General features: G+C 50.6%; 2 protein-coding genes across 6 annotated transcripts; both read right to left on the reverse strand.

Moving 5' to 3' along the window:
- Positions 1–5,429: 5,429 nt before the first annotated feature.
- Positions 5,430–75,469, reverse strand: NEXN (nexilin F-actin binding protein). 5 transcript variants are annotated; one of them, XM_078877999.1, is made up of 16 exons: positions 28,108–28,424; positions 24,881–25,071; positions 22,479–22,697; positions 21,085–21,169; positions 20,169–20,317; positions 19,154–19,378; positions 17,834–18,028; positions 16,803–16,934; positions 16,526–16,606; positions 16,031–16,237; positions 15,550–15,756; positions 13,825–14,046; positions 12,900–13,082; positions 11,176–11,304; positions 10,253–10,496; positions 5,430–7,176 (listed from the first exon to the last, which is right to left on the reverse strand). In XM_078877999.1, exons 2-16 carry the CDS (start codon positions 24,905–24,907, stop codon positions 7,163–7,165), a joined length of 2,319 nt encoding a protein of 772 aa, XP_078734125.1. In that variant the 5' UTR covers positions 24,908–25,071; positions 28,108–28,424; the 3' UTR covers positions 5,430–7,162. The 5 variants fall into 5 exon arrangements, with proteins under 5 accessions (XP_078734125.1, XP_078734122.1, XP_078734124.1 ...); XM_078877996.1 differs by lacking the exons at positions 5,430–7,176; positions 28,108–28,424 and adding exons at positions 43,615–43,757; positions 45,404–45,528 and having other exon boundaries at positions 9,932–10,496; XM_078877998.1 differs by lacking the exons at positions 5,430–7,176; positions 28,108–28,424 and adding an exon at positions 75,392–75,469 and having other exon boundaries at positions 9,932–10,496.
- Positions 24,969–101,460, reverse strand: PRDM12 (PR/SET domain 12). Its single transcript, XM_078877785.1, has 9 exons — positions 101,248–101,460; positions 97,103–97,217; positions 89,658–89,866; positions 87,707–87,862; positions 83,892–84,006; positions 80,933–81,438; positions 78,188–78,372; positions 28,253–28,459; positions 24,969–25,071 (listed from the first exon to the last, which is right to left on the reverse strand). The coding sequence occupies exons 1-9, from the start codon at positions 101,458–101,460 to the stop codon at positions 24,969–24,971; spliced, it is 1,809 nt and encodes a 602-aa protein (XP_078733911.1).
- Between the last annotated feature and the right edge of the window lie 27,003 nt (positions 101,461–128,463).

Genomic DNA, 128,463 nt, shown 5'->3' on the forward strand with positions numbered 1-128,463 from the left:
AGTATATGGGTCTCTGTGCGAGTCTATGGGTCTCTGTGTGAGTCTATGGGTCTCTGTTCGAGTCTATGGGTCTCTGTGTGAGTCTATGGGTCTCTGTGCGAGTCTATGGGTCTCTGTGCGAGTCTATGGGTCTCTGTGTGAGTCTATGGGTCTCTGTGTGAGTCTACGGGCCTCTGTGCGAGTCTATGGGTCTCTGTGTGAGTCTATGGGTCTCTGTTCGAGTCTACGGGTCTCTGTGTGAGTCTGTGGGTCTCTGTGTGAGTCTATGGGTCTCTGTGTGAGTCTATGGGTCTCTGTGTGAGTCTATGGGTCTCTGTGTGAGTCTATGGGTCTCTGTGTGAGTCTGTGGGTCTCTGTGTGAGTCTATGGGTCTCTGTGTGAGTCTGTGGGTCTCTGTGTGAGTCTATGGGTCTCTGTGTGAGTCTATGGGTCTCTGTGTGAGTCTATGGGTCTCTGTGTGAGTCTATGGCTCTCTGTGTGAGTCTGTGGGTCTCTGTGTGAGTCTATGGCTCTCTGTGCGAGTCTATGGGTCTCTGTGTGAGTCTATGGGTCTCTGTGTGAGTCTGTGGGTCTCTGTGTGAGTCTATGGGTCTCTGTGTGAGTCTGTGGGTCTCTGTGTGAGTCTGTGGGTCTCTGTGTGAGTCTATGGGTCTCTGTGTGAGTCTATGGGTCTCTGTGTGAGTTTATGGCTCTCTGTGTGAGTCTGTGGGTCTCTGTGTGAGTCTATGGGTCTCTGTGCGAGTCTATGGGTCTCTGTGTGAGTCTGTGTGTCTCTGTGTGAGTCTATGTGTCTCTGTGTGAGTCTATGTGTCTCTGTGTGAGTCTATGTCTCTCTGTGTGAGTCTATGGATCTGTGTGTGAACATATCTACCATCAAACAAAGACGGTCACTGCATCGCGTGCTTACAGATGCGCTTCTGCGGCCGTCTGGAACGCTCTTCCTTCCGATATTAGGAAGCCACTGGAGCTACGCACTTGTTAAATCATCGTCTTTATTGACAACTCACTTTTTAGTACTGCTTGTTGTTTAGTTTATTGTCCTTTTCCCCGCACCTCCGATTAGCACGGTTGGCTACGTACGGTGCGAAAGAAGTTCAACACGCATGCATTGCTGTACTGCCTCCTCGTGGAGACCCAGGGTATGGCACCTCCGACACCCTTTGTAAATCCTTTATATTAAGTTCGCTTGCTTGCTTGCGTGCTTGCTTGCTTGCGTGCTTGCTTGCTTGCGTGCTTGCTTGCTTGCGTGCTTGCTTGCTTGCGTGCTTGCGTGCTTGCGTGCTTGCTTGCTTGCGTGCTTGCGTGCTTGCTTGCTTGCTTGCGTGCTTGCTTGCTTGCTTGCGTGCTTGCTTGCTTGCGTGCTTGCTTGCTTGCTTACGACCGTGCAAATCTTTCGGTCGTTTTTTAACCCACTTCCCGTGATCCAATCGAGCTGACATTTTCCACACAGACTCGTTGTGCGAGACAATTAATGTTCGTGAAAAAAAATTCCCAAATTTTTACACTTTTTAGGGAAAACAAATTAAATATTTAATTACCAATTGCTTAATACTGGCAGACAATCATCTGACCCATAGGTGGCAGCCATCTCAAGCCAGAGGACGAGAGGACTCTAGCCGCCACGCATATAAAGGATTTATAGTGAAAAACTTTGTTTTTACGGGTTTACTTGTTAAACTATAAAACCCAACTATTTCTTTTATTTTACGAGGTACGACCAACCGGGTTATACAGCTCGTTTCCGGAAGCAACCTGGCCACAAGTGACAGCCCAATAAAGTGGCTCACCATCAAGTGGAAATGTATAGCGGTCAACAACTCTAAACGCGTGATGTTCATTCTAAATGTGGAGGGGAAAACCCGGGGGAACCGGAGAATCCACGCGACACGCAAACTCCAAATATACAGCAGCAGGCGTCAGGGTCGGGATCGAACACACGACCTCCTGTATACCAAGCGGGGCAGTTAACATGTCCTATCCACCGTGATGATGATGATAATGAGAGAGGGAGACACGCAAACTCCAAATATACAGCAGCAGGCGTCAGGGTTGGGATCGAACCCACGAACTCCTGTATACCAGGCGAGGTAGTCAACATCTCCTAGCCACCGTGGTGATGATGATGAGAGAGGGAGACACACAAACTCCAAATATACAGCAGCAGGCGTCAGGGTCGGAATCGAACCCACGACCTCCTGTATACCAGGCGAGGTAGTTAACATCTCATAGCCACCGTGGCGATATGGGGGGGGGGGGGCGTGGAGTTTCGGGCAAAATCATCTCCGTGCGGCGATCCACCGACTCTCGCTGCTGCTGCCTCCACAGAGCAATGAACGATGACTTCATTATTACAAAGGCGTGCGCCACGCGCTCACCCCCCACGTGTGTGTTGAACTTCTTTCGCACCGTACGTAGCCAACCGCGCTAATCGTAGGCGCGGGGAGGCGGGGGGAGGTCAACACAACTCAACAGTAAAAAAAAGCAAATGTTTAAAGTAATCCAACACCATACTCTTTGGCTATTTCGGTAAAGTCACGTAGGTGAAAATAAAAGAAGTTCAACATGAAGAGTGATGGACCCTTGCAGTCACGAAAACTTCAAATCTTGAATTAATCCAACACTGCCGAGACCCCTCTCGCCTGGGACGCTTTGAGGACGCCCTCCTGCCCAACCCGCACGCAGAGGACGCAAACGGGTTTTGATTCCTTCCCCGTACCCGGCCGCACCAGGGTCGAAAACGGGTACCCGTACCCGTAGCCTACCCGATACCCGGCTACCCGTACCCGGCCGGTATCGGGTAGGATACGGGTATCGGGTACCCGATTGCGACCTCTAGGGATGAAGCCATGTTGCAGGCGCGGGTGGGTTGATTCTAGGAACTTGAATTGTGAGAAGAGACAAGACTTTTCGATTTAAAGCTTTCGTGACTGCAGGGATTCATCTTCTTGATTCTTTCGCGTAAAGTCACGTAGAAGGGAAGTAATCAAATAATAAAAAGAAAACATTGTTTGTTTTATTTTTATTATTTTATTATTTCCATTTTACGTGACTTTACAGAAAGAACCAAGATGAGACAAGACGTTGGGAAATGAGTGACAAACGGTTACTCACCGGTGACTCACGGTCTACCCGTACCCGGCCGCACCAGGGTCGCAAACGGGTACACCCGTACCCGTACCCGGCCGGGTACGAGTAGCCGGGTATCGGGTAGGGTACGGGTATCGGGTACCCGGTTGCGACCTCTGCCCGCACGCCACCACCACGGCAGCGGTGGTGGTGGTGGTGCTGACGGAACGGTCAGCCGGGCACGGCTTGGACGTCGCGATCCAGCGGTCGCCGGCTCCCTTCCAACCTGCCCCGGTGCTGCGCTACGAGTCGTCGTGGTCGCGACCCCCCCCGGCGGCCACGGAGATCCGTCGACTCGCGTCAACGCGGAGTCCAGCCACGACCCCGCGTTCACGTGGCGTAGCGGTGGCCTGGGGCTCCGCAGCGTGCAGGCGGTGCGCGACTCTGCCGGGCTCCCCGTCGCCTCTGCAGAGGCCCGGGTGCTGGGGGTGGGGGGAATTTTATTCCGTACCCCAGGGCTCATGCCAACCACCCTGTACTGGTCTCCGAGTTTGTGGGTCTCTATGCGAGTCTATGGGTCTCTATGCGAGTCTGTGGGTCTATGTGAGTCTGTGGGTCTCTGTGCGAGTCTGTGGGTCTCTCTCTATACTAGTATGATCGCTATGCGAGTCTACATGTCTCTATGCGAGTCTGTGAGTCGATGGGTCTCTATGCGAGTCTGTGAGTCTATGGGCCTCTATGCGAGTCTATGGGTTTATATGCGGGTCTAAGGGTCTCTATGTGATCCTATGGGTCTTTATATCAGTCAATGGGTCTCTATGTGAGTCTATGGGTCTCTGTGCGAGTCTGTGGGCCTCTATGCAATTCTGTGGGTCTCTATGTGATCCTATGGGTCTCTGTGATCCTATGGGTCTTTATATCAGTCAATGGGTCTCTATGCGAGTCTACGAGTCACACGCGCACCCTGCATCCCGCATCCGTCACGCGGAGCTTCAGCCGCAGGAAGGAGGAGGCCATCTCCGTCGCGTCCGTTTCTTATAAACTTTTATTTAGTTGCGCGCGTGCGACACGGCTCGCGTCAATCCACACACTCGGCTGCAGAACGAGAGAGAAACCCAACGGACACAACAAAAAACAAAACCACCGGTGTCATCGTCGTCGTCATCATCATCGTCGTCGTCATCATCATCGTCATCATCATTATCATCATCATCGTCGTCGAACCCCACTCGCATGGAACCAGAGCCGACGCTGCAGAGGTCTCGTCGCCAGCGACCGCGCACGACCAAACAACAGAAACGCGCCACCTTTTATTTCGGAGAAATTTTTTTTTTGGGTGTGGGCAGATTTGGGGGGGGGGGGTGGGGGTGGCCTTTGATTGCCACTCGAAATATATTTCTCCGTAGCCGGCTGTGTGTGTGGAGGAGTTCGGAGCCTCACCCCCCCCCACCCAGGTCACTTGGAAGAGATTTCAGAAGTAGTTCTTTGGCGTCATCTTCTGCGGGTCTTCCGAACGTCAGCGCTCCACGGCGCGCCTCGATCTTTCGCAGCAGGAACGCCGAAGCGAGGCGAGACTTGAGGGCGGACCCCGGTGGTGGGGGCCGTGGCACGCGCACGCACGCGCACGGACTCACGCGCACGCACGCGCGCACGGACTCACGCGCACGCACGCGCGCACGGACTCACGCGCACGCACGCGCGCACGGACTCACGCGCACGCACGCGCGCACGGACTCACGCGCACGCACGCGCGCACGGACTCACGCGCACGCACGCGCGGCCGACGGAGAGGCGACGGAGGGGGCGAGAGGTGGCGGTCGGATCGTCCACTGAACGGCACGGGCGAAGCACGACGCGATGCGAACAGCACGACCGCCGACGCGGAGAAATCGCGTTCATACTCGTCGGTTCTTTCGGTAAAGTCACGTCGGTAGAAATAAAATAAAATAAAACAAATCACGCCGTTATTTCGTGTGTGGCTTACCGCAGTCGCGAAAGCTTCAAATCGAGATTAAATTGCGTTTATTTAATTTGTTTTGGCTTCCAAACGTCGCGCGCGTACTTTTGTTTCGATGCCGAAGGCGTCCAGCCGTCTTGATTGAGCAGACGCGTTCTAGACTGGCTGCCTTCAAGCCGGGGGCACGTCCCCAGTTAAAGCCTTTCACGGGGGCTGGGGGGGGGGGGGGGTGCAGGCTGCGGCATGGATACCGTGCAGGAGGTGCAGGAGCGCATCGCTGCGACGACACGAACCACGACATCGAATGTTGACAGTCACGTGAGAGGCTAACGCAGCTGCGGATACACAGAGGGGTGGAGGGAAGTGGGGGGGGGAGGGGCCACCCGCCCCCCTCCCACACCTTTGAGAACCCGGGGAAATTGGTATTTTATTTATATTTACCGGAGACAAAAAAAAAGAAATCGCAGTTTTTTATTTATTATAATGTAGTGGGGGTACCCTGTAACAAAATCTGGACATTTGGAAACCGCCCCCGCACGCAACCCGTCGCACGCAACCCGTCGCACGTAACCCGTCGCACGCAACCCGGTCGCACGCAACCCGCTGCACGCAACCCGCTGCACGCAACCCGTCGCACGCAACCCGGTCGCACGCTCGTCGCGGTAGAGACGACCAGAGCGCGGGGCTCTCCCTCTCGGGCGAACGAGCGATCTCCCCGCCGGGCGATCTCCCCGCCGGGCGATCTCCTCGCTGAGCGATTCGCAGCTCCGCGCGTTTCGTCGCCGCACGCCGGCGAGCGCCGTCAGGTTGCACGTCGCTCGGGAGTGGACAAAGCGGCAGGTTGGAGATTCGAGAGCCGCGAGATGCGTGCTTTTGTATTGTTTGTTGTCGTTGGAAGGTTCTGACCCCTTGCCCCGACATCTGTGAAAATTCGTTTTATAGCTCATCGGATTCCTCTGGTATATATATATAAATATGCTAACGATTGCCCAGGTGTGGAGCCGGCTGAGGGTCACAGATTTCTCAGTCCATTACGGAGAGCGTGCGGTTCTCACTGCACTAAAGCTCAACGCGATAATGCGGATCCAGAGATGCCAAACCACGGAACGTCCGGGTCAAATCTGGTGCAGGTGGCAATCCCTAGCACAGTGCTTCTTCTTAACCTGGGGGAGCACGCAACCCCTGGTGGTGCGAGAGATGCCCTGTCTGGGGGTAGCGAGACGTGGCCGGATTTATTTTTTTATCGAAGGTAAATCGAAAACGCAAATTAAGCACGGGCAACGTAAGTGACAACTGATTTTGTTTCATCAAACCCCGATGTATTTATTGACATTGTACTTATTTTTTACGATTTAGAACCCAAAAAGGGGTGCAAAGGCTGCGGTAAAGGTTGAGAAGCAGCGCCCGAGTGGATGGGCGAGTGGGTGAGGTACCGAGTGACTTTGGCAAATGCAACGAGTGACTCGATGAGGGTTGGGGGTGGGGAGGTGGACGAGTGGGTGAATATATGAGCGAGTGAGCGGTGCACATTTGGCCGACTTTTCCCAGCTGCGGACCAAACCCCGAACGCAATTTCGCAGTGAGCGTTCGATCGATAAAAGCAGGGCCGCCCAGCACACACACCGCAGTAAAGTTCAGCACGACATCACCGCTACCAGATCTCGGTTAGAGGGCATCAATCGCTTGCCGCGGGTGACAATTGCCAGCCTGTTACCGCTGGCTCCTACCCCGGACGCGGGCGGCAACTATATTCGGCGTGAATGGACAAAAAACAAAATCAAACCGGGCCTTGCGTCGTCATCGTCGTCGTCATCATCACCATCATCGCCGTCAATGTTCACTCACTTAAAACTATCACACAAAGTCCCAATTAACTAAGAGGTGGAAAATAGCGGTGCTTTCTAGCAACTCGCACGCTCGTCACAAGCACAGGAAGCAGGTTATGGTCATTTAATCGCCGATAGCCGACTCAAAAAAACAACAACAACAACATCAACATCAATGGAGGGGAAAAAAAAAAATGGGGAAATGCGAGAGAGGGCCGTCGTTGCGATGTGAATCGTGGACGAGTGTTTTATGTACAGCTAGGCCGAGACCCGTCCCCCGGAAGACACAGGGAGGGCAGTGGATGCGATGCCTCTAGTAATCGTCCGCTGCGAGCCAAGACGGGCGGGCAAGAGAAGGCGGACGGACGGTCGGTCGAAACGAGCACGGAGGAACGGAGGGAGGCAGAGAGAGAAAGAGGCAGACGGGCAGAAACAGAGAGACAGGCATAGACAGAGACAAACACAACGAAGAGAGAGACACAGGTGGAGGGAGAGAGAGAGAGAGAAAGAGACAATATGGAGACAAACAGAGGAGGGGGGCAGAGAGGAAGAGACAGGGGACAGGCAGAGGAAAAGGTTAAAAGCATTGCAATGAATTCATAGACCCTCAATGCATCACAGTACAGGCAAGGATACAACGAGTTGATGAGAAGATAAGCAAGCAGAAGGTGAATCGTGGGTAAGGTGGGCCAATAACAACAACAACCGCAGTTCACCACGTTGACGTCACCACGGCGCTTGTGCCATGCTAGGTGCACTTTGTGCCAATAAGATGCCCGACACCAGCGTTTCTAAAATCCAAGTTCTCGTGACCTCCACGCGTCCACCTTGTCACGTTTACCAACCTGCCCCGGTTCGAGTGTAAACTTCAATCGTAATACGCGCTAAACTTGCCTGATGATTGGTGAACCCGTCACGTGTGGCCTACAGAGGGCACCGTTTGGATAAAAAAAAAACGTGTCCCACGTAATTGGACCAATTAAAACCTGAATAGGAACCGTGTCTGTGTGCGTGTACAGGGAGTGGAGGAGCGGTAGTGTATTGGCTAGCGCACTGCACTACAAGCCCAGCCACCCGAGTTCGATTCCCACTCGCGGCCAACATTGGCGACGATTATCCGAACCATCCCGAGCCTCCCCTATTTCGAGCACCTGGTGTGTGGTGTGTAAATAACATCGCCGCTGGGGAGACAAAGGTGGCCGGGCACGGTGTTGCCCACCCACCATCTTCATGCTTCATGTGCCGTGCCGGCTTTAAATAGGTGCGCGCTAACGCCACTCGCTCCAACGCCACTTGCCCCAACGGTCTGTTAAAGGCTATACGGGAGATCTTTGTCTTTGTGCCCGCATGGAGATTTTGGAAAATCGATCAGTCGCCGCCGCGATGGTCCAGCGGTAGCCTCCCGTTGCAGAGGCGTCGAGGTTCGAATCGAGCGGCCACCCTGGTAAATCCTGCGGCGAGCATTAATCGCAGCGATGATACGGAGAGCGACCTCCGTTTCGCCCGAGCGTCATTGGCGAAGAGTAAGGCCCCGGGGCTGCAGCGTGCCACCGGCGATCAGGAGTTCCCAAAAAAACGTCGCGAAATTTTTACAACGTTAACTCGCAGATTTATTTTTATCGCCTGTGACTAACACACAGCAAATCATCACCCCGCCCCCCGCCCCTTACCGCGAAAGCTTGTGGGTAGGCAAGACCCATCGAGAGACGAGCCGTGAGACTCAGCGGGTAAACAAAGTGTGGTCGTAGTAGTAGCAGTAATAATAATAAGACACGTTCATCAGGGGGTGCTACGCCGCAATTTATATTTGAACAGAGCAAAGCCGGCAAAACGCAGGATCAGCGGCACCTCGTTGATCCGCAGGGACCGGAGTGTGGGATCACGGCACCGTCACGCGAGTCCACGAATAGAGATCGCCCACCTTTTTGACCGCTTTAGTATCACTCGTGTAACATCCTGCCGTATATATATATAAAATATAAAGAAACGCAACAAAAACGAATGCAAATTCAGCGAGCGCCTAATCTTATTTTTTTTTAATAAACGCAAGCGCGGAAGCAGCTCCCGGTGCCGATTGCTGCCACAAGGCGGTTTTGCAAAGACAATACATTTTTTATTTTTATTATTATCGGAAAAGGTGCGATTTTTAGGCCCTCTTATCCTGTACGAATCCTTATATTGGTGCTCGTGTGTGTGGGTCTGTGTATGTGTACCCCATCGTGTGCCGTGCCAGCCTTGCATGTATGTATGTTGAACTTCTTTCACACCGTACGTAACCAACCGTGCTAATCGGAGGTGCTCGCGAACAGCACTTGCCCCAAAAGTCTGGGAATGCGATAAGGGGGTATCATCTTTGCCTTTGTGTGTGCACGTGTGTGTGTGCACGTGTGTGTGTGTGCGCATGTGTGCACGTGTGTGCACGTGTGTGTGTGTGTGCGTGCATGTGTGTGTGTGTGCACGTGTGTGTGTGCGCATGTGTGCACGTGTGTGCAAGTGTGTGTGTGTTTGCATGTGTGTGCAAGTGTGTGTGCATGTGTGTGTGTGCATGTGTGTGCAAGTGTGTGTGCATGTGTGTGTGTGCATGTGTGTGCATGTGTGTGCGTGCATGTGTGTGTGTGTGCACGTGTGTGTGCACGTGGAGCAGTAGTGCAGCGGCTAGTGCCCTGTGCTACGAACCCGGTGACCCGAGTTCAATTCCCACTCATGGCCACCAACACCAGTGACAATTATCTGAACAATTCATGGGCCTCCCCTAGGTGGACTCAACCTCAAATGAGTACCTGGTGCGGCATGTAAACAATCCCCACTGGGGAGACAAAGGCGGCCGGGCGTAGTGCTGGCGACCCACCCCCTCCATGTACCGTGCCGGCCTTCACAGGTGATACACTAACAACCACTCGCCCCAAAAGTTTTATAAGGCTATGCGGGGGATCTTTATCTGGTCTTTGTCGTATGCACGTGTATGCATAGTACCTGCGTGCGTGCGTGTGCGTGCGTGTGTACGCATGCAAGCGCGGGTATAAATCTAAAATCCAAACTCGCCCCCCCCTCCCTTCCCCTCCCCTACCCCGCTCTCCGCTCACCACGACGCGTCCTCCTCCCGCAGAAGCGAACGTAAAACAAAACCTCTACAAGTGCTCCGTGCAACGCTTGGCGTGCCACCCCGCGCCACCCGCCTCTCCGTCCCCATCGCCGCCCTCGCCACCATCTCCCTCCCCAGCCTCCGACGCGCCTCCATCCCCGTCCGCCCATTTGTCTACGCCGACATCAACATCTACCCGGTCTCCACCACCACCGCCGCCATCATCATCATCGTCGTCGTCATCAGCGACGTAACGACCACCACCACCCTCGCTGCCTTCCCCTTCCGCCACCGCCGCAGCCGCCAGCGCCCCGGCCTTACTCTCGATCGTGAGGATGCAGGTGCTGGCGGCGGAGCCCTTGGGGCTCACGGCCTTGCACATGTACTCCCCCTCGTCGTCCGGGAAGGTCTCGGGCAGGTAGAGGCAGTAGGTGTCCTCCCCGCGCACCACGTACTGGTACTCCTCGCCGTCCTCCAGCGGCTCGCCCTCGAACCACCACGTCACCTCGGGGCGCGGCGAGCCCACGATCCGCACCAGGAACCGCACCGGCTCGCCGTCGACCACCTGCACCTCGGTGGGCGAGGGAGGGAGGGAGAGGGAGGGGGGGTGAGGGGATGGAGGGGGCGGTCAGATAGCAAGTCAGAGGGGATAGGGAATACAGGGGGCATCAGAGGGTTGAATTAATGAGCGAGCGAGTGGGTGAACTAACGAGTGAGTGAGTGAGCGGGTGGGTGGGTGGGTGACCTAATGAGTGAGTGAGTGAGCGAACGAGTGAGTGGGTGGGTGAACTAACGAGTGAGTGAGTGAGCGAGCGAGTGGGTGAACTAACGAGTGAGTGAGTGAGCAAGCGAGCGGGCGGGCGGGTGACCTAACGATTGAGTGAGTGAGTGAGCGAGTGAGTGAACTAACGAGTGAGTGAGTGAACGAGTGAGTGGGTGGGTGACCTAACGATTGAGTGAGTGAGCGAGCGAGTGGGTGAACTAACGAGTGAGTGAGTGAGTGAACGAGAGGGTGACCTAACGAGTGAGTGAGTGAGCGAGCGAGCGAGCGAATGGGTGACCTAACGAGTGAGTGAGTGAGCGAGCGAGCGAATGGGTGACCTAACGAGTGAGTGAGTGAGCGAGCGAGCGGGCGGGTGGGTGGGTGACCTAACGAGTGAGTGAGTGAGTGGGGGGTGCGGGGGTGACCGGGTGGCTCGGAGGTCAGAGCCGGGTTCTGTCTGCCTCGAGGCGCGACCCTTCACCTGTGTGTTCTTGAGGGGTCGCTTGAACCAGGGGGCCCCGGAGCGCGTCAGCTCATCGTCGTCGTCCACCACCGGCCCGTTGAGGCCCAGTCCGTTCGGGGTCCCGTCCTCCTCCTCGCCTTCTTTCGGCTGCGGGCAAACGCAAGAATTTAGAGGCTAAGAAAAAAAACACGCGTGATAGAAATAAAAATCATAATAACAACGCCTTTTGGGGTCCCTCTGGTCTAACACCGTTTTGAGACGAGGCTCAAAAGAAAGCTGTCTCTGGTGTGGACCAATCAGTTTCAAGGACAATGCATATATTTTTCGATTTAAGACTTTCGTGACTGCAAGGATTCATCTTCTTGGTTCTTTAAGTAAAGTCACGTAGAAGGGAAATAATAAAATAATAAAAATTAAACAATGAAATACAATTCTCATGACGTTTCGGCCACAACGCAAGCAGCTGTCCTCAGGTGAAGACAGACGCTGTCTTCCCAACAGACCTGTTCTTCACCTGAGGACGGCTGCTTTCTTTGTGGCCGAAACGTCGTGAGAATTATTTTATTTAGTTTTATTTTTATTATTTTATTATTTCCCTTCTACGTGACTTTACCGAAAGAACCAAGAAAATGCATATATTATCAGAGCGTGTTTTCTATTTGCATTCTGACCACAAGTATTGTGGTTAATGCAGACATGATTCCTAGTACAAGGTTTCAGTTTGGTGTTTTAACATCGCAACACCTATTTTGTTACCATAAAAAAGGAGAAAACCTATTCTCATATTTTGGTCCTGGCAAAGGAGGTCCCATGATGAAATAGCAACAACGTAAACTTGTAACGGCGCCGCCAACGCCCCGCGCAGTGTTTGTTCAACCGTGAAAATCCCCTCTCGAGCGTGTGCTTGGCCTACTCTTCCACGCTGGTCGGACCGTCTCGGAGGAGGCGGCGAGCACTCACGCTCTGCCCACACCGCACGCCACGTCCCAATTCGCGCTTTTAGTCAGCGAGAGCTCAGACCGGATGTGTGTACTTCGCGAAAAAAAAAATCGTCAATAATGACGTGCTATGAAGAAGGGCCATTTCCCGAAACGTCGCCTATATAACTAAAGACATATATTTTTCCCCACACACGGACACGTGCAATGTTATTGACGAATGTTGTGTGGGTGCCACAGCAGTGAGATGTTAACTACCTCGACTGGTAACACAGGAGGTCTTGGGTTCGATCCCGACCCTGATGCCTGTTGTATATTTGCAGTTTGCGTGTCTCTATCCCCGTGGTCTTGTGGACTTTTCAACGTCACGCGTTCAGAGTTTGTGGCTACTGCTGTACATCTCCACGTGATGATGATAAGCCACTTTCGTTGACCTATCATTTGTGATTGCCAAGTCGCTTCTGAAAGAGTTACACAGCTCAGCAAGGCCTTACCTGGTACAGGTAGGAACAACAGGTTCCACCTTGCCCACCAGGGGTTATTTGTCTGTCTGTCGTGCATATTTGTCTGTCGTGCACGAATGCGCTGTCCAACCAAGTTCCTACCTGCCCACTCCGAAGGAACGTGTTCAAATAAAAATAGTCAAAAGTAAACTAGCAATTCGCTCTCACTCAGCCGCATAAATAAATCTGCACTATGACACCTTAGCCACCTTTGCCTCTGGCATAAGAGCTGTCAGGGCCATCTGCACCCCTGCGCCACCCACCCCCCACGCCCCCCACCCGCCCCCCCCGCGGTACGAACCGACAGTGACGCCGCGTCGATCTCCTGCTGCTCGAAGCGCATGCGCTGCATCTTCTGCTCGTCCACCCTGCGGCGAGCCTCCTCCTCCCGTGCGAGCGCCATCTCGGCGAAGCGAGCCTTCATGTCGGCGCGGCGAGCACACGGCGCTTCCACCGTCCGCACCGGGTAAGACATCTCCTCCTCCTGGGTGGGCGGGCGGGCGGGCGGCGAACGAACGCGGTATCCCGGTTATGCGATGCGTTGTCGTCGAAGTCGTCGTGCTTATGATTGCCGCGCTCGTTTGCCCGTGAAGGCCTCGCGCAAGCCTCGTGACTCTCCTTCGCAGCAGGGTTTTTGCGCACGTAAGTGGAGCGGACGACGATCGCGGCGCCGTGGGTGCCAAACGCCGCGAGCGACCGAATGGGCGAGGAAGCGGACGAGTGGGCGAGCGGGCGAGCGAACGAGCGGAGAGGTTGGCGAGCAGGCGAGTCAAGGAGCTGCCGAGCTACGGAACAAACGGTCGACCGATCGAGCAAGCGTGTGAGTGGGCGAGCGCGAGAATGAATGAGCTAGCGAGAGAGCGAATGAGTGAGCAAGCGAGCTGAATAGCTAGGCGAGCAGGTGAGTCAATGAGTTAGGGAACATACGATCGAGCGTGCGAACGAGCCAAGGTTTTGGCGCAAGCGTGTCAGCGGGTCAATGGACTAGAGAGCGAGCGTGTGAGTGAATGAGCGAGCGAGCGACCTTAATAAGTGGGCGAGCGAGTGAGTCAAGCAGCTACTGAGAGAAAACAAACGAGCGAGTGAGGGAGCAAGCGAACGTGCCACAGGTTCGGCGCAAGCGCTGTCATCGGGTCGGCGAACTAACGAGTGAGCTCGAGAGCGAGGGAGCGAGCAAGGGAGCGAGCGAGGGAGCGAGCGAGGGAGCGAGCGAGCGGCCTTCGCACCAGCGTGAAGTCCTGCGCCTCCAGGTCATGCCGCTCCTGCTCCAGGGCCTGCCGGCGCGCGCGCTCCTCGGCGATCTTGCGCCGGATCTCCTCGCCCGAGAGCTGCTCCATCTGCTCGAACTTGGACTTGAGGCTCTTGGCCTTGATGGTGCCCGTCCTCTTGAGGGTCTTGATCTCCTCGTACTCCTTGCTCACCGTCTCCGAGCTCTCGTTCACCTCGTCCTGAAGGCCACGCGCAGGGAGGGGGACGGCTCGATTAACGAGACGTCGAATTTACCTTCACCGCTACCACCCCCTCGTCGCTCTCATGCGACTCCCCATGTCAGAATCAGGATCAGGATATATAATTAGAGTGGAGGAATCCGATGAGCTGTGAAGCTCTTTTTCACCGATGTAACCAGTAGGGGCGGGTCAAAGGTCACCAAAAACCTAAAATTATAAATACACGGAGTGCAATGAAAATGAAGGGTATACAAGTCACTAAAACAATCTACAAATAAAACAACTTGCTTTTTTCTTACCCAGGTAAAGCCCACTGAGGTATGAACTTATTTTTCAGAAGCGACTTGGCCACAAAATTATTGGTCAACAAAGTGTCTTTTAACGTGGAAATTTATATCAACAAATTACTCTAAATTATCTCAATGCGTGTTTCCAAATGTGGAGATTAAAACCGGAGAAAAAATCCGCGCCGCCACAGGGAGACAGACACAAACTCGAAATTTCTAGGCGTCAGGGTCGGCATCGAAACAAACGACCTCCGGCATACTAGGCGAGGGAGTTAACATCTCGCCACCGCGTCCCACTCTTCCACGTGGTTAGCTGCTGTTAGCTGCTGTACGTATGTATGTTGAACTTCTTTCGCACCGTACATAGCCACCTGCGCTAATCGCACGTGCGGGTGGGGGGGGAGGGAAGGCCAACACGAGCATTCACGTTCCCGACAGGAGTTTCATCGTCTGTGGCCGACGCCGGCGACGGGCGGCATATCCGGCGCAGCGAAGTTCGGTCGAACGTTCCCACGCGGATTGTGCCCCGGCTGCGGAGAATCGGCGCGAATCGCCGGCCTTCCTCCCCACACCCCACCCCCGATGTTCCCGTGATCGCGTGGATTCTTCTCCAGGCCCTCCGGCTTTTACCTCCACATTTAGGATCAACGTCACGTGTTTGGCCGCTGCTATAAATTGTGCCTTTTGGCGTCATCTGGTCCAACCCATGTGAGACTAGGCTCTAAGAAAAGCTGTCTCGGGTGTGGACCAATCAACTTCAAGGACAGTGCATATCTATGTCAGAGTTGTGTTTTTTGTTTGCATTCCGACCGCAGGTATTGTGGTCTATGCAAACATGACTCCTTGTAAAAAAGGTGTCAGTTTTGTTGCCAGATAAAAGGTTAAAAAAACAATCATCAAATTTTTCTACTGACAAAGGAGGTTTCAATTGTGACGATAAGCCACTTCGCTGCGCTACCCATTTGCGATTGTGAAAAAAAGCTGCGCAAGCCTCGCCGAGTCTCAGGTCTCGTTGTCAAGAGGGTCCCCCGCTCCACCGGGGGATCTCCGATTTTGCGCTGCACATGGGCGAGAAACCCCGGAGTGCGAGGGCCATCTCTCTCCCAAAAGGAGGGCGGACAAACTCAAAAGGTCACTGACCTCTCCTGGCCATTACCACCACCACCGCCAGCCTTTTTTTAGTTTTACAGAAACGAAACTCCAGAGGACAACCCACCGGCTCCATGTGCTGCTTCTCCTCTTCCATGGCCCTCTTCTCCTCCTCCAGCTTGACGCGGCGGTCCTCGTCGTGCCGCCTCGCCTCCTCCTCGTGCTTGAGCCGCAGCAGCTCCTCGAAGTTGATCTCCAGCCGCCCCGGCCCCAGCGAGTCGCTCGAGCCGCTCGCGCCGCGCCGCAGCTCCTGGGCGTCTTCGTCGTCCGGCGCCTGGAGCGCAACACAGAGCGCGACAACAACGTCACGGTTGCCGCGGTCACGGTCGCCGCGGACACGGTCGCCGCAGTCACGGTCGCCGCGGTCACGGTCGCCGTGGACACGGTCATCATCTTCATCACGGTCGCCACCGTCACGGTCCTCCTGCTAACATCGCTGCCGATACGTCGACTGCTGCTGCTGCCGCCCCGCTCCCCCCCCCGTCACCCCCCGTGCCCCCCGCCCCGTGCCCCCCCCCCACCTCACCTGTGCCCCCCCCCCACCTCACCATGCTGCGCCGGGCCTCGACGAAGCTCCTCTTCTCCTCGTCCAGGCGGCGGCGCGCCTCCTCCTCGGCCTTGCGCGTCTCCTCCTCCTGGCGCCGCCGCTCGAGCTCCTCGAAGCTCAGCTTCAGCTTGCCGGGCAGCGCCTCGTCGCTGGCACTGCCCGCGGGCGACGCGCTGCCCTCGCGATCCTCCCCCTCGCACTGCAGCGCCTGCACGGAGCGACACGACACGGAGCGAGAGGGAGAGAGAGAGAGGGACAGGGCGCGTGCGTGCGAGCGTTGCGGGTGTCCGTTGAACTTCTTTCGCACCGTACGTAGCCGGACGTGCTACTCGACCGCCGGGAGAACACGCAAATGTACAGCGGGCTCCGGGTGGGGGGGGGGGGGTAGTCAACGTCTCCTCGCCACCGTGGCGCCCCGGGAACCGTCTTTGTGCTGCCCCCCCCCCCCCCCCCCCCCCGCGCGTGGTTCCCGTTGTGCCGCGTGGCCGCGTCTCACCATGCTCCGGCGTGCCTCCAGCAAGGAGCGCTTTTCCTCTTCCAGTCGCTCGCGAGCCTCTTCCAGCCTCCGCCGCTCCTCCTGAACAACAACAACAACGACAACAACAACAACAACAACAACATCAACAACGGAGAAGAAGAATCACGCACACGCATGGATTACGGCCACGCACGAAAAGCCTGCGCCATTGGAAGCGCGAGCTATTGATACGTTGCTATTAATTATTACCCCTATTATTAATTAGCCCATTACAAAGGGGGGGGAGGGGGGGCACCTGCTGGCGATGTCGTTCCACCTCCTCGAAGCTCAGCCGCAGCTTGCCCGGCCGCAGCTCCGACGAGGCCTCCGACGAGACGCTCTCCACCTCGTCGCCGTCATCGTCGAGGAAGCTGTCGCCTCCTTCTCCCTGCCGAGGGGGGGGGACAGGGTGGGGGGGGGGGGCAGGGGGGGGGGGCGGGGGGATACCGCGCCGATGTTCGCTTAGTCGGCTGCACAGCTAGAAGGGTCCTGGGCTCGATTCCTGACTCGGGTGCCCATGCTGTGTGGAGCTGTTCCCCCCCCCCCCACACCACCCCCCCCCCCCCCCGTCCTGCACAGTGTGTGAGTGAGTGGGGTTTGCATGTTCTCGCTCATGAGTTGAGATCACTAGCCCCCCCCCCAAACTCCCTCCCCGGGAATGAGTGTGGGGTATAGGGGGAGGAGGGGCGGCGAGATGTTGACTACCTCGCCTGGTGTGCAGGAGGTCGTGAGTTCAATCCTGACCCAGACGCCTGTTGCTGTATATTTGGAGTTTGCGTGTCTCTCTCTCTCTCATCATCATCATCATCACGGTGGCTAGGAGATGTTAACTACCTCGCCTGGTATTCAGGAGGTCGTGAGCTCGATCCCGACCCAGATGCCTGCTGCTGTATATTTGGAGTTTGTGTGTCTTTCTCATCATCATCATCATCATCACGGTGGCTAGGAGATGTTAACTACCTCGCCTGGTATTCGGGAGGTCGTGGGTACGATCCCGACCCTGACGCCTGCTGTACATTGAGTTTGCGGTGTCTCCTTCTCCCCGTGGATTTTTTTCGGGTCCTTCGTGTTTTCCCCTCCACATTGAGAATAAAAGCGCATTTTGAGAATTTCGCGGCCATAAATATCCACGTGAGCGATCGTTTGTGGCCAGGTGGCTTCTGATGAAGAGTTACACACCAGCTCGGTGTGGGGGCGGCGGCGGGGAGGGGCGGGGGGGTGCCTTTCCCTGGTAAAAATACCAAATGGTAAACGAGATCAAGTGCAGTGCGTGGTGGGCGGCTGCACCTCGTGCTTCCTGGCCTCCAGGTACGCTCGCCGCTCCTCGTCGAGCCGTCGGCGAGCCTCCTCCTCCGTGCGCCGCCGCTCTTCCTCGCGGCGCTGGCGCTCCAGCTCCTCGAAGCTCAGCTGCAGCTTGCCCGGCACCGCCAGCGCCGGCTTCTCCGCTTGCGCCCTCGCGGTCGCCTCCTCCTCCTCCTCGTCCTACGCGGCAGGGTGCGCGAACGCCGTTGGTTTACGCGGCAATTTCAAATTTTTCAAATTTTTATTTGTGGTCGTGCTAAGACGTTTTTTTTTTTTTCAAACATCGATTCGCGTCCGCGCGACATTTTCGGCGCCAGTCTCTAATTTGCCCGGTCGAGCTCGCCTATCTTGGTCACGGGCCCTTTCGGCTCCGTCGCATCGGCGGCCCGGGTTCACTCCCGCAAAAACATGTGACGACCTCCATCCTGGTCCTCTCCCAGTTCCCCACCTGGTGGCACGGAAATCGACTTTGACGCCCGACCTAAGCAGGAGCATTACACACGAAGATGCCCCCCCCCCCCCCCCGTTGGGGGCAAGTGCTGCGAGCGAGCAGAACCACCTACATAGGCCGGCACGGCGCACATAGAGCGGAGTGCGATGGCCAGCACCACGCCAGGCCGCGTCTATATAGAGAGCAGTCATTCGTGATAATTGCATCCCACAATGCTGTACATTATTTTTTTAAGGGCCAAAGCTTATTATTTATAGATTAAAAAAATCAAGTGAAATTCCTCAATTTTGAAATTAACAAACAAATCAATAAACGGCACCAAAACAAACGAAGCACAAACAACAACAACAAATCTTATCACAACAGACACATGAGTCCATTGAGTCTCAACATGCCAGGCTACAATCGCAACTTCTCACACTCAAGCCGGGGACAACCTTCACGGGCGGGGGCCGTAGTGGAGTCACGGCCAAACGGGTTACGACGACTTGACACCAATCAGTCGAATGTCCAACACGCGATTTCCAATTTCTAAGCATATGCCCGGATGAATAAAAATGCCTTTAGTTCGGATTTCAATGATACTGAGATGGAGCCTATTTGTCGGATGTGGAGTGGGAGAATATACCGTATGCCGAATGCGCAAAGGCCGTGCAAACTAAACTTTAGACTATTTTAATTGCACCAGCTAAGGCCGCACCCCGAGCTATTCAGACGTGACCCGGCCATCACAAATAATAGCCCAACGAAGTGGAAGTCAACATCTCGCCAGCATGGCGCCCCGAGCGCGTCGAGTGTGCGGGCGTTCGAATGAGCGAGCGAGGGGAGCGGAAGAGGAGGCGTGGGGCCGTCACCATGGCGAGGTACGAGCGGCGCTTGGACTCGCGGAACGAGCGGCGGTTTTCCTCGTAGCGCAGCTTCTTCTCCTGCTCCTTCCTGCGCACCGCCTCCTCCTCCTCGGCGCGCTTCAGGCTCTCGAAGTCGACGCTCAGCTTGCCCGGCGTCTTGTTCACTTCCGCCGCAGCCGCCGGTGCCGCAGAGTCGGCATCGGCACCAACGCTGCCGCCACCGCCTTGCTCCTGCGCGGTGAGAGCGGTGACACGGAGCGTGAGCGGTGACACGCGGGGGGGGGGGGGGGGCGGGGGCGGGGGAGCCCAGCTCAACTCTAACCCCATGACCCCTAACCCCATGACCCCTAACCCCATGACCCCTAACCCCATGACCCCTAACTCCAACTCTAATTCCTGACCCCAACCCCTGACCCTAACCTCAACTAGCCCCTGACCCTAACCCCCAACTCCAAACCCTGACCCTAATCCCAACTAGCCCCTGACCTTAACCCCCAACTCCAAACCCTGACCCTAATCCCAACTAGCCCCTGACCTTAACCCCAACTATAACCCCTAACCCCAACTCCAACCCCAATTCTAACCCCTGACCCTAACCCCATCTAGCCCCTGACCCTAACCCCCAGCTCCAAACCCTGACCTTAACCCCAATCAGTAACTACTTCAGCACACCGGCATGTTGGAAAGTAAAACCCACAACATTCACAACTCGAGTAGCTGCGGCGATCACAACGACAACCAGCTTCATCGGGCGATTTGCCAGAATTGTGAAGAACCAGCAGAACCAGAAGCAGCAGCAGCAGCAGCAGCAGCAGCAGGAGCAGCAGCAGCAACAGCAGCAGCAGCCGCAGCAGCAGCAGGAGCAGCAGCAGACAGCAGCAGCAACAGCAGCAGCAGCCGCAGCAGTAGCAGCAGGAGCAGCAGCAGCAGCAGCAACAGAACTCCACCGCTGCACTCCGCCCTGCTAACCCCTAACCCCTAACCCTTGGGGGCAGGGGGGCGGGGTAGTCGTCACCCTGACCTCGGCGAGCTTCTTGGCGACCTCCTTCTGCATCTTCTTCTTCTCCATGTGGTCCTGCTCGTGGCGGCGCCGCCGCTCTTCCTCCGCACGCTTGCGCTCGTCCTCGGCGCGCGCCTTCTCCATCTCGGCGAACTTCCCTTTCACCGTGCCTGCGCGCGCCGGGGCGGGGCGGGGGGGGGCGATTCTCTTCTGATTGATAATTGGTTTTTTTACCCTTCCATCTGGCAACAAAACGGACACCTTTTTTTACAAGGAGTCATGTTTGCATAGACCACAATACCTGCAGTCATAATGCAAACAAAAAACACAACTCTGATAATGATATGCACTGTCCTTGAAGTTGATTGGTCCACACCCGAGACAGCTTTCCTTAGAGCCTCGTCTCACATGGGTTGGACCAGATGACGCCAAAAGGCGCACAACTCAAAGGCAATGCACCATCATAGTATGAGAGCTCGGGGTAAGCATTTGCACCATTGGAACCTCATTTGCCAGTAAAAAATATGATAATTGGTTTTTTACCCTTCTATCTGGCAACAAAACTGACACCTTTTTTACAAGGAGTCATGTTTGCATAGACCACAATACCTGCAGTCATAATGCAAACAAAAAACACAACTCTGACAATGTGCACTGTCCTTGAAGTTGATTGTTATGTTTTTTGTTTGCCTTATGACTGCAGGTATTGCGGTCTATGCAAACATGACTCCTTGTAAAAAAGGTGTCAGTTTTGTTGCCAGATGGAAGGGTAAAAAACCAATGATCATATTTTTTACTGGCAAATGAGGTTCCAATGGTCTCTTCTGATTGTTTTCGGTTTTTGTCATTCGTGAGTGTCAACACGGGAGTCGGGGGGGGGAGAGCCTCCCGTGAAATGTGGCGGTGGAGGGAGATCGCGGCTGCACGCGCCGCTCACCAGACAGCTTGGGGACGAACGTCTTCTTCACCTGTGCCGGCTTGGCCTCCTCCTCCTCGTCATCGGACGCGAGCAGCTGCTTCAGCTGCAACGGCGGCGGAGACAACGGCGGTGGTGACGGTGGTGACGATGACGGCGATGGGGACAACGATGATGATGGGGACAATGACGACGATGATTACGACAATCATGATGACGACGGTGGTGACAATGGTGACAATGGTGACAATGGTGACGATAACGGCGATGGGGACAACAATGATGATGGGGACGATGACGACGACGACGATGATTATGACAATAGCGACAATCATGATGACGACGGTAGTGACGATGGTGACAATGGTGACAATGGTGACAATGGTGACGATAACGGCGATGGGGACAACAACGATGATGAGGACGATGACGACGACGATGATGACGATAATCATGATAACGACAGTGATGACGACGACAACGATCACATTGATGATGACAATGATGACGATAATGATGACGACGACGACGATGATGATAATAACACAAACGATGATGATAACGACGATTATGATGATAATGAGGATGACGACATCAAATATGTTCAGCGCACTCATAACTGTCGAGCATCTGTCAACTCGTACACACACACGTACACGTATACACATACCCACACACACAAAAACAAAGATCCCCCAGGGGCAAGTGCTGTTAGCGAGTAGCAGCACCTATGAAGGCCGGGACAGCACATGAGGGGGTGGGTGGCCAACACCACGCCCGGCCGCCTTTGTCTCCCCAGTGGCGATGTTTACACATGGTACCAGGTACTCATTTGAGACCGAGTCGACCTCGGGGAGGCCCAGGATCGGTTCAGATAATGGTCACTGGTGCTGGTGGATGTAAGCGAGAATCGAACCCGGGTCACGAGGTTCGTAGCGCAGCGTGCTACCCACTACACTACGGCTCCCCACACACCTACACACACACACACACACGCACACACCTACACACACACACACGCACCTACAACAAAGCGAAAGATCCCCCGTATAACCTTAACCGACTGTTGGGGCAAGTGCTGTTAGCGAGCACCTATAAAAGCACGGTCACACGATGAACACACACACACACCTACACACGCACCTACACACGCACACACACACCTACACACGCACGCACACACACACACCTACACACACCTACACACGCACGCACATCTACACACACCTACACACGCACATACCTACACACACACACACCTATACACGCACGCACACACACACACACGCCTACACACACCTACACACGCACCTACACACACACACACACACACCTACACACGCACACACACACACATCTACACACGCACATCTACACACGCACACACACACCTACACACATCTACACGCACGTACCTCCTGCTTGCGCCGGTTGAGCTCCTTCTCACGGCGGAACTGCTCGTTGCGCTTCTGCCGCTCGTCGTTGCAGCGGCGCCGCGAGCGCTCCTCCCTCACCTGCCGGTTCTGCTCGAAGCGGCTCACCACGTCGCCCTCGCCGCCGCCGCCGTCGCTGCCCGTCGACAGCCGCGGGACGTACGTCCTCTGCACCGGCTTCCCCGTCGAGGCCAGGATCCGCTGGGGGAGCGCGTCGGGGGAGCGCGGAAGGATGGGCGGATGAGCGGATAAATGGTTGGATGGGATGGAGCAGATGGATGAATCGGATGGATGGGTTGGGATAGGATGGGATAGTTGGGATGAGATGGATAGGATGGATGGGATGAGATATTATGGATGGGATAAGATAGGATGGGTGGATCGGTAGGATCAAATGCATGGGATGGGATGAGATAGAATGGATGGATCGGTTGGATCAAATGCATGGGATGGGATGGATCGGATGGATGGGTTGGGATAGGATGGGATAGTTTGGATGAGATGGATAGGATGGATGGGATGAGATATTATGGATGGGATGAGATAGGATGGATGGATCGGTTGGATCAAATGTATGGGATGGGATGAGATAGAATGGATGGATCGGTTGGATCAAATGCATGGGATGGGATGGATCGGATGGATGGGTTGGGATAGGATGGGATAGTTTGGATGAGATGGATAGGATGGATGGGATGAGATATTATGGATGGGATGAGATAGGAGGGATGGATCGGTTGGATCAAATGTATGGGATGGGATGGATCGGATGGATGGGTTGGGATAGGATGGGATAGTTTGGATGAGATGGATAGGATGGATGGGATGAGATAATGGATGGGATGAGATAGGATGGATGGATCGGTTGGATCAAATGTATGGGATGGGATGAGATAGAATGGATGGATCGGTTGGATCAAATGCATGGGATGGGATGGATCGGATGGATGGGTTGGGATAGGATGGGATAGTTTGGATGAGATGGATAGGATGGATGGGATGAGATATTATGGATGGGATGAGATAGGATGGATGGATCGGTTGGATCAAATGCATGGGATGGGATGGATGGGATGAGAGAGCATTGGAAGGAACAGGGACGAGTTTCGATAAGAATCGCCGCTGCCTTCCAAATTCTCGCTAACAATAATATTATTAATATAAAATAATGACAATCATATTATTCTATTATAACATTACAATTTAGAATATATAATATATGTTATTATTTAATTATGTTATTATTTATTAATAACATATTATTTTATTTAAAAAATGTAACGGCCAAGGTGCAGCCCCGCAATTGCTCGCTCAGAAGGGGGACAAAACTCTCCAGGGAGTTCCACGGAGATCCCCATCGACCGGAAGGGGTCTCCCCCCCCCCTTTAGCCTACTCTGCCACGCCGGCCAGCGAGAGCGGCCACCCCTTCCCATCGACTCCCCGTGTGGCGCACGCATTCACACCGCTGGCTGGACCAAACGCGGCGAGCGGAGATTCAAGAAACGTATCAGGAGGCCGGGGAACCCGAAAACGGCGAACTCGAGACTGCGCCGACACTTAACGCCGCTTCCGGCAAAGCGGCATCCTGAAGGTTCGCCAACAGTCGTAACCTCACGATAAACTACTCAACATTGGCCCTGGAATTAAAAAATTAACCCGTAAAAACAAAGTTTTTCACTATAAATCCTTTATATGCGTGGCATCAGTTTTATTTTATTATTCATTTCTGTTTTTCTTGAGTAAGAGTTTCATTTTTATCACATTGGTTTTTTAAATGAAATATGAAAAAAAAATCCTAAAAAGTGGAAAATTTAGGAAAAATTTTTTCACGAAAATAAATTGTCACGGACAACGAGTCTGTGTGCAAAATGTCAGCTCGATTGGATCACGGGAAGTGGGTTAAAAAAACGACCGAAAGATTTGCACGGTCGTAAGCGCGCAAGCAAGCAAGCAAGTGAACTTAATATAAAGGATTTAAAAAAAACGATTCGAATGGCACCGTTTGCCCACGTGTGAAAACTTGAGCTTTGATGATTGGCACTGTCGCTGGCTGGTTGGAGGCGGAGGTGGTCGGGGGGGGGCGGTTCAAATAAATAAATCGACACGACAGGACACGACGAAAGCAACTGCAGATGCTGTGCCAAGCGGCGATTTGCTTTGATCCTGGGCCACCATCTCTGGCGGGCTTGGCGGCAGACGAAGCCCATCGATTAATTTCATCCGCACTCGGATATCGTTGACTCGGGGGAAGAAAAAAAAAGAAAACGCTTCGTCGACGAAGACGTTTTCGTCGCTCGTGTAATTTCGTTGACGAAACGAACGGCAAGCGTGGGTGGGTGTTGCGGAGGCGTGGGGGAGGGGGGGTGTTGGGGGGGGGGGTCACCTCTGCCTTGTGTGCAACTTCCGTCATGGTTGCGTCCACAAAATTCCCGACTCAGAGAGACGTGGCGGTGGCGACGGTGGCGACGGCGTCAGGGCTTGGAGAGATGTTCGTCTTCGTCGTCCGTCTTGCCAGCGACGAGATTCCCGCGAGAGCGCGCCGGCACGGACGGTGGACGCACGCGGAAACGGACACTGGGACACGCAACGGACACACAACCACACAACCACACAACGGACACGCAACGGACACACAAAGGACACGCATCGCCGATTAGTGCGGTCGGCTACGTAAAACTCCAAATATACAGCCGGTGTCAGGGTTGGGATCGAACCCACGACCCCCTGTATACCAGACGAGGTAGTTAACATCTCTTAGCCACCATGTCCCACTCTTGTATGTGGTTAGCTGCTGTACGTATGTTGAACTTCTTTCGCACCGTATGTAGCCACCTGCGCTAATCGCACGTGTGGGGGGGGGGGAAGGACAACAAACTAAACACACAAGTTGTTCTATTATCTTCATACTCAGTTCTCCCTCTATGAGCTTCTATTCCATGCCACGTCTCATCCCTCGTCACACCTCCTTATCCTTAGAAATCCATCAGCTTGCATAGACACTCAAACTCAGATACTTTTACATGGCCAATAGACTTAGAGAGAAACTTGTAGATTCAGATACTCTTACATGGCCCATAGACTTACAGAGAAACTTGTAGATTCAGTTACTCTTACATGGCCCATAGACTTACAGAGAAACTTGTAGATTCAGATACTCTTACATGGCCCATAGACTTACAGATAAACTTGTAGATTCAGTTAACCTTACATGGCCCATAGACTTACAGAGAAACTTGTAGATTCAGTTACGCTTACATGGCCCATAGACTTACAGAGAAACTTGTAGATTCAGTTACTCTCACATGGCCCATAGACTTACAGAGAAACTTGTAGATTCAGATACTCTTACATGGCCCATAGACTTACAGAGAAACTTGTAGATTCAGTTACGCTTACATGGCCCATAGACTTACAGAGAAACTTGTAGATTCAGTTACTCTCACATGGCCCATAGACTTACAGAGAAACTTGTAGATTCAGTTACTCTTACATGGCCCATAGACTTACAGAGAAACTTGTAGATTCAGTTAACCTTACATGGCCCATAGACTTACAGAGAAACTTGTAGATTCAGTTAACCTTACATGGCCCATAGACTTACAGAGAAACTTGTAGATTCAGTTAACCTTACATGGCTTATAGACTTACAGAGAAACTTGTAGATTCAGTTACTCTTACATGGCCCATATACTTACAGAGAAACTTGTAGATTCAGATACTCTTACATGGTCCATAGACTTACAGAGAAACTTGTAGATTCAGTTACTCTTACATGGCCCATAGACTTACAGAGAAACTTGTAGATTCAGATACTCTTACATGGTCCATAGACTTACAGAGAAACTTGTAGATTCAGTTACTCTTACATGGCCCATAGACTTACAGAGAAACTTGTAGATTCAGTTACTCTTACATGGCCCATAGACTTACAGAGAAACTTGTAGATTCAGTTACTCTCACATGGTCCATAGACTTACAGAGAAACTTGTAGATTCAGTTACTCTTACATGGCCCATAGACTTACAGAGCAACTTGTAGATTCAGATACTCTCACATGGCCCATAGACTTACAGAGAAACTTGTAGATTCAGTTACTCTTACATGGCCCATAGACTTACAGAGAAACTTGTAGATTCAGTTACTCTTACATGGCCTATAGACTTACAGAGAAACTTGTAGATTCAGTTACTCTTACATGGCCCATAGACTTACAGAGAACTTGTAGATTCAGTTATTCTTACATGGCCCATAGACTTACAGAGAAACTTGTAGTTTCAGTTACTCTTACATGGCCTATAGACTTACAGAGAAACTTGTAGATTCAGTTAACCTTACATGGCCCATAGACTTACATAGAAACTTGTAGATTCAGTTACTCTCACATGGCCTATAGACTTACAGAGAAACTTGTAGATTCAGTTAACCTTACATGGCCCATAGACTTACAGAGAAACTTGTAGATTCAGTTACTCTCACATGGCCTATAGACTTACAGAGAAACTTGTAGATTCAGTTAACCTTACATGGCCCATAGACTTACAGAGAGACTTGTAGATTCAGATACTCTTACATGGCCCATAGACTTACAGAGAAACTTGTAGATTCAGTTACTCTTACATGGCCCATAGACTTACAGAGAAACTTGTAGATTCAGATACTCTCACATGGCCTATAGACTTACAGAGAAACTTGTAGATTCAGTTAACCTTACATGGCCCATAGACTTACAGAGAAACTTGTAGATTCAGTTAACCTTACATGGCCCATAGACTCGCACATCTTCTAAGCCAGAAGCCACCACTATTGCATGGGATGAGTCGGCTGTTTGGATATCCTCTCTCCACCAGTCGCATCCACCGTCCTCACATCTCACTCCATCGCATCTCCCCTTCCGTCTCCCCCCACCCGCATCTCCCCCCATCCGAATCTTTCATGTCCCCCTCCTCCCTGTGTCCTGCACTGGTGGGCACCTCCACAGCACAGACGTGAGGGTTCCCAGGTTAATGATTTAAACTCACATTTCAAGTTAGCTGTAAACAAAAAATTAACTTTCAAGTAATTTGTTTAATCTTCAATTGAAGGTTAATTTTTGAAACCGAGACCCAAAAGTGGGCTAAACCCCAACACGAACCCTGTGACAAGAGACTGCAAATATTCGAAACTCCAACAAATGACTGCCGAGCGAGATTCTGCCGAAACATTTTGACAGAATCTGCTAATAAGTGAACGTAAGTGGGACAAATGTTCAATTACGACAGGCCACTGCACCAACCAAACCTCTCGACCTCTTCCGACAGGCGATCCGTTGGGAGTGGCCGACGTTTCAAACCTCCTCGCAAGAGGTTCGTCGAGAGAATAAAATTGCGAATCTCGTCCCGCCGAGCGGCGAGAAACGGAAACAAGACGGGCGAGGTCAAGCGGCGAGCGATTCTGTCCAAAAATAAACCGCGCAACCGTTTTAGACGAGGCCATCGCGGCCGAAACACGCGAAAAAAAGTACAAATCTTCTGCCGAACCACATCGGGTTTTACAACGGCAAACAATCCCGGCAAAAATAAACGCAGACTCTAATCGTCCGACACCCGCCCGGCAAAGTTGGACAAGACGAACCTTCAAGACAACCTTGCTCCCCCGCCGACCGGTTCGACACAGCTCCTCTTTATCCGAGCCCCAACTTGTCCCCAAAAAGATCTCCTCGCGGACGCAGTTAACCCCCTTATGACAACACACCCGACGATCGCCAACGATGGGGCACCGCCGGCGGTCAAGGGAGCTGCTGCCGCCACCGCCGCCGTTGTCCTTGTCGTCGGCGCAGAGGGGGGGCCCGTTCGTGGTCGCGTGCGTGAGTGCCGGCGGGTGGTGTATTTCAGCTGACCGACCGCATGGCTCTGGAATGCCTCCGCGGGTCCAGCTAAAAATACATTCGGCCAAAGTTGCCGGGGGGCCCCCGTTGGCGCTGCCGCTACCGTCGGTCCGGGGGAGGAGGTGGGGACGTGGGGCGGTGGGGGTTGGGGCAGTGATCGACTGTGACGGAGGGCGATAGGTGCGGCGTGGGCCACGTAAGATCCACGAATAGGAAGAGGAGTGATTCCCCTGCCCACCACCGACGCCCACAGTAAACACCCTCGCGCCAGAGGCTAAGGGCGCAGCCTCGAAACTGGTTGACCCCCGCCACTGCTGGCAGATGCCCCCCCCCCACCACCACCACCCCCCCCTCCCCTAGTGGAGGCATAAACATAACGGTCAGACTAAATCTTGACTTCGAGCTTTCGTGACTGCAGGAATTCATATTCTTTGGGTAGTTCGGTAAAGTCACGTAGATAGGTTCAAAGAAAAGAACACCCCCTTTTCCCGATGACGACCGCTTGTGTTGCGATCGAAACGTCGTAGTTTTTTTGTTATTTTGTTATTTTCTTTGAACCCAAAGAATAGGTCAGACTAAACACAAAGAATCCTAAGTGGGATCTCGTCCTGGCGCTACGAGCCTCAGATATTAACTCGAAAGCACCAAAATGAACACAGTTGCCTTGGTCTGGTTCCAGTGAGCCACAGCTGTTGAAACTGAACCTGACTACATTTTTGGCCTACTCTTCCCCAATGGCCATACAACTGCACAACCACACTGGACCCCGCCACGCGCGACCTGATGATCGACTGACCGTCCGTGCTGCTGCTGGTGCTGATGGTGGTGAAGCTATGGACACTGCCGAGTGGATGGAGGACGACACGTGGGCAACGTAGGGGGGGGGGGGAATTTAATAAACTCGCCACTGTTGCCTCTATCCGCTGCACCAGGAGATCGTATCGAGTGCTACGCTGTCCGTCACACCGCTCGCCGTGGCAGCGCGAGAGCTATAGGCGCCACGGTGGCTAGGAGATGTTAACTACCTCGCCTGGTATACAGGAGGTTGAGTGTTCAACCTCGATCCAGACCCTGATGCCTGCTGTATATTTGGAGTTTGCGTGTCACTCTCTCTCTCACCATCATCACGGTGGCTAGGAGATGTTAACTACCTCGCCTGGTATGCAGGAGATTGAGGGTTCAACCTCGATCCAGACCCTGACGCCTGCTGTATATTTGTAGTTTGCGTGTCACTCTCTCTCTCTCATCATCACCACGGTGGCTAGGGGATGTTAACTACCTCGCCTGATATTCAGGAGGTTGAGTGTTCAACCTCGATCCAGACCCTGACGCCTGCTGCTGTATATTTGGAGTTTGCGTGTCACTCTCTCTCTCACCATCATCACGGTGGCTAGGAGATGTTAACTACCTCGCCTGGTGTGCAGGAGGTCGTGGGATCGATCCCGACCCTGACGCCTGCTGTATATTTGGAGTTTGCGTGTCTCTCCACGTGGTCGCGTGGATTTTTCTCTGGCTCCTCCGGTTTTCCCCTCCACATTTAGAATCGACATCATGCGTTCAGAACATTTGGCTGCTATACATTTCGACGTGTTGATGATGATGATGATAACAAGCCCACTTCGTTGTGAGCAACATAGTTCAGTGGGTCGTTACCTGGTAATTATTAAAAACTAAAATCGAATATAAATACATTATTAAGGGCCCTGAAAAGTGACTGAGGTTCGTTTTTTCAAGAGAGAGGGGAGTGGAAGGAGTGTGGGGGGGGGTGCACAGTGGTGAGAGCAAATGTTAAGCGAGGGGCTTCCAGAGTTTTCCTCAAGGGAAGATGAGCAAAAAGGCACCAGGGTAAACAAGCTAAATAAAGTACAGTAATTAAACATCACTTACACCGACCTCTCCATTGTGCAGGAGACTTGGTTTGGCTCCATGAGACTTCCATAGACATTAAATCTGAACGCTGTGAATCCCAAGGGACCCCTTAGTCTGCCTCTTATGAGCCTTAGATATTCACACTTAACACCGTGAATCCTGCAGGAGCTTTAGTCTGGCTCTATGAGCCTTAGATATTCACACTTAACACCGTGAATCCTGCAGGAGCTTCAGTCTGCCTCTTATGAGCCTTAGATATTCACACTTAACACTGTGAATCCTGCAGGAGCTTTAGTCTGGCTCTATGAGCCTTAGATATTCACACTTAACACCGTGAATCCTGCAGGAGCTTTAGTCTGGCTCTATGAGCCTTAGATATTCACACTTAACACCGTGAATCCTGCAGGAGCTTTAGTCTGGCTCTATGAGCCTTAGATATTCACACTTAACACCGTGAATCCTGCAGGAGCTTTAGTCTGGCTCTATGAGCCTTAAATATTCACACTTAACACCGTGAATCCTGCAGGAGCTTTAGTCTGGCTCTTATGAGCCTTAGATATTCACACTTAACACCGTGAATCCTGCAGGAGCTTTAGTCTGGCTCTATGAGCCTTAGATATTCACACTTAACACCGTGAATCCTGCAGGAGCTTTAGTCTGGCTCTATGAGCCTTAGATATTCACACTTAACACCGTGAATCCTGCAGGAGCTTTAGTCTGGCTCTATGAGCCTTAGATATTCACACTTAACACCGTGAATCCTGCAGGAGCTTTAGTCTGGCTCTATGAGCCTTAGATATTCACACTTAACACTGTGAATCCTGCAGGAGCTTTAGTCTGGCTCTATGAGCCTTAGATATTCACACTTAACACTGTGAATCCTGCAGGAGCTTCAGTCTGCCTCTTATGAGCCTTAGATATTCACACTTAACACCGTGAATCCTGCAGGAGCTTTAGTCTGGCTCTATGAGCCTTAGATATTCACACTTAACACCGTGAATCCTGCAGGAGCTTTAGTCTGGCTCTATGAGCCTTAGATATTCACACTTAACACCGTGAATCCTGCAGGAGCTTTAGTCTGGCTCTATGAGCCTTAGATATTCACACTTAACACCGTGAATCCTGCAGGAGCTTTAGTCTGGCTCTATGAGCCTTAGATATTCACACTTAACACCGTGAATCCTGCAGGAGCTTCAGTCTGCCTCTTATGAGCCTTAGATATTCACACTTAACACCGTGAATCCTGCAGGAGCTTTAGTCTGGCTCTATGAGCCTTAGATATTCACACTTAACACCGTGAATCCTGCAGGAGCTTTAGTCTGGCTCTATGAGCCTAAGATATTCACACTTAACACCGTGAATCCTGCAGGAGCTTTAGTCTGGCTCTATGAGCCTTAGATATTCACACTTAACACCGTGAATCCTGCAGGAGCTTTAGTCTGGCTCTATGAGCCTTAGATATTCACACTTAACACCGTGAATCCTGCAGGAGCTTTAGTCTGGCTCTATGAGCCTTAGATATTCACACTTAACACTGTGAATCCTGCAGGAGCTTTAGTCTGGCTCTATGAGCCTTAGATATTCACACTTAACACTGTGAATCCTGCAGGAGCTTTAGTCTGGCTCTATGAGCCTTAGATATTCACACTTAACACCGTGAATCCTGCAGGAGCTTTAGTCTGGCTCTATGAGCCTTAGATATTCACACTTAACACCGTGAATCCTGCAGGAGCTTTAGTCTGGCTCTATGAGCCTAAGATATTCACACTTAACACCGTGAATCCTGCAGGAGCTTTAGTCTGGCTCTATGAGCCTTAGATATTCACACTTAACACGGCGAATCCTGCAGGAGCTTTAGTCGGGCTCTATGAGCCTTAGATATTCACATTTAACACGGTGAATCCTGCAGGAGCTTTAGTCTGGCTCTATGAGCCTAAGAGTCTTAGATGAACTCGAGTCTGGCCATACGAGTGTTGTGTTATTAACGCTGAGAACTCAATGTAGGCTAGTCGCCGTAATGACTACGTGGAAATTGAACTCAGGCCGCTGGGTTCGTCACGCGGTTCGCGTCTTTTAAAATGATTCATCATCATCACCATCATCATCCAGGGTCAATCAGCCAAGACAAAAGCAAAGATCCCCCGTGTAGCCGACACAGACTATTGGGGCAAGTGCTGTTAGCGTGCACCTATGAAGGCTGGCACGGCACACGAGGGGGGTGGGTTGCCAGCACCACGCCCGACTACCTTTGTCTCCCCAGTGGCGATGTTTACACACCGCACCAGGTACTCATTTAAGGCCGAGTCAACCTCGGGGAGGCCCAGCACCGGTTCAAATAATCGTCATTCGTGTTTACATTGAGCGGGAGCCACGGGGGGGTTCGTAGCGTGGTGCGCTAACCACTACACCGTGGACGCGTGGATTTGTCTCCACATTTAGAAGCACGCGCCAAGAATACTTGGCTGCTGCTATCAATTTGCACGTGATAAGCCACTTCGTTGCGCTATCATTTGTGGCCAGGTCGCTTGTGTACGTAATCGGCGGCGTGCTGGGCAATTGCGCATGGCACGCAGAGAGGCCACAGAGGTATGTGCTCTGAGAAGAAGGGCCCATTGCCCGAAACGTCGGACATTACATTTTTTTTGGGATCATATATTTCATTTTATGGCCACAGTGTCACTGATGAACGCGTTGAGTTTTAGTCATTATTCTTGTTGTTGTTGTTGTTGTTTTTACTCATCTTAAAGGTGCGTGAATGATGCCGTTGACCCGTGTGTGTTCTCGAGTCCGTGTCGTTCCTTGGTTTTCCGTCTCGCGCGGTTCATTTCAAACGGAGCAGCTCTCAGTGCCGCGTCGCGAAAACTTTTCCCTTTTTCGCGATGCGCATTCGTCGCCACCAACGGCAGCAGCGTGCCCTAACCGTATGTCGTAGCAGGCCGGGCACCCACCGATGAAACTAAAAGAAAGTCATTTCCATACCCCCCGCACCCGCCCCACCACCCAAAAGAATAACGTCAAAATAATGTAACATCTTAAAACAGGCAACAACAAAAAAACAACACGAGGCTAGAATTTGAATTTTGAACGATAATTATTTGCTCACAGCGACAATGAATGAATGAATAAAACGACTTCTGCCAAAATATCCCCCCCCCCACCCCCAAGCGGAACCTTCCAGAAAATGAGTTGCAAGATTTGGGAAAGAGTTTGTTAGCTACAATCAAACTTGGGATCTCTCTTACAGTCTATTTACGCGCGCGCACGCACACTACTGACTCACTGCCCCGATATAAAACGATTAAGCGCCGCACATGTGTGCGGTGTGTGTGTGCGTGCGTGTGTGTGTTTACACATTAGGTCGACTCAGCCTCAAATGAGTACCTGGTGCGGTGTGTAAACATCGCCACTGGGGAGACAAAGGTGACCGGGCGTGGTGCTGGCCACCCACCCCCTCGTGTGCCGTGCCGGCCTTCACAGGTGCTCGCTAACAGCACTTGCCCCAACAGTCTGTTCAGGCTATACAGGGGATCTTTGTCTTTGTATTTTACACATACAAGTGGGGGAGCGGTGGTGGAGCGGTTTGCGCGCTCGCTACGAACCCGGCAACCCGAGTTCGATTCCCGCTCCCGGCCAACACCAATGACGATTATCCGAATCGGTCCTGTGCCTCCCCTAGGTCGACTCAGCCTTCAACGAGTACCTGGTGCTGTGTGTAAAAACATCACCACTGGGAAGACAAAGGCAGTCGGGCCTGATGCCGGCCACCCACACCCGCGTGTGCCGTGCCGGCCTTCGTAGGTTGCTCGCTAACGGCACTTGCCCCAACAGCCTGTTAAGGCTATTTACACGCGTGCATTCCACGTGCACACGCGTGCATTCCACGTGCACAATCTGGCCACAGTATCTGGTCGTCGACCAATGTTACAAACACAACTCTCCCTACTTTTCCCCATTATTTTTATTTATTTTTGTTATCCTCGCGTTGTCATGAGATTACTTTGGGAACTCTACCCGCGGAGTCGTGTGATGTTAACCCTTTCCGTGTTAGAGAACGGCGCGTAGAAGTGGACATCACGGCGTTACCTCCGAGGTCCCGTTAAGTGATCCAGGGTCAACACAGCGGGGGGGTGGGTGGGTGGGTGGGGGGGGGCACTTTCCCACCAACCCCGCCAGATTCGCCGCATGAAGATCAAACTGAGATTTCCCAGTCTCTCGGTAACGATGGTTTACCCGAATGTAAAGCTGCAGAAGCAATTTTAACGCGATGGATTTGTTTGTGCCAGTCACCGCTCGCGACGGGGCTGAGACCCATCAACTCACTGCAAATGAGAACAACCGGTTGAATCACACGTGGTCTCCGTCTAAGTCTAAGGGGTTTGTATGCGAGTTTGTACCTCTCTGTGCGAGTCTATGAGTCTCTGTTGTGAGACATTTGCTGACTGTGTTTGGCTGAAACCTGGATTCGAAGCCAGGCTCTCAGGGTGCCCCTTAGCTCCGAACCAGCCGGTCACCTCTCCAGTGAACTTTTTGAACTCTCACACACAAAGACAAAGATTGCCCGTATATCCTTAACAGATTATTGGGGCAAGTGCTTTTATAGCGAGTAGCACCTGTGGAGGCCGGCACGGCACACGAGGTTGTTGGGTGGCCGAGATGACGCCCGGCCACCTTTGTCTCCCTAGTCACGAGGTTTACACATTTCACTGGATACTCATCTGAGATTGATTCAACCGAGGGGAGGCCCAGGACTGGTTCAGATAATGACACACACGCACGTGCACGCACTCGAACACAAGACACCAACCCCACTGATACCTGCACAGGTGCTCGCTAACAGAGCTTTCCCACCTTGATCAAACACCTTGACACATCTTCACTAACACACCTGGCTTACCTTTACTAAAACACAAGTCTTACACCTTCAGTTACACACCTGTGTTAGACATCTACACTGACACACCTGTGTTAGACACCTACACTAACACACGTCTTACACTTTCATTTACACATCTGTCTTACACACCTTCATTCACACACACCTCTCGCACACACTTTTACTAACACACACCTCCACGACCACACCCACCTTAGACACCCACACCAACACACCTGGTCCTTCACATTCATTCAGGTGGAACCGTCACAGCACGATAGCTGTATCAAGTAATAGCTGTATCAAGTGAGATACAGCTATCGTGCTGTGACGGTTCCACCTGAAGACGGAGGCTTGTGTTGCCTCCGAAACGTCGTGATTTTTATTTTATTTTTATTTCATTCATTTTTATTAAAAAAATGTTACCTACGTGACTTTACCGAAAAAACCTAAGAATATGTTAACCATCCCATCTGTTGGCGTAATTGTCCGCGTCGACGACCACGTTGCTGAACGATATCGACCCGGGGCCCACATCTTAAAGAGGGCCCCTTGCCTATAACGTCTGGAAGTTCAGATATTTCAAAAGCAGGCTCGACCCTGCTGATGAAGCACTGAATGTCGAAACCGAGCCCAGAGTTGTACTTGTGTTGAACCAATACCGCTGGAATTATGCCGCTCACAGGAGGCTGTGTGGTTGATGGGAAGCTGTCAAGGTTATGCAGAGAGTCGGATGTAAAATGTATGCGGGGGGGATGGGGGGGAATTGTGTGATCTGCTTATTTTGTTTGTTCCCCACATTCTCCGCGACGACGCTCACGATTCTCGGCGTCTTTCCGTGCACGCGAGAAGCCACTTCACGGGGCGGTCGTTTGCGAGATAGCCAGGTCGCTCGCGAAAAAGAGCCATGCAGCTCAGGTGGGCCTTATACCAGATCAGATAAATAAATAATTAAATAACTTACCTAATTAATAAATAACTAACTAAATAAATAAATAGTTCGTCTGCCCCACGTCACGGAGATCGGTGCTCGACAACCCATCGAGAAAGCTCCACCCCCCGGGATCGAACGGAGCGACACGGACAAATTCACGGCCGTGTTGTTTTGCTTTGTTGTCGTTTTTGCAGAACGGCACCACGGGGGCCCCGCCCCCCCCGCATCGTCTCGTCCCCCCCCCCCACGCCACCGCCGGCGCCGCCCGGCGGCCACCGTGGGGGCCTCTCGCCGAGACGCGCCACCCAGACGCCGAGGCCGTTGCGCATTCCTCAACTCGCACGCTTCGAGCAGGGGCGACGGCGGCGGCGGTTTCCGGCCCGGAGACAAAATGTGAAATCACACGAACGGTGTTTTTTTTTCTTGTCTCCTTCTCCGCCTCTCCCTCCTACTTCTGCTTCGTCCTCCAGTGGCGAAGATGTTGACTACCTCGCCTGGTTTGCAGGAGGTCATCGGTTCGATCGTGACCCCGACGCGTGCTGTATGTTTGCAGTTTGCATGTCTCTGCCCGAGGTCGCGTGGGTTTTTCTCCGGGTCCTCCCGGTTTTTCCCTCCGCATTTAGAATCAACGTGTATTTTGAGTGTTTGGCTGCTATACATGTCCACGTGATAAGCCACTTCATGCCCAGGTCGCTTCCGAAAAAGAGCTACGTAGCCCAGCGGGGCCTTACCTGGTAAAATAAAAAGTCCAGTTACATTTTTTTATTCAGTTTTAAGAACAAGACCCATTTCTCGGTTGAACGCGCCGCCAACCCATTTGGCACCGTGTCTGAACAAAGGAACCCACTGTGTACTCCGGCGGGGGAGTTTCGTGCCTCGTGCATCACGGTGCGGAGGCACGGCGGTCAGCGCACCGCGCTGTGAACCCGGCGAACCCAAGTGGCGAGCGAGCGATACCCAAACCTGTCCTGGATGCACCAGGGCCCCAGATCAGAGGTCGCAAACGGGTTTTGATTCCTTACCTGTACCCGTACCCGGCCGCACCAGGGTCGCAAATGGGTACCCGTTCCCTACCCGTACCCTACCCGAAATGAGTGACAAACAGTTACTCACCAGTGACTCACGGCCTACCCGTACCCGTACCCGGCCGCACCAGGGTCGCAAACGGGTACCCGTACCCGGCCGGGTATGGGTAGCCGGGTATCGGGTAGGGTGCGGGTATCGGGTACCCGGTTGCGACCTCTGCCCCAGATCAACCTTGCGAGGCCCACAGTCTCACATTCCAGACCCATAGACGTAGAGAGACCCATGTATTCACGGAGCCCTAGACTGCCACAGAGAACCACAGGCTCGCATAGAGACCCACGGATTTGCATATAGACCCATACGCAGAGTTATACAGAGACCCACATAGTCACATAAGGACCCATTGATTCATACAGAGACACATAGCTTAACATAGAGCATTGTAGATTCGCATATAGACTCATAGATTTGCATATAAAACCAAAACTAGATTTATACAGAGACCCACAGTCACGTACGGATCCATTGATTCAAATAGAGACCCAAATCTTAACATGTAACATTGCAGACTTACACAGAGACCCACAGACTTAACGTGGAGACCCACAGACGAACGACAACGTAGTTGCGGGCGACATATGTCGAAAAGTCAGAGGTCAGCAGACGGACGGCTGAGATCAGTCCGTGCGCGTCTTTACAATTGAAGCATTCACAGGGCACGCACACGCCGCGTGCATGCACGAGCAAAAGACAAAGATCCCCCGTGTAGCCCGCACAGACTGTTGGGGCAAGTGCTGTTAGCGAGTAGCACCTATTGGAGGCCGGAACGGCACGCGAGGGGGTGGGTGGCCAGCACCATGCCCATGTACACACACACACACGCATGTACACACACACACGCGTGTACACATACACACACGCGTGACAGCGCGCGTACACACACACGTCCGCCCACACAGCGGCCGAAGTACTGTGTTCGACCATTGTGAACGCGACATTTAGGTTCTTTATTATTTATATGTTAAAATTATTTATTTCACAACCGTCCATTTTATTCTATTGGGTCCTTTTTATTTTTTATTTTACTCTGAATGGAGCACGCAAAAAAACTGCGCTGGAAAAGAATCAAAAACGTGTGGCGGGGAAGGGAAAGAATATAGTGGCACCGTTGGATCTGTCATACGGTCACATTTCTTTTGCGATTTGTTTAACTTTCCTACACTTCGCACTTCTATAAACTCGTTTGTGTTATTGTTTGTCGTGGAGACGTTCTGACCACGTGCCCCAACTAGACATCTGTGAAAAAGAGGTTTGCGGCTCGTCAGATTCCTCCAGCATAAATAAAACACGGTAGTCTGATTTTAAATGTCAGGACAATTGTGCCCTCACCACCTCCCCCCGTTATTCCCATCGCGCTGTCGCGGCGACGTCACGAGATGCGTGCAGTGAGCAGTGCACGAGCCTGTGTCGGGACAATGACCCAACGGGACGGAGACATCACAGAACTACGTCTGAGATCATGTGGGGCAACCTCTCACCCGCACAGTCAGGGGCCATCTGCACTCTGACCCATGTGCCCTAGAGCAGCGATATATTGGTCACATTTCGATTTAAAGCTTTCGTGACTGCAGGGATTCATCTTCTTGGTTCTTTCGGTAAAGTCACGTAGAAGGGAAGTAATAAAATAATAAAAATAAAATAGTGAGAATTATTTTATTATATTATTTTATTATGTTTTATTTTTATTATTTTATTACTTCCCTTCTACGTGACTTTACCGAAAGAACCAAGAAGATTGGTCACATTCTCATCAAATATATATTCCCGCACCTCCGATTAGCACGGTCAGCTACTTAAGTTGCAAAAGAGGTTCAGTGTACCTACACATATGTATATATATTTTTTTTACATTCTCAGACTGCTGAATTATCTTGCCATGATCGGTGACCGGGCTGAGACCATCAACTTGCGAGCCAGGCGGAGGCGGTGGTGGTGGTGGCTACGCTGTTGCACGTGGGTTGCCGATAATCCAGCACTGTGGAAGCAGCAGCAGTAGCAGCCAGGGTTGGTGGATCACACACAGATGCTGTGCGAAACTCCCTTCCCTCCGTCGGCGTCCAGGAGGTGCCGTACCCCGGCTCACCACGAGAAGGCGGTCCAGCAAGTGGACTAATCGCCATCCGTTTCTGTCAGTTCGGGGATCGAGCGTTTCCCCCTTGCGCAAGGCGTGGGTTGTCTTTGGGTGCTCCGGTTTCCTCCCGCTTGCATAATAACAAACTCATAACACTGGTCAACACACTTTTCTGGCATAAGGTATTCCAACGGGTTTAAGGTCATTTTGGGGTGCTGATTCCAAATCTGGCATCAGTTTTTGTCTATCACATCAGGTTTTTTGAGGTATTAAATATTGCATTTTCAATAAAAACTGCAGAAGAAAAATATAAAATAAATGTGGATATCTACATAAAATGATATTATAAGCACACTATCCTAAAAATACAGCACCGTATTTTAACACTAAAGCAGTCACTGACTCGCAACAACTTGTAATCATAAGCGAGTTAATTTCGGGTAAAATCAATGAAAATTGGGTATGCCGATAGCATAAAAATGAGATGTGATAGAGCAAATCTGAGATCAGATTTGGAATCAGCACCCTAAAATTAGTCTAAAACAGCTGCAAAAGTCCAGGCCAGAATTTTTGTTATGTTTTGTTGACCAGTGTAATTAATCCGCTGAAAACATCTGAACATGAACATCTAATGTAGATGCAGGACCCTCCTGCAAAAATAATATTCACGAGACTTAACGTGGCTTTCCTTGGTAAACAAGTAAATATTTTCCTTTCGTACGGCTGCTGATGTAGACTACAATTTCACATTCAGGTGGTCACAAGCACAGACAACCGCGTCAGGAGCAAGCGGAGTGTATCGGCGCTGCGACGTCTCCTTCGTATTTGTGGATCGGAGGATTGCGTCGTTGGACGGTCTGTTCTGGACGACCGCAGCCGCACTAAGTAAATTATAATTAATATTCGAGGCCAGAGAACCAGATTATTTGAGGGTGGTTGAAACCCGGATTTTAACCGATGACCCCAGCGGTGCCGACTCGGCGCCTGTCCTCCGTGCCACACGGCAGACACATTCGCCAAACGGTTCCATTGCGAGCCAGACCTCCTGAAATCCACCAACAATACCACGACAAAATGTAAAGCTCACCCGTTTCTCCATTGCCCAATCTTTTCCTATTCCCTCCGCTGCTTTCCGTGTCTCCCCTACCGTTTCGTGATCCCTAAACGACCCTCCCCTCCTCCTCTATCGCTGTCACTCAATCCTCAGTGCTTGCAGTGCCCCCTGCCATCGAAATCATTCCATTCTGTCACCGTTCCGCAAGCCGCGTCAAGCGCCTTGAGTGACGGTGCTCTGTAAAGATAGATCAGGTTTACCCAATACTCTCTTGCATACAGCCAACCGATATAAGAGGCTCCTTCATTACACACATGGCATCATCATCCCCCGGACAAAGTGCTTGCACATCGTCAAGGCATGTGAACGGCGACGTCTTGGGGAGGGGCTCTCGTCTAGCAGTGGATTGACCCGAGTTGCCGATGATTAAACATACCTGGAAGCTTGTCCCGAGACAATTCGCCGGCTATTTACACATGCAACACCCAGATACCGATGTCGGTGGCTCGTGGAGGCCTTCATCCAGCAGTGGACTGAGCACGACTACTGATGATGATGACAACACAGGATCGTTAGCGCACACACACACAAATGGAATCGCTCCTAAAATCTGCGTAAAAACCTCCTCTCATCGGAGTGAGCTGCAACAGGATAAAATTAATCTGCTACAGAATGAATGATAGATTATGTCAATGCTATCGGCCCATACAGTATATGAAGTATTTGGTCACGGCTTTGCCCATGTAAGGAATACTAGAACGGGAATCGACCGATTTTTACATCGGCAGATGTATTCAAAATATCACAGCCATGCTTTATCCATGGTCGACCACACATATTTTGAATACCGTGTGCATGTGTTATAGCATGGATCAAGCTGTGATATTTTGAGCAGACATTTTTTTTTATCATAAATGTGATTGCCGGTCACGTGATTTCTGGATGGAAACCGATGATGTGTGGATCACACCGTGATTTCTGGATCTAAAGAGATGATTAAAAAAAAATCCCGATATCAGCCCACCCCTGAACGCTGATCGTCATCCTTCCGCACGGACAAAATGTATTGTTCATTCTATCGCGGATTCATTATACATCCTGGTACAGGTCTCATGCCAGTCGTGGTTCATAATCGTCGCACGTTTGTATCTCTGCGCGTGCAGTGGTTAACTTTGTTCAGGAGGGTTCTGCTTCTACATTGGGTTTTTTTTCATGTCAAGAGATGATGAGTTTATCTTTGCTGTTATTATTATTATCATGAAACACGTGGGAGGGTGAAAATCAGAGCACCCGAGTTACTCCCGCAAATGATTCGCCCTCTGTTTTCTTACACCCCTCCCCCAACGTTGTCCTGTGGTCGGAACCATTGGGTCAACGTTGAGCCAACGTTCCATGTTTACCGAGACATCACACACAAACAAAGATGCCCCGTATAGCCTTAGCAGACTGTCGGGACAAGTGCTGTTATCGATCACCTATGAAGGCCGGCATGGCACACGAGGGCGTGGGGTGGGCCAACCACCACGCCCGGGCCGCCTTTGTCTCCCCAGTGGCGATGTTCACACATCGCACCAGGTGCTCATTTGAGGCCAAGTCGACCTAGGGGAGGCCCGGGACCGGTTCAGATAATCGTCACCGTGGGTCGCCTGGTTCGTAGCGCGGCGTAGCGCCTACCGCTACCCTACGACATCACGCACACACACGCGCACACACGGTGTTTATGAATGGATCACCCTGTAAGCGTATATAATTAGTGCACGCGTTCACAACAGGAGTTTTCCTGTTCACAAACTTGCGGCCGCAACGTCTAAAGACTTGCACGCAATCATTAACTACAAAGTAAATGCTTACTGCACGACAATTGACCCTGTTGGGAAATCAGCGGCCGCGCAGCAATTATCGCTCTCCACCATAAACCTGGCGACCCGAGTTCGATTCCCAGCCACGGTTAACATCAGCCGGCAAGTAATATCCAAAACCGGTCACGGAAACCTCCCCGCCTGCCCACCGATCCGCACTGCATGACCAGCGTGGTGAAGTATGGTCGAAGAACCCCCCCCCCGTCCCCCCCGTGACAGACACGCCGTGGGGAGGCCTTTATCATCCAGCAGTGGATCGACACAAGGCGTGTGCATTATCAGTCGGCAGTGGGACTGACCAAGAGAGGCTATGGATGATCATGCATTTGCCTAGCAGAGGCTCAAGCATTGTGCAGGCTCTTTAAGGAGGGTCCCTGTGATCAACACGATGTCGCGTCAACCCTGACACCGAGCGGCAAGCGTCGTTAAATCGTTAACGCCACCACCCCTCAAAATACTGACACGTCCTGAATATTTAACACGCAGGGTTAAAGTTGGCACGTTCACAATATCAACTCTTGTTTGTCTAAACGCTTCACCGAATGTCATTCACGACTATATTTTTGGTGGTCAATTATCTGGGTTTTTTTTGTTGCCCCAAAACTTCGGAAAAAAAAATAATCATAATAATTTAGGGTACATTGACGACCCACTGCTGGGTGAAAGAAGCCACCACCTGTCACCATCATCATCATGAGCCATGATCCATCCACTGCTGGATAATGGTCTCCTCTTCCCCCCCCCCTTCCCTTGCCAGCATCAGTTCACAGATGTCACTCGCCACCGGTATTAGCCACTGCCAGGAATCAAACCCGGGTGTGGCCCCAGGCTTCGTAGTACGTTGCGCTAGCCAGTGCATGCTAAACGCTCCGAACTAACCGCTGCACCCAGCTGCACCCTAACCCCTGCGAGTTAACCCCCGCGAGTTTACCACTCAAGCCGCATGAAACCGACGGACCCGTCGAGACGACGAGAACCCGTGCGGACGAGCGAGCAGGTGGACGACGACCCCGCACAGCAACGGGCGCGTCGCTAAAAATAGCGACGACGATGGCGCCGGCCGTGAAAGTAACGGTCGGCGGAGGTCGCCGGATCGTTCCGATCTCCCGGCGCGGCAGCTGGAAACAACGGTGGCAAGTTTATTAAGTACCACCCCCTCCACCACCCACCCCCGCCGCACTGCCCCCGCGCTCTGTCCACCCAGCAGGGTCAAGAGGTTTGACCCCTACTACGGACGGCGAGTCGATGGGCTGGTCGCGTTTGGTGGGTAGATGTATAAAGCGCCTCAATGCTAAGCGCTTCACCACGATCATACACTTGCACGTGGGTTGGTAGCGGTTGAAATAAATAGTGGAGTCCAGTGCGGTGTACGGCCATTGTGGAAGAGTAGGCCAAAAATTAGCGAGGTTCATTGTCAACAGCTTAGGCGCACAGAACCAGACCAAGGCGCTGTTAGACATTAAGTGTCAACTCCGCGTGCGGTGAGGCAGAGTGTGGGTGGTGCTTACCAACTCTTCCGAGGCGTACCGACCGGCGTGGAAGAGTAGGCCAAAAACACCCTGTGGAGTAACAGCTCTCGAGAGGAGCGTCCTCAAGCGGAGGCCCTTCCGCCAGCAGTGGCGTGAGCGAGCAGTTGCAGGGGCTGCGCCTTCTACCCGGGGGGGGGGGGGGGTGGGTTAACTTTGACGTTCACTCCGTTTCATCATGGCCAGTCCGTTCAACAGTCGGGCAAAGGTCCGAGCCAGCAAGGCTTCGTGAGCAACTATGAAAGCGCAACTTTGCGCACCGCGAAACATTACGCAAAGCTCCCCCGTGTAGCCCGTAACAAACTGTTGGGGCGAGTGTCGTTGGCGAGTAGCACCTCTGAAGGCCGGCACGGCACATGGCAGTGTGGGGTGGCCAGCACCACGCCCGGGCCGCCTTTGTCTCCCCAGTGGCGATGTTTAACCACACACCGCGACACCAGGTCACTCATTTGAGGCCGAGTCGACCGAGGCGAAGAGGCCCAGGACCGGTCCGGACAATCGTCACCGGTGATGGTCCGCGAGCGGGACTCGAACTCGGGTCGCCGGGTTCTGTAGCGCAGTCGCGCTCTCACCGCTAGACCGCTCGACCACCGCCACCCCCACGTTGAAACATTACACCGCTAGCAGCACACGCAGACTCGTTGATTCCGTGGCCGCTCGACACGGCCGCGCTTACACGGCCTGCGATCACTGGCAACGAACGGGCTTTTCCAATTTGCGCCGCGTTCTCCCGATTGTAAGACGCACTTGGTGTTCTGTATGTTAAGTGCAAATGATGGAGGGGTGGGGGGTGTCTTGGAAACAGGTAAGGGGTGCGAGGCCACGTTTGTTTTAAGCGCTGCGAGCGAACTTTCTGACCCCTGTGAAGAAAAGAGCTTCATAGCTCATCGGATTTCCTCTAGTCGAAATAAAGACTCGGATTCTGCTTAAACTTCATTTCATCGGGGGGGGGGGGGGGGGTGGGGGCTGCCTCGCTCGACTCGGCGTTTAATTCCACCCGGAATAGTGTGGAATGCTGTTCCGGGAGAAAAAGAAAAATTGGCACGGAGCCATTATCCATCTTCGCCTCACTTTGCCCCAAACATGTTCCGTAGGATTATAGGCATATTGGGTACAATCATACAGGATTACCATTGTTGTTGCTACCGTGGGGACAGGCGTATCTTGTATTTGTAGTGGTAGTGCCTTACGCCGATAGTCTCCCACTCCTCCTAGCTGGCTTGGGGCCTGGTCTCTCACTCCCTGGTTTTCGTCGCATAATCCCAGACACGCTTGATTATTTTCGGTGGAGAGAAAAAAAAACCGGCCAAACTTTTTCTCGCTCGGCCACACTTCTCGCATTCTCCACCCTCGGACGCCGCGCGACGCGGCCCAGCGGATCTATAAATAGCATTCGTTGACGGTCACCGAGCGAGAGCAACGCACACAAAAAAAAACCAACCTCACCGTATACAACAACGCAACAATTTAGCGCGGGTCGCGGAACAACGTTTCGAACATTAATTCGCGCTTTCGCCCCAATGGCGCGGGCATTGAAACACCCACCTCCGATTAGCACCGGTTGGCACCGGTTGGCTTAAGTACGGTGCGAAAGAAGTTCAACGTACGTAGCCAAACGCCCCCCCCCACCCCGCCCCCGTCCCCGTTCGAAAGCCGGTCCTCAGGTTGAACGTTAACAAGAACAACAACAACAAGAACAACAACAGCAGCGAACAAATCAACGGGACGTTTTGTGCGCTTCGCGAGGAGCTTAACGGAGACCGTTTCTCACCGAGAGGAATGGCGAGGAGAAAAGGGGGGCTTGCGATCGGGTCCGTCGTCCAGTCGCGGAGTGAGCGCGCGTGCGTGTGCGCGCGTCCGTGCGGTGCCGAACTGCAGCTGTGAGAACCACTTTCCTTAAAAGTCCAGCGCGCTGCCCGCCGCTCGCATTCCTGACAATCCTCACCACCCCCCCACCCCCCGTCTTCTCTCCCTCCCTCCCTCCTCCCACCACCTCCTCCCCCCCTCTCCACCCAACTCCAACAGCCACCCACCCACGCGACCCATCCGACCGCCGCCCACCCCCTCTTAACTCAACTACCGCTACTGTAAAAGCAGTAGTCGAGTTATGAAAAAAAAAATGCGTGTTAGTTCACCAGCCCCGCGTCGGCTTTCCCAAATTATGTTTTAAAGCGAGAAAACTCTGGACCGATTTCCAACTCCCGCGTCTCAACCGGTCGAGTCCGGTTCGCTAAAGAAATGCTGCCGAGTTACCGGAGAGAATTGGCAAGAGCTCTATACCAATGATGCCCCACGGTGAGAGATAACGGGCGTGTGCGCGGTCAAACGCCACTGCTGTGCATCTCTCGGGTCATGCCGCGTGCTGTTCTGAACGATGTCCGACGTTTCGCCCCCCCCCCCCCACATGCCGGAAGCTCACACGCTGAAGGAAGCTGTGAATAGATCTAGATTTGAAGCTTTCGTGACTGCACGGATTCATATTCTTAGGTTTTTTCGGTAAAGTCACGTAGAATTTTTTTTTAAATAAAAGTAAAATTAAAATTAAATAAAAATCACGACGTTTCGGAGGCAACACAAGCTTCCGTCTTCAGGTGGAACCGTCACAGCACGATGGCTATCGTGTTGCCTCCAAAACGTCGTGATTTTTATTTTATTTTACTTTTATTAATTTTAATTTTAATTTTTTAATCTACGTGGCTTTACCGAAAAAAACCTAAGAATATGAAAGCTGTGAATAGATCACGACTCGTAACGGTGACCGTGAAGACACCGTGCGGGCGGGGTGACCTTCATCCAGCAGTGGATAGACCCGTGCATCGTGCTCGTGCCGAGATTCAAGAATCCACCGCCGTGCTGCAACCCCTTGGTGACCTCACAGGCCGAGCTAGCGATAACCGCAAAATCATTCCGTCAACGTATTGACCAGGCGCAGACCTGCTTGGCTTTCGACGTCCGATCACAGTTGCCGCTTGAACCTGGGGCCTGAACATCCGAGGTTTGAGTCCTGATTATGGGCAAATGTTAAAACAAATGTACAAGATGCCTCCTCCACACAGTGGTAACACTGATATGGGTGATTGCACAGTAATGGAATTACAGGGCCAGCGCAGACCATATTAGGCAATGTCCCCCCCTACATCTCGAGTGTGTGCGTGCGTGTGAGGATTTTTTGCACAAAAATTACGGAGAGACGCGTGCTTAGGAATGATACTTGCAGCCAAAACGAGGAGGACCTTGATGAGGAAACACGCACAGGTTGAAGACGCTTACAAAAGACAAAGACGGATCCACACATATATATACAGACAAAAGATCCACCCCCGTATAGCCTTTGCAGACGTTTAGGGCAAGTGCTTTAAGCGAGTAGCGCCTACGAAGGATGGTACGGTACAAGGGGGGGTGGGTGGCCAGCATCACGCCCGGGCCGCCTTTGTCTCCCGAGTGGCGATGTTTACACATCGCACCAGGTACTCATTTGAGGCCGAGTCGACCTAGGTGAGACCCAGGATCAGTTCAGATAATCGTCACTGGTGCTGGTGGCCGTGAACGGGAAACGAACTCGGGTTGCTGGGTTCGTAGCGCAGCGTGCTGTCGATACGGACCAACGACCTCCAGCTACAGCCTACAACAGACTGCTTTGAGAAGTTGATGTTCGTGAGCGCTGATCAAGACACAACAACAACTACAATCGCCGTTCACCACCAAGTGGCAGTGACATCGCCACGGCGCCAGTGCCAGGCTGGGTGCACCTCGAGGCCGAAGGCTCGCTGGTGGCACTGGGCAGACCCAGGTGTTCAGGGGTCGACCGACTGATAGCGAGCGCGCACACGGACAAAGTTCCATCCCCACGTACAGCCTTTCACCGGCTATTGGGGATAAACACGCTGCACAAGTGTCACCGCACAGAAACCCCACGATTTTACCCCCCCCGCCCATCCCAAACCCCACACCCCCTCCTTCACCCCGGCTGCGTCGCAAAATTGGACGCAAAAATGTTCGCGATCCCGGTCTCAGCTGTTCTTGTGGCGCCCCCCACGTCCCGTCGAGTCACCCCATGGCAGACAGCTGCCACCCGCCACGACCAAATACAAAGATCCCCCGTGTAGCCTCAACGGGCTGTTGGGGCAAGTGCCGTTAGCGAGCACCTATGAAGGCTACCGGCACGGCAAACGAGGGGGTGGGTGGCCAGCGCCACGCCCGGCCGCCTTTGTCTCCCTAGTAGCGATGTCTACTACACACCACACCAGGGTGCTCAATTGAGTGGAACGAGGAAAGGCCCAGGACCGGTTCAGATAATCGTCACTGGTGTTGTCCATTAGCGGGAATTGAACTCTGGTCGCTTCGCTGGGTTTGTAGCGCAGCGCGCTAACCACGACACCACCGCTTTGCTCAAGACCACCGTCACCGCCACCACCCCCAACCCCTACCCTGTCCAGTTTCCATGCAGTCTCTCCTCTCGCTCGCTCGCTCGCTCTCCCCGGCTGGAACTCTCCGACACTCACGGACCAAGGCGTTCAAGGGCGAAAAACAAACGTGGGCGACTGAATAGCTTGACTCGTTTTCCCGTTGTTCGTGAAGCGTAAAATATCACCGGCTTACTCGGGGCGCGGGGGGGGGGCTGCCACGGTTGGTGATGGCTGTCGGCACAATGGGGCCTCGCAAGCCAGAGCTCGCCGGTTCGACCCCATCTCCCGGGCGAGGCAGCTCGAAGCGATTGAATCGAAAACGAAATCACGAGTGGATTTGGTCTTCATGCGCCGTCCTCACGGTGCGAAGGAGGAGGCCGTCAGGAAAGCGCTGTACGGTCTTGCCGGTCAGGGCCGGTGTTGATTTTGGTGTAGTACCCAATGAAGTAATTCGCGGGTAAGTTCCCGAATTCGGTTCGGTTTCGACCACGAAGGCCCGCCGTGGCAAATTAATCGCCGTGACGGACACGGTCTGGGGAGACCCTCATCCAGCTCACCGCCGTGATGATGGCACATGCAGGCTTCAATCGAGCAGAGGATAGATCCATGGCTCTAGATGATAGGGCCGAGACCTTCATCCAGCGAGCGCCAGGCTCGCTTCGATGCGAGCGAGCCTGACTGTGCTGATGAGGCAATGTGCGTCGAAACCCCTCCCAGGGTTTTTGCTTCACGTGAAATCGATGCTGCTGAAGTGATGCACGCCCACAAGACCGTGCGCGCGAGATGGGTTGTGTAAGAAATATTCACATTCTGCACATTTATTTTTTTACGTTTAATGTGGAGAGATGGATGCGTGGAGCACACCAAGTCGTCCCGGCTTATTTGTTGAGCAATTATTTTTAAATATCTACTTCCTCCGCCGATGATTCTTCTTTGAGTGACGATTATAAAAAGATAACAACTTCACGACTCACAATTTTTTTTTTTAAACCACCTTCCCACGGCAAGCGAGACGCACACGCGCTCAATGCGCGTGTTCCTTGCACGCGCTTTGAGTTCGCTCGCTCGCTCTCGTAACTCAACACCCCCACCCCACCACAGCCCCCCCCCCCCTATTGGCTGCCCTCAGCTGCCCCCCCCCCACCCCCAAAAAAACCCCGCAGCGAGCACAGTTGCACGTGTCCCGTGTTGACTTTGGGTGGCCGTGGTGCGGGGGGGACGCGGCACCCCCCCCACCAACTTCTCCGCACAGAAACCAGCGGAGTCCAGGCCCCCACACCCCCCCACCCCCCGTCCCTTCACCCTAAACTCGTTTTTATTTGTTACCAGGTAAGGCCCCCACTGAGCTGCCATACAGTAGAACCCCTGTTGACGACTAATAGGTCAACGACGGGCCTCCATAGAGCCCAATGTGTAGTGTGTAGCGTAGTGTGTAGTGTAGTGTATAGTGTAGTGTATCGTGTAGTGTATAGTGTAGAGTATAGTGTAGTGTATAGTGTAGTGTATCGTGTAGTGTGTAGTGTAGTGTATCGTGTAGTGTATCGTGTAGTGTGTATAGTGTAGTGTATCGTGTAGTGTATAGTGTAGTGTATAGTGTAGTGTATCGTGTAGTGTATCGTGTAGTGTATATAGTGTAGTGTATAGTGTAGTGTGTATAGTGTAGTGTATCGTGTAGTGTATAGTGTAGTGTATAGTGTAGTGTGTCGTGTAGTGTATAGTGTAGTGTATAGTGTAGTGTATAGTGTAGTGTATAGTGTAGTGTATAGTGTAGTGTATAGTGTAGTGTATCGTGTAGTGTACCGTGTAGTGTGTTGTAGTGTATAGTGTAGTGTATAGTGTAGTGTATCGTGTAGTGTATCGTGTATAGTGTCGTGTATAGTGTCGTGTAGAGTATAGTGTAGTGTATAGTGTAGTGTATAGTGTAGTGTATTATGCAGTGTAGTGTAGTGTGTGGTAGTGTATAGTGTAGTGTATAGTAGTGTATATTGTAGTGTAGCGTAGATCCCCTCTTAACGACCACCCCTGTTAACGACTATAGTTTAACAAATGCCACCCTCAAAGCAACCGTCCACCCAGCGGTGAGTGGATCGGCAGGTCGGCTCATCCAGCAGCGGATTGACCAAGACCGACAGTGACATTTCTTTGATAACAAAATCCAGCCGGAAGCAATGGCAAAGCGCAAACAAAAAAACAAAACTAAAAAGTTAAGTCACAGACGTACGGGCGAAGGAGCTAACGAACGTACGCAGGCATCAGGCGCTCACCCTAACGCCCACGCGTTCGCATTCTAACGCTGCTCTGATAGCGTTGGTACGCAGCAGAACGCTACCTTTTTTTTTGGCCCAAGCATTTTTAAAAAAAGTATTTAATTGCAAATGCCCGCGCAACAAAGATTTTACGCACATCTGGGCATTGGTTGCGGGGGAGCTGTGTGCCGAGTGTTTTTCCGGAGCCGCTGAGTTATGATTTTCGGCGTTTGCCACTTGGGTTCCGCGTAAAATGGGTGGATGGGCGCACGGATGGATGAGACCCGTTTTGCCGGGCACAGCAAATAAAGGACCGGCCAAAGCTTGTCGCGGTTGTGCTGCACTGTTTTAATTTACCAGGTAAAGCCCGCTGACGTATTAACTCTTGTTCAGAGGCGACCTGGCCACGCATGACGATGGCTCATCGAAGCTGCTATTCGCCGTTACACGTGGGAATTCATAGTGGAGGATCCGGAGAAAAATCCACACGACCACGGGGAGAGGTAACATGCAAACTGTACGAGTCAGGCTCAGGATTGAACCCATGACCTCCCGTATACCAGGCAAGGGAGTTAACATCTCGCCACCGTGGCACCCCGATGCACATTATACCACCACACCGCCACCCCACAACAATTACTTGGGGGGGAAAAAATAACAGCCTGACACACACATGCACCAAAAAATAACCACACACACAGACGGTTGACACGGGCGTTATGTGAAGTTTGTCCAAAAACTAAATTCCGTGCGTGACCGTGAGCGCTGTGAGCGATCCCCCGCGGTCGCGTCCTTGAGTCCTTCGATTGCCGTTCCCGTGCTGCTCGTTTCGTTCCATATTTGGACGGGGAAAGAAATGCTTTTAATTTGTGTGTTTTTTTTCAAACGCGCTACCATCGCCGGTCATTGACGGCGGATGTCCCACGGTTGTGAACTCTGACCCCACGGACAGGGCCCAAAGCCTTTTACGGCCCTGCACTACAAAAACATAACAATAGCGAATATTTGGAGATAACTTACATCTATAATTGTGGCGGCGCCATGGTGGCGAGATGTGGGTTCGATCCAAACCCTGACGACTGCTGTATATTTGGAGTTTGTGTGTCTCTCACCAAGTGGTCGAGTGGATTTTTCTTCGGGTCCTCCAGTTTTTCCCTCCACATTTAGCAGCAATGTGGGTTCAGATAATTTGGCTGCTGCTTTACATTTCCACGTGAAAAGCCACTTCGTTGAACTATCATTTGTGATAGCCAGGATGCTTTTGCAAAAAGTGCTACATAGCTCAATGGGGGCTTACCTGAATAAAATAAAAATAGTTTAATAGTAAAAAACCTTGGATTTAATTCTTCCCATGATAACAAACGTGTCAGGAGCACGGGAATTACATGCACCGAGCAGGAGGGAGCGACCAAGGGAAGGAAAGAATGGGAGCGGCTCGGGTTTTTTCTAATTTAATTTAAAAAGTAATTTAAAATGTAAAAAATGTAATTTGTCCAAGCCATCGTTGGGTTAAAGGAAATTAATTTTCTTTAATACCATTTTAGTGTTAGTGCGGCATTTTCAATTTATTCCGTTACATGATGGTTTTGGCTCAGATTTTCTATTAGTTTGTTTTTTGGTCGGATTTCTATTTTCTTTTCGCTTTTGTCATTGTTTGTGACCAAAGTCACTCATGAAAATGAGAGTCGTATCTACTACAGTGGTAAAGAGTGGGGGGCCTAGTGGCTATGACAGTGGTAGAGAGTGGGGGGCCAGTGGCTATGACAGTAGTAGAGAGTGGGGGGCCTAGTGGCTACTACAGTGGTAGAGAGTGGGGGGCCTAGTGGCTGTGACAGTGGTAGAGAGTGGGGGGCCTAGTGGCTATGACAGTAGTAGAGAGTGGGGGGCCTAGTGGCTACTACAGTGGTAGAGAGTGGGGGGCCAGTGGCTATGACAGTAGTAGAGAGTGGGGGGCCAGTGGCTATGACAGTAGTAGAGAGTGGGGGGCCTAGTGGCTACTACAGTGGTAGAGAGTGGGGGGCCTAGTGGCTACTACAGTGGTAGAGAGTGGGGGGCATAGTGGCTGTGACAGTGGTAGAGAGTGGGGGGCCTAGTGGCTATGGCAGTAGTAGAGAGTGGGGGGCCTAGTGGCTACTACAGTGGTAGAGAGTGGGGGGCCTAGTGGCTGTGACAGTGGTAGAGAGTGGGGGGCCTAGTGGCTATGACAGTGGTAGAGAGTGGGGGGCCAGTGGCTATGACAGTAGTAGAGAGTGGGGGGCCTAGTGGCTACTACAGTGGTAGAGAGTGGGGGGCCTAGTGGCTGTGACAGTGGTAGAGAGTGGGGGGCCTAGTGGCTATGACAGTGGTAGAGAGTGGGGGGCCTAATGGCTATGACAGTGGTAGAGAGTGGGGGGCCTAGTGGCTATGACAGTGGTAGAGAGTGGGGGGCCTAGTGGCTATGACAGTGGTAGAGAGTGGGGGGCCAGTGGTTATGACAGTAGTATAGAGTGGGGGGCCTAGTGGCTATGACAGTGGTAGAGAGTGGGGGGCCTAGTGGCTATGACAGTAGTAGAGAGTGGGGGGCCAGTGGCTATGACAGTGGTAGAGAGTGGGGGGCCTAGTGGCTACGACAGTGGTAGAGAGTGGGGAGCCTAGTGGCTGTGACAGTGGTAGAGAGTGGGGGGCTAGTGGCTGTGACAGTGGTAGAGAGTGGGGGGCCTAGTGGCTATGACAGTGGTAGAGAGTGGGGGGCCTAGTGGCTATGACAGTGGTAGAGAGTGGGGGGCCTAGTAGCTATGACAGTGGTAGAGAGTGGGGGGCCTAGTGGCTATGACAGTAGTAGAGAGTGGGGGGCCTAGTGGCTATGACAGTGGTAGAGAGTGGGGGGCCTAGTGGCTATGACAGTGGTAGAGAGTGGGGGGCCTAGTGGCTGTGACAGTAGAGAGTGGGGGGCCTAGTGGCTATGACAGTAGTAGAGAGTGGGGGGCCTAGTGGCTATGACAGTAGTAGAGAGTGGGGGGCCTAGTGGCTATGACAGTGGTAGAGCGTGGGGGGCTAGTGGCGGTGACAGTGGTAGAGAGTGGGGGGCCTAGTGGCTGTGACAGTAGTAGAGAGTGGGGGGCCTAGTGGCTACTACAGTAGTAGAGAGTGGGGGGCCTAGTGGCTATGACAGTAGTAGAGAGAGTGGGGGGCCTAGTGGCTGTGACAGTGGTAGAGAGTGAGGGGCCCTAGTGGCTATGACAGTTGTAGAGAGTGGGGGGCCTAGTGGCTGTGACAGTGGTAGAGAGTGGGGGGCCTAGTGGCTGTGACAGTGGTAGAGAGTGGGGGGCCTAGTGGCTGTGACAGTTGTAGAGAGTGGGGGGCCTAGTGGCTGTGACAGTGGTAGAGAGTGGGGGGCCTAGTGGCTGTGACAGTGGTAGAGAGTGGGGGGCCTAGTGGCTATGACAGTAGTAGAGAGAGTGAGGGGCCCTAGTGGCTATGACAGTGGTAGAGAGTGGGGGGCCCTAGTGGCTGTGACAGTGGTAGAGAGTGGGGGGCCCTAGTGGCTGTGACAGTGGTAGAGAGTGGGGGGCCTAGTGGCTCTGACAGCTGCCACCAATGGGGGAGCAGCGACAATCGGAGTGCGTCTCGTTGGGTCTCGTGAGCTGCTCCCAGCACCACAATTATCGCGGGTCGTGAGGGTTTTTTTTGGTCTTCTTGGTTCTTTCGGTAAAGTCACGTAGAATGGAAATAATAAAATCAAAAAAATAAAACATAATATTTATTATTATTTTATTATTTCCATTCTACGTGACTTTACCGAAAGAACCAAGAAGATGAAGCCCTGCAGTCACGAAAGCTTTAAATCGAAATGTATTTTATTAGGTTGTATTTTTATTATTTTATTATTTCCATTCTACGTGACTTTACCGAAAGAACCGAGAAGATGAATCCCTGCAGTCACGAAAGCTTTAAATCGAGTTTTTTTGGGGGTTTTCCCCGTGGGAGCTTGTTCAGCTCCGGGCCATGCGCAGCAGCGGCGTGGTTTTTTTTTAACTTCCACAAGCAAGGCCGAAGGCTCCCATAGTCTGACGACGAAAGCCCGATTAACGCGGGGGGGATGGGGGGCGCTGGGTGGGGCTGGGTGGGGTTGCAGCCCGAGGTTGCCTCAACATTCTGTGTTCCAACCCCCATCACTCTCCCCCCCCAAAAGTGTATAAACACATAGAACCTCGGAGATCGAACGCACCAGAACTCGAACAAATCCGTGTTCGAACGATATTTCCGAACATTTTTTGCCCCGGAAACCGAACTAAATTCGGAGGTCGAACGGGAACTCGCGACTTGAAAGAACCTGTCCGACTGAGACGCGTATGGCCAGCGTGCATGACGCTTGCCCAGACAAAGGGTTTACTGTATGAGAGGCTCCGTTAACACGTAGCTCTCAATCTCAATTTTGGAGCTTTCGTGACTGCAGGAATTATTCTTTGGTTCTTTCGGTTAAGTCACGTATAAAGATAAAATAATAAATTAAATAATAGCATACTACGACGTTTCGATTGCAACACAAGAAATCATCATCAGGTATAAAAGAAATAGCAACAAAAATCTAACCAGAAAACTATAGACAGACACACAAGCAGACAGACATCACACAGGCACACAGAGAGAGAACACGTATCGGCAGAAAGAGAGAGGTCGTTTCTGTGACGAGGCCTTAAATATAGAGAGGGGGCGGAGAGAGGGAGGGGGCAGAGAAAAAATTAGCATGTCAATGAGTGGACGACGACGTGGTACGGTAAGCAAGACGACGACGTGGTACGGTACACGCAAGCTTGAAAATTAGAAGACACACTAAAATTAAATAACCTAGCAAAATATCGAAATGTAATGTAATGCAACACGTAGCTCTCACTCAGTGCAGACCCGCAAAACATCGTTCCTTAACTTTTTCAGTAATTTCCTTTATTTTAGTGTTTTTTTGGTGTTTACCCATACACAAGTTTCTTGGTTTTTTTTGTGATTTTATGCATGTAATTACTGTAAACTTCGTGTAAAAATGCTTAATCATGAGAGATGTCTTGTGTTCTGGAACAAAATAATGTCATTTATATTAATTCTTATGGGGAAAATAATTCGGTGTTCGAATGGCCCTCTGGAACGAATTAAGTTCGATCTCCGGGGTACCACTGTACATCGCTTTAACGGCGGTTGAAATGCAATACTGCGGCACAATGACCAATTCGATTGTGCACCTTGGTTGTTTCGCAGCTCCCGATTCAGCGCGGTCGGCTACGTACGGTGCAAAGAAAGTTCAACATGCATTCGCGCAAAGCCAAGGAAATCACCGTGCGCATTGCTTCCAGTTCCGCGCTGAAAATGTGCACTAGTGGTGTTGGTTTTAATGTACATTTGGCTTTGTGCAGTTCGTACGTCGCGTTAAGACAACAACAACAACTGCGATAACCGCGAGGAACCGACAGTCGAGTGTTTGGCATGGGTGGTGGTAAAGGAGTCGAGGGGAGGAATACCATTTAATACTGGTAGGAACCTCCTGGTTACACCAGCCCACAGGGGATTATTGTGTCCGTCCGTCGTGCAGGGAGGGGCTGGGTGGGTGGGGAGAGTGGGGCTGGGTGGGGAGGGTGGGGAGGGGCTGGGTGGGAGGGGTGGGGAGAGGCTGGTCACCCCGTGGTGCCCTTATAAAACTCAACGTTTAACCTACTCACGCTGGCTTGTGCCCGCCCTCACAGTCGGGCATATTTGCGGAATACACCACGCCGCCGTTGACCCTGCAGGCCATTGACCGAGCATCCCAACGTTCCTACCAGCTCCCTCGGCAGGAATGTGTTACAAAGAGGGCCACCACCCCCAACCCCGCCCAATCTATAACAGTCCTGGGGTTCCACCCCATCAATAGGAATCGGGCCCGACTCATAGTTGCTGGCACTTGCGTCGGGTCACAGAGGGAGAACGTTTGAAGACCGAAACAGAAGGAAGATGTCTCACCAACTCTGGCTGTCCGCCTGATGATGCTGGTTGTGGTTGTTGTAATTACCAGCGAAACGTCACGGTACACGAATAGTAAATGTAGTAGTGGGTTTACTCTCCAACACACCGGTGTGCCGAACTAGTAGCGAACTGGCAATGTTTTGATTATTTGACAAACCTTACTAATTGGCTGTGTCGGGTGGTGGCGGGTTTAACGACACATTTATATTTCGATTTAAAGCTTTCGTGACTGCAGGGATTCATCTTCTTGGTTCTTTCGGTAAAGTCACGTAGAATGGAAATAATAAAATAATAAAAATAAAACATAATAAAATAATTCTCACGACGTTTCGGCCACAACGCAAGCAGCGTCTGTCTTATCGACAGACCTGTTCTTCACCTGAGGACGGCTGCTTGCGTTGTGGCCGAAACGTCGTGAGAATTTATTTATTATGTTTTTTTTTTATTATTTTATTATTTCCATTCTACGTGACTTTACCGAAAGAACCAAGAAGACACATTTATATTTACATGATATATAACCCCAAAAAAAACCTCTATAGAAAGTTTATCCAACTTCTATCGCCATCTCCTTCAAATCTGGATTTCAGAGCCAAGAATGACAGTACGATCAGTCCTCGATTTGTGAACATAATTATTTCCCGAGACCCATTGGTTGACAAGTCGGGTGTTCGTAAGGGCGCCGTGGTGGCTAGGAGATGTTAACTACTTCACCTGGTATACAGGCGGGTGTAGAATCGATCACGACCCTGACGTCTGCCGTATATTTGGAGTTTGCGTGTCTCTCACTCTCTCTCCGTGGTCGTGCGGATTTTTCTCCAGGTCCTCCGGTTTTTCCCTCCAAATTTGGAATCAACATGTTTTTAGATTATATGGCTACTGCTATACATGTCCACTTCATTTGGCTATCATTTGTGGCCAGGTCAACTTCTGAAAAAATTAACCCGTAAAAAAAAGTTTTTCACTATAAATCCTTTATATGCGTGGCATCGGTTTTATTTTATTATTCATTTCTGTTTTTCTTGAGTAAGAGTTTCATTTTTATCACATTGGTATTTTAAATTTAATGAATTTTTTTTCCTAAAAAGTGGAAAATTTAGGACATTTTTTTTCACGAAAATAAATTGTCACGCACAACGAGTCTGTGTGCAAAATGTCAGCTCGATTGGATCACGGGAAGTGGGTTAAAAAACGACCGAAAGATTTGCACGGTCGTAAGCGCGCAAGCAAGCAAGCAAGTGAACTTAATATAAAGGATTTAAAAAGAGCTTTACAGTCTAGCTCAGTGTGGGCCTTACCTGGTAAAATAAAAAAGCAGTTTAAAGTTTTTTTTTTAAGTCAAATGTTGTAAGTCTAGTACTGCACGGGAAGTGAATTCTCAAGTGTAGAGAGTAGAAGGTCTCGGCCTGGTCCCGATGATGACTTCACACAAAAAAAAACACCCATTACGTTCGTAAAATTCCAGCTCTGAGAATATGAAAATCGATTTTCAGTTTGAATTCAAACTTACTTCTTCTGCAGTGAAGCGAGTTTGAAAGTGCCGCAGCCTAACTGTGGATAAAAACTGGCATGGGTCTCAGAAATTCACTTTCGCAGCAGCCTGCGAAAGTGAATATTGCAGAGATAATCATCATTATATTCACTTTCACAGGCCCTGCTGCTCTGCGATCGGTTCGAAAATATATCTCTTCATATTCGCACGACGACAAGGGGGGCGGGGGGGGCATTGACAAATTACACATTTTGTTGAAATAACTAACACTAAATAAAATATAGAGCCTATATATTTTTTTCGGGGGAATTGGGACATGTTAGGAAAAGTGGCCACCAGTCCCTCCCAGACCCTCCCAGGCCCTCCCCCGCAATCACGTGACCCCCGTCACAGACGGTGATTTCCTCCGATCCGTCATCGACTCTTGCGGCCGGGGACTCAAGCTCCACGCCGCCGGGGATTTCGGTCGGCGGAGGTGGCGGGGGATAGCGGCTAACACGCAGCAGCTGTGTTAGCCGCTATCCGGCGACTCCATCGCAGCCGGGTTCGAACGCCGATTCCCCGGGAACGCCGTTCCTCGGAAACCGTCCTGGCGCAGAGCCACGCGTCCACACCGTCTCTCGGCTCGTTTTCTCCTCTGGGGAAGTGGTTTTTTTTTGTTGTGGGGATTTTTTCGTTTATGGATTCTTGGAAGGTCAAGTCGGAGCGATTCCCCCTCCTGATCAAACGAGACAGTGGTGGAAATTCCACAGTCGTATGGCGGGGGTGGGGTGCGGTAGGCGAGTCTATTCACTATTGACTTCCCCACAAATTGGTACTATTTTATCGACCCTAGAGGGATGATGGGCCGAGTCAACTCCCCCCCACCCCTCCGACCGGGAATTGAACTTGCAACCTTCAGATTGCGAGCAGTTGGCTCAGTTTGACTGCTCGATTGAGACACTCGTTAGCGGATATCAGGGTGCCGTGGCGGCGAGATGTTAACTACCTCGCCTGGTATACAGGAGGTCGTGGGTTTGATCACGACCCTGACACCTGCTGTATATTTGGAGTTTCGGTGTCTCTCTCTCATCATCATCACGGTGGCTAGGAGATGTTAACTACCTCGCCTGGTATACAGGAGGTTGTGGGTTCGATCCCGACCCTGACGCCTGCTGCTGTATATTTGGAGTTTGCGTGTCTCCCTCTCTCATCATCATCACGGTGGCTAGGAGATGTTAACTACCTCGCCTGGTGTGCAGGAGGTCGTGGGTTCGATCCCGACCCTGACGCCTGCCGTACATTTGGAGTTTGCGTGTCTCTTTTTCTCTCCCTCCACATTTACAATCCACGTGCGTTTAGAGTATGTGGCTGCTATAAATTTGGACATGATGACAAGCCACTTTGTTGAGTTATCATTTGTGATAGCCAGTTCGCTTCTGAAGAACAGCTATATAGCTCAGTGTGCCTTACCTGGTACAATGCAAATTTTACGTATTTTTAAACTATCATTATACTAGGAGCCTAGGAGGGGGAGTCATTTATTGAAAGACGACTTGTCAACTGCGTAACAAGGGAAAGATCTCAAGCCGGGCGCTGGCTCGAGATCTTCCCCTTGTTACGAGCGAGCGATCCTTGGCAGCCGCGGCCCCCAATCATTTGGCCAACAACAACGCCAACAAAGCGAGATGAAGCATCGGCGACGATGGCAACTCCCACACCCCCGTGACCTTCCTCGAGAGGAAGAGACACAGGGCTGGCGCATTCGCACGATCACTCGCCGCCCTGTCGGCTCGTTCCCTCCGCACCTTGCGATGAGCACGTTTGGCTGGCTACGTACGGTGCAAAAGAAGTTCAGCGTAGGTACGTGCGCACGCATCTCGCGCTACGCCACCGCCGTCAGTGAGTTGAGCGCAACCGTCGTGAGACGTGGGGAAAGAAGGGGGCGCGACGTTCACTATCCCCAGCTCTCTCCGTTGCCCTTGATATCAACATCACTCACCATTAGAACCTCATTTGCCAGTAAAAAATATGATAATTGGTTTTTGACCCTTCTATCTGGCAACAAGACTGACACCTTTTTTTTACAAGGAGTCATGTTTGCATAGACCACAATACCTGCAGTCATAGTGCAAACAAAAAACATAACTCTGGTAATGTGCACTGCCCGTGAAGTCATCTGGTCCAACCCATGTGAGACTAGGCTCTAAGGAAAGCTGTCTCGGGTGTGGACCAATCAACTTCAAGGACAGTGCACATTACCAGAGTTATGTTTGTTGTTTGCATTATGACTGCAGGTATTGTGGTCTATGTAAACATGACTCCTTGTAAAAAAAGGTGTCAGTCTTGTTGCCAGATAGAAGGGTTAAAAAACCAATTAACAACATCACTTTTGCGGTGCGTGTCTGTGTGTGTGTGGGGAGCGGTGGTGTAGCGGTGAGCGCGCTGCGCTACGAACCCGGCGACCCGAGTTCGATTTCCGCTCACAGCCTATAACAGTGACGATTATCTTCTTGGTTCTTTCGGTAATGTCACGTAGAAGAGAAATAATAAAATAATTAAAATAAAACATAATAAAATACAATTCTCACGACGTTTCGGCCACAACGCAAGCAGCCGCCCTCAGGTGAAGAACAGGGCTGTCGGAAAGACAGCGTCTGAATGAACACCACCAAGCTTGTGACGATTATATTTACCATTCCTGGTCCTCCCCGTGGTCGACTCGGCCTCAAATGAGTACCTGGTGCGGTGTGTAAGCATAGCGACAAAGGCGTCCCCCCGGCGTGGTGCTGGCCACCCAACTGGTCGTGTGCCGTGACGGCCTTCGTTAGGTGCTACTGCTCGCTAACAGCCCTTGCCCCAACAGTCTGTTACAGGCTACACGGGGGATCTTTGTCTCTGTGTGCGTGTATCTTCGTCTTAGCGCGCGCACGTGTTTTTTTTCGTAGAGCAAATTCCAGAGCCAAGCAGGACAAATAATTCATACGCGCCCGGTCGGTAACTTTTCACGCACCCTGTTAAATCTACGGAAACTATTACGTACTGGAATGCGGCGATTTTTTTTTGTAAAAAAAAAAATGTTTTTTACTCCAGACACCCTCGCAAACCTTCCCCTCCTCACGCCCCCGCCCCCCCCCCCACGTTCGCCACCGCCCGTCGCGTCCCTGACCATCCCCCCCCCAAAATAAAATCCACTTGCGCGTTGCCTAACTTCGATAGTCGGCTCCCCTACCCGCAATGCCTCCTGCTGACATCACCCAAAATTCCACCCCCCCACCCCCCCATCGCGGCGCCACGCAGATGCGGAGCCACTTCGGGAGATGAATTCCACGACGGCTTGACAAGCGCGGCAGTCCCGCGGTGATCCACCAACCCTCGACCCCTCGCTCGCCGCCGCTGCTGCTGATGCCTCCACAGAGCTGGATTACAGACAGCCACGTGCGGCGTAGCCTCGGTGATTTTCTGGCTCGACTCGGCATTGATACGTTGCTCATTTCCTGTTTACGGCCCCTGACCCAGTGTTAGGAATTCCGCATTCCTACGGCGGGGGGTGAGCCGAGTCGTTGGACAATCACTGTCGACTTCCCCTACAGAGCGGCACCAATTGGTTCTTACGTGGATGAGCTCATCTCAATATGCATCCATCACACTCTTTATTTTAGACCGGAGGAATCCGATGAGCTACTAATCGCTGTTTAACCGATGTCCAGTATTGGGTGGATCAGCACAAGTTGCAAGCGGTCACTGCGTTGCATTCAATTCACCGCAGTTAGCATTATTATCATTATCCGTATTCCATCGTTACGATCAATCATCAGCAGCGGCGGTCATGATCTATCCATGGCTGGATGGAAGCCTCCACCCCACGCCATCACTGGGTCACAACGCCAAGAGAACGAAGCTAACATCTGAGAGCAGCACAGAAAAAGAGGAGTCGCATGACTGGCATTGCACCGGGAGACGGGAAGATCTCAACTACCTCGCCTGGTATACGGGAGAGATCTCCACTACCTCGCCTGGTATACGGGAGAGATCTCCACTACCTCGCCTGGTATACGGGAGAGATCTCAACTACCTCGCCTGGTATACGGGAGAGATCTCCACTACCTCGCCTGGAATGCGGGAGGTCGCGAGTTCGATCCCGATCCCATTTGGGGATTGCGTGGTCTCCCTTTGGCGAGGACCTTGATCCAACCGCAGACACTCGATGGCTGTCGACAAGGGGTGATGGATGCACGAGGCTGCGCTTGTGCTCGAGACCCGCTGGAAGGAGCGCGGTACCGTGAAGTCGTGAACATTACGATCCTTCGCTCATTTCCGTTTTGGCTTCGATTTCTGCTTTGAAAGAACTCTGATTAATGTTCGCCCCATCCGCCACGCACCACCCCCCCCCCACATCTCTCCCCCCCCTGCCACTGCCACCCCCCCCCACACCCCTTCTCCTGCATCCACAATGCACCTCACACAGCCACTCCAACCAAACAGCGCTGCCGCAATATGATCCTGACAAAAATATTTGCACAAAATTGCCCTCCAAATGTCATCCCCGTTGTGCTGCAGGCGTGCTGTCATGTGCGTCTATTGCGCAGCAGCGCAGCCCCGAGTGTTCGAGAATGGTCCGCGAAAGCGGATACCACAGAGCTACGTCGGAGATCCTTTCAAGTGACCGCCGGTCCACATACCGAGTGTAGAAGGCAGCTCTCTCTCTCTCTCGCTCTCTCACCCACCCTGTGACACAGAGTCATGCTCGTTGCATGACATTCAAACCGATATTATCACCATCGGAGCTGTAATCTACCCAACATGAAGTCAATGTGATGGGTTTGTTCTGCATTCATTAGCAAGCGGGCTGAGACCATCAACTCACGGGCAGTGGCTAAAACCTAGATGCCAACCCAGAGCCGGCTCGGTGCTCGGACCTCAAAAGCCACCCCCCGCCACCACCTGGATTGCCTCTTCCTTCATCATCATCGTCGTCAGCATCGTCATCATTGTCATCGTCGTTAACATCGTCGTCGTCATCATCGTCGTCATCATCATCGTCGTCGTCGTCATCATCGTCGTCGTCGTCATCATCATCATCGTCGTCGTCATCATCATCATCATCCTCGTCATCATCATTATCGTTCTATTTCTTTGTCACTCTCCGTGTTTATAATCCGTGCGTCACAGCAAGGTGATACACACCTCGGAAATGTTGTCTTCCTCAGACACTGGTACACTCACCAACCAGCAACTGGACATCAAGATGCCATGTCCTGGCTGGCCGGGAGAAGGTGACATAATGTTTTACGATACAATGACATTTCCTAAACGATCAAAATCCGATGCTCCGTGAGTTATCCGTTGTTGAGCCGGATCGCTCAACAACGGATAACTCGCGGCGCAAAGTGCACAACGCGTCACATCCCCCCACCCCCCTCGGATAAATGGGCGCAAAACTTGGCTCGAGTCTGAAAAATAAATACTATTTTAAAAATCCTTTTTTAAAAAACACGCTTTAATGAAATGTACCGTACGAGTAATGGCAGAATTCCACGACTTCAAGAAATGGCCCCGAAGCTTGCCACAACGTAAGGGGCCGTGGTGATTTACAGCCAACGTCAGTTGAGCGTGGACAATTAGAGCCAAGCCGAAACATAACATATAAAAAATATTGTTTAAAAATATTTAATTTTTAATGATAGAATATAGTATTGTCATCAGTATGACATAAGTATACCAAGTTTGCAGTCGATACCACATTGGGAAGTGGGTTAAAATTGAGTTACAAGATTCGAGGATACGACAACAACAAGGACAACAACAACAGACAGAGCGAGTTAAATAAAAGCGTGTAAACATTCCTACCAACAAAAGGGGGCAAACCGACACATTCTCGCTCCAGACGACAAGCCGGGCGAGGTGGCTGCCTGCGCTTGCGGCTGCCGAGGATTGGTAAAGCCACCTGTAGGCCCCGTGCCGCGTACACCTCGTGCCGCGTAGGGACAGCTGCCACTGAGGGGGGGGGGGGTCCCTCTTGGCTAGCAGAGTGAATGAGAAGAGAGGCGATGCGAAGCACTCGAGTTGCCCACCCCCCACCCACCCCGTCCATCTCTCCCTTCCGGACATCCGTGAAATAAAGAGCTTCACAGCTCATCGGATTCTTCCAGTCTGAATAACGATCCTGACGACTCCGATCTTCCGGGTCGCTCTGCTTGCGTCGTTCGCCGTCTCGACGCGCGCCGACGTGTCTCCCCGCGCCGACGTTTTGCAACCGCACGCTGGCGGAGCTTTGCCACTTCGTCGCCGAGGGCGCTATCCCGCCACGAGGAGCGAAACGTCCGGGCAGCCGGGACGACGACGACGCGCCTCGCGACCAGCAGGAGAAAGCGAACGCAGCGTTATTGATCGCGGACCAAGCCGCAGGGGCCCAGTTTAATTCCACAGAGCCACGTGGGGGGGGCGGGGGGGGGGGGCGAGTGTGGAGCGGTGGTTCAGCGGTTAGCGCTGCGAACCCGGCAGCGGTGCCAACCCTAAACTAACTATTTTTTATTTTACCAGGTAAGGCCCACTGAGCTATATAGTTCTTGTTCATAGCGACCTGGCCACAGATGATAGCTCTACAAAGTGGCTTATCACGTGGAGATGTATAGCAGACAAATACTCTAAACGCAGGTTGATTATGAATGTGGAGGGAAAAACCGGAAGACCCGGAGAAAAATCAACACGATCACAGACAGAAAGAGACACGCAAACTCCAAATATGCAGCAGGCGGTCAGGGTCTAGATCGAATCCACGACCTCCTGTATACCAGGCGAGGTAGTAAACATCTAACCACCATGATGATGATGATAGAGAGACACACAAACTCCAAATATGCAGCAGGTGTCAGGGTTGCGATCGATCTCACGACCTCCTACATACCAGGCGAGGTAGTTAGCATCTCCTAACCACCATGATGATGAATGAGAGAGAGAGACACACAAACTCAAAATATGCAGCAGGCGTCAGGGTCGGGATCAGACCCACGACCTCCTGTATACCAGGCGAGGTAGTAAACATCTCATAGCCACCGTGATGATGATGAGAGAGAGAGACACACAAACTCCAAATATGCAGCAGGCGTCAGGGTCGGGATCGAACCCACGACCTCCTGCATACCAGGCGAGGTAGTTAACATCTCATAGCCACTGTGATGCCCTAACCCCCCCTCCACCCCCCTCCACCAGGCCACCAAGCAACTTCTCGAATCTCGCCGCCCCAGAATGTGATGAATTTGGGTCGTCGCCCATCCCTTCCCGTGGACATCTGGGCCCCACTTTTCAGTGAAGGCCAGTTAGCCGAGACAGCCAGGCACAGTGTGAGCACAGCAGTAGAGAATCACACGGACCTACCAGCCCTCTCTGTCATAATTAACGTTCATTGGCGATGAGCGTGCAAGTGAAGTGTAACACTGGTCAAAAAAAAAAATTCTGGCCTGGACTTTTGTAGCTGTTTTGAACAAACTGCAGTGACCGGTATGGTGAAAATGCTTTCAATCCAGCAGTGGATTGTGCGTACTAATGTTGAACTTCTTTTGCACCGTACATAGCCAACCGCAGTGGAAGAACAACGAAACTAAACACGCACGAAAACTGTTCTAAAAAAATTAGTTTTCACTGGAGATTACACTGGTCAACAAAACATAACAAAAATTCTGGCCTGGACTTTTGCAGCTGTTTTAGACTAATTTCAGGGTGCTGATTCCAAATCTGATCTCAGATTTGCTCTATCACATCTCATTTTATGCTATCGGCATACCCCATTTTCATTGATTTTACCCGAAATTAACTCTGTCACTTATGATTGCAAGTTGTTGCGAGTCAGTGACTGCTTTAGTGTTAAAATATGGTGCTGTATTTTTAGGATAGTGTGTTTATAATATCATTTTATGCAAATATCCACATCAATTTAATATTTTTCTCCTGCAGTTTTTATTGAAAATGCAATATTTGATATCTCAAAAACCTGATGTGATAGACAAAAAACGGATGCCAGATTTTGAATCAGCACCCCAAAATTACCTTCAAACCGTTGGAAAACCTTATGCCAGAAAAAGTGTGTTGACCAGTGTAATTAGAGACTCGATTCTGGAGTCTATTGAGGAATTGGCCCCGAGTTTTCACGGTTATTTTAACGTGGCCCCCTATATCTAAACCTATAACTGCGCCTAGCTCGAACCGTTACGCTGACCCTATATCCCTTTAACTTGAACGTAGTCCTAACTCCAAACATAACCCTTCATCGTCCCTGAGAGTGGCGCGCCGTAGCCTCTCAAGCTCTCATTCGAACTGGAAAATCACTTTGGCTGTGCGACGTTGAACTTTTAAAAATCGCTGACCCCTCACGCATTAGGCCCTGGCACAACGCCGATCCACCCCGAACCGCCGGGCGGTGTTTGCGAGCGACGGATCTACGCGTGATTGCGTGCGTGAGTGCGCGCACGTGCGAGCGCGTGCGTGCGTTACAAATCGACAAAGCGAAGTGGTGGCCGATGAATCATCCCGAACTCTCGCTTTATCATTTCACGTCGTCCCCCTACTCTTCGTCGTCGCCGCCGCCGCCGCCACCGCCTTTGCCGTACCACTTGCTGTTGCCACTTTGCCAAAAAAACCTCCACCCGCCGTCTAAATGTGGACACGCGGCAACTGCGCCTGAAAATAGAAATCCACGGCAGCCCCCGGGCCAGACCGAGCATCTGTCGTGGGGCTACAGGGGAATGTACGCGTTGCTGGACGGAGGGGAGGGGGGGGGTTGGTTGTCTTGATTGGCACCACACAATTGAGCGGGTCCAACTGGGTGACTCTAGGAGGGGGGTCCATAATGGCCACGTCAAAGACACTGAGTAGGCACCACTACGATCATTTACACCATTGGAACCTCATTTGCCAGTAAAAAATATGATAATTGTTTTTTTTATTCATCTATTTGGCAATAAAACTGACACCTTTTTTTTTTACAAGGAGTCAGTGCGCCTTTTGGCGTCTAAGGAAAGCTGTCTCGGGTGTGGACCAATCAACTTCAAGGACAGTGCATATTATCAGAGTTATGTTTTTTGTTTACATTATGGCTGCAGGTATTGTGGTCTATGCAAACATGACTCCTTTTTAAAAAAATGTGTCAGTTTTGTTGCCAGAGAGAAGGGTAAAAAAAACAATTACCACTACGATCTACATTTCTTTTTAACATATTGCGTTTTGCTGGGCACAGGCCTCACAAAAAAGCCAAGCAGCCAGTAACAAACAGGACTTTTCAAGACTATAATAAATAAATATAATAGATGACTTGAATGAGCAAAAGGTTCTAAGGGTTTGGGAAACGAGACGAGGGAATTCCAAAGTGGGAAGATGCAGAAAGAAAAGCGGCGTGAACTGCGGTGTGGTGAGTGGGCGAGTGTGAATGGGTGAGTGTGAATGGGCGAGTGTGAATGGGTGAGTGGGTCGGCGAGTGTGAATGGGTGCGAGAGTGACTGGACGAATGAGTGGGTGAGCGAAGGGGTCGGTGAGTGGGTGAGCGAGTGGGTCGGTGAATTTGAATGGGTGAGGGGGTCAGTGAGTGTGAATGGATGAGAAAGTGACTGAGCGAGTGGGTCGGTGAGTGGTTGAATCAGGGGGCGAGTGGGTCAGTGAGTGGTTGAGCGAGTGGGCGAGTGGGTCGGTGAGTGTGAATGGGTGAGTGCGTTGTTGTGACTGGTTGACCACACTGTGGATGAGATGGAACGGCCACTCTGGCAGATCTAGCGTCCACCATGGGTGGGTAATAGTCGCCCATAAAACATGACCCAGGCTCAACCACGCTTAGCTTCTGAAATATGACAATGGCCCTGAATGTACGTTGAACTTCTTTCGTACCGTACGTAGCCAACTGTGCCAATCGGAGGTCGATTACACTGGTCAACAAAAAATACACTTTTTTCTGGCCTGGACTTTTGCAGCTGTTTTAGACTAATTTCAGGGTGCTGATTCCAAATCTGATCTCAGATTTGCTCTATCACATCATTTTTATGCTATCGGCATACCCCATTTTCATTGATTTTACTCGAAATTAACTCTGTCAATTATGATTGCAAGTTGTTGCGAGTCAGTGACTGCTTTAGTGTTAAAATATGGTGCTGTATTTTTAGGATAGTGTGTTTATAATATCATTTTATGTAGATATCCACATTTATTTAATATTTTTCTTCTGCAGTTTTTATTGAAAATGCAATATTTGATATCTCAAAAACTTGATGTGATAGTCAAAAACTGATGCCAGATTTGGAATCAGCACCCCAAAATTACCTTCAAACCGTTGGAATACCTTATGCCAGAAAAAGTGTGTTGACCAGTGTTATCAGGGTTCTTGAATAATTTTCAGAGGGGTAGATGGAGGGTCACTTTCATCAGTATGTGAGGGCCGCTACACATTTGAAACCATTGGGGGTTTGACAGCAACACGGTGATGATGATGATGACCATGGGGTTTTCACTGTTCGTGTATTGTCGGTGAGGTAGGGAGCCCCAGCATGTCAAGGGCCGCCAGTGGCCCTGCGCGTCTTGCAATGAAGAACACCGTCTTACATCAACAACAACAACAGCCGCCATTCGCCACTAAGTAGCGGCGAGGTCAACATAGCGCTTGTGCCAGGCTACGTGCACTCTTATATCACCACCGCCACCATCAAGCACCGTGACCTTGTTTTTTGTCATTGCGAAGTGAGAACTCAGGGTGTGTTTTCAAAGTGGCCAACCCGAGCTGATATTTTGCAACTCCAAGCGTGTCCACCAGAGGTCAGAGTCGTACAAGCGGAGAAAAAAATACCCCCACTAATAGAACAAAACCCACAACACTTTCGCCACATAACAGTGTGGCATTCACATGAAGACTATTACTGTAGTAGACGACGTTTCGGGCAATGACCCTTTTTAGTCAAAAGGGGGAAATAAAAAAAAGTGTTGCCAGTGGCCATGGAGGAAAATAAAAGTGTTAAACATATTACAGATAAAATCAGCAATGATTATTGTTAAAAAGGGGGTGCCGTGGGGAGAGGGGATGCCGAGGGGGGGGAGGGTGCGGTGATGTGGCCCAGCGGTAGCGACTTTGCCGCTTGTCGCAGAGGATCGCGGTTCAAACCCAAGGGCCGCCCTGATTAATACTGCGTATGTTGAATAACCGTTAATGATATCTGAGCACCCCCTACGTCTGGTTTTCTAGTGGACGCTCAAGATCGCGTGACGTCACTCACAAGAGCAGGCCCCTGCGTGTGCAGGCGGCAGGGTTCCAAATGTTTGCAAATTAGAAAAAAAAACTAACAAAAGTGACACTGAGATACTACTCATTGCACGCTTATTACACACAAAGGAGGCTTGCCACGAATGAACCACACACAAGTAGCACACTTCGCTGATCTCATCTTCTTGGTTCTTTCGGTAAAGTCACGTAGAATGGAAATAATAAAACAATAAAATAAAACATAATAAAATGAGACAAAATCTTCTCGGCATACCTGTTCTTCACCTGAGGACGGCTGCTTGCGAAACGTCGTGATAATTATTTTATTATGTTTTTTTTATTCTACGTGACTTTACCGAAAGAACCAAGCAGATGAATCCCTGCTGTCACGAGAGCTTTAAATCGGAATTTCGCTGACAGCCATCGAACAAAGACGGTCAACAGCATCGCGCGACGCTTTCTAGACGCGCCTCTGCGGCCGTCTGGAACGTTCTTCCTTCCGATATTAGGAAGCCACTGGAGCTACGCATTTTAAAAAAACGAAATTTAAAACTAATTTCTTTAGAATTGCATTTTTGGGTTTAGTTTGTTGTGCTTCCCCCGCACCTCCGATTAGCACGGCAATTACTTCAACATACATACACACTGCCCATAGACTAACACTGCCCATAGACTAACACTGCCCATAGACTAACACTGCCCATAGACTAACACTGCCCATAGACTAACACTGCCCATAGACTAACACTGCCCATAGACTAACACTGCCCATAGACTAACACTGCCCATAGACTAACACTGCCCATAGACTAACACTGCCCATAGACTAACACTGCCCATAGACTAACACTGCCCATAGACTAACACTGCCCATAGACTAACACTGCCCATAGACTAACACTGCCCATAGAATAACACTGCCCATAGACTCAACACTGCCCATAGACTAACACTGCCCATAGACTCAACACTGCCCATAGACTAACACTGCCCATAGACTAACACTGCCCATAGACTCAACGCTGCCCATAGACTAACACTGCCCATAGACTCACACTGCCCATAGACTCAACACTGCCCATAGACTAACACTGCCCATAGACTAACACTGCCCATAGACTCAACGCTGCCCATAGACTAACACTGCCCATAGACTCAGCACTGCCCATAGACTCAACACTGCCCATAGACTAACACTGCCCATAGACTCAGCACTGCCCATAGACTAACACTGCCCATAGACTCAACGCTGCCCATAGACTCAACGCTGCCCATAGACTCAACGCTGCCCATAGACTAACACTGCCCATAGACTCAGCACTGCCCATAGACTAACACTGCCCATAGACTAACACTGCCCATAGACTCAACGCTGCCCATAGACTCAACGCTGCCCATAGACTCAACGCTGCCCATAGACTAACACTGCCCATAGACTCAGCACTGCCCATAGACTAACACTGCCCATAGACTAACACTGCCCATAGACTAACACTGCCCATAGACTAACACTGCCCATAGACTCACACTGCCCATAGACTAACACTGCCCATAGACTCACACTGCCCATAGACTAACACTGCCCATAGACTCAACGCTGCCCATAGACTAACACTGCCCATAGACTAACACTGCCCATAGACTAACACTGCCCATAGACTAACACTGCCCATAGACTCACACTGCCCATAGACTAACACTGCCCATAGACTCAACGCTGCCCATAGACTAACACTGCCCATAGACTCAACGCTGCCCATAGACTCAACGCTGCCCATAGACTAACACTGCCCATAGACTAACACTGCCCATAGACTCAACACTGCCCATAGACTCAACACTGCCCATAGACGAACACTGCCCATAGACTCAGCACTGCCCATAGACTCAACGCTGCCCATAGACTAACACTGCCCATAGACTAACACTGCCCATAGACTAACACTGCCCATAGACTAACACTGCCCATAGACTAACACTGCCCATAGACTCACACTGCCCATAGACTAACACTGCCCATAGACTCAACGCTGCCCATAGACTAACACTGCCCATAGACTAACACTGCCCATAGACTAACACTGCCCATAGACTAACACTGCCCATAGACTAACACTGCCCATAGACTAACACTGCCCATAGACTAACACTGCCCATAGACTCAACACTGCCCATAGACTAACACTGCTCATAGACTAACACTGCCCATAGACTCAGCACTGCCCATAGACTAACACTGCCCAAAGACTAACACTGCCCATAGACTCAACGCTGCCCATAGACTAACACTGCCCATAGACTCAGCACTGCCATAGACTAGCACTGCCCATAGACTAACACTGCCCATAGACTCAGCACTGCCCATAGAATCAACACTGCCCATAGACTAACACTGCCCATAGACTCAGCACTGCCCATAGACTAACACTGCCCATAGACTAACACTGCCCATAGACTCAACGCTGCCCATAGACTAACACTGCCCATAGACTCAACGCTGCCCATAGACTCAACGCTGCCCATAGACTAACACTGCCCATAGACTAACACTGCCCATAGACTCAACGCTGCCCATAGACTAACACTGCCCATAGACTAACACTGCCCATAGACTCAACGCTGCCCATAGACTAACACTGCCCATAGACTCAGCACTGCCCATAGACTCAACACTGCCCATAGACTAACACTGCCCATAGACTCAGCACTGCCCATAGACTAACACTGCCCATAGACTCAACACTGCCCATAGACTCAACGCTGCCCATAGACTAACACTGCCCATAGACTCAGCACTGCCCATAGACTAACACTGCCCATAGACTAACACTGCCCAAAAACTCAACACTGCCCATAGACTCAGCACTGCCCATAGACTAACACTGCCCATAGACTCAGCACTGCCCATAGACTAACACTGCCCATAGACTCAACACTGCCAATAGACTCAACGCTGCCCATAGACTAACACTGCCCATAGACTCAGCACTGCCCATAGACTAACACTGCCCATAGACTAACACTGCCCAAAAACTCAACACTGCCCATAGACTCAGCACTGCCCATAGACTAACACTGCCCATAGACTAGCACTGCCCAAAAACTCAACACTGCCCATAGACTCAGCCCTGCCCATAGACTCAACACTGCCCATAGATTAACACTGCCAATAGACTAACACTGCCCATAGACTCACACTGCCCATAGACTCAACACTGCCCATAGACTCAACACTGCCCTATATAGACTCAACACTGCCCATAGACTCAACACTGCCCATAGACTCAACACTGCCCATAGACTCACACTGCCAATAGACTAACACTGCCCATAGACTCACACTGCCCAAAGACTCAACACTGCCCATAGACTCAACACTGCCCATAGACTAACACTGCCAATAGACTAACACTGCCAATAGACTAACACTGCCCATAGACTCACACTGCCCATAGACTCAACACTGCCCATAGACTCAACACTGTCCATAGACTCGGCACTGCCCATAGACTCAAAACTGCACCTCCGAGTAGCACGGTTGGCTAAGTACGGTGCCAAAGACACCTTAAGCAACACTTTCATCGATGCATTAATGCAAAGCCACACTGAAATGTTAACGAGTTAATATTTTACAAACGTGTATTGCCACCTTGTGGCCACAAACTATGCATAACATATATGCTGTACAGTAAATAACACCCACACACTTGTCATTAACAATGTGTGGCGTTAAAATGTGCACATGTAATCATCGGGAGACGTTCCAGGCTCACGGCCTTTTCTTCATGGCATATATAAATATCACTTCGGGCCATTGCCCGGAACATCGCATATTTGAGTTGAACTGTGCTTGTGTACCACTGCCAACAGCGGGTAGCAGCAGCAGTAACAGCATCACTAAACAGAGTCACGTGAGCAAGAGATCGATATAGAGACTATGCGAGGACGTTGTAATTGCCCGCGAAACGTTGCACATGGACTCTGCTTACGAACATTCGACTCACGAACTTTCAGAGATACGAACAAACCTGTCCGTGTGTCCAGTTGCCTCTTTGGACAGAGAGTCGTAAGTTCAATCGCCGCGCAATAGATGGCGGTGGTGGCATCTACAGAACATGAAGAACCAGTGGCATCTGCATCTACAGAACATGAAGAACCAGTGGCATCTACATCTACAGAACATGAAGAACCAGTGGCATCTACAGAACATGAAGAACCAGTGGCATCTGCATCTACAGAACATGAAGAACCAGTGGCATCTACATCTACAGAACATGAAGAACCAGTGGCATCTACAGAACATGAAGAAGAACCAGTGGCATCTGCATCTACAGAACATGAAGAACCAGTGGCATCTACATCTACAGAACATGAAGAACCAGTGGCATCTACAGAACATGAAGAACCAGTGGCATCTGCATCTACAGAACATGAAGAACCAGTGGCATCTACATCTACAGAACATGAAGAACCAGTGGCATCTACAGAACATGAAGAACCAGTGGCATCTGCATCTACAGAACATCAAGAACCAATGGCATCTACATCTACAGAACATGAAGAACCAGTGGCATCTACAGAACATGAAGAACCAGTGGCATCTACAGAACAGGAAGAACCAGTGGCATCTACATCTACAGAACGTGAAGAACCAGTGGCATCTACATCTACAGAACATGAAGAACCAGTGGCATCTACATCTACAGAACACGAAGAACCAGTGGCACCTTCATCTACAGAACGTGAAGAACCAGTGGAATCTACATCTACAGAACATAAAGAACCAGTGGCATCTGCATCTACAGAACATGAAGAACCAGTGGCATCTACATCTACAGAACATGAAGAACCAGTGGCATCTACAGAACATGAAGAACCAGTGGCATCTACAGAACAGGAAGAACCAGTGGCATCTACATCTACAGAACGTGAAGAACCAGTGGCATCTACATCTACAGAACATAAAGAACCAGTGGCATCTACATCTACAGAACATGAAGAACCAGTGGCATCTACATCTACAGAACACGAAGAACCAGTGGCACCTTCATCTACAGAACGTGAAGAACCAGTGGAATCTACATCTACAGAACATAAAGAACCAGTGGCATCTGCATCTACAGAACATGAAGAACCAGTAGCATTTACATCTACAGGAGATTATACAACTTTTAAAGCCATTCCCTCGTGTTTAGTGTGCGTGCCGTACAACATGTTTAGAATCGATAGAGTAATGTTTGGACTTACGAACAAATCGACTTCCGAACGAACCTCTGGAACCTAACTCGTTCGTAAGTAGAGGAGTCCCTGTACTCGAATTGTAAATGTTGTGAGTTGTACTCTCTTAACACACAACCGGTGTGCTGAACTAGTAACGAATTGGCACTTTTGTTTACGTGACAACCCTTACTAATTTGGCTGTGTCCGGCGGTAGCGGATTTAAATACATATTTACGCGATATAACCCCAAAAAAACCCTCTATTATGGAAAATATTGATCGCGAAAACCTACTGCGTGTTAAACTCAGGTTATTGGAGTTCAATAAAAACCAACAAAAAGATTCAAGATCCGCAATGCCACCTGTTGAATGCGAGCCGGTGGGTCCTCAATAGATAAGGTCACGAAACAGTGCTCGTATGATAAATAATTATTATGATTATAGGTGTGTACCCTTCTCTGGCAATAAAAACAGCAGGATGCTGAGATGTTCAGACACAAAATAGAAACCTTTTACAAGCAATCAAGGACTGCAATTCACCACACTCAGTACTTGCGGTGAGAGCATGCAAACAAAACATGCTCTCAGAGTATAGACTTTGAAACCGATTAGTCTACACCAGTCCGCATTCGGTTCCGGAGCCGCAGGATGTAGACCCCCACCTACGAAAAACTCTATACATCCATGGTAAACTGGACTTCCATGGTAAACTGGACTTCCATGGTAAACTGGACTTCCATGGTTTTCCCCTCCAATTTTAGAATCAAAGTGCGTTTGGAGTATTTGGTTGCTATACATTTCCACGTGATAAAACAACTTCTTTCAGCTATCATTTGCGGCCATGAGGCTTCTGAAAAAAAAGAGCTACGCAACTCATTTGGCCCTGAGCTGGTAAAATAAAAATCAAATACATTGTTGAGTTTAGCTTTAGCTTGGAGATGATTTGGACCCGTTTGTTGCAAGAAGATTACAGGCGGATAGAGTTACATAGAGAGAACCCATGAAGGAGAGAGAGATGGCGAAGGCTTCGTGAGGCCTTCATCCAACGGTGGACAGATAATGACCGATGATGATAATGATATTCTTAGGGTTTTTTCGGTAAAGTCACGTAGGTAAAAAATTAAAATTAATAAAAGTAAAATAAAATAAAAATCACGACGTTTCGGATGATAATGATGCATTGAGTTCGCACACACACACACATCCCAACTCACATCTTATCTCCAGCGCCGTTTAACTTGTGCAGAGGAGCGAGCGACGAGCCCGGAATCCAACCGCGTGGCCCAAACCCGTCCGGCTTGTCAGGTCGAACGAGCAGGGCCAGGTGTGGTCCCCGAGTGAATTAATATTTGAAATGATCCACAAAATTGTCTTCCCAGCGATTACAATGGCCAGGGCATGATTTATTCTAGAATGTCTCGCCGATTGTAACAATCCCAGCCGCGCGTTGGACAGAGCAATTTAAAAGACGCGACGCTTGTAATGTGCTTCAGAGAGAGACCGATATTCGCGTTATTTGGAGTATGAGGTTGTTATCCACCTATCCGCCCGCCCACTCAACCACACAAGCCAAAGTTGTGCCCAACAGCGAAACTACTCCCGCAGCTCGAGCCGGGCAATGATAGCTCGGATAAGTAGATTATCGAGTAGCACGATTCATCGATTCCTACCGGCTGGACGTGTCAGTCGATGAATTTTTTTTTTGGAATCGCATCTTCATTTTTGATGTCCGTGTTTCCGAAACCGCACGTTATCACCACCGTCACCACCATCATCATCAGCAGCAGCCATGCGCAATCCACTGCTGGAGATGAAGGCTGCCACCTCTCACAGCCATGCGATTCCACACTCCACCTAGCCACACCAATATGAAGTACTGCAACCCCGCGATATTTCACGGGAACCGATTCCGCGTTGACTCTCCAACGAGGTCCATGAGGTCGCCGATCTTTCTCAGCACTCCGGGGGTTCAAATCTCCTCTCTGTTCCTGCAGGGCTGGTCGGGCTTTTTGCCAGTGCAGCTGTGGAACGCGCGACCTAAGCAGAGGGGGCCGACACTGACTTACTCACACATCATACACTGACTCACTCATCATACGCTTACTCACTCACACATCATACGCTGACTCACACTACTACTGACTCACACTACCACTGACTCACACTACCACTGACTCACACTACCACTGACTCACTCACACATCATACACTGACTCACTCATCATACGCTGACTCACTCACACATCATACACTCATTCACACTACCACTGACTCACTCACACATCATACACTGATTGACTCACACATCATACGCTGACTCACTCATCATACACTGACTCACTCACACATCATACACTGATTCACTCACACATCATACACTCACTCACACATCATACACTGACTCACACATCATACACTGACTCACTCACACATCATACACTGGGAGCGTCATGCTGTCAGCTATGACTGCAAGTTTGGTCGTTCGTGCAATGTATATCGTTTATTATTAAATTTGAATCACACTCCCTATGATTACTGTCGTTACAGTGTTTTTATAGCTTTATTTTGGTGATTCGAAAACACATGGTTAATCTAAATTGTCTTTTGTTTTGTTTTGCTAACTTGCACCACATTGGAATTTTTGCACACAGCGTTTTAATAAAAAAAATTTGGAATATTTGCTGGTTTATTCCAGGATGCTTCTGTTACGCGTCGTCACTTTAAGAAGATGTTCTGTGTTCATATTTTGTTTGTTTGCGGTTGCACCCGACTTAAGAGCCGCATGGCTCACAGGGCTAAACCTAATACATGGAACTTGAAAAACTTGAAATCGGACGAGATCCAGAGTCGCCAGATATGTTGAAGTCTGTCTTGAAAACTCGCCTCTTCAAACTGCTTGCCTCTCTGGCTGACAAGCCCGTTATGATTAGTATTGCTACTACTGCAGTATTATTGGTCATCGTCCATCTAGCATCCTTTGATGATAATTGAAAATGTTTGTAAACTCTCTGAAAAAAATGTATTTGCATGTTGAACTTCTTTTGCACCGTACGCAGCCAACCATGCCGATCGGCAGGACAAAGAACTAATCCAAGCAAAGACCGCAAGTTTTATTACAATGTTTTTTTATTGCAAAATACCGTGTTTATATAAATACATATACATATAAATGTACAGGGAATATTTATCTTATCTCCTCTCTCTCTCTCCGAAAGCTCTAACGCGTACCTATGGAGCCAGAGCGATGGAGACAGAGAGAGGTTGTTTACGTGTTGAGGTATACAGGTGATGGTAATAATTGTAACAGGAATAATCATCAGCATCATCATCATCATCGTCGTCGTTATTATTTACACCGTGTACTGTATATGTGTTAGCACAAGTATCCCACACAGACTGCAGGCAATGGTGTCTCCAGCACTCCAGTTAGCCCCCCAGACTCATCACCAGTCCCCGTCTCTGCAAGTTTCACCGATCCCTCTCGCTTTCAAATGCGAGTTAAGTAGTTTCATGATGCACGCCGCACTTGCCTGATGATTGCTACACACGTCTCGCCGTGGGGGCGGGGCTGGGCAGCACCAATTTTGAATTGCGATATTTTGAATTAGTGCTGCACATGTCTGATTATTGTTAAACACGTCCCACGAAGAACGCTGACTCAAAGGTTGAGAGGATATCGATTTGAATAGGCGTTACGTCACTAGGGACACACACGTACACACATGCACACACACACACGCGTTCTCCATCAATTTGAATCAGCTCTCTGCCCGTGGGACGAGTTTAACAAGCATCGGGCGCGTGTAGCGTGTAACAACTCAATTTACATCTGTACGGAGACCTTTTTTAAAAATAAAAAAGCCGTGGTAAGCGGATCATACTACGGCCGCGAAAAAACTGGAGCTTGAGAAACCTTGGAGGAGAGGGGCGGGGGTGTGCTACAGATCACGATTAATTAATTCGCAGCAACAATTAAAAATAAAATTATATTGATAAACCGCCGTGGCCACAACACGGGCAAGATTTTGGCCGTGCGAAACGAAGCCGCGGGGTCGATTGCAGAGCCCGCGGGGCCCACGGGGCCCACGTGTTCCACAAGCGATGACCGCGTTGACACGGCGAGCGACACGACACCCGCTCCCGATCGAGCGCGTTTCTTCCCCGATGAACGTCGCCTCGAGCGCGCCTCGCCTCGCTTCGCGCGGACAGCGACGTTGTCTTCGACGCAGGCAGAGCCGGCGAAACGAGTGCGGCAACGAACAGACACGGGGTGACCCCTACCCCCCCCCCCCCCCCCCGCATTCTCCGGATCACGGAGACGCACCGGACAGGAAGACCGCAACGAAAGACGCTTGCCCCGGCTGGAGATACAAAGTTGCACAAATCTGGTCGGATTATAAGACGCACCACCCCTCCACCCCCCCAAACTTTTGCTTCACAACACACGGGGCGGAGGAGGTGTGGGGGAAAAAGTGGCGTCCTCTCGAATCTGGAGAATCGGGTCGTGGTAGCGTTCTATCGAGGCGTGTCGTCTCGCGGGTTGACGGATCACGGGAAGATCACAACCGCGTGCTGCGAAAGTCCAGACTCGCTGGGCTGTGGGAGTTGGTGCGAGCAGGTGGCAGTAGAGAAAGTGGGTTCCTGGCCCATCCCGTGCACGCGACTGTTGTGGCAGGAGCAACTCCGCAATTCCCCCTCGCCCGCCCGCCCTCCTTCCGTCCCCGAACCTGCCGTCGCAACTGAACACGCGGAAAATAAAAAAAATCGACCGACGACGCTCGCTCGCTCGCTCGACAATATATATATTTTTTTAACAAAACGAGAAAAAAATAATTTTGCAACAATTTTTCCAACGGACGGCAGAACGTGTCTTGAACGCGAGCCTTGGGACTCGGTGACATTCGGTGATGCGTAAAGGATCATTAACAGCCATCCCAACACACACACACAGACGTGGCGTTGCTATCGATAATATATATCACTGTCCAGGAGCGATCTCGGGATTCTGTAAGGATTCTGGGTTTTGTATTCGCACGCCAGAGCCATACGTACACCTCCACCACAACCTCCACCACCTCCACCACCTCCACCACAACCTCCACCACCTCCCCCACCACCTCCACCACCCTCCACCAACTTCCACAACCTCCACCACCTCCACCACCTCCACCAACTTCCACAACCTCCACCACCTCCACCACCACCTCCACCACCTCCACCACCCTCCACCAACTTCCACAACCTCCACCACCTCCACCACCTCCACCAACTTCCACAACCTCCACCACCTCCACAACCTCCACCAACCTCCACCTCAACGATTCCAATGCCCTGCCGTAGTTGTCGCCTAGGGGACCCCCCCCCCCCGATGGCAGCTGTCCCTGTGCGTCTCGAGGTGAACGGCAGCAACCTGCCTGCAGCTGGGGCATTAGCCCGTCTGTAAGGCTGGGATGGCACGAAGCCTCCACAGCTGCAGTATATGTACCATCATCATCAGCAGTAGCGTCATCATCATCAGCCATGATCAATCAACTGCTGGATGAAAGCCTCCCCAAGCCAGGAAACAGTGGTCACCAGTCGAAATGCATGGATGGACTGCGTCTCGTCACGGTAATGTGGAATGTCCACCACTGGTTCAGTGTCCGATCGGGACATTCTCCTATCTCAAAACCCAGCTCAGCGCTACCAAACAGTGGACGGACCTGGGCTCTACGACAGATTCATGCTGACTAGAACCCATCACGTGGTTTGGATGGGACTCTTGCTGCCGATGATTCCCGGGGGAAGTGAAAACCAACCCTGAAGTTTCGCCGATTAGAATGAGGATCTGTTTTTATACCGGATGAATACTGCGGAGCTCTACTTCACAAATGTCCAGTAGCTTTACCCCGGTCCGGTGGGCTGATGGATTCATGAGCGTCTGACTCGGGCCAGATCGGGAAAGATGGTGGCTAGATGTTAACTACATCGCCTGGTATACAGGAGGTCGTGGGTTCCATCTCGACCCTAACGCCTGCTGTATATTTGGAGTTTGCGTGTCTCTCTCTCTCATCATCATCACGGTGGCTTGGAGATGGTAACTACCTCGCCTGGTGTACAGGAGGTCGTGGGTTCCATCTCGACCCTAACGCCTGCTGTACATTTTAAGTTTGTGTGTTTCTCTCCCCATGGTCGCGTGGATTTTTCGCTTTTGTCCCTCTACATTTAAAATCAACGTCACGCGTTCAGAGTATTTGACAGCTAAATATTTCCACGTGATAAGCCACTCCCTTGCGCGATCATTTGTGGCCAGGTCTGAAAAAGAGCTACGCAACTCAATGGGCCTTACCGGGTTAAATTAAAAGCGATTAATAGATGAATAGACTGTCGGGTCCTGGAGAGGTGTAGAGTCAGGCAGAGACCCCAGATCGATTTGGACGAGGGTCATCACAATAGAAGTGTCGGAGAGAGACTGGGAGGGAGAGGCGTAGGATGGAGAGAGTCACGCCGGACAGCCGTGAAGGAGAGAGGAGTCACAGAGAGTCGGGCAGAATCGAGAGTCACGGACAAACACCCCGGCAGCGCCAATCTCGTCACAGCGCTAAGGCCGGCATGTGGCCGTGCATCGACCCAGCGGCAATCGGAATGCAGCCCGCGGGAAGCGCGTGTGACCGCTGATGCTGCTGCTGCTGATGAAGATGCTGCTGCTGCTGATGATGCTGCTGCTGCTGCTGATGATGCTGCTGCTGATGATTATGATTCTGATTATGGGAGACCGGCACAACGCCGCCGCCGACGCCACCGCCGCCGACCAACGCCGCGGCCGCCGCGGCCGCCGCCGCCGCCGCGGCCGCAGCGGCCGAGAGGGCCGCGGGCCTGTGCCTCGCGGACTTCTGGTGTGCGCGCAGGCCGGCGAGCTGCGAGTAGGCGCTCTGGCACACGTGACACTTGTAGGGGCGCTCGCCCGTGTGCAGGCGCACGTGGTTGCGCAGCGTCGACGACTGGCTGAAGCGGCGGCTGCAGAAGCGGCAGGCGAAGGGCTTGTCCAGCGTGTGGATGCGCATATGCGAGCGCAGGTTGCTGCGCGAGTTGAATCCGCGGTGGCAGATGACGCAGCGCAGTTTGCTGCTCCCGCCGCCGCCGCCACCGCCGAGGTTGCTGCTGTTGCTGCTGCTGAGGCTGATGCTGCTGCTGCTGCTGGCGCTGCTGCTGATGATGAAGCCGCCGCCGCCGCCACCACCGCCGACGCCGACACCCTGGCAGTCGAGAAGTTGGAGTTCGTCTGTTGGGGTCGGGGGGGGATAGATATGAAGTCACGGGTCGTGTGATGTGAAGTCACGGGTCGTGTGATATTAATGGCAGACGGATACAAGGACATATGGAGAGATGGACGGACAGGCAGACAGTCGGACCAGCAGACAGACTGGCGGACGGACGGACGGATGGATGGATAGATGGAGACACGGACAGGGAGATATAATCGACGGAGGGACAGGCAAACAGATCGACGGAGGGGGATATAAATGAGCAAGCAGACAGGGAGACAGACAGAGAGACTAATAGATGGACAGGCAGACGGATCGACAGACAGATGGACGGAGATACAAATAGACGCGTTGACAGACGGTCATGAATATTCGATTTCTGTTTCTTTGGCCGTCGAGTCAAGAGTGGAAATTGAGCCACGCTCCTCGCCCACGGCACTCATCCATCACCGGTACCCACAGTGCCCAGCGGCAGCTGCCACGCAAAGTCACGTGTTGCACACCACTGCTCTGTTGTTGTTGTTATTGTTGCTGCTCCTGTGGTACGTACGTTGTGTGTGCACGTTGAACTTCTTTCGCACCGTACCGTAGCCAACCGTGCTAATCGGAGGTAACGGGGGAAGGACAACGAGACACATCCTCCGCCGTGGAGAGGGGATTTTCTCAACGAAAAACATCGGGCAGGGCCCAGCAGCGATATTGTTCGACTCTGCCGATGAGGCCCGGAAGATCGACTCCGTTAGAGGGATTGTGTTTTGCCTTCTTATGTTTCTTCTTCAATTGCTTAAACAAATGCTACTGCTGGATACGATCAACTCGGGAGATTCCCAACTGCCCTCGGCTGTTTACTCGCCGGCAACAAAGGTAACGCTGGCTGTCTGCCGCTCTCGAGGAATCAAATTAATTGCTTCAGCTTAGAGAGGAACAAAAAACAACGTTTAATTATAGGCCGGGACGAACCCAAAACTTGAGTTAAATATCTCTGCCTCCCCCACCACCACCGCCACCACTCACTCACCCACCCCCCCACCACCACCACTCTATAGGAATATCCAGAGCGGGTTTGATGAGCCGGGGTAGATTTGGAAGGTGAGAGGGGGTTTCACTTCGGGTTTGGGCCACGCGAAAAGTTCCGCGGAAGATGCGAACCCAGAAGAGAGCACGTGGTTCTCTTCTCGCGGCTCCACAGCTCGGCTACGACTTCCACGATGTCTCTCTCACACGAGAGTGCAGTTCTGTGAGCTAAAATTATTTTAAAGTTGCTGTTAGGAATGTTATATTCAAATAGGCCACCAACCCTTAGCACTCACCCTGCCACTGAACCTAACCTTACCCCTAACCATTACTAGCCAACCAAACACAGCAACTACTAACCCTACCGCTAAGGAACTCGTCATCAGCTCACTCGTACTACTAATTGATCTCTCTACTTGTGTGTCTGTCTGTGTCTCCGTGTCTGTGTTTTGTCTCTCTCTCAAATGTTGCATTCTTTGGAATAACGTTAATCAACCAGGTAGGATGTTGACTGTTGTGTTAGCCGACTCTCTGGGTGGTATTGCATTACATTTCTAAGTTTGCTATGTTTTCTTGGTTCTTTCGGTAAAGTCACGTAGAAGGGAAATAACTAAATAATAAAAATAAAACATAATAAAATTCTCACGACGTTTCGGCCACAACACAAGCAGCCGTGAGAATTTTATTCAATTATGTTTTATTATTTTATTATTTCCCTTGTACGTCACTTTACCGAAAGAACCAAGAAGATGAATCCCTGCAGTCACGAAAGCTTTAAATCGAAATAAAATCCTAACCGGCTTGTCTCTGCGTGTCTGTATCTCCGTGTCTGTGTCTCTGTGTGTCTGTATCTGTGTCTCCGTGTCTATCTCTGCGTCTGTGTCTCTGTGTGTCTGTGTCTGCGTCTGTGTCTCTGCGTGTCTGTGTCTCCGTGTCTGTCTCTGCGCGTATGTCTCTGTGTTAGTGCAGCGGTTAGCACGCTGCACTATGAACCCAGCGACACGAGTTCGATTCCCGCTCACGGCCAACACCAGTGACGATTATCTGAACCGGTCCCAGGCCTCTCCTAGGTCGACTCAGCCTCAAATGAGTACCTGGTGAGGTGTGTAAACATCGCCACTAGGGAGACAAAGGCGGTCGGGCGTGGTGCTGGCCACCCACCCCCTCGTGTGCCGTTCCGGCCTTCATAGGTGCTTGCTAACAGCACTTGCCCCTACAGTCTGTTAAGGCTATACGGGGAATCTTTGTATCTTTGTCTCTGTGTGTCCGTCTCTGCGTCAATGTGTCTGTGAGTCTGCGTGTCTCCGTGTCTGTCTCTGTGTGTCTGTGTCTCTGCGTCTGTGTGTCTGTGAGTCCATGTCTCCCCATGTCTCTGTAGCTGCGTCTCAATGCGTCTCCATGCGTGTCTGCGGTGTCCGCGTGTCTCTTATCCGCGGTGTCCCCCCTTGCGTCTCACCGTCTTTGTGCTTCTTGCGTTGTTCGTCTTCGATGCCGGGCACTCCGGGGATGCCCAGGAAGGTGTTGTGCGAGAAACTGTACCACACCAGCAGCTCCTGGTCAGGCGGGATGGGCTGCAAATTGAAGAGGAGGAGAAGGCACAGAGAGGGTTACGAATCTATTAGAGGTGGTGCAGTCATCGACTCCGGCTGCTATAGAAAGTCCTTACGCTCGCACCGTTTCGTGAGCACACACGTCATCTTTTTGTATTTTAGTTGTGTTATCCCACCCCCCTCGCGCCTCCGATTCGCACGGTTGGCTACGTACGGCGCGAAAGAAGTTAAACGTCTCCGACTTACGAACAAAATGAGTTCATGTTGACCGTTCGTAAGTCGGAACACAGTAATGTATTGCTGCTGCTCTATATAAGAACGGGAGACAGAGCAGAGCCTCACCATTCTGGCGAATTGCCCGATGATGCTGGATGCAATTACCAGCGAAACGTCGTGCTACTCAAATTGTAAATGTTGTGGTTTCACGCTTCAACACACCGGTGGGCTAAAGCAGTGAACTATTTTGTCTTTTGTCAACGTGACACTTTTTTACTGATTGGCCGTGTCGGGTGGTGGAGGGTTACGACACATTTATAAATAACGCGATCTAAACCCAAAAACGTTGATTATGCATCATATTGGTCGCGAAAGCCTACGTGTTAAACTGAGTAATGTATTGATTTAAATGCCCCCAACACACACACACGCAAGCGCTCACTCCCAGCGCGAGGCTGACTCTTCACATCTCGTGGAGGATCGCTCAGCTGAGCGAAAATAGTCCCGCGGTGCAATTTGCAAGTGAGAGTTTCGCGTTTTAAGTCAATGGTATATTTATAAAGTCAGCGCGGTATTCGTAAGTCGAAGACCGACTGTACATACACACACCAGCTACATTGTCTCTCGCACTGGCTACAAGTCAAGTTTCGAGTGGACTATGACATCCTGCTGCTGCTGCTACTGCCGATCTACAAGGTTGTTGAGTGGCGTCGCCCCGACATATCGACAGGAACTGATGATCCTTGTCGACTCTGAGATGTTCGGATAGCCTTGTTCTCGAAGGATTCCGAGGTCAATGCTCTGCATGGGGTTGTTTGCCACCGTGCACCTCCGAGACCATGGAACGCTTCGCCAATAATTCACTGGTCAACACACTTTTCTGGCATAAGGTATTCCAACGGTGTTAAGGTAATTTTGGGGTGCTGATTCCAAATCTGGCATCAGTTTTTGTCTATCACAACAGGTTTTTGAGATATAAAATATTGCATTTTCAATAAAAACTGCAGAAGAAAAATATTAAATAAATGTGGATATCTACATAAAATGATATTATAAACACACTATCCTAAAAATACAACACCATATTTTAACACTAAAGCAATCACTGACTCGCAACAACTTGCAATCATAAGTGACAGAGTTAATTTCGGGTAAAATCAATGAAAATGGGGAATGCCTATAGCATAAAAATGCGATGTGATAGAGCAAATCTGAGATTAGATTTGGAATCAGCACCCTGAAATTAGTCTAAAACAGCTGCAAAATGTCCAGGCCAGAAATTGTTTTTTTGTTGACCAGTGTAATACAATCGGAGTCGTTAGGTATATTGTTTAGGTTCTGTCTTGAAAATCTGTGTATTTCCTGGCTTTCCATAAACAGTGGTCCATTAGGATCTGTGGATGAAATGAGCCGCTTTACACATGTACATTGTATTATTATTGTTATTGTAAGATAGGAATTGTCTAATGGTCTGATCGGCTAGCTGTACGTTCACGGAGGTTTTTGACGTGAGGTTGAAGGTTTGCTTTGGTGAACTAAGTAACTCCTGTAAACGAATACTCATCCTGGTCACTGTGAATTTCTCAGCTGGTTAAGTAAAGTAAAATTGCAGCTTGAACTTACCTAATCACTCACTCGCCAACTCACTCATTCACTCACTCACCCATCCACTAATTAATTCACCCACCCATATACCCACTCATTCACCCACCCACTCACTCATGCACATACTCACCCACGAATTCACCAACTCATTCATTCACTCATTCACCCATCCACTAATTAATTCACTCACCCAGCTACTCACTCATTCACCCACTCACTCACGCACATACTCACCCACGAATTCACCCACTCATTCATTCACTCACTCACCCATCCACTAATTAATTCACCCACCCAGCTACCCACTCATTCACCCACCCACTCACTCACGCACATACTCACCCACGAATTCACCAACTCATTCATTCACTCATTCACTCATCCACTAATTAATTCACCCACCCAGATACCCACTCATTCACCCACCCACTCACTCATGCACATACTCACCCACGAATTCACCAACTCATGCATTCACTCACTCACCCATCCACTAATTAATTCACCCACCCATCTACCCACTCTTTCACCCACTCACTCACGCACATACTCACCCACGAATTCACCCACTCATTCATTCACTCACCCAACCATTCACTCACTCACCCACTTATTTTACCCACTCATTAATTCACTCACTCACCCACTCTCATTCACCCAGGTCACTCTTGCAAATGAGACTCATCCTGATCTCTTCATTTCTCGCCTGGTTAAACTAAATCAACTTAAATATTGACAACTGCTGGGTTGCTCCGATGAGGTCATAATGGCCGTGCCGGAAACACTGAGCCAGTGCTGATGAAAGCATGAGTTTACATACAAGTCTTAGCCACCCGACTATCTCAAAAGCGGGTTCTCAAGTTTAGCAAATTGATGGGTCCGTGCCCGGCCACCAATGACCACAAAGACAAAGCGTTCCCGTATAGCCTTATCAGACTGATGGGGCAAGTGCTGTGAGATAATCGTCACCGGTGTTGGTGGCCGTGAGCGAGAATCGAAATCGGGTCTGCCCTAAATTTAATTTTGAGTGAAAATGAAAATCGAGTTTGATTGGCATACGGCAAACACTCTTTCCGGGGCATGTACTCGTTGTGATGAAGAGGTCTATTGAAGAACTTCAACTCTGTGTCTTTCTGCGTGTCTCTCTCTCTATGTCGCTGTGTGTGTCTCTCCCTGTGTCTTTGTCTCTCTGTCGTTATCTCGCTCTACATTTGTGTGTTGTGTGGCTTTATATCTTTCTCTGTTGCTCTGGCTCTGTTTCTATCCCTCTCAGCATCTCTCTTTCTCCGCTCCTCCGTCTCTTTCCAACATCCCTCTTCATAATCTCTCTCAATCTCTCTCAGTCATCATCATCTCTCTCCATCATCATCTCTCTGCATCTCTCCGTCATCATCTCTCTCGGTCATCATCTCTCTCCATCATCATCTCTCTCCGTCATCATCTCTCTCCATCTCTCTCCGTCATCATCTCTCTCCGTCACCATCTTTCTCCATCACCATCTCTCTCCATCACCATCTCTCTCCGTCACCATCTTTCTCCATCACCATCTCTCTCCATCACCATCTCTCTCCGTCACCATCTTTCTCCGTCACCATCTTTCTCCATCACCATCTCTCTCCATCACCATCTCTCTCCGTCACCATCTCTCTCCATCACCATCTTTCTCCATCACCATCTCTCTCCATCACCATCTCTCTCCGTCACCATCTCTCTCCATCACCATCTTTCTCCATCACCATCTCTCTCCATCACCATCTCTCTCCGTCATCATCTCTCTCCGTCATCATCTCTCTCCGTCATCATCTCTCTCTATTTCTCTCCATCTCTCTCAACCATCATCTCTCTCCATCTCTCTCCGTCATCATCTCTCCCCGTCACTCTCCTCCACCCCTGCGCCCACCTCCAGGGCCTTGTAGTAGATGCTGTTGCCGATCTGCACCACCTCCAGGTTCTGCTCCTGCTCGTTACGCGCACAGCGGATGTAAGTCATCCAGCTGCGGTGGTTGTCCTGGCTCGCGTCCACAAAGTGACGCACCGTGCCATCCTCGTTGAACACCTGGCGAGGACATCGTCATCATCACGAGTTATGATGGTCATCATCAACATGATCATCATCTACCAGTCATGATCATCATAAGCGATCGTCAGCCACGATCGTCATCATCGTTGGCCATGATGAAAATCAACATTATCATCTTGTGATTATCATCATCATCATCAGCCATGATCGTCATCATCAGCCATGGTTATCATCATCGTGATTGTCAGGCATGATGATGATCGTCATCGGCACTTCATCATCATCATCAATCAGCCACGCTCAATCCACTGCTGGACGAAGCCCCCCCCCCCCAAGCGATTTCTATTTGGAACAACCTCAGCCAGGTGCACATCACCCTGCGTTAGAGTAAGTCCCCCGGAAGTTGTCACTGCAGAACTGCCGTCGTAATCGTAATTTACATTTGTGAGGCGCATTTCATCCGCAGATCCCACCAAGCAGGAAATTAACAGACCCTGCAGAGCGATTGGTCAGAACCGGGGGGTGAGAGTGGGGTGGTGGTAAAGGGACAATTTAAAGAGGTGAGATTTTTAGAGACGGGACCTAACGAGCCTTGCGAGCGTTCGTTTCCGGAGTCTGGGAGCTGCGCTGTGCAGGCAAACAACAAAAACATCCCGATCACCCCAGAAAATGAACCTTGACCTGCGAGTACTCAGAATCTGAATCTGTATTTAGACTGGAGGAGGAAACCCGATGAGCTATGAAGCTCTTTTTCACAGATGTCCGGTTGGGGCGGGTCAGAAAGTTACAACAACAACAATAAACAGTAGACTATGCGATAGGAGTGAAAAGTGTAGGAAAGTTAAGCAAATAAAATTATTAATTTTATTAAATTATTAATTTTATTTTACCAGTTAAGGCCCCCTGAGCTATCAGATTTTGTTATTTCAGAAGCGATTTGACCACAGATGATAGCTCAACGACGTGGCTTAAATATCACGTGGGAATTTATAGCAACCAAATAATCAAAATAATCTAAAGACATCTTTCCTCAGAAGAAGACGATCCAAAGATATCGGGGGGCCTCGTTGTAGAGTAAACGTAGAAGCGATTCTTGAGATGTTAACTACCTTGCCTGGTATACAGGAGGTCGTGGGTTCGATCCCGACACTGACGCCTGCTGCTGTATATTTAGAGTTTGCGTGTCTCTCTCTCTCTCTCATCGTCATCACGGTGGCTAGGAGATGTTAACTACCTCGCCTGGTATACAGGTCGTGAGTTCGATCCCGACCCTGACGCCTGCTGCTGTATATTTGGAGTTTGCGTGTCTCTCTGATCATCATCATCACGATGGCTAGGAGATGTTAACTACCTCGCCTGGTATACAGGAGGTCGTGAGTTCGATCCCGACCCTGACGCCTGCTGTATATTTTGAGTTTGCGTGTCTCTCTCTCATCATCATCACGGTGGCTAGGATATGTTAACTACCTCGCCTGGTCTACAGGAGGTCGTGAGTTCGATCCCGACCCTGAAGCCTGCTGCTGTATATTTGGACTTTGTCGAAGTCTCTCTCCCCGTGGTCCCGTTTTTCCAGGTCATCCCGTTTTCCCCTCCACACTTATAAACACGCGATCAGAGTCTTCGGCTGCTATAAATGTCCACACGACGTTAAGAGACTTTGTCGGAGCTCTCATCTGTGGCCAGGGTCGCTTCTGAACAAAAAGAAAGCTACATAACTCAGTAAAGCCTTAACCTGGTTAAAAAAAAACTAAGTTTAGTTTATAATTTATCTCAGCCCCCCGTTGCAATGCCCCGGTTTCACGGCTCCATCTGGGTACTCGAGCGAACTAACCTCCCACATGAGGTTGTTGTTCTTGAAGATGTCCACACCGTCCGGGGGAATCATCTTGCCCGTGAAAGGTCCCATCTCGGTCCCCTGCTTGATCCAGGTCCTCGTGTAGATGCCCAGGTCTTCCCCGGGCACGGAGCTTGGCGCCACCGTGAGCTCGGCAGGAAGAGCCAAACTCGACATCTTGTCCAGCTTGGCCAAAGTGGCGACTCCTGCGTGACCAACAACAACATCAACAACATCAACAACAACATCAACAACAACATCAACAACAGCAGCAAACGTCACCACGGCGCTTGTGCCACGCTAGGTGCACTGAAGGTCCTTCCCCAGCACCTCCGATGAGCAGGGTTGGCTACGTACGGTGCGAAAGAAGTTCAAGAGACATGCATACTACGTGAGCAGACCAGACAAAGATCCCCCATGCAGTCCCAACAGGCTGTTGAGGCAAGTGCTGTGAGCGAGAAGCACCTGTGAAAGAAGGCTCGGCTTCAGGCCCACAAGTCTGTAGAGGCTATACCGGGGGGATCTTTGTCTTTGTTATACCTGCGTGTCCACGTGTGTGTGTCTGCGTGTGGATGGTGATGATGATGACGACAACGACGATGATGATGATGACGACGATGATGATGATGATGATGACGACAACGATGATGGTGATGATGACAACGATGATGGTGATGATGACAACGATTATGATGATGGTGATGATAACGACGATGATGATGATGACGATGAGGGTGATAATGACGACGATGATGATGACGACCATGATGACGACGATGATGATGATGACGACGACGATGACGACGATGATGGTGATGACGACGACGACGATGATGATGGTGATGATGACGACGATGAGGGTGATGATGACGACGATGATGGTGATGATGATGATGATGACGACGACGATGACGACGATGATGATGGTGATGATGATGATGACGACGATGATGACGATGATGGTGATGATGACGACGATGATGATGATGACGACGATGACGACGATGATGACGACGATGGTGATGATGACGACGATGATGACGATGATGGTGATGATGACGACGATGATGGTGATGATGATGATGACGACGATGATGGTGATGATGAAGATGGTGATGATGGTGATGATGGTGATGATGATGACGATGAAAGTGCAATCGGCGAGTCTCGCTGTCTCGCGGTCTATACACCCTGTAACCTCACTCCGATCCCATGCGCCTGTCACCCCCCCCCACCCCGGTGCGTCACTAACCCTCAATGAAATCGTAATGCGCTTTAATGAGCCGAGACCGTACGATCCACTCTCACACTCACACAGTCACACACTCACACACACACTCTAACACTGACACAGTCTCACACACACACTCACACACACACTCTCACACTCACACAGTCTCACTCACACACTCACACAGTCTCACACACTCACTCTCACACACACACACAGTCTCACACACTCACACACACACTTACACAGTCTCACACACTCATTCTCACACACACTCACACACACACACTCTCACACACTCACTCAAACACTCACACAGTCTCACACACTTTCACACACTCACACTCACACACACTCACACACTCACACACACTCACACACACTCACACTCTCACTCACACACTTACACACACACTCACACACACACTCACACTCTCACACACACTCACTTTCACACTCTCACACTCTCACACACTCACAAACACACTTACACAGTCTCACACACACACACTCACACACACTCACACACTCACGCACAAACTCACACAGTCTCACACACTCACTCTCACACACACTCACACACACACACTCTCACACACACACACTCTCACACACACACTCTCACACACTCACACACACATTCTCACACACTCACACTAACACACTCTCACACACACACACTCGCTCGCAACTCTCGCACGCCGAGCGAGTGAGAACGCGTCCGCCCGGGATACTCGCTTTCGGACCACACGGCTGAGCATTCACATCAGCGCCAAGCAGCGCTCAAACGACGGCATTTAAATCCCATTTCATACCTCAAACTCTCCGCCCGTACCCTCCCCCCAACTTCTCTTGTCCCCCTCCTACCCCAACTTTTTTTTCTTTATTTTTAAAGCCCACGTTTTTGTTACAGAAAAGAGCTCCACGCTTTCTCGTCACGAATTAATGCCTATAAATTCACACGGTGCACGCACTCGCCGCGTATTGCCTAGAGGAATGCGACCGCCATTCATCATTTCGGCGGGGGGTTGGTGGGGCTTTAAATTACAGATACAAAGGTAACCCGGATAGGCTAACACAAGCTGCTGGGGCAAGTGCCCGTTAGCAGGCGGCTATGAACGGCGCACAATAGGGGGGTTTGCGGTGGCGTGGTCAGTATCAAGCCCGGCCGCCTTTGTCTCTCTTATAAAAGTCCTGATTTTTGTGTTTTGTACTGATTTAAGGCTGAGTCGACCTACAGCGGGGAGGCCCAGGAGAGAGAAACGCAGAAACTCACTCGCTGGTCGCGGACCGAATCCTAAGGTGAGTTTATCTTCGGCGCAGAGGTTGGGAGGGGGTGGAGGTTGTTGTAATGTCATCAAAGCTGTCAAACCCCTTGGTCAGTGCCCTACCTCATTACAGACCGAATCAGACCTTACTGGCCACCCCGTGCCCCTTATGAATCTCAACGTTCATCCTACAGAGTACCATCACAAGGGAGAGAAACACAAACACATTGTTGTTGTTGCCCGCATTGAAACGGCTGTACGCCGTGTGGACCTGAAAACTCTATTTCTGTTGCTGGGTGCTCTATTGTTGATGGGACTGCTGTTGCTAGGGCTGGTGTTGCTAGGGCTGCTGTTGCTAGGGCTACTGGTGATGGGGCTGCTGTTGCTAGGACTGCTGTTGCTAGGACTGCTGTTGCTAGGAGAGCTGTTGCTAGGACTGATGTTGCTAGGACTGCTGTTGCTAGGGCTGCTGTTGCTAGGACTGCTGTTGCTAAGGATGCTGTTGCTGGGGCTGCTATTGCTAGGACTGCTGTTGCTATGGCTGCTGTTGCTAGGACTGCTGTTGCTAGGACTGCTGTTGCTATGGCTGCTGTTGCTAAGACTGCTGTTGCTAGGGCTGCTGTTACTAGGCCTGCTGTTGCTGAGGCTGCTGTTGCTAGGGCTGCTGTTGCTGGGACTGCTGTTGCTAAGGCTGCTGTTGCTATGGACTGCTGTTGCTAGGCCTGTTGTTGCTGGGGCTGCTGTTGCTAGGGCTGCTGTTGCTGGGACTGCTGTTGCTAGGGCTGCTGTTGCTGACTGCTGTTGCTAGGGCTGCTGTTGCTAGGTCTGCTGTTGCTGGGGCTGCTATTGCTAGGACTGCTGTTGCTAGGACTGCTGTTGCTAGGACTGCTGTTGCTAGGGCTGCTGTTGCTAGGGCTGCTATTGCTAGGACTGCTGTTGCTAGCACTGCTGTTGCTAGGACTGCTGTTGCTATGGCTGCTGTTGCTAGAACTGCTGTTGCTGGGGCTGCTGTTGCTAGGACTGCTGTTGCTGTCGCTGCTGTTGCTGGGACTGCTGTTGCTAGGACTGCTGTTGCTAGGTCTGCTGATGCTAGGGCTGCTGTTGTTAGGACTGCTGTTGCTAGGCCTGCTGTTGCTGCGGTTGCTGTTGCTGGGGCTGTTGTTGCTAGGGACTGCTGTTGCTAGGGACTGCTGTTGCCAGGGCTGCTGTTGCTAGGACTGCTGTTGCTGGGGATGCTGTTGCTGGGGCTGCTGTTGCTGGGGCTGCTGTTGCTAGGGACTGCTGTTACTACGGACTGCTGTTGCTATGGCTGCTGTTGCTAGGACTGCTGTTGCTAGGGACTTCTGTTGCTGGGACTGCTGTTGCTAGGACTGCTGTTGCTAGGGCTGCTGTTGCTAGGGCTGCTGTTGCTGTTCTTCCCTCTCGCTACTTTTCCCACGAACTGCTGCTGATACGCCTGCCACAGCACGTTACGGCAAAAAAAATTAAACCCCGCCAAGTTTGTGAGTGCGTGCAAGTGTGTGTGTGCATGTGTGTGTGTGTGAGTGTGCAAGTATGAGTGTGTGCAAGTGTGTGTGTGTGTGCAAGTGTGTGTGTGTGTGTGTGCAAGTGTGTGTGTGTGCAAGTGTGTATGTGCAAGTGTGTGTGTGTGAGTGTGTGTGTGCAAGTGTGTGAGTGTGTGCGAGTGTGTGTGTGTGAGTGTGTGTGTGCAAGTGTGTGTGTGTGAGTGTGTGCGAGTGTGTGTGTGTGAGTGTGTGTGTGCAAGTGTGTGTGTGCAAGTGTGTGAGTGTGTGTGTGCAAGTGTGTGAGTGTGTGCAAGTGTGTGTGTGTGAGAGTGAGTGCGTAAGTGACGGTGTGAAAATGTGAGCGCGCGCGTGTGTGTGCAAATGTGTGTGAGTGTGTGCAAGTGTGTGTGTGTGCAATTGTGTGTGCGTGCAAGTGTGTGTGTGCACGCCTTCACACACACACACACAAGTGACCGTGTGTGTCTCAGTCAGTGTGTGAGAGCGTGGCGAGCACGTTAGAATGAGCGTGCGACTCAGTGAGTGCGAGCGAGCGAGCGAGGAGCGGTGGTGCAGCGGTTAGCGCGCTGCGCTACGAACCCGGCGACCCGAATTCGTTCCCCGCTCGCGGCCACCAACACCAGTGACGATTATCTGAACATCGCCGCTGGGGAGACAAAGGCGGCCGGGCGTGTCTCTGGCCACCCCACCCCCTCGTGTGCCGTGCCGGCCTTCAAAGGTGCCACTCGCAAGCAGCACTTGCCCCAACAGTCTGTCAAAGGCTACACGGGGGATCTTTGTATTCGTCTTTGGAGTGCGGAGAGATCGATTGGGGAGGCCTTCATCCAGCAGGGGATTGACCATGGCTGTTGATGATGATGATGATCAATTGTTATAAAAAAAAATAGCTCTCAGCCGGTTAAATACGGGACAATTGTATTGGCATTACGCCTAGATGATTAACAATGGTTGAAATGTAAAATGCGGCATGATACAATCGACTTTACACCTCTATCAACATTGGTTAATTGAAGTATAGTAAACATCTCACGCAGACAAAGATCCCCCGCGTAGCCTTTCACAGACTTTGGGGCAAGTGCTGTAGGACCTATTAACGGGACACGAGAGAGAGAGAGAGAGGATGGTGTGGCCAACACCACGCCCGGCCGCCTTTGTCTCTCCAGCGGCGATGTTTACCACACACCCTGCACCACGTACACATTTGAGGCTGAGTCGACCTAGGGGAAGCCCGGGACCCGGTTCAGAGACTCGTCACTGGTGCTGGCCGTGAGCGGGAATAGAATTCGGGTCGCCGAGTTCGTAGCGCGGCGCTAACCGCTGCACCACCGCTCCCCATATCTATATAAAAACACACACACCTACATATATACATGTGTGTGCGTCTATGTAATCTAGTTATGTGTGCATACTATATATACCTAGGATGTCGGATGTCATGTGCGTTTGTTTTATGTACGTATATACACATACAAACACGCGCTTTGTTCACACACAAAAGCTAAATGTCCCCCGTGTAGGCATACACGCTGTTGGGGCAAGTGCAGTTAGCGAGCACCTATTAAGAGCGACGGAGCCAGTACCATCCATGCCCGGCCGCCTTTGTCTCCCCGCACCAGGTGCTCATTTAAAACTCGGGCTGCCTGCTTCGTAGCGCGGTGTGCTAACCACTGCGCCACCGCTCCCCACACGCACCTCCAATTAGCACGCTTGGCTACGTACGGTGCGAAAGAAGTTCAACATACGTACGGCATATACTATATCTGGCAATGTATTGACACGAATAAATATGTAAGTGGTGCTTTTTTTCTATTATCAAATTGTTATTTTATACAATAAGCTGATTGTATATTAGAATTGAAAACAAATAGAAATATATCTGGAAAATCCATTGCGTTTCACGTTTTAATGTCTATCACGCAATGATTATAAAACATCAACACATGTTTAACACGGAGGCTTTCGCGACCAATATCATCCATAATAGAGGGTTTTTTTGGGTTAGATCGCGTCAATATATAAATGTGTTGTTAAACCCACCACCACCCGACACAGCCAACTAGTAAGGTTTGTCACGTAAACAGAACGTGGCCAATTCGTCACTAGTACAGCACACTGGTGTGTTGGAGAGCCAAACCACAACATTTACAATCTGAGTACGACGTTTCGACAGTAATTACAACCAGCTTCATCAGGCGACAGCCAGATTTGTGGAGAAATCCACCTGTTCCGTTTCGTTAAATATACTTACACACATGTACACTCAACGCATTTTTAGCGAATAAGTAAAACGGCTCTTATCCCTATAGATAGGCCCATTCGAATTCCATCTAGTTTAACGAAGTGAACATTATTATTCAGTTTGCGAGCACCTATTAAGACAAATTGTTCGCGGATGTGCAGCTGTGTATCTCTCCGTTGTTTCCTGGTCGCAATCGGCTGTTGTTCAGCCGCGATGTCCGACGTTTTGGTGCCAGCAGGTGCAGCGCACAACGTTGGATATCGTATTGGAAAACGCATCGTTTCACACACACACGTGTGTGTGTGCGAACCAGACGACCCGAGTTTGTTTCCTGCTTACGGCCAACACCAGTGACGATTATCTGAACCGGCCCTGGATAGACTCAGTAACTGATTTCGATCTGAAACATCGCCGGCCTTAATAAGTGCTCGGTAACGGCACTTGCCCCACACGTATGTGAAGGCTATACGGGGGGGGGATCCTTTGTCTTTGTAAGATCGTGAGAGGCGGTGACCATTTGGGGATGCCTTAATCCAGCAGTGGGTTAAACATGGTGATGGTGATGATGATTTAGTGAATACGGGTGCAACAAGTTTAGCAATTGCCCCGAGTTTTAATTGAAAATCCATTCATATGAATTGTTCGCGAGCACCTATTACATACAGCGTGTGCGTACACAATATATACAGTCATCATATCTCGCTATTTGGCGACCCAATATACAGAATTTCGGGTGCACGTAACTTATAAATTAGGTATCGAATTGGATAAACGTTACTTTAAATCCGCTTGAACAATTTTACGATTTTTTGAATCTCTAAATAACAATTTTGCTTTTATATCCATATACTGTATCGTTTTCTGCCGATTATATGACGCTCTGGAAAATAACTGCAGTGTTAGCGAGCATCTATTGAGCTATATACACATAGTTCGTCCATGCATGCGCGTACATGAAATGTACACGCATATATAAAACCAATCACACCACGTTGAGAGGAGGTGGATAAATTAAGCTACAGAAGCTGTTATGATCAGGCCTTCATCCAGCAGTAGATCGATAAAGGACCGATGAATCAAATTATATATATACACAGACAAAATACAAAGTTCTCCCGTAAAGCCTTAACAGACTGTTGGGGCAAGTGCTGTATGCGAGTAGCACCTACGAAAGCTGGCACGGTACACGAGGGGATGGCTGAACAGCCCCACGGCCCTGCCGTCTTTGTCTCTCCCAGTGGCGATGTTTACGCACCGCGCCAGGCGCTCTCCCACGCGACCCGCGAGAGCTCCACACTTCACCGCGCACCGAATCGGTGAATCGTCGGTGCAGACGGGGGAGTCACATCACGTGAACGCTGTTCAAAGAAGTGCAAGGCAGCTTTGCATCTTACTACGCTGTCGACCCCCCCCCCCCCCCAGTTGACAGGTGTTGGGGGGGAGGCGGTGAGTGATCACCCATCCCAGGCCTAAATGCCTGCTTAGCTTGGTGGTAAAATCGTGCGATCACAGAAACTGTGGACGCGGTTGAGAAAGGGGACGAGACGCTATGGCGATGGGGATTGCACGATTCGTATTGAATTCTGACCCAACCCCTCCCCACTCTCATCCTCCTACTACCCCCCCCCCCTTCTCACTCCACTTGCCCCCCCCTCCACCTTCTACAAACACTGCCCCTTCATCCGTGCCTTACAGTCAATGAGTATTGGACGAAGCGTGCAGAGCGCCCCAATTAGCGCTATTGTGCCACTTAATTTGTTACTTTTCATGGTTGAAAGTTGGGGATGGGTGGAGAATTGGGGCCTTGGATGAGGGTGGTGGGGTGGTGGGGGGGCTAAGTGTTGGAGGGGAAGAACTCTCCGTGGGGGGGCCAATGGTTACTTGATTTGTGTGAAGTCTTTTGGGGTTTTTTCATTGCGTTCAGGATTTTTTTTTTTATATCAAAAGTGCCCCAGACTGAATGTTGTGGCATCAACGACCACGTTGGCTTTACCCAGAGACAGACACTGATCGTACCTTGGATTGCCGAGGAAATCCTACGGAAGTGTTTGTTGTTTTAAAGTCAATGCGAATGGAACGGTGATGAATGGAACGGTGATGAATCAATTGACGTCATTTGTATAAATATGCATCAACACCACTACCACCAGAGGAATAAAATTATCATCATCGTCGGCATCATCATCATCGCCGCCATCAGCATCATTACCATCGCCATCATCATCGCCATCATCATCGCCATCGGCATCATCATCAACTTTAGTTGTTTGACCATACTTCACCACACTGCTCAGTGCGGGTTCGTGAAGCGTGGTGGGGGGCGGGTGGTGGTTTGGATCAGGTTGCCGCCGGCAATGCAGTATATCAATGCAGTATATCAATGCAGTATATCAATACAGTATATAAATGCAGTATATAAATGCAGTATATCAATGCAGTATATAAATGCAGTATATCAGTGCAGTATATCAATGCAGTATATAAATGCAGTATATAAATTCAGTATATAAATGCAGTATATCAATGCAGTATATCAATACAGTATATAAATTCAGTATATCAATGCAGTATATCAATGCAGTATATAAATGCAGTATATCAGTGCAGTATATCAATGCAGTATATAAATGCAGTATATAAATGCAGTATATAAATGCAGTATATAAATGCAGTATATAAATGCAGTATATGAATGCAGTTTATCAATACAGTATAAAAATGCAGTATATAAATGCAGTATATCAATGCAGTATATCAATGCAGTATATCAATGCAGTATATAAATGCAGTATATCAATGCAGTATATGAATGCAGTATATCAGTGCAGTATATAAATGCAGTATATGAATGCAGTTTATCAATACAGTATATAAATTCAGTATATAAATGCAGTATATCAATGCAGTATTTCAATGCAGTATATAAATGCAGTATATCAGTGTACATACCCGTACATATGAATACAAATATACTTGTATATGTAAGTGAAATCAAAGTTCATTCCGCTCAGTCGACTGATCAGGCGACGTTCTGATCGTTAAAACTCGACAGATGTGATGAGACAACGCGAATTAAAGTGGGAACGTGTCAGACCCGTGACGGCAGGACCCTCTTAATGAGAGTCGCGAGACTCGGTGAAGCTTTGTCTGGGTACGAACAAAGCAAAGGTGCAATGAAGCTGCTGACGATGTCATAAAGGACACGCTGTTTTTGTTCTTTATGTCAGTTGAACACGTGTTTAAATATGAATCATTTTTTTTTTAAATCGAAGCATGCCGATGCTGATGTTGTTACAATCCACAGCGTCTGCGGATATCAACGTCTGGAACGGAGCACGTTCACGTCGTGATTTTTAGTCTGAAAAAACATCGAAATGTACATACATTTCCCCGATCACCGTTTTCACTCAATTGCTACCTTTTTTCGCCGGGATCGTGGGCGAAAAAAATTTAGGAAACAGAAAGAGACCAAAGTGAAATGGCGAAGGCGGGAGCGAGTTCGCTCCACGTTAGGTGGAGGAACTTTTGGACTCGCTCCAAAGAGGTCGCGTTGAATGCAATCGCGAGACTTCAATTTGCACTCAGGAACTTGACAGAGGAGGGATACGACGACGATGGCGATGATGAAGATGACGATGAGACTCAGACGAGTGCTATGAACATCGGTTCACAAGTTCATGGTAGACGATTTGTACAATTTGACAGTACATTTTTTTTACATCGAAGTCAAATAATTCAATGAAAAATGATAAAATCTCAGCGAATTCTTTTTTCCCCTTCATATTATTGTATGCGTGGCTGTATGAAATGTATCGATCTTCATTGCTCAAATATAAAAGCGGCTTCCACATTCGTGGTACGAATCTGAAAATGTTTCGCCCGGCTACAGATGTTGTTCTACAGTTGCTGCTGGTGGTAGTGCCGATGATGGTGGTGGTGATATTGATGTTACCCGTGGTGGCGAAATTGCCGCAACTATCGCTGCTGACAATGTAACGCCGCAGCGTTATCCCACAAAGTCATCATCATCATGGCAGAGAACATCTTCACAGACTCACAAAGAGGCGCACACTCATGTCACCTACAGAGACACACACAGACAAAGAGACCCCTCCCCCCGTATAGCCTCAGCAGACTGTTGGGGCAAGTGCAGGACAAAGACACAGATCCCCCGTATAGCCTCAGCAGACTGTTGGGGCAAGTGCAGGACAAAGACACAGATCCCCCGTATAGCCTTAGCAGACTGTTGGGGCAAGTGCAGGACAAAGACACAGATCCCCCGTATAGCCTCAGCAGACTGTTGGGGCAAGTGCAAGACAAAGACACAGATCCCCCGGATAGCCTTAGCAGACTGTTGGGGCAAGTGCAGGACAAAGACACAGATCCCCCGTATAGCCTTAGCAGACTGTTGGGGCAAGTGCAGGACAAAGACACAGATCCCCCGGATAGCCTTAGCAGACTGTTGGGGCAAGTGCAGGACAAAGACACAGATCCCCCGTATAGCCTTAGCAGACTGTTGGGGCAAGTGCAATACAAAGACACAGATCCCCCGTATAGCCTCAGCAGACTGTTGGGGCAAGTGCAGGACAAAGACACAGATCCCCCGTATAGCCTTAGCAGACTGTTGGGGCAAGACAAAGACACAGATCCCCCGGATAGCCTTAGCAGACTGTTGGGGCAAGTGCAGGACAAAGACACAGATCCCCCGGATAGCCTTAGCAGACTGTTGGGGCAAGTGCTGTTAGCGAGCACCTATGAAGACCGTCTTTGTCTCCCCAGTGGTGATATTTTACACACCGCACCAGGTACTCATTTGAGGCTGAGTCGACCTAGTCGATGCCCAGGACCGGTTCAGACAATCGTCACTGGTGTCGGCCGTGAGCGGGAATTGAACTCGGGTCACTGGGTTCGTAGCCCAACGCGCTAACCGTGACGCTACCCCTCCACGAGTTGAGACACACACAAGAGAGACACACACAAGAGACACACAACAACAACTAAGTATCGGTAACGTCACCACGGCGCTTGTGCCAGGCTAGGTGCAGCGTTAAGTTCCACGTGAAGCCGGTCGAACCCCCCCAGCTGGCAAGGAGGTCGCCGGGACAGACCCAGCAGGTGCCACGATTTCGACCGCGGTGCCCACACACAGCACCCACTTTCTACGCCGCAGACACAGTAACTGGACACGGCTCACCACTCATCACTCACCTCCCGAGAAGCTAAACGGGGGCAGCACGCCGGTGACCATCGCATCGCCGATGCCGCGCGACGTCTTGAACGCTCCGCTGGATCTCTCGCCGACGACGCCTCCTCCTCCGACGACGCCTCCTCCGCCGACGCCGCCGCCGTCTCTCTGCTCGTTGAGAGCGCTGCGCCAACGGCCGTACAGGAAACTGTGGAGTATGTCCGACGTGATGATCTCGGCCAGGGACGAGAGGCCGGACGGCTTGAGCGAGAGGCTCGGCCTGAACGCCTGAAGTTCGCTCGCCACGGCTTGAGCGGCGAACAGAATATGGGTGGTGCTGGCAAATGCCGACATGGTTTTGACTGGTGTGTGTGTGTGGGGGGGGGTTCTGAAACGAACTAAAATTCGCAGGAGGTCTCACGGATATATCTATAATTTTTTTTAATTCTTTCCAAGGAGGTTGAGTGGGTGGGAGGAGATGTAATTATTTGAGTTGAAGATGGGTTTTTTTGTGTCTGTTTTGTTTTTGTTTTAACGCTTGTGCAGTGGCATGCGCGTCTCTGATTGTGTCTCTATCTATGCGCGCGTGTGACTGCAGCTGTGTGTCTGTGTAGGCGATCGCTAACAGCACTTGCCCCAAAAGTCTGTGAAGGCTTTACTGGGCGGCACGAGGAGTGGTGGTCCTCGTCCGTGTCGTTTTGAGTATCTTCCCGGCTGTGTGTCTCTGTCTGACTGCGTCTTTTTCCCGAGTGTCTGTCGCTCCGTATCTTTCTTGGTGTGTCTGTCTGTCTGTCTGAATACCCGCCCTGTCTGTAGGTCGGTGTGCCTCTCCGTATCTTTCTGTGAGTGTCTCTTTACGTGTGCCGGTCCTGTCTGTCCCTCTGTCTCCTTTTGCTTACCCGTCTGATTGTCTATCTCCGTGTCGTAAGTGCCTTTATATATATGTGTGTGTGTCTTCCCGCGGAAGCGGCGGGGGGTGATCTTTGTGTGTGTTTGTGTGTCTGTCTGTGTGTGTGTGTCTGTCTGTGTGTCTGCCTGTCTGTGTGTGTGTCTGTCTGTGTGTGTGTCTGTCTGCGTGTCTGTCTACTTATTGTGGGGGAGTGGGGGGAGAAAAGGGGAGCGCAGTTGGGGGGGGGGTCTGCACAGCGCTCGTTCCCCGCAGTGTCGAGTAAGTTGGGGCCCCCCTCTCTCTCTCTCTCGATGCAGTTATCATGAGTGGCACAACACGCACCCGGCCTTATAAAGGACTGCCCGCTGACGCCCCCCCACCACCCCTCCTCACCCCCCCCCAGCACCACAGTATTAATAATGGACCCGTTGAAGATCATTGGCGCGGTCTACAAGGCCCATTAATGTCACTCAATCTGTGCAAGCGTGTGTGGTGGGTGGGGGTGGGGGTGGTGGGGGGTGGGTGGTGGGGGTGGGTGGGTGGGGGGGATAGGTGGGGGGGGGAGTGCTGATGTGCTTGGTGGTGAGAGTGGGGTGGTGCCGGTGATGGTTGGGGTAAGTGGAGGAGGAGGAGGTGGTGGAGAGGGAGAGAGGTCCCGGAGGGAGGGGTGCCGTGTGGGTTGGAGGCGATGGAGTCGCTGGAAGGAAGCAGGGCCGCAGAGCCTCCTCCTGTTCGGGGTATTTGGAAGAAGAAGCGAGAGAGAGAGAGATGGTGGTAGGGAGGGGGGGGGCAACGAGTGAGGAATGGATGGAGTAGAGTGCCAGGCGGTGGTGGTAGAGCTGCTGCTGCTGATACTCGTTGGGGTTTAAGAGCGGAGTTTGGTACTAAGGAGGGAACTGGGAGAGGATGTCGGGGTGAGTTTGTGGGGTTCCGTTGGGTTGAGGATTTGGGGCAGAGGCGCAGGCTGCCGAGTGTGCAGGCGGTGCAACTGCGTCAGGGACAACGAGGTTCCACACGGGACCACCCGTTGAATTCCATGCACCAGGACCCGTGCCAAGCACGCCACTGCATGGCTCGTATCGTTTAAGGTGAATAGGAGTCGGAGGGGAGGACAGAGGGCTTGGTGGGGTTGGTGGGGTCCACAATGATGGGGCGGAGAGTGGGAAGGAAGCAAGGGGAGGAGGTTCGCGTTGGTGAAGAGGAAAGTGATGGGTGGGGGTTGTGGTTTTTTTTTGGGGGGGGTGGGGGGGGGAGCAGGAGGCGTGAGCGAGAGGAGAGAGACCCCCGGCTCCGACACAAAGGCGCATTGGCTCACGCATCATTTACACACGATTAACCGTCTCCACCTCCCTCCCTCCCTTCCTCCCTCCCCCTCCTCCTCCTCCTTACCCATCCTCGTCTTCCTCCTCCCTCCTCCATGCACCAACTTTTATGCCTCTCCTCCGCCGTTAGAGCAGCGAGATTCCTTCTCTAAACATTGCGGTTGCAACGTGCGGCTCCTGGAAAACTGGAGCGAGTTGTGTGTGCTGTGTGTGCTGTGTGTGTGCTGTGTGTGTGTGCTGTGTGTGTGCTGTGTGTGTGTGCTGTGTGTGCTGTGTGTGTGTGCTGTGTGTGTGTGCTGTGTGTGTGCGCTGTGTTTGCTTTGTGTGTGTGTGTGCTGTGTGTTCTGTGTGTGCTGTGTGTGTGCTGTGTGTGTGCTGTGTGTGCTGTGTGTGTGCTGTGTGTGTACTGTGTGTGTGCTGTGTGTTCTGTGTGTGTGCTGTGTGTGTACTGTGTGTGTGCTGTGTGTGCTGTGTGTGTGCTGTGTGTGCTGTGTGTGTGTGCTGTGTGTGTGCTGTGTGTGTGTGTTGTGTGTGTCTGCTGTGTGCGGTTAGGGCACCTCGATACAAACCTGGCGGCCACGAATTTAATTCTCGCTCACGGCGACCTAAACCAGTTCAAGAACTCCTCTAGGTGGACTCAGCCTCTAAATGTGTATATGGTGCGTAACAACAACATATATCACTGGGGAGACAAAGGCGGCCGGGCGGCGTGTGTGTTGCAGGCCTTGTGAGCCGTGTCGGCCTTGATAGGTGCTCGCGAACAGCTCTTGCCCCAAGAGTCTCGATGGCTATAATGGACATATTTGGCTTTGTGTGTGTACGTGTGTGTGTGTACGTGTGTGTGTGTACGTGTGTGTGTGTGTACGTGTGTGTGTAGTTGTGTATGTGTGTGTGTAGGAGCGGTAGTGTAGCGGTTAGCGCGCTGCGCTACGAACCCGTCGACCCGAGTTCGCTTCAGGCTCACGGCCAACACCAGCGACGATTATCTGAACCGGTCCTGGGCCTCTTCTAGGTCGACTCGGCCTCAAATGAGTGACTGGTGCGGTGTCTAAACATCGCCGCCACTGGAGAGACAAAGGCGGCCGGGCGTGGGGCTGGCCACCCACCTACCCCCTCGTGAGCCGTGCTGGCCTTCATAGGTGCTCACTAACAGCACTTGCCCCAACAGTCTGTTGAGGATATACGGGGGATCTTTGTCTTTGTGTGGGTGGGCGGGAGTGTAGCGGTGAGCGCGCTGCGCTACGGACCCGTCGACCCGAGTTCGATTCCCGCTCACGGCCACCGTGAACACCGGCGACGATTATCTGAACCGGTCCCCGGCCTCACGTCAAATCAGTAGCCGGTGCGATGTTGTTAAACGTCGTCACTGGGGAGACAAAGGCGGTGGGGCGTGTTTGCTGGCTACCTAACCGCTACCTTCACAGGTGCTCGCTAACGGCACTTGCCCCAACAGTCTGCTAAGGCTATACGGGGGTTCTTTGTGTGGATTAGCTTTAATTCATAACTGCGAATGTAAGTGTATGTGTATGCATGTGCGGAGAAGATTACTCGATTACATATACACATCGGCGTATACACACATATGACGTTGAACACATAAATATACTGGATACATATCGATGGGGTACCCCCCCCCCCACCAACAGCTTAGCAAACTGATGAGACCCGGATTGTCGAAACCGGAAAAGTCAACAAGCTGATGGACTAAGGTCAGTTATTTATTCATTGTATATATCGATACACTTAATCGTATTAAAATACATTGATCGTATACAACGTTACTTGGAATGTACACTTATCACATACGTGCATACCTACACACATATATATACAGACCAATGCATATATATACAAAGGTACAAACAGACAAAGGTCCCCCGTGTAGCAGTAAACATTGTTGGGCAAAGTGCGATTTAGCGAGCACGTATGGAGGTCGGCACGACGCACGAGGGGGTGAGTGGCCAGCACCACGCCCGGCCGCCTTTGTCTCCCCAGTGCCGATGTTTACTACACACCGCACCAGGGTACTCATTTTGAGGCTGAGTCGATCTAAATGCCCAGGACCGGGTTTCAACAAAATCGCCACCGGTGTTTTCCAGTGAGTGCGCGAACCACTGCCCCACTACGCAAACCACCAACGTTCTTCGCCGGGTTGCCAAAATCGCCGTAGTCACGAACGAAACTTTAATGAGCGCATCGCGTAGAGCGGAACAGATCGACGTGTCGACGGGACCACGCGGTCCTACCATGAGGTTCCATTTATGTACAGTTTTGTTTAAATGCCACGTGGACATACACACATACGAAGACAAAGATGCCCCGTATAGCCGCGACAAGCTGTTGCGGCAAGTGCTGTTAGCGAGCACCTTCTCGAGGCCGTGAACGGCGCCACGAGCTTTGCGGCCAGAAACCCGCCCGGCCGCCTTTGTCTTCCTTCACGCACCGCAACGCGCGGTGCTCTACTCGTGTCAGGTTGAGTCGACCTAGGGGAAGCCCAGACACGGGTTCAGATACCGCCCGCGAAAACGATGTGAGCCGTGGTCGGGGTAGTCGACCCCACGTGGCCGCGTTTCGTAGCGCGATGGCCGAACCGCTCCGTCATCGCTCCAAGCCTCCGTCTGTAGACCAGAGGTCGCAAACGGGTTTTGATTCCTTACCCGTATCCGTACCCGGCCGCACCAGGGTCGCAAACGGGTACCCGTACCCTAACCGATACCCGGCTACCCGTACCCGGCCGGGTATCGGGTAGGGTACGGGTACCCGATTGCGACCTCTGGGATGATGCCATGTTGCAGGCGTGGGTGGGTTGATTCTAGGAACTTGAATTGTGAGAAGAGACAAGACGTTGGGAAATGAGTGACAAACGGTGACTCACCAGTGACTCACGGCCTACCCGTACCCGGCCGCACCAGGGTCGCAAACGGGTACCCGTACCCGCAACCGGTAGGGTACAGGTAGCCGGGTATCGGGTAGGGTACGGGTATCGGGTACTCGATTGCGACCTCTGCTGTAGACGCTTCCGAGGCTCAAGGACTCCTTGCCAGGAGGGTATTGCTCCATTGGAAATGACAGGGTGAACTTCGTTTGGGAGGAAATCCGGACAATGCCCAGGGAGGAGACTTAAACGCAAAGCTCCGCACGGATAGATGTATGAATCTTATGCTGGTCACCTCGCAACTTTATCGGGTTTATTTTTTGTACAGCTACTGCAAATGTTACTTTGCTCACTGATTCTTGTACCCATTTCGAGGGGCTCTTCTCGGTAAATGTCTCATCTGCAATGTGTTCAACCACCACCACCACACTGCAGTTCACAACAACATACTCACTCGCTCACTCACTCGCTCACGCACTCGCTCACCCACTCATTCACTCAATCACTCATTCACTCACGCACACACTCGCGCACACACACGCTCACTAATTTACTCATTCACCCAACCACTCACGCACACACTCACTCATTCGCTCATTCACCCAACCACTCACGCACTCACTCGCGCACACACACGCTCACTCATTCGCTCATTCACCCAACCACTCACGCACACACTCACTCATTCGCTCATTCACCCAACCACTCACGCACTCACTCGCGCACACACACGCTCACTCATTCACTCATTCACCCAACCACTCACTCATTCGCTCATTCACCCAACCACTCACGCACTCACTCGCGCACACACACGCTCACTCATTCGCTCATTCACCCAACCACTCACGCACACACTCACTCATTCGCTCATTCACCCAACCACTCACGCACTCACTCGCGCACACACACGCTCACTCATTCACTCATTCACCCAACCACTCACTCATTCGCTCATTCACCCAACCACTCACGCACTCACTCGCGCACACACACGCTCACTCATTCGCTCATTCACCCAACCACTCACGCACACACTCACTCATTCGCTTATTCACCCAACCACTCACGCACTCACTCACTCACCCACTCATTCACTCAACCACTTACTCACCGACTCATCCACCCACTAACCCACTCACCACACTGCAGGTCACCTCACGTCTCTCTCTCTGCTTCTTCCCTCGGCACCGCTCCACTCTGGAATCACTCCTCCCAGTATCATCATCAGCATCATCATCAGCATCGTCCTCGTCGCTTTCCACGTACCTCGCTCCATTCATGAACCCCATTCAGCCTTTATCAATTAAAACGTTAACAGCGCTGGCTGTTGCTGGCCGCTCGGCGTTTTGTGCCGAGCAAAACCGGTGACTGTTTTTGTTTTGTTCAAGGATATATTTCATGAGCAAATATGTAGATCGGAGTATTAACGCGATACAGAAACCCCCCCCCCTCCACACACACACAAAATAATTTGCCGTGACTCCAACAACCTCCCACCCCTCACTCTCACCCCCACCACCACCCCTCCCCCCAAAGCACCCCCCCCCCCCTCGCCTCCTCCTACACAGCCCACTAAACAACCCACCCCTCTAACGCCTATCCCTGTAATCTCCCGACATGGACACTGTGTGATGTCTGCAACTAAAGATGGCAATCTTGGGAACACCTGCCGAAGTGCGCTTCCCCCCGTAAAGACGCAGCACTCGTGTCTCATCTCGCTCGCACTGCAGCCCCCCCCCAGCCCCTCGCCCCCTACCCGCTAGATTAGCTACCCCCCCCCACCACCACCACCACACACAACCATCACCCCCCCCACCACACACACAGACAATACTACGACACCCCCGGCACATTGGCATGCCCAGAAAACAGACGCGGCTTGAGCCGTGGGTGTCTCTGGCGGTGCCGTCGGAGTCGCGAACACACGCGGCGTGAGATGCGTTAAGCGTGTGCTGGTGTGTGTGTGTTCTGGTGTGTGTGTGCTGGGATGTGTGTGTGTGTGCTTGGGTGTGTGTGTGTGCTGGTGTGTGTGTGCTGGTGTGTGTTGGTGTGTGTGCTGGTGTGTGTGTGTGTGCTGGTGTGTGTGTGCTGGTGTGTGTTGGTGTGTGTGCTGGTGTGTGTGTGTGCTGGTGTGTGTGCTGGTGTGTGTGTGTGTGCTGGTGTGTGTGTGTGCTGGTGTGTGTGTGTGCTGGTGTGTGTGCTGGTGTGTGTGTGTGTGTGTGCTGGCGACCCGAGTTCGATTCTCGCTCACGGCCACCAACGCCAGTGACGATTATCTGAACCGGTCCTGGGCCTCCCCTAGGTCGACTCAGCCTCAAATGAGTACCTGGTGCGGTGTGTAAACATCGCCACTGGGGAGACAAAGGCGGCCGGGCGTGGTGCTGGCCACCTACCTCCGCGTGTGCCGTGCCTGGCCTTAATAGGTGCTCCCTAACAGCACTTGGCCCAACAGTCAAAGGCTATAGGGGGTATCTTTGTATTTGTACGTACATATCTACGTGTGTGTGAGTATATGCATTTGTACACGTACCGGTGTTCGCTAACACCACTTGCCCCAACAGTCTACGTGAGCGATACGGGGAATATTTGTACCGTCACGGCTAACAATAGGGGTAATCGAAATCTTCACCTAGCCCTGGACGTCTCCTAAGTCGACTCAGCCTTAAAAAGTAGTAGTCCTAGGCACCGTACGGGGGATGGTGTGGTAAGCACCACGCCCCACTACCACCGTTGTCTTTCCAGTACTGCTGTTCATACGCCACACCAGGTATTAATTTAAGGCTGAGTCGACCTAGAAGCTGAGGTCGCCTCCTACATACACACACCCCTCTCTTTGCCTGTATCCGTCAGTATATAAGAACGTCATTTTACTTGATTATAATAGTTATACAAATTATATGCGGCAGGTATTAGGAACAGATACAATGTAAAGACAATGTTTTAAAATCATCAATGTATTCCGTGTGTTTAACGCGATATCTCAGAAAAGAAAAACTCAAATAGCAGATAATAGAGACGATGACGACTGATGTGAATTATAATGATGTTCTAGAAGGGCTAGAGAGTCGAAATTTCACCGACTAATAAAAAACAGTCCGGGCTATGCTCATACGCAAATACAAAATCCCAACTCGAAACGTCTTAAACTTGATTAGAAACGGAATTTCAAGTTCTGTTTATGCATCGCTTCATCCTTTTTACAGCCCGCGACTGCAATTCGCTGCTGGATGAAGATCTCCGCATGCCGTGTCGATTGTTGGTTGTTTTGACCACTGCGTCACCACGAAAGTGGCGAGGGGACATCATTCTGATGACAGCCGTGCCTGGAATCAAACCGCACTGCCAAAGATAAAGGGCCCCCGTGTAGCCTTTAACAGACTGTTGGGGCAAGTGTTATTAGCGATCACCTATGAAGACTGGAAGTGGCACGCGAGGGGTTGGCTGGATAACATCACACCCGGCCGCCTTTGTCTTCCCGCGGTGTTAAGGCTAACCACTGCAAAGACAAAGATCCCCCCGTATAGCTCGAACAGACTGTTGGGGCAAGTGCTGTTGGCGAGTCGCACCTGTGAAGGCCGGTACGGCACGCGAGGTGGTGGGTGGCCAGCACCACGCCCGGCCGCCTTTGTCTCCCACGCACGCACACGCGCACGTTAACGCCATACACACAGACACACACACGCACACGCTGACGTGTGTAGGTGTGCACGCGATTCACGCAATTTTCCGAAGCAATTTCTGGTTTCTCCATGACGTCTTTATTCGTAAAAAAAAAAACAATCTTAGCACAATAGTTGCAAATCTAGATACCCATCGCACCGACAAAAGAATTGGCCAAACATCCCAACGCAGGGACCTCTTGAGCATCGCGTCACGGCACTGCCACAGGCCCTTCCAAGATACATAAAGGACATCTGTGTATCAACATTCATAACACACACACACATTGTAGAAGTGCAGGTTGGTTGCATTTAAATAAGTCGACAGTAACAACAGAAATGTAACGCTCCTCCCGCTGGGACGTTATACGGGGAGATGGAGCGATGGAATCGGCTCGGGTGGAGATCAGGTGCCGTGCAGGATTGCGAGGCTCGGAGATGACTTCATCCAGCAGTGGATTGACCATGACCGACGATGTTGAATACGGATATTCTTCGTATATGACCACGAGTTGTTTACACGTAGATATCTTTTTTGTATCCCTTAAATTGCATTGCGTTCACCAATTGTTGCACATGTTGAACTCGCGACACCTGTATAGCCATTAATCACAACACACAGCCGCTTAGTGGAACTGACGTCGCCCCACGGTGCTGGTGCCAGGCTAGGTGCACTTTGAGGGCACGTGAAGTGTGGACGTTCCGCTGCTGGCAGGAGGTCACGGGACTGATCCAGGTGCCATGGGTTGACCACCTGCACCACCTGTGCAACCTACTGTGCCAACTTGCTAAGTTTTATCTGCCCGGCGTTCTGCTCGTTGTTGTGATCGTCGCTCCTCCGCCTCTTCTGCTGCCAAACGGGAACCAGTCATAATAAGCACGCTGCCCAGGTACGGGAACTCCTTCCACACTCTCCACAACTGCCTCATCAATTTTGGAGATGTGTCATAGAATGCCCAGGCAGGTGCTTTGTTTTTTTTATTATTTTTACACGCTTTCTATTAACTCACTCTGTTGTATCCTCAAATCTTGTAACTCAATTTTAACCCACTTCCCAATGTGGTATCGACTGCAAACTTGATATACTTGTGTCATAATGATGACAATACTATATTATATTATTAAAATGTAAATATATATATTTTAAACATTATTTTACATGTTATGTTTCGGCTTGGGTCTAATTGTCCACGCTCAACTGACGTTGCCTGTAAATCACCACGGCCCCTTTCGTTATGGCAAGCTTCGGGGCCACTTCCTGGAGTCGTGGAGTTCTTCCATTACCATTACGGTACATTTCATTAAAGCGTGATTTTTTTTTATATTACTTATTTTTTTGTGAGGCTGATTTAAGACGACACCAACTTCTTCCCAGGTCATCAGCAAACTCAACTAAACATGGTTGACCAATAGGGATGCCATCCATTGACTGCACCCGCCCATCGATCAGTCTCCCTTAGCATCCATACCAGATGGAAATTCCTCAGGTGCATCCATGGAAAGCTTATCGAACTACGTGGTCAAATGAGATGTTAAACAGTGTCGGAGCTAGAGGACATCCCTATCGGGACCTACCTCGAGGTAAACACAAAAAATATAAAGATCCCCCGTATAGACTGTAACGGACTGTTGGGGCAAGTGCTGTTGGCGAGTAGCACCTGTGAAGTCAGGCACGGCACACGAGGGGGTGGGGTGCCCAGCACCACGCCCGACCGCCTTTGTCTCCCCAGTGGCGATGTTTACACACAGCATCAGGTACTCATTTGAGGCTGAGTCGACCTAGGGGAGGCCCAGGACCGGTTCGGATGTTGGTGGCCGTGAAAGGGGGATTAGAACTCAGTGCGGCCGGGGTTCGTAGCGCAGCGTGCTAACCGCTGCGCCACCGCTCCCCCACTCTTTGCCTCCCACCCTAATACACACACACATAAATGTATCTGACACACATTTAAGTGCAAACGGCTGTTCCCTATTCATGGGGTTTTTAAATGGGACCGACCCCAGCCGTAGAAAGACCCCGGATCCCCCCTCCCTCCCCCCCTTCTATTCAGGACTCCATAATCCTTCTCCGCACATTCCCTTCGCGTGAATGAATATACAAATGCACCATTTATAGGAGTTTAATTGTGCCAATATCCCGCGTCACTCTACTTCACGATTCTCCATGTGCCTTTCAGCGGAGTTAAGCGGTTGACATCACTCACACATCCACCCCAACACACACACATACGTACGTACATATACAGGCAAAGATCCCCCGTACAGGCTGAACAGACTGTTGGGGCAAGTGCTGCCAGCGAGCAGCAACCTATGAAGGTCGGCACGGCACACGAGGGGGTGGGTGGGCCAGCAACCACTCCCGGCCGCCTTTGCCTCCCCAGTGCTGATGTTTACTGCCCACCGGTATAGTTACTCATTTAAGGCAGAGTCGACCTAGGAGAGGCCCAGGACCGGTGCAGATCAACCTCACTGGCGTTGGTTGCAGTGTGCGGGCATCGAACTCGGGTCGCCAGGTTCGCTCACCACTACACCACCTCTCCCCACACACATATATACACACACACACGTGTAGATATAAACACAATTACATAGGTGTATGCGTAGTCTTATAAACAGATGCATATATGTGTGTGTAAGTGTATATGCATCTATACAGACCTATATAGAGACGTAACAAAAAGTATAAAGAATCCTCCTTATATGATAATCCTCCTTCGAGCCTTAAACAGATTGCTGGGGCAAGTGTCGTTAGCGAGCACCTCTAGAGATACGTATATATATATACAGATTATACTTATATACAAAGAGACACAGCCGTAGAGACACACACATACAGACCCGAACGGGTACATCCACAGATTGATACTCGCGCGATAACGCACAAAGACAAAGGTAAATGAATAAAACGTATAGCCCAGGTGGACTGTTGGGGCAAGTGCTGTTAGCCAGCAGCACGTGTGAAGGCCGGTATGGGACACAAGGCAGTGGTGTGGACGAGACCACGCCCGGCCGCCTTTGTCTCCCCAGTGGTAATGTGTCACACACATCACCAAAGTACAAATTTGAGGCTGAGTCGACCTAGGGGGAAGGCCCATGACCGGTTCAGATATTTCGTCACTGATTGCTGTTGGTGCGTTGTGCGGGAATTGAACTCTGAGCACAGTGCGCTAACCACTGCCGCCACCGCTCCTCACAGACATGCACACAGACATACACACAGACATACACACAGACACGCACACAGACATGCACACAGACATACAACAGAGACACGCACACAGACACGCACACAGACACGCACACAGACATACACAGACATACACACAGACATGCAACACAGACATACAACACAGACATACAACACAGACACGCACACAGACATACACACAGACATGCAACACAGACATACAACAGAGACACGCACACAGACACGCACACAGACATACAACACAGACACGCACACAGACACGCACACAGACACGCACACAGACACGCACACAGACACACACAGACATACAACACAGACATACAACACAGACACGCACACAGACATACACACAGACATGCAACACAGACATACAACACAGACACGCACACAGACATACAACACAGACATACAACACAGACATACACACAGACATACAGACATACATATACACAGACATACACACAGACACGCACACAGACATACACACATACATATACACAGACATACACACAGACATACACACAGGCACGCACACAGTCATACAACACAGACATGCACACAGACATACACACAGGCATACACACAGACATGCACACATATGCCCCAAAGACCCCCAGTATAGCCTTAACAGACTGTTGGGGCAAGTGCTGTTAACGAGCACCTATGAAGGCCGGAACGAAACAATAGGGGGTGGATGGCCAGCACCAGGCCCGACCGCCTTTGTCTCCCCAGTGGCTATGTTTTTACACACCGCACCCAGGCACCCATTTGAGGCTGAGTAGTCCTAGGAGAGGAGGCCCAGGACCGTTCCAGATAATCGTCAGCGGTGTTGGCCGCGAGCGGGAATCGAACTCGGGCCGCCGGGTTCGTAGCGCTGCGTAGCGCTAACCGCCGCGCCACCGCTCCCCCCACACACACACCCCACGACACACATCCCACGACACACACCCCGACACACACCCCACGACACACACGCACGCGCGCGCGCGCGCACCCACGCCCCTACCCAGACCACAAAGCGTTCCCAGGTTGCATTTATATTTGTGAGCTTTTATGAGCTCGCTGTGAGCTCTTGTGCGCGCAATGCGAACTCTATTGATGCCTTGTGCGCGCGTGTGACTGTGGCCGTGTGTGTCGCTCTGTGCGTGTGTGCGTGCGTGTGTCAAAGGAGCCGTGGCGCAGTGGTTAGCGCACTGCGCGACTGAACCAGCCGGACCCCCGAGTTTGATTCGCAATTCACGGCCATCGTCGTCCGTGACGAATATTGAAATGGGTTCTGGGTCTCCCCTAGGTCGACTCGGCCTTAAATGGGTTACCTGGGTGCGGTGTGTAAAACTTAAACATTGGGGAGACAAAGGCGGCCGGGCGTGGTGCTCTCCACCCATCCATCCCTTGGGGTGCCGTGCCGGCCTTCATGAGTGCTCGCTATCAGAAAACTTGCCCCAAAAGTCTGTCAAGGCTATACGGGAGATCTTTGTCTATGTAAGTAAGCGTGCATCAATATATTAGGGTTGTTTAAATCTGGTTTTGCATTATACCGGTAACTGAATGGTAACAACGGGTTAACGGTTTGCCCCACATATTAAAAAAAATATCAGCGACCGGCGATAAATTTGTGAAATCGCAAACACCGCATCCAGGATACATCTGCCGTGGTGTGTCCATGAACAGCACGTTAGCTCCTTTAATTTCTGATTTAAGAAGGTAAACATATATACAGTATTTATATTTTATTTTACTTACGGTTACCGGTATAAAAAAACGTTTTAACAACCCTGGTACGTAAGTGTATTCATATAAATATATGTGTAGCTTATACGAGCATAAACGTGTTGACATATGTGTACGATTACACGTGTGTATATATATAATCCTGTGTCTGTCAGTGTAGATTATCTGAACAGGGCCTGGGCCTCCACTAGGTCGACTCAGCCTCAAATGAGTACCTGGTGTGGTGTGCAAACATCGTCACTATAGGGAGACAAAGGCAGCCGGGCGTGCTGCCGGCCACGCTCCTCTGTGTACAGAATATCCATCTTCGGGTTATTAAAAAACAACTACATTACCCGTAACCGAATTAAAACCGGTAAAAACCGATTACCAGTATGCCGCATATATAGAAATGTAAAGTACTGTGATGAATATATCAATGTAACAACGGACCAGCGAGCACAATGGTTAGCACGCTGGACTTGTAATCCAGAGGAAAAACAGCTCCGATTCCATCTTGGGCCTCGCTTAGGTCGACTCAGCCTCAAATGAGTGCGTGTCGCGGTGCGTAAATATCAAAGCTGGAGAGACAAAGACGGCCGAGCGCGGTTGCTAGCCACCCCGTGTGCCGTACCGACTTCATTTTCGCCATCGCAAACCATGATTTTCTCTCCCCACTCATGTCTTCCCAGCTCTCCCCTCGTCTCCATCTCTCCTCTCTCGCTCTCCCCCCCACGCCCCGAAACTCTCCCATTTACGTCTCAACTGTGAATCCCTCTCCCGTCTATCTTCCTCCATTTACCTCCCAAAAACTCTCCTCCCTCTCTCGCTCGCGCCCCCCTCTCTCCCAACTCTGCCCGCTCCCCCCCCCCCGCTCTCTCTCTCTCTTGCCCTCCACAACCCTCCTCCCCTCTCACCCCCACGGTCCTCCCCACGCCTCCTCCCCGTGCTTTGTCCGAGGAACCGGGCGCACAAAGGGAGTTTTCCCAATGTTGTCAATGGCTTTAACTCAATCGGACAGTGTATTAAAGGCGCCCTGAATGGCTCCGATCGGGCCCTTCGCCGCTTTTGCAAATTAGCACTGCCAAGTGCGATGCGGTCTTAAGCCAATGGGGTAAAAGGGGATGGGGGGTGGGGGGGAGCGGTGATGGGATAAAGGGTTGGGGGGGGGTTATGAATGGGGGGGGGGGGGGGAAGTGCACACTCCTCAGAGGGCAGGGCACGTCGCATTGATCACGAGCAGAGCACACGCGTGCGTACGGGTACCGATCCGCACGCAGCAGAGCCGTACCTCGGGTACACGGCGAAGCAGGGCGGCCGCCCTGGGCCCCGCGCTTTGGGGGGGGGGAGGGGGGTCGGTCAGGCCCGCGCGGTGTCAGATGTAATGTCACGGTGTCACATTGTAATACTTACGGTTTTGAATTAATTTGCCCCTGCGCCCCGAACTCCCAGTAATGGACAGCCCTGCGTGCGCGTGTATCGTCAGCCCCTGTGTGTGACCAAGGCATGCAAGTTGTGAGAACGGTGAGAATCATTTTACAGCCCTCCGTCAAGTCCGCTGTTGGATAAAAATAAAAAAATAGGAGTTGGGCAAAGACCGGTAGCCGAGGCCAGGAATCGAACTCGGGTTGCAGTGTTCGTAGCAGTGCGCAAGCCACTGGTCAAAAACACGCTCTCCCTCTCTTGACTCTCTGTTCACGTGCTACGAGAAAGGGCCGTCGCACGAAACGTCTCCTATTTGTGTTTATTGTAAGGCCACGGCGTCACTGCCGAATGTGCTACTCCCCTAAAAGTAAACATATATGTAATAGGTGACGCATTGGTCAATGGCCCTTCTTCGCCGCACAAGTCAACAGGACGCGTGTGTTCATCGCAACTCAATAATATGACCGCATGTTACGCCGCGACTGATGATCAAGAATGGAGCGTGGCGTTTTGAACTAGACGGACTCACGTTGGTCCATACAACTGATCTATCTCGGCTCCCCGGTCTCACGCCGCCACTAAGAAATCTCACCGATGTTATTCCACCACCATCGCCGTTCTCCGTGGTTGGTAACACTGTGGGGGGGGGGGGGGGGGGCGGGGGGCATTGCCTCCGACTTATACCAGAACAAGTTGGAGTCTTGGTCAGGTGGTTGCATTTGACAAAAAAAAACACCTGCATTTGATGGCGTTGCTTGATGGCGATTACTGCCCCTGGACACGTATGTGACCTCCAATTAGTAAAGCAATTCGTGATGGGACCTTTATATAGGCGTGGGGAAATCAACGGCAATTTGCTGCTGTTTTACATTAATACGGTTATCATTGAAAGTGACAATTACCGTATTCTCCGGGTGATAAGGCGCACTCGGTATAATAATCCGGTGTGTGGCAAGATTTTCTCAACGTTTTTGACACCGGGTGCGCGTCATACTTTCTGGAGTTCCTTATAATCTGGAGATTACGGTAATTTATCTGTAACGACGCCTTGCCACGTGGTGCTACGTTATGGCGACATAGGCCCACGATAATCGTATCGGCCGTTTTGGAAAATATCATCATTGCTTGTTTAATGTTTTAAAATGCATTTATTTAAACTTAATCATTAACAAAATGTTCATGAAACAGCGAAGCGCGCGATAATGATAACGACGATTAAACCGCTCCTACAAAAATCACAATTGCCCATGTAATGAGCGAGTTGTAAAAAAAAAAAAAATCTATTTCCAGATCAAGTGCCACCGTCGAGAATTTCTCACAGAATGCGAACTGCAGGCGTCATGTTGGGTCGCAAAGTCGCATCGCGTCGGGAAGAATCGTGGCAGGCTTGCGTCGAGTAAAACTGCGGTTCATGAGCCGCTAAAGCAACACCGGAGCGCGCAGACGACGCGAACGCAAAAATGCGAATTACAAAGTTTAGCGAAACTGACGTCGCTCTAATTGTCAATGCGCGACACCGGAGTTCATGTCGCGCCGTGAAGAAAAATTAATCGTACCAAACACCTGGTTCATCGCTGCAGTGGGTGGGGGTGGGGACCCCAGAGACAGACTATGGCAGAAGCACCTCAACCTGGAGTCTCTGGTGTGGTGTTTAGGGGTAGCGGCAGGCTCTGATGGATGACGCCTCGGACCCGTTCACGTGTGGAAGCGGGTAAACAAGTCCCCTGCCTTAACGTTTATTTACAGACGGACGTTGGCAACAAGGAGAGATAAGGACCGTGGGGAGATGCACGGGTGGGGTTCAGGGAAGGGGATTCATCGGCCGTGTCAGAGCCACAGAGCCGACACTGCTTAAAGCAGTGGTTCTCATCCTTTGTTGAAATGAGTGAATGATGAACGAACATCAATATTTTAACCAATTGTCCATGTCACCTCTCGATTCAAAGCTTTCGTGACTGCAGGAATTCATCTTCTTGGGTGTTATTTTTTGTCATTTTCTTTGAACCTATCTACGTGACTTTACCGAAAGACCCAAGCATATGAATCCATACTCTTTGTTTTTTTCGGTAAAGTCACGTAGGTAAAACTATATAAGAAAAAATTTATGAAAAAAACAACTAAATTAAATTAGCATTTTTTTTTTCTTTAATATTTTTACCTACGTGACTGAGAGGATGAATCCTTGCAGTCACGAAAACTTCAAATCAAGAATATGAATCCATGTTACCTGTTATTAAACATATATATAATCATGCATGACGAATTGTTTGGACTCGCTGGTTACTCTTGGAAACCGCATTAAATGTATTTTATATCGTTCTAGTTTACCGTATGGATTAAAATGTTATCCCAGTTTATTTCATATTTGCAGATTCATGCCCGATCATTCACCAATGACCCTCGTGTGTGCTATAATTTCACACATTTGTAAATCACCTCGTGCACCCCCACAGGTCTGCGTACGTCCGGTTGAGAACCACCGGCTTCGATCCTGGGTTCAAATCCGGATTTGCATTCGCTCAGCCGCTATGAATCTGCCCAAGCGTGGCGAGTTAGATGGGTTGTCAGCCCGGTCAGTAGCGACTGCACACAATTTTAATTTGGTTTGTCAATTACATTTGGCTAAATTACAGCTTTGGGAACAAATATTTATTCCGCTTTATTACTCGCGTAGTGAACATCGTTGCAGGAGGGCAGGTGCAAGTATGACACCATGCACCGAATGTGGTTAAAGAGGTAATTTAAAGGAATCTCAGTAGTAGTTCTATGATGTAATCATCCGCGACCGTTCTGACACACAAGGGAGTGCCGCAATGGTTTATTACTCGAGATCCAGACACTTTTATTTCATCCGATGACACGACACGGATGAGACAATTGCGCGAAAGCAATTGGTAAAGAATTAAAAAAACATCGACCTCCAGCTATCTCCCCTCTAACGACAACCACCACCAACCACTCAACCCTAATAACCCCGAGGACACTGCGTGGCGCGAGTTGTCGGGAAGATCTCTCCGGAGCTTCCTTAAACACATCATTAGGAGGCGCATAGATCAGCACCTGGGCAAACAAAGCCTTGGGGAGGGCGTGCTGTTGAAGTTTAATTGAGATAATTCTGATCTCGTCAGCCGAGGCGCTGAACACCCTTAGAGGGCCGATGCTATCACGGAGCGCTAAGCGCTCAGAAGACGCCCGACTGCCTTATAATTACCGCTCACAAAGCGCCCTCCATCCACCCCCACCCGCGTAGCCTTTAAACAATGATGCCGGGCAACATCTGGTGTCAGCGAGCACCTATGAAGGTGCGTGGAGTCGGTTGTCTCGAAACCCGTGCAGTCGATTACCGTGTGTCGCACTGCCACACCGTGGAGTTGAATCCAGTCGAGTGGCTCAGCATTTATTTGAACAGTGATCTCTCCAATGCTCTTGTGCGGCACAAGGAAAAGCGCACCGCGCGTTGGCCCGTGGTGACTTCGACAGGAATCGGCAGCTTCAATGTGTGTGCACTTCAACCACAGGCCCCGGGACACTTGAAGCACGTGCACCCTGGGGACCTTCCATCCTGGGGGCCTTCCACCGTTGCACACTCACCGCCAGCCGCGCTCCATTCTCCCGATCAGGCGCGGTGGCTTGGCCCGTGTCTCGCCCGATCACGTTGCTGCTTTGCATTCACAACTGAACTCTCACCATTGGAACCTCATTTGCCAGTAAAAATAAAAAATTTTTACCCTTCTATCTGGCAAGAAAACTGACACCTATTTTACAAGGAGTCATGTTTACATAGACCACAATACCTGCAGTCATAATGCAAACATTATGACTGCAGGTGAGACTAGGCTCTAAGGAAAGCTGTCTCGGGTGTGGACCAATCAACTTCAAAGGACAGTGCATACATTATCAGAGTTATGTGTTTTTTGTTTGCATTATGACTGCAGGTATTGTGGTCTATGTAAACATGACTCCTTGTAAAAAGGTGTCAGTTTTGTTGCCAGATAGAAGGGTAAAAAAAATTTATAATATTTTTTACTGGCAAATGAGGTTCCAATGGTGTAAATGTTTACTCCGAGCTCTCATACTCTGATGGTGCATTGTCTTTGAGTTGTGCGCCTTTTGGCGTCATCTGGTCCAACACCATGTGAGACTAGGCCCTAAGGAAAGCTGTCTCGGGTGTGGACCAATCAACTTCAAGGACAGTGCAAACATTATCAGAGTTATGTCTTTTGTTTGCATTATGACTGCAGGTATTGTGGTCTATGCAAATATGACTCCTTGTAAAAAAGGTGTCAGTTTTGTTGTCAGATAGAAGGGTAAAAAAACAATTATCAACTGAACTCTCTTCGGGGATTTGACGCCAAAACACACGTTGACGCCGGAATGGTCAGTTTAACGCGTAGGCTTTCGCGACCAATTTTATCCGTAAGTTTTTTTTTTGTTAGATGGCGTAAATATGTGTCGTCAAACAGGCCACCACCTGACAGCCAATTAGTCAGGGTTGTCACGTAAACAGAACATGCCATACTCATTGGTTCTTTCGGTAAAGTCACGTAAGTAGAAATAAAATAAATCACGTTTCGATCGCAACATGCCAATTCGTTACTAGTTCACAGCACACGTGCGTTGGAGAGTAAACCCACATTTTCAATTCACCCCTTCTATTTAAGACCGAAACAGGAGGAAATCTCCACAATTCTGGCTATCGCCTGATGAAGCTGGTTGTAATCGCCAGCCAACCAACGCGCCAACACCCCCCACACAACTCACGTACACAACTTACTCCAACTCAGCTCGCTCAAAGGATTGTCAGAGTAGTATACTGTAGATTACACGCCACTTAATACAATTGTCAGTTACTTAACGAGGACAACCGAACATTTTATTCGCAGGACACTTGAGACTAAAACGAGGGTCTTACGAGTGACAAGTTATGTTCACTCCGTTTAATGTTTAATAAAAAAAAGGATCTTAGTCTCTTTACCGACTGTTTTTTTAACACTCGATTTTCTAAGTCTTTTACTGAAACATTTCAATTCTAGCAACATAAATATAATTATTTGGGAAATCAAGTGGGAGAACCAACTCGGCCTATTTCACAAAAAATAACCGTGAGGTATTTGTAAGACTCGAGAAATAGATATATTTTGCACTAGTGCTACTAACTAGCCAGTGCTTGTCGTTCCAACATGTACTTTTTGTTAAGTTTTGCTGTCTGGCTTCCTGGCGGGTGACGTCTGCGTTATGATTTCACCCCATTCCTCCAGCGTTGTACCAGATTCCTTAGCACGGTTTGGCTGCGTGCGGTGCTAATCGGAGGTGTGGTGGTGTCATCCCACCACTCCCCCCACCAGCCTCCAGCCCCGGACGCGTATTCGCGAAATACTTTCAACTTGTAAAAAAAATAACCCATAAAAACAAAGTTTTTCACTCTAAATCCTTTATATGCGTGGCGGCTAGAGTCCGCTCGTCCTCTGGCTTGAGATGGCTGCCACCTATGGGTCAGATGATTGTCTGCCACCATTAAGCAATTGGTAATTAAATATTTAAAAAAAATTCCCTAAACAGTGTAAAATTTTGGAAATGTTTTTTTCACGAAAATTCATTGTCACGCACGAGTTCTGTGTGGAAAATGTCAGCTCGATTGGATCACGGGAAGTGGGTTAAAAAACGATCGAAAGATTTGCACGATCCTAAGCAAGCAAGCGAACTTAATATAAAGGATTTTAAAAAGACGGTGCACAAAATTCGGTCGTGTTTTTTTTTTACCATTTTGTACAAAACGGAGATCAGAAGCAACTTCTGGAAGATGCTTGCAGCGACACCACGACGCATCGTAAATTATTCCTTTGGCACGTGACCCCTTTGGGAAGACATTTCACGGATGGGTGCAAGACTAAGATGAAGCGATCCAACGGAAGACGACTCGTGGAAGTGACTCGCACACAGGTTGTTATTGATAAGACCACAATTCTTGAGATCTTTGACTTTCACAACGAAATGTATTGATCCGCCTTACATCTTCCAGAGGGGAAAAGGGGGTTGTGGTGTGAGACGACTGCCCATGGGATTCCTGCTTTATTTTACAGCTCCCAACAACAACGTTGTCTCCGTGTGCATTGAAGTCTTTCTTAGTTTAGTTTATTTGTAAACGCATTAATGATGCAGTTGCAAGTGGTGCACAAGCAACGCATTTCACACGGACTAAAAAAAAATCGGCAACGTTTCGGGCAATGGCCCTTTCTTTAAAGCGCGTGTCGAGTGCATAAGTTGCATACACAGATGTCGTTCATGCAAGTAGCTCTCACTAACGCTGAGAAACCAGACATGATAGAATACAGCACGGTAGTGTACTGGCACAAACCGACCAAAGTCTGCAGTCCCCTGTACATGAAGATAGTTTGGTTTTTACCAATTCACGTGCATTTACACGTGGGAGAAAACAAGCGTCTGGAGAAACCCATCCAAATGTAACGGAAATAAATCCGCATTTTGCAGTACCGAGCTGCCTTCTAGAAATCCAGGGTTATGGCTTAAAACACATTTCTGTAGAACTGTTTGTGTTCATTTCGATTTAAAGCTTTCGTGATTGCAGGGATTCATCTTCTTGGTTCTTTCGGTAAAGTCACGTAGAATGGAAATAAAAAAATAATTTTGTTTTATTTTTATTATTTCCCTTCTACGTGACTTTACCGAATTAACCAAGATGTTTGTGTTCAGTTCTTCCTTCTCCCGCACCTCCGACGAGCGCGGTTGGCTTACGTCCGGTGCGCGAAAGTTCAGCATACATGGCGACCACGAAGACCACGAAGACCACGGGGAGTTTTGCAACATTTGTGCGATCTACCAACCCTCGGCTCCAGTGTTGGATTCGAGGTGGGAGCCATCACCGCCCGGTTGACTCGTCAACCAATGGCTGGGAAATTGAAATGTTCTACAGCGGGTCTCGTCTGCTAAGCAATGCCGGCGACTAAAAGGGGGGGAACGAGGGGGGAGCTGCAGATCACAACCGAACGTACACGTGACGCATCGAAATGATTGCAAGGCGTGCCCGTAGGTTCACAGCCAAGAAGACTCGTAAGAGACGCAAAGTTTCCACAACTTTTTTATTATTCACGGACAGTCAGTCGAATACTGGAGCAAAAACACACGCGACCCCCTGCGAAACGCAGCTCGGCTCAAAACCCGACAGCGGCGGTGTGAATCAAAGAGGAGAAATGTTTTGATTTTTCTTTCACCACTTTGCAAAGCAGCAGCCAAGGGTTCCGCGCTCATGTTACCAAAGTGGCCAAAGGTTATCTCTGAAGACGAGACCAGGGGAAAAAGGTCTTCAAGTCTTGTGTAGCTGGTGCCCAAAAAAAACTAACGGCTCTCGCGAGACGGTCTCTACGGCAATTGCCGTCACAACAGGCGGACCAGAGCCCAACGCTTTTGCGCAGTCTGTATCACAACCATCACCCACAATTAGTAAAGCAAACAAAAGCTCACACTCGTTCACGCACCAGAATTTAATTACGCACTCGCACCCCCCCGCATCACAAGCCTAGTTGTGCTCCACGTGGCAACTGTAGAACTGACACTACTGCCGCAGCTATTAAAATTTCCCTCCCTTTATCACTGCTAATCCTACTTCCTCCCTGCTAATCCTACATAATACACGAGCATATGACTTTGAGACCCCCCCCACCACCCACAAGTAGACTAATCCAATATCTGCATTTTCCATAAATGATAAATTCATCTGTTGTCAATTACTTTGTCAAGGCGCTCTCCTCCTCTAACCCAGGTTAAATATACGCTGCCAAGCTTGGTGGTGTTCATTCGGACGCTGTCTTTCCAACAACCCTGTTCTTCACCTGACGGCTGCTTGCATTGTGGCTGAAACGTCGTGAGAATTGTATTTTGTTTTATTTTTATTTCCCTTCTACGTGACTTTACCGAAAAAACCAAGAAGATGACACTACGTGATTAGACAATTTAAGGAGAGCTATGAACACAGCACCACCGAGACAAAAATACAATCGTTGAAGCACGACCTCTAAAGACAGCTCATTGAATCCCTGGAATGGGGGGGGTAAATCCTTAACACCTATTGAAATGTCAACCTTGTATATATTTTAAGTCAGTGTTTGTTACCAACAACTCGATTACCAATTAAAGTCCACATTCCCAACGTTTTGTTCACGGTTTTCAAGATTCAGAATGTACCCTCGAAAGCGAATACGCAGGTGTGCGCGTGCCTTTTGGGAACACAAGCCTCCTAATGGTCCAAGGGCAAATCAATTTGTGGACCACGAGGTGTGGATGCGTTGAACGGCACAGATGCCATGCAACTGTCGTGCGCTGAAAATATACATTGATTTGAAGCGGAAAATGCAAAAAAAAACCCTCCTTTATTCATCACAAAATACTAAACGATTCTTTACATTTGTTAAGCGCCCGAGATGTCTACCATTCATGGCCTTCTGCAATTGTTACCAAGACTCATCTGACACACATTCAATACCAACAACAACGCAGCCACTCAGAGCCTTACTCTGCACAGACCGAGCACAGGCAGACAGATGCAGGAGATGTGGTCCCTCTTTCCCCAGCGCAAACCCCTACGACACCCACTTACCTTTTAGCTTTCGGATATTTTTTTGTTTTTCCTAAACGCGACCGATCGGGTCCCCCACGTCAACTGGTCCTCAAGGGACATCTCCCACCTACAGTCGACACACTCTCGCTCAAACAAACTCTAAGCGCACGGCCAAGTCTTGAGAGACAGAACTGGTATAGAGTATTTCCTATTTCACTGACAGCAAACACACAGTCGGACACAACAAGACGATGAAATGATTAAGAGAATCGGCTCTTGCGGCGGTCGCGATAATCCAGAGCTCCGGCTCGGTGCGTGTTAAAGAATCGAACCAAGACTCGTGATGCTCTCTTACGCAAGTGCCGACCCTTCGAACAACGATCATGTGGACCAGACAGAGATGGGCAGGACAGACAGCACAGATGGGACACGACAAATGAGGCAGCGGGCACACGAGACCGGCGGTACAAATGATAGGGTGGAGGAGAGGTGGATCGAAGCAGGCGGATGGATGACTGAAGACAAACGGAACGAGGCAGTACAGACACGACCGTACGGAGAAGATAGAATCGAAACGGCAGAAGACAACCAGATTCGCAGTCGGGACAATACAGACACGGTGACAGCACAAATGACCGGCAGTACACGCGTCAATGCAGACGATACTGAATTCTAAACAATACGAACGAGAAGACAGACCACACGGCAGTACTAACAGGGCAGAATGAGACACGGTATTCCTGACACTATGGACTTGGCAATGAGAACGAGACAGCAGATAATCAGGCAGTACGAAAGAAACAGCAGAAAGTCAAGGATATACAAAGAAAGACGGGCGGAACCAACGAGACTGACAGATGACGGTACAGGATAAGCAAACCAGTACCGATTCTGGAAGTGAATCAGGACAATCATCACATGCCAGTGGTGTGAATCATCACATGCCTAAACAGGCAAGACTAACCAATAAGACAAAGCGTTTGCAGAAAATACACAGCACAACACACCCTCTTCTGTGCATAAAGCCACAACGACCGTTTGGAACTTTGTTTCAACACAACAAAGATAGCCGCCCCTTCCGCCTTAAAGCATTTTGCAGAATGTTCGGGGCAAGCGCCGTTAACTACCAACATGTTAGCCAGTTTGCCATCAAGTGAAAGCAAGGTCACCACAGCGCTTTGTGCCAGGCTAGGTACACGTGAGCTTCACTTTGAGGCCCCATGATGCGTCGGCAAGGCTTCCTGTCAGCAGCTCAGACCCACATGACGTCTTGGGTTAACGCACTGAGATGGCCGGACAACACAAACAGTCACAAACACTGTCATCAGTGGACACCCTCAAGCAAGAGTGGCAGAGCATACCAATGCATGGGCAAACAATTGTTACACGCTAATGGTAGAGCACCTATGCACGCTAAATAACACAATGGTGTCCTTTATTTAACCGGGTAAGTTGCTAAGCAAGACATTTATACTGGAACAAAATTGTTATTTTAACTGGAAAGTCTCACCGGGGTCTCATGCCCTCTTCTGCTAGAGGGTCCCTGCTACATTGCGATGTTAGGTCAAAGTCAATTTTAATTGGCGGAAGGAAACTGCAGCACCCAGAGATGACCAACCACACATATACAAGTTCAGCACACAGTTGGGTTTCATTAGCCCCACTTGCTCAAACCGACATATCTTGGTTAACTTGCAGGCTCAGTGGGCAAATCAAGTCTGACCACATTTCTATCAGACTGGTCAGAAAACTAACAAGAGGCTAATTAAAGGGCATAGCTAATTAAACACGCTTCTTTGCACGAATGCACGCGAGCTGTATTCCTATCGTGGGGCTGGAGGTCAGCTTCTCACGGGGCTCCAGAATATCTCAGAACAGAAACACAAAACAGTCACAGGACCGGCTGTTGTCAAACAATGCGGCAGAGCAACATGTAAATGCATGTACATGGCAGCTACAATGTACACCAAACAAAACTCGACAGGTCGAGTGACCCGTCAATATCGCTACCCGCTCCTCGCCATTCGCAAGTTCATCGTGTCGACTAAACAAAAACACGAGTGCGACAATCGTACGGCATGATTTTGAGATGTACGTATTCAACTTGATGTGGAGAGACGCGTGCACAAGGACAAGCACACAGACACACGCATAGTCCTTCACAAGACCGCTGGGGCAAAAGTGATGTTGGCGAACACTTATCTAGGCCAACAAGGTGGATGAACGAGGGCATGGTATGGCAAAGTTGTCTTCCTAATGCGGCTGCTCACACTGTCGACCTAGGTAAGGCCCGGAAGCTGTTCGATACAACTCACCACTGATGTTAGCTGTAGCTGGTGAATCAAACTCCGGCCTCCAGTTTTTTGGCGGAGTGTACTGACCTCACTGCACCACCGCTCGCAACACGCATACACGCAGACACGAATATACACGCACGCGCACCACCTTAGCGCACTGCGGCATCCATCAGACCACCACTTCCGAAAACGCACACATGTATACGCACACACACCCCCATCAACTGCATTTATCCCAAAATTAACCCCGACGGACACCGTTGGCAACACACAGGCAAGACAACTCATCGCAAGATTTGGGCAGGGCACAAGGGGATTCAAATACAGTGCTTTCAAACAAACAAACATGCCAACGTACACATAGGTTCGTAGCAGTGCGCTAACCACTACACACCTTCGCTTTCCATATACCCACACGTGCATACACAGAAACACACAGACACACCTGCCTACATGTTCGTCCCATAATTAACCCATGACATCTTTGTTTTCTTTTGAGCAAGGAACGCGACAGGCAAGACAACTCATCGCAAGATTCGGGCAGAGCACAGGGCAGAGGTAGGGGATCAAATACTTTGCCTGCGTCGGCCAGCGCGGGGGATGCGGGCAGCTTATTCCGGGCGCCTCTAAATAGTCTGTAGTAGTAGTAGGGGGATGCGCGGGGATGGGTCCTGGTGCGCTGCGTTCTAGAAGACACGCACTAGATAACAGCCAACAGAGCAGGCGAGCACAACACACGCGCGCACAACCGACAAACAGCAGCAGTCCGGCAGGCATAGCACAATGCCAATATAGGATGCACCCAAAGCCTACCATCGTAGGCCACTGCTCAACGACGCGTTACGCCACGAAGGGTGGCGAGTGTCCGATCACTAGCTGGGAGGGGGGGGGGGGGCTGCATCTGACACGGGCAAGACAGCACAACACTGCGCTAGCGGGAACTGATTGCAAAGCAACGAGCCAACGCGTTCGCCCTATGTCTCCCGTTCTCCATCCCCACCCATCAGTTACCGTATTTTCCGGATTATAAGACGCTCTGGAAAGTAAGACGCACCACCGCCCCCCCCCCACCAAAACTTGCGCCCGGCGTCAACGAGGTTATACGAATCTGGTTTGGCATGCAAACGGGACACCTATCGGATGACAAGCATCCCCCAACTTTTGCAAGGTGACAATCAAGCCACACAGGTGTGGTGACACACGCACACCTACCGAATGATAAGATCCACACCCCCCCACCCACCCCCCCCAGCAGCTCCGCCACTTTTGCTTTGTAAATTACAGGGGGGGGGAAAGAAGCGTCATAATCCGGAGAATACGGTAGTCCTCGCATTCATACGTACGCACTTGCCCCCTGCGGTTCTTACCTGCTCGAACGTTACGCATGGTAACATAGGATC

Source organism: Lampetra fluviatilis, chromosome 49 (assembly GCF_964198595.1).
Source record: "Lampetra fluviatilis chromosome 49, kcLamFluv1.1, whole genome shotgun sequence".
Classification (NCBI taxonomy): domain Eukaryota; kingdom Metazoa; phylum Chordata; class Hyperoartia; order Petromyzontiformes; family Petromyzontidae; genus Lampetra; species Lampetra fluviatilis.

Excerpts from the sequence above, each read along its gene's own strand:
- PRDM12 (XM_078877785.1), bottom strand. The coding sequence starts at position 101,460 with ATGTCGGCATTTGCCAGCACCACCCATATTCTGTTCGCCGCTCAAGCC. Across the intron at positions 97,218-101,247 it reads GCGGCGGCGTCGGCGGAGGA|TGTGGAGCTCTCGCGGGTCG; the intron begins GGCGTCGTCGGA and ends TGCGCGGTGAAG. Across the intron at positions 84,007-87,706 it reads TCTACTACAAGGCCCTGGAG|CCCATCCCGCCTGACCAGGA; the intron begins GTGGGCGCAGGG and ends TTCAATTTGCAG.
- NEXN (XM_078877998.1), bottom strand. The coding sequence starts at position 24,907 with ATGACGGAAGTTGCACACAAGGCAGAG. Across the intron at positions 22,698-24,880 it reads AAGTTGCACACAAGGCAGAG|CGGATCCTGGCCTCGACGGG; the intron begins GTGACCCCCCCC and ends GCGCTCCCCCAG. Across the intron at positions 14,047-15,549 it reads AGAAGCAGCACATGGAGCCG|GACGAGGTGAACGAGAGCTC; the intron begins GTGGGTTGTCCT and ends CGTGGCCTTCAG.